Below are 114523 nucleotides of genomic sequence, written 5' to 3' on the forward strand. Positions count from 1 at the left end.
TGATCCTGCAGAGACTCCCCCTCCCAGGGCTATTTCCTAGAGAGACTCCCCAGTGAGCAGGCCTTTGATATACAAGTCAACCAATCCAGAGCCCACCCCCAACCACCTCCTTTATCAAACTCACACACGAAGCCAGTCTCCCTTCTGCCCTAACTCACCCCAGGGCCACGTACCCAACAGCTAGGAACTACTTCTATAGCCCAGAACCTGCCAAAATTATTCAAACTCTCCAACATTAAGCTTACTCCATGTGCCTATCCCACCTCGCCCATTCCTTCCCATGAAAACACCAAAAAGGCTCTGTGCCATGCTCTCCCCTCTCCTCCTCCTGCCTTCTGGCAACTCTGGTCCTTCCCCACGTGGCCCTGCATGGTGTGCCATGCCTCTCATCTCTGGGAATCTGTGAGTATTAACATCTTCCTTCGTGACAGTCATTTCCATGTCTGTGTGTCTTACCACATGTGATTAAAACAAATCCCGAGTATATTTCAGTACTCTGGGTTAAAAAGCAAGTGCATTCTTTTTATAAGAATTGCCAGTTGCCCTCTATAGAAGCTCACTCATTCCTAGACTACAAACAAGATATGAGATTATATTTCCCTACTCCTTTGCCAATAGAGTTTGTTATGAAACGTTTTGCCCACTTTCAACATGGTGGCTGAAAACTGGAATTATGGTGTGTTTTCAATGTGTATTTTCCCTTATTATGAGTTAGGCATCTTTCCATATAACCAAGAGCTAAGGGTGACAGGGGAAAATTGGAGTCTTCCAGTGACCTGACCAGACAAATAATTCTGTCCTCTATCTCCATATCAGAACGTACACTTGGGACCCAAAGCTCAGGTGTGGCAGATGTCTCAGCGAACTGCTGGTGAATGCTCACAAAACAAGCTACTGTCAAAGCAAGGACCAGAGGCAGGCCTTCTGATGCCTTGGCCGGAATTCAGCCTCTGGGCTTTGGTGGTGGTGGGGTGAACGGACAGGTGAAATAGCCATAGCTGAGCTTTAGGAAGATTGATAATGTGTTTGGGATGGATGGATGTATTGGTCATGTTTTTTCAATTTTCTGTATTTCCTGATGCTTTGACATCTGTGCTATTTTTCAGTCTGCCCCAAGTGGCATCATTACTAACCCAGCCACCCAGGGGAGGCACCATTTTCTAATTTTCACACAGGGGCTGTATAGGTCTTGACTGCCATGGGGGGTGCCTTCTGGAGCCACACACCACAACAGCCTTGGGAATTCTTGTGGATCCCACTCACCCTCCCATTTCCCTCAACGTACCACTATGCCTCAGGAGTTGCGTGGACATAGCGGGTGTCAGAGCTAGAAGGTCATTGAAGGGGCTCAGAGAGAAGAGACAGGTTTAAGATAGATTTAGGAAAATAAGGAAATAACTGGGAGAAGGGGGCCTAACACATAGTTTCCAAATAGCTAAGATGGTAGATGTTGTTAATAAATTTAGTCCAATGCCTAGCAGAAATTTGTGGCTTAATTTGTGAAATTATGTGGTATTCTGTTTGCATCTAGTGTCTCCTTTCACGAATATGGACTGTCAAGAACATAGCACATTTGTTTTCTGGTCTGCTTTGCAGTCATGCAAGTTGGGAGACCTCCTCCCAGGTTGAGGACCGGGAGAGACAGAGCAGAGCCGAAGGGGGCTGTGTTCTCATCGGGTCAGACAGCCTGTGCCAGGGAGGGCCCAACAGCGTATCTTCTCCTCCAGCACAATTTAGATGCTATCATATCACGCAGACAGCATTTCTCTTGTACAGAATTGAGATTGTTTATAAACACAACATATCTCCACAAAGAGGTGCTGCCTGACTTGATAGATTGTCAGGGTCAGTTCCTGTGTTTTGAGATAAACAGAGTTCCCTGTAAGACTCAAAATGCAAAGCATGGAAGACAAATGATTGTAAAGAATGTTTTATACTTGGAAAGCATCTGTGTCTGGATGTATGCTCTGCTGCCAAAACATGTTCACCAAATTACAGTTAAAGTCACACAGACACATTCGTGTGATCTGGATGGGGTCAAACTTTTTGTGTGTGCTGATTGAAGTGAAATGAAAGAGAAGAGATCTTCCTAAAGAGAAAGCACAGCCTACAGAGAGGGAAGAACATAGTATTTAATTTCCAAGCAATGTCTATCTAATTATATTATTTTATGGATCATGCTACTAACAAACACACCAGAAAAGACACATTCCTGTAGTGTGTAAGAGGACCCCAGGCTACAGTTCTCATTTCACTGCATGAGTAATACAATGACTTACCTCTGGGTCTTGAGGAAGCCCCTTGAATCGGAGATAATTGAGTTTCCTTAGAGGACCATGTGGGCTGTTTGGTGACACTTGTGCGTGTTTGTGACTGTTTATAGCCTTAAAAAGAAAACTTGTAGCAGTGAAATGTAATTTACCCCTTTTTACTTCCCCTGAAATGAGAAAAAACAAAGATTGAAGCTATGCATTGAGCCTGTTGTTTATCCAACTGGTTTCAACTCACCTGCATAAGGCAAGCATAAATGAAATGGGCATTCCGTTAAAAACAAAACTAAAAAGATGAAAGAACTTTGAACCTTGTCCATCACTCAAAAATTGTTAGTCTTTTATCACATGGGTGAAAGGATATATTTAGCTGTAGTCCAGCATCTGCCCTATGTTTATCTGTGGAACTAAGAAGCTCTGCCTGCTTCAGAATGTGTGGGTTCTGACTTGGAGCCACCAGTGTGAGGTCAGCTCATGTCACCACATGGGATTCCTTCCCGGAACCAAGTCAGCCAATGGAGAGAGGCACAGGTGAGACTAAATTTGTGGGTACAGATACAAATAATATCAGGTCCCTGCCCTCAGGGAGTGTACAGATTAGTGAGGAGGCAGAAAGAAATCAGTTCTAATTCTACGTGACACATCCTAAGAAGCAAACAGAGAAGGCAGCAGGACTCCTGAGTCAAAATGCCTGGAGGCTCAGCCTAGTCTCTGGCTTCCTAGATGGTTGAGCTTGATCAAGTTACTTAATCCCTCTGAGCTTCAGTTTCCTCATCTGTAAAACAGGAGGAAGAAATAGCACCTACCACACAGGGTTATAGCAATGGCTGAAGAATGTAATCCATGCAAAGCTCAAAAGCAGAGTTGGCCCGGAATGTTAGTTCCTGCTGTAATACTAGAGAGTGTCAATATTTTCAGAAAAGCAATTCAGTACACCTCCAGTCTCTGGAGTGCTGTTCAAAAAGCTAGACCCAAGTGGCTGTCTCCAGAAGTTTCTTTAAAGGAGATTAATTGAATCATCTCAGAATGAGGAAATGGGATTGAAAAGTAGATGGCATAGAAGTCAGTTGTCCCTTGTACCTGTCCTTTGTCCATCCAGCAGTTCTCTCAATACAGAGGCAGGTTTCGAGTCACCTCTACCAGTTATAGTAGGATAACAGACCAGAAGCTCTTTAGATGCTTAGAAAGCCCCTAGGATTAGGTATTGTTTCCACATGCACTGTATCCCAAAGGGCAGCTCTCCTTTCTGAATGTCTGGCACATGACAAGGCTGGGATCCTCCAGAAATACCCATGCAGTGGACTATAGCCAGTTTCTTGCTTTATTCTTACAACACCCCAATCCCCATTTTGGTCTTCCTCCCAAGTTGCTATGCCTGGGGATGATCCATGTAAGAAGTTGGCTGCCACTCTCTCTAAAACCTGCAATCTCACAACGCTTCCGATTAAACCCACCAGATGAGTTCATCTGCTGTGTCTCCTTGGACTTGGTTTTGGATTGTCAATCTCCTTTGGGCACTGCTGCCTTCAGACTTGACTTTGGACTGCAAAGCTCCCCACGGGCACTGTTCTCTTTGGAGTTAGTTTTGGGATATCAGCTTCCCAATGGTCACTCGTGACTGACCCACCATTTTCCTAGGTCTGTGAATGCTTGGCTCTTCCTAGACTGGGATCATGACTTTGTTCTTACATTCCATGCACCCAGCCCAGCTGGATGAATGGTACCAACCCATCAGAATTCCACTTTGGGATAATGATGCTAACAGATGTGTGTAGAGAGAGTATCTTTTAACCCTATTCCCTCATTTTATAATCTTGTTTGAGTTAGAAATAGGTTTTAGTAAACAGTTACATTGGAGTTAAAGTGATTAATATAGAATTTTTGATATATTAGGTAGCTCATTTCAGAAAATAGACTGTTGAGAATCTTCTAGTGGTTTCCCAACCCTGCTGTGAATCTGTGTTAGTTTTCTATTTCCGCGTGGCTGACCACCACAAACAGCAGTAAATAAATACACCCATTTATTATCTCACATTTTCTGCAGGTCAGAAGCCTATGCACATGGCCTGACCGATTTCCCTGCTCGGGGTATTGATTCTGTGCTGAAATCAAGGTCTTGGCAGAGACTGTGGTTTCATCGGAAGCTTGGAGTTCTCTTCCAGCTCATTCAGGTGATTTGCAGAATTCTAACTGCAAAATTGCAGAATTCTATAGCACTGAGGTCCCTGTTTTCTTTCCGGCTGTCAGCTGGGGATTGCTCTCAGCTACTAGAGGCTGTCCTCAGTTTCCATCTGTGAGGCCCCCTCCATAGGCCCAGTAATTTTTAAAGGCCAGCCTGATTAGGTTAGGCCCACCCAGGATGATCTCCCTTTTAATTAACTCAGGGTGACTGTTTGGGGACTTTAATTACATCACTTTGTCTTTTCATATAACATAATCACAGGAGTAAAATCCATCCTATTCAGCAGGTCCCACATATAAAAGAGGAGCGGAATTATATAGGGCATGTACCCAGAGGGGGGAAATCTTGAGGGCCATCTTAGAATTCTGCCTACCACAGCATCCAAAGCCTTTGAAGAACGTCCATAAGATACAAATTCACAGGCCCTAACCTAAAAGACCTAGCGGTTCAGTATCTCTGGGTTGAGTCCTGGGTATCTGTGTTGTTTTTGGGTTTTTTTATGTTTATCAATTTTTTTATTGAGGTTATGATATTTTACCACATTGTGAAATTTCAGTTGTACATTATTATTTGTCAGTCACCATATAGGTGCGCCCCTTCACCCTTTGTGTCCACTCCCAGCCCCCTTTCCCTCTGGGACCGCTTATCTGTTCTATGTGTCCCTGTGTTTGCTTATCTTCTTACATATGAGTGAAATCATATGGTGTTTATCTTTCTCTATCTGGCTTATTTCACTTAAGAAATACCCTCAAGGTCCATCGATGTTCTTGCAAATGGGACGATTTTGTCCTTTTTATGGCTGAGTAGTATTCCATTGTATATATCTGGGTATTTGTGTTTTTAAATAATTTCTCTAGACTCTTCTGAGATCTAGGAAGCTTTGGAAACTGATATGGTCTGTCCCCCTTGTGTGACTGATGAGGAAATTATTTTAAGAATCTTTCTCCTGACCTATGACTTCTCCCATTTCATCCTTGAAAGTACTGCCCCTACTCCTGAGGAACAGTTCCCTGCATAGTAATTGCCTTGTTCTAAGATAAATTATGCAATTTCCTCCCCTCCAGTCCCTCCAACTGGGCCACAACTCCCCCCCGTGAGCTCACCCGTCTCCGGAACCTGAGACCAATCTGGCCTCCACACAGGGAACCGGAAGGGCTTGCGTACCTACAACCAGTCCTCCTAGCCTTGCTACAATCCTGTTCTGCCCAGGAACCTAGTTATTTTGATGGAGCCTGTACCTTACTCCTTGTGCTAGAAACAGGATCTTTTGTCCCTGTTGCTGCTTTCACAAATTGCATTCTGCCTCCTTCCAAAAAGTTTCTTTAACTGGAGTCCTCCCTTTGAACCAACATTTTTGTGGCAGACTTAATCATCTACTCCATCCTTCCTAGACTTGCTTTCTTCCAAATTCCTTACCTGCCAGCTCTTTCAGCCCCCGAGGCCTGGCATCCATCTTCCTCATGCTGCTAAAACTGTCCTTACTTCTCCTTCTAGATCCCTACTCCAATGTCACACTTGGGGATAATTCTAATGAATGCCTGTATATGTTCAGTTGTTGTAAGACTAAAGAAGAATATTTTGCTGTTTAAATAGACCTGTTTAAACATCTGGGAAGCTCCAATAAACTGTTGCTGTTATTTGCTGAACCATGACTGGAGGGCACCTGCTTCTTGAACCAAGTCTGTTCTGGAGCCAAAGCAGGTGTGAGAAAAACCGTGAAAGGCTTTGAAATTGAGGGGGTGTCTGACTGGCTCACCCTCTCAGATGATCTTGGCTTTTGTTTGTCTGTCACTAGGCTCTTCTATACCTCCATGGAGACAAAAATTAATTTGAACATTGAGAATAATGTAAATACTGCCTGTCCATAGAAATGCAAATTGTGTCTGGCGGAACGCATTCATTTGATTATCACTCTGTGGATACTGACCAGTTGTGCCTCCATCTCTAAATTCATTTCAGCATCCCTCTGACAAGGACCCTCTCCATGACCAAACTTTAGTCAGGTTCCTCTTCTAGATTAGGCCTTGTTGTCCTTGGCCTGCCAAGCCCAGTTACAGCAAGAATCCCCCATCCTTCACACCTGACCAAACTCCTTTTAGTAATTTTCCATCCTCTCCCTCATCTTGACAAATCCCCAGCTGCCTCTGTTGGATTCACAGTTAAGTTCACTCTCTTTCCTCTCCTGCAACAATCTTGAATGAAGTCTTCCTTGTCATTTTAAATAAGCATCCAGTGCAATTTCTCCTTGAGAGCTCATCTCACTGTAAGTGTGTGGCACTCCAGTTTTTTTCTGAACTGACCATAATATCTTACTGATTCAGTTTCTGTGTTGTTTACACAATTCTGTGCTACAAGAATACATCGTAATACCTCCAGTCAGTTTTTATGTATCTAGAACATTTTAGTGACCAAAAAAACTAATAATCTCACAAAATGTAACACTGAGAGGGATTTTACTTAATTTATAGATATAGAATCTATAAATAAATATTAATTAGTTATACATATCACCAAATTAAGATAAGAATTCAGCTATGCACTTAGCGTTAATCTTAACACTTTCCACATTGGAAATTTTGTCGAACAATTTTGTGTTTGGAGTATTTTAGGGAAGTTCTAGACTCTTACTTCTTTATTAAAAATGAGCATCAAGGAGAAAAGACAAGAAGGACACCAATATATTAATGAAACAGTATAACACAGTTGCCACAGAAAATACAGGATGACCAGTTCAATTTAAATTTCAGATCAATAACAAATGATTTTTTTTAGTATTTTTTAGTGATGTTTGGGACATACTTATACCAAAAACAATTATTTGTTGCTTATCTGAAATTCAAATTGAACTAGCCATTCTGTATTTTTATTTGCTAAGTCTGGCAGTTATAAGGGTAAATAAAAATAAGACTAAATTTTCCCTGTTGCCCAAAGAGAAAGAGACCTTTTCCTGCTTCCGTTTTCTTAGAGCATTTCCTAAGAAAACTTGTGGTATTTGTAAATCCTTCCTCTGTCCTTTTGATATGTGTGCAAATCTTTTTAAAAAGCTGAATAAGCATCTTGTTAATGTCACAACCCAAGAATGTTTTTCTTAAGGTCCCAGTGCTATCTTCTTGAAATGTAAACCTCGAGGAAGCTGGCGCCCCCTCTTCCTCCCTGTCCCCACAGGAGTGAGCCTAGGCACCCAGAGCCAAGCTATAACTACTGCTTGTCAGGGAAGTTTTATTTTTCCTTCAGATAAACGCAACTAACTAACACAGATGGCCACTCCAATTAGCAGGATGAACTCTGACAGATATCTAACAAATAGTGCTGTCAAATCCTCTTTTACGTGGACAAGTTATCATTTATCTTGAGAACTAATGGATTGTATCTGCTTCTCTACATAAACTGATGAAATTTCTTTCTGTTTTTCCAATCTCATTAGTGGATTGCTGGTGATGTTGCATTAAACTGGTTTATTGCTTATTCAATAATAAAACTGTGTTCTTTTTTTCTACATTTGTGGAGACGATTCTCTGTGATGACAGGAAATTTCACTTAGAATGTTTTCCCCAGCACAATTCTCGTGTAACATCAGAAGTATCATAGTACAAGCAAGAGAGAGAGCTTCCAACTCTGAAGGGTCAAACAGATATTCAGAAATCTGCTGAGAGTGGATTCTCACACTGAACATTTCAAAATTGGCACTGTGTGGGTTTTCTGAATCTGCTTCCTAGGACTGTCTGATTCAACGGAGAGTCAGAGGATGCGGGTCTAAACTGGAAACACTCAGAGAAGCAATAGGCTTAGGGAGTAGTCTGAGGAGGAAACTGGAAGAGGAGCAATCTCTACATTTTTACCAGCCCTACAGCTTCCAATCTTGGCTGAATCGGAAGGATAGAATCTAGGTAACATGCACACACATGCGCACACACATGCTCACACACACGCAGCTGTGACACATATTTGTTACTCTATGAGACGTTGTGTTCTTCTCCATGGTATAAATATCATGGTCCAATGAAACTCACACATGCAAATATTCACAATCCAGAAAGAATCCACGATCTAATGAAGACAGCCAGGAGACAATGACCATCTAGAACCAAGGAAGGCATACTTGACAAAGCCTTCAAAACCTAAACAGGATTTAACAGGCCAACGAGACTGAAGCCCTCCCAGGCAGAGAGCTCATTCTATGCACAGTCTGAGGCGCCTGGACTACCCTGACATCGTCAGGAAACTGATGTTGTACTCCCTGAGGCGCCTCAGCATTTTCCTGGACAACCAGAGGTGCACACCTGGGAAGAACGCCCTCAGGGCTACCCCCATCTCTTCTGGTGGTTCTGCTCTGTATACCTGCCCGGGTCACCGCTCTGGAAATCAATAAAGGAAGCTTAGCCAAACCAGAGTCTGGAAGGCGTGTGGGGAGAGCTCAGGTGGAATCGCACATGTCAGTTACCCCAAACTGGAAGAGACCTGGCTTCGTCTCCACAGGAAGGACAACTACTTTACCACTGAAGGAAGAGTTTTGTTGCCGCCCCACCAGCAACAGCCCAGCCCATGAGAAACGCCGCAGCTCAGCTGACGGGAAGCGCCACAGCTCAGCCAGTGAGAAACGCCACAGCCCAGCCAATGAGCAGCCATAGCCGCCCTGAACTGTCACTTTTCCCCAACGGGCTTTCCTTTAGCACAGCCCCTCCCTCTCCCCTCCTTTGCTTTCTTTATTTGCCTGTGGTTCACCACAGCATGTACATCCTGGATTACAATTCTTTTGGCTATTCTGGAATAAACTCATTTTGAGATAAAATAACAGGCAAATTTGCTTTTTAAGTTGACACCACTCTCATCCCCTCAGAGGATTCTTTTCCTTTTCACCTGCATTTCTGCCAAGTGGGGAGTAACTTCATCCTTGACACCTACCAGGGAAACTGGTATTATAATTTTTCTTTCTCTCTTGGGCTCTGTTCTCTCCAGCACTGTTGTCACATTGGTTGTTTTCCGAGGTATGCAGGGTCTACATCTACTAGACATATCCCGCAGAGCTATCATTACAAATGTCACTCCCTCTCCTAAGCGAGGGTAGAGAACAGGACTTACATGGGTTCCCTTGGACTCTCGCTCTCAGGAATTTCAATTCGAGAAGAGAGATAACTTGCAGAGTCCTCCTTCTCTCTTCCTGCAGCCAGGTCCCTCATGTGCCTTAGGGTTCGCCCATTTCCAAACCTCCGCCTGTCATCCTTCTCGTGACTTCTGCAAGCATTTTAGTATCCTATTAAATTTTACTTTGCTAAAATTATAAAGAATTATTTTTCTGTTATCTACAACCAAAGGAAAGACGTACAGGAATAGAGGAGCATTTCCTGAGTGGGACAATGTCTTTTGCTTCAGGAGGGTTAGTTCACTAGCAAGATTTTAGGCTCATAGTGGGTAACTTTTTCTTCTTCCTATAAGTAAATAATACACTTTCCATCAATCACAGAAAATTGCCTCAGCAGCAGTCTTTTTTTTCTCTGGCAGGCAGATCTGGCCCATGTGGGAACATCTGAAATCAGATGCCTTCCTGCCCCGTAACTGATTGATCATCACTGTGACAAAACTTTACTAAAAAAAACCCCAGGCAGCCTCTTTATTTGTTTTCAAACTCTCTCTCCTTTATGCCTGTCTTTCTACAGTGGATGCCAATATGCTTTATATCACCAAGCTCCAAATCTGACCCAGCATTTACTTATTACTGAGGGGACAAAATCATACCCCCCCCCATTTCACCAAGATATATCTAGTAGAATTATTTATACTACCCATCGGCACTCTCTCAAGCCCATTTCTCTTGTAAACCACTGCCTACTTTCTATTTATGTAGTGGGACTGTACAAGGATTCTGAGACAGTTACTTGGAGTAAGGGGGCCTGCGTGATCAAGACTATGCTATGTATTTATCGTGTAACGATATTAGTATCAACTTTATGAGGAGGGTGGGAACAGCCTAGCATTTTTCTTAATGGATGAAATACATCTATACAAAACATTCAGCCATATTTATGGTCCATATATTGACAGTCATTAATTGATGTTTGTTGATTTAGCTTTCTGAAAGTGGAGGTGGTAGAGTTATGTATTCAGGTATGGTAAATAACGGAGGCCATTCTTTTTTTTTTTTTTTTAAGATTTTACTTTTTTCCTTTTTCTCCCCAAAGCCCCCCGGTACATAGTTGTATATTCTTCGTTGTGGGTCCTTCTAGTTGTGGCATGTGGGACGCTGCCTCAGCGTGGTTTGATGAGCAGTGCCATGTCCGTGCCCAGGATTCAAACCAACGAAACACTGGGCCACCTGCAGCGGAGCGCGCGAACTTAACCACTCGGCCACGGGGGCAGCCCCAACCGAGGCCATTCTGATGTCACATTCTCCTTCCCTCTGGGATCCCAACTGCATCCTTCATCAAACCACCCTTGAAAAATCTGAGCCCACATATGTCTTCCTTTCAATGTCTTCTCCCTCTTCTTCTTAAAGTGTAATAGACTCAAATTTCCAACATAGACACTCACTTCCTCCTTAGAATGTGCCTCCCTCTCCTTTGCTTCAGCCTCCAACATTTGCATGAAGAGGTCCACACTGATTTTCTCCATTTTCCTACACCTTTCTACCACCTAAAGTCTAAAGAAAACTTATTGACTCACTGCTTGGATTTCTGAACTACGACATCTAGTGTTCTGTTTAGCCCACATATTAGCTTCTCCTGAGCAACTGAGAGCTGTAGTGTCACCTGCCCCTAGGCAGCATGAGAGCTAGAATGGCAGGTGCTAGACAAGCTGGTGTACCTGGGAGAAGAGAATAAGACATTCATGCAACACAGAAGCTCCACCAAATAAAAACTTAAGAACTTCCTGTTCATCCTTTGCAAAGCATGCAGAAGTGGAGTTTTGGCGGCAAGAGAATCCAAGTTCACATTTCCTCAAGATGGAACTACAGATGCTATTGTTACCAAACCTGAAGTGAGTTCGCTCACCCATTGTGCAGCAAGCCAATCTCTGACACCGGGTGTGGCGGAAGAAAGTAGGAATTTTATTTTTGCCCAGAGCTGAGCAAGAAGAGAGGGCAGTTAACGCTGAAATCCCAAACTCCCCAAAAAGCTAAAAGGAAGGGTTTTTATTTGGGGTTTTAGGTAGGGGAGGGGAGCATATGGCCTTGCTGGTCGGAGCTTTCCCACCAGCCTGTCTTTGGCCTTGAGACACCTGCAGAGAGGAGGAAGCCTGTGACCTTGCTGGTCAGCAGCTTTCCCACCAGTCTGTATCTCTTTGTGGGGAGGAGATAATCCAGGTGGTTGTCCTTGATGGTGTCTGTCTCCATGGAGTATAGTGGATTCTGGAGCCAGGAAGCCAGAGAGTAAGCAGGGAATGAGTGTTTTGGTTTTAACCCCATATATGCTGGGTTTAGTGTGGAGAAACTGATATCAGGGTCCGTATCAGTATAACCCACAGCAATGGATAATCATGCTTATTCCTTGTGCTATAGGTGTGCGTGTGGGCAGAATGGAATAATGAATCAGACTAGGATGTTCTCTTTAACTTTATACTCAAATGTGAAAATTATCATTTTTCTAACACCCAATAAAATTAAAGGACTAATAGAAAATCCTTTGAAAAATAAAATTATTACACATAGCAACATTTAACTAATGGAGCAAAATAAGAGAAAGAAGAAAGAGTGAGCACCAGAAATCAGCTGAAACCAAACTCTCTAAATGAAGGCAGAGGGCAAAAGGGACGGTCAATGGACTCTTTGTGAGAGCTAAGTTTGTGTGAAGTGTGGGGACAGCACAGGAGCCTCAGAAACCAATCCTGGGCCAGATGTCGTTCACGCCTGCCTTGTAAGAACTGGACTCACTGGAGAAGGAATTTAGCACAGTGGTTTTATGGAGAAACATTTAGGGTCTCAATTAAGTAAAGTAAATCTCAGAGACCGGGGAATAAAAATGCCCACAAGCAGCATGTCTGGTCTCCGGATTAGTTGCTGGACAGGTGGGTGAATGATCTCCCATAAAATCAAATTATGAACTGATGGACCTTAGACCAGAGAGCCACATTAATAAGAGAATTAGGGGCCAGCCCCGTGGCCGAGTGGTTAAGTTCGCACGCTCTGCTTCAGTGGCCCAGGGTTTCCCCAGTTCGGATCCTGGGCATGAACATGGCACGGCTCATCAGGCCACGCTGAGGTGGCATCCCACATGCCACAACTAGAAGGACCCACAACTAAAATGTACAACTATGTAGTGGGGGGCTTTGGGGAGAAAAAAGAAAAATAAAATATTTAAAAAAATAATAATAAGAGAATTAGGATTTTCAAGCACTTTAAAACTATTTCATATCAGGGTAAGTTTTACATCTCAAGACTGACAATGGGTCTGTCGAATCCTGCCCACTAAAACCCACCACAATCTTGCAGCACGTTTCTCTAAACTGAGTCTTTCACTTCTCTATACAGGGGGAGTGGGAGGCGGTAAGGGGAGTTTTAACCTCTGTCACTGATTGCAGAAGATTCTGGAGGCATAATATCACAGTCTCAATTAATATGACCTGCTCCCAGAGTCCAGAAAAATCGAAAGCATATGCCAGCAATTGCCACTTCAACACCGAGAGGGCTACAGAGAGGATGACAAATACATACGATTGCCTTCCTCACGGGTGAGGAGGGATTCTGTTAAGGGAAGGGTGTGGGCTCAGTACTTTATCGGGGAGTAGGGGAGGGTATTTCAGACAGAGCTGAGACACATGTAGAGTCAAGACGTCAGGCAGGTAAGTGTGGTGACGCCTCAGAAAACATTTCTCCTTCTCCTATCTACCTGCATTTGTGTTCCAGCCCTAGCAAGCAGAATTGTTTTTCCACATAATACGTCTTCCTGGAGTTTATTATTTATATTCTTCCCATCTAAGAATCTTAATTTAATCTGAAAGAAGAGCTGGTTACCTGATGGGTGTTTGCTGTCAGGACCACGAGTTGAGAGGCGGCGGTCGCGCAGGCGTGGAGAGTGGGCATTTCAGCCTGAGATAAAGGTTTGGTTCCACGATCTTATCTCCCTGCTGGGGAGTGACTTCACCTGTGGGTGCAGGGACAGTGTCTGAAAGGCGACCGGAGATGACCTCTGGAAAATAGCTGTGAAATGTCTAATTATTGAAAGTTAGTAAAAGTGAATAACAAAGTTATCCAACAGGAGTGGCAGAAATAGCTGGGGAGAACTTACCTGTGACACAAACAGGAAAAGAAGAGCTCAGGGCAGGTGAGCCAAGGGACTGAAATCTAATCAGGGAGAAGGAAGCTGAGCACACGGCTCTGAGGGACTTGGGGTACAGTGAGAGATCTGTCCGTCCAAAATAGGCTCTTTTTTTATTTCTTCAAACGTGAATAATAACAAATTTGAAGCTAGAGGTAGATTGGAGATTTAGAAAGAGCTTCCATCATGGGGCAAATCAGCTGGGGAGCTGTGATGTGAAGTGTGTTCACTGCTTCTATTTATTGAACATTTGCTGCGAGCCAGCAGGCTTTCCTGGCTTACGTGACATCGCAGGGAAAGAACACACCAGGAACTCCACTTTCAGTGCCTCACACTCGGGTAGGGAGATAGACAACAAACAATAACGATGAGTAAGTTAATTATATGTAAACTATAAGGTGATAAGTACTATGGGGAATACAAAATTATAAAACATAAGATAAATTCTAGGCTATCAGTGATACGGGATTCTCAGGGTAGGGATATGCATTAGTCAGGATTCTCCAGAGAAACAGAACCAAGAGGATAGCTATATCTAGATATAGACAAAGACACTGATATAGATACACAGGAAAAAATTGACTTCAAGAAACTGGCTCATACAATTATGAGGTAGGCAAGTTCTGTTGGAATCTGTGGGGCATGCTGGCAAGCTCTGGGGAAGAATCCTCTTCCAAGCTCACTCTTGCTGCCGGCAGAATTCGGCTCCTTGTGGTTGTAGGACTGAGGTCCCCCCTCCTTGCTGGCTGTCAGCCAGGGTTGCTCTCACCTCCTAGAGGCTGCCTTCGTTGCTTGCCTTGTGGCCCCTTCCTCTTCAACCAGCAATGGCACATCAAATCCTTCTCCATCAGCTGGAGAAAACTCTCTGAGTCTTTAAAGGACTCAGGTGACTAGGTCATGCTGACCAGGATTATCTCCCTATTTTAAAACATACTGATCTGGTACTTTAATCATATCTGAGAATCTCTTATAGCAGTACCTGGGTTAGTTTTTTTTTTTTTTTTTTTTTAATTTATTTTATTTTATTTTATTTTTTTTAAGATTCTATTTTTTCCTTTTTCTCCCCAAAGCCCCCCGGTACATAGTTGTATCTTCTTCGTTGTGGGTCCTTCTAGTTGTGGCATGTGGGACGCTGCCTCAGTGTGGTTTGATGAGCAGTGCCATGTCCGCGCCCAGGATTCGAACCAACGAAACACTGGGCCGCCTGCAGCGGAGCGCGCGAACTTGACCACTCGGCCACGGGGCCAGCCCCCCGGGTTAGTTTTTGAGTGAATAACTGAGAGTAGGTAATGTGTATATCAGGGACCAGGACTCTGAGAACTCTGCTTACCACAAGGGCTATTCCCCTTGCTCCACAAAGATCACATCCAAATCAGGAAGTGAGAATCCTGTTTATGAAAACAGAACAAGGGGCATGGCTATGCTGTGGCTTTCTTCACTTTCAAATCAGTCTTGTGCTGATCTGAGAAAGGACATTATAAAAGGAACTAGAAAAATATTCCTCCAGATACTGTCCCTGTCTACCTCTTTCAAAATGGTTAGGAAACATTTTAAATGTGCAGATCCTTGGGTCCTGCTTCCAACTGCTACTGGTTCAAAAGTACAGGGGTGGGGCCTCCAATTTGGAATGCTTACTGTGTTTGCCATGAAATTTACGTCATACTCAGGCTAAAGAGACATTGTTACTCTAGAGTGAGGTATAAATACCATCTGAAGACGGGAAGGTGAAGGTCACACGGCGTTGTCAAGATGGCTGTTTCAAAATCCACAAACCAAATTTGAGAACAGAATGCTGGTAATCAGTCAGGAAATGAAAATGTTCCCAAGAGATCCATAATGCAGGGGGCTAAGACAGATTCTGAATTCTGGAGAGAGTTTGTCCCAGCCCCAATGAACAGATTCCTCCATTCTCCGACATCACATCCCTAACAAATCTTTTGGAGCAGAGTCCAGGCGTTGCTACTCCTCCTGAGAGAATTCTATGGCCACATGCTTGAATGTAATCCCCTCATGAAGTGGTAAAAACATCCCACCAAATGGCCATGAGGAGAGTCCTTTGTTTGGATGCAGGCTGAGGGACAGAGAGGTGTGTGCAGGCTGGTGATGGTAGTGATCGGGTTCTGACCGATTCAAGCAAAGTCATTTCTGAGCAGGTATTGTGTTCCTAATTTTGACCTTTACTCTGATGGAAAAAGAACATGAGAGACAATCAACCACTGGAAATTTTGAGTCTTGTGTGTGAGACATTGGTTGTACAAATAAAAAATTAACAGAGAACTGTATATAATCAAATGCTAAACATTATGCCAAACAGTGCTGAAAAATTTCTCAGACAGGAGTGATCCAAGGAGACTAGGACACTGAGGAATGAGATGGCAAAGCATTTACATGAGCTTGAAAGAACTGGAAAGACCTTAACGTGGAAGAGGAGGAGGATAATGATAGAGTCAACAAAATTTATTGAGTGTCTACTCTGTGGCAGACTCTATATGTTTTTAAAGCATTAATGCATATAACTTACAAACTAAGAGGTAAATAATATCTTTTTTTCCTTTTTAGAGATGAGCAAAGGTCAAAGATGATTTAAGTACCCTGACTAAGGTCTAACACAGGCGGGCTGGCTCCAAAAATGCATTTGGCAATTTAGATGAGACAGATTTCATGAAGAACACTACTCACGGAACTGACACAAGAAGATAGACAGCATCTGAATAGTCCCAGTTCTAGTAAAGAAAATTGAACCTGCAATTAAAAACCTTATAAATAGAACAATGTTCTCTCTTTGGGTTTGTTAAGGAAGGAAAACTGGCATGATTTTACAACTTTACAAATGCGAGATTTTCACAACCTTTAGGGGAGCGATCTCTATTCAAAGCCTTAAAGATATGTGAACACTGACAATTTCACTTTTAGGAATTTTTTCTAAGGAAATAGTTAAAGATGTGCACAAAGATTTATTTAAAGGTGTGGCCATTCAAAAACTGTTATAATATGGGCTGGCCCTGTGGCGCAGCGGTTAAGTTCGCACATTCTGCTTTGGCGGCCTGGGGTTCACTGGTTCGGATCCCAGGTGTGGACATGGCACTGCTTGGCAAGCCATGCTGTCATAGGCGTCCCACATATAAAGCAGAGGAAGATGGGCACAGATGTTAGCTCAGGGCCAGTCTTCCTCAGAAAAAAGAGGAGTATTGGCAGCAGTTAGCTCAGGGCTAATCTTCCTCAAAAACAAACAAACAAAAACTGTTATAATGACAAAAATCTGGAAAGAAACTAAAATGTGAAAAACAAGGTTTGCATAAATTGTTGTAAATCTATAAAATAGAATTTCACTTAACTTTTACAATGATAAATTTTTGTAGCTAAATATTTGACATGAAGATATATATTAATGTTGTAATATTAAGTTACAAAGTACTTCTTATCTAATTTGGATATAAAGTGTTACTAAATATGTCATCTCTGTGGACATACTACATATGTATAATAAATAGAGAAAATGCCTTGCCGTAGCTTTAGTAATTCTCAATGGTAGGATTACGAGGGTTCCTTTATTTATTTGGTTATCTGTATTTTTCAGTTTTTCTAAAATGAATATGGAATTTGATTATGACAAATACAAGGGAATTTATTTTTAATTAAAACCAAACCCATAAATAGAAAACACTACACCTCCACCAGAAAGGCAAAAAAATGAAAGGACTGACAGTACCAAGTGTTGACAAGAACGCAGAGCAACTGGAATCCTGTGACATTACTGTGGAAGTATACATTGGTAAAAACCACATCAGAAAACTGTTTAAAGGTAATGTTCATAGACCCATGACCCAGAAATTCCCCTCCTGGGAATATAATGAACAGAAATGAGTGCATATGACCCCCGAAAGACATGTGCAAGAATGTTTACATTAGCACAAGGCAAAATAACCCTAAACTAGCAGCAACTCCCAAATATACCAACAGTAGAATGGAAAAGAAATTGTGTTCCATTCAAACAATGGAATATTATGCAGCAATAATAAAAAAACTACTACTGCTACACACAACAACACAGATGAATCACAAAGATATAATGTTTAGCAAAAGAGGCTAGATACAGAAGGATATATGCTGTATGACTTCATGTATTTGAAGTTCTAGAACAGCAAAATGACCTTATGATGATAAGAGTCAGAAAATTGGCTGCCGGCAGGGTTTTGACTAGGAGGGGGCAAAAGTGAGCCTTCTGGGTGATAGAAATGTGCTATATATTGATCTGGGTGATGGATGCATAAAAAATTCACGAGACTGATACACCCTACTTTATGCAAGTTATACCTCAAGAAAAAAGTGAAGGTCTTATACCCTTACACGTAAGGGTCTTGTATTGTATTTGCGTTGTACAAACAACGCAGAAAATGGGAAAGGGATTTGAATACATCTTTAAAGATATAAAGTTGGCCAATAAGCACATGAAAGATGCTCAACATCATTTACCATCAGGGAAAGGTTAATCAAAACCATAATGAGATACCACTTCACATCCACTAGGATGGCTATAATCAAAAGACAGATAATAGCACATGTTGGCAAGGATATGGAGAAGTTGGAATGCTGATACATTGCTAATGGGAATGTAAAGTGGTGAAGTGACTTTGGTAAATGGTTTGGCAGTTCCTCCAAAAGTTAAACAGAGTTACCATATGACCCAGCAATTCCACTGCTGGGTGTATATCCAAGAGAATCGAAAACATATGTTTAGGGGCCCGCCCTGTGGCCAAGTGGTTAAGTTCGCGTGCTCTGCTTTGGTGGCCCAGAGTTTCGCCGGTTCGGATCCTAGGCGCAGACATGATACCGCTCATCAGGCCATGCTGAGGTGGTATCCCACATGCCACAACTAGAAGGACCCACAACTACAATATACAACTATGTACTGGGGAGATTTGGGGAGAAAAAGCAGAAGAAAAAAAAAAGAAAACATATGTTCACACAAAAATGTGTACACAAATGTTTACATTGTAAATTTTAAAACTTCATATTTTCCTGCTGCTTCAATATGCCAACAAACAGGCTGTGAGCATCTTGCCCAGGTGACCAGTTGACCCAGAATGATAAGGTCGGCCTTCTCTTGAGATGGCAATGCCTCAGCCCAAGACCTCCGTAATGGAGATGACTTTGCCTCAGAAGACATCGCCCCCATCCAAGACTTTGCCAATGGCTGTGAATTCACCTAAAAAGCAGTCTAAGGAGATTAGGGTAGGGCTAGAACTTATAGATGGAGGGAATGTCACCTCAAATACATTGCCACAGCCAAAGACCTTGCTGCGGTGAAGGTGACTTCACCTCAGAAGACATCCTCAAATCCCAAAACCTCATCTTTGGAGGCGACTCCACCCCAGGGGACATTGCCCCAGCCAAAAACGTTGCTCATAAAGATAACTTCACCTCTTACTACTTTGTCCCAGCCTACTGTGTTGCCAATAGAGGTGACTTTGCCTCAGGAGACATCACGCCAGTCCAGGAGCTCGCTGATAGAGTTGTCTTCACCTCAGAAGACATCAATGCAGCCCAATATCTCACCAGTGGAGGTGATTTGGATTCAGAATACAGTGACTCAGCCCAAGAACTCATCAATAGAAGTGACATCTCCTCAGATGACATCACCCAAGCCATTACTCTGCTGACAGAGGCAATTTCACATCAAAAGACATCGCACCACCTTACCGTTAGAGATGACTTCACCTCAAAGGACACTGTCCCAGACCAAGACATCACTGATGGAGGTGACTTTGCCTCAGACAACTGCCTCTTCTCCACATGTGGACTCGGGTTTGGACGCTTACCTTTTAAAGAACTACCCCTCCTCGGTGCTCAGTGTTAATTCCTCTGCCACCCCTGGCTGATCCCAATGAGTTTGGACATTTTATTCATGTATGACCATGTATGAGTACTATTGCCCTTAGATTGTTTATTGTTTACCCCTGGGTCCTGCTCGGCTGGAAACTGCCTGTGAAATTGGGAGCTCATAACCCCGTGAGTGCAGAGCAGCCATAGGGCACATTAACCCTCTGTGGGATGCAAAGCATTGCATCTTAAATGCCACCCAGCAGGGAGTCCCTCCTCAAAACAAAAGTCTTCTGTGCCATGTCTAGCCTTTAACCCCCAGATTTGCCATTCTTATGTGCCTTTCTAAAGATTTCCCATGATTTATTCCCCTGCATCACCAGCCACAGTAGGGCCACCCACACATCCTAGCACTCCTGAGGCTGGTGCCCAGGAACAGATACTCATGCACACCACTCCCAAAAACACCTCCACTTTATGTCTTCCTCTCACCTGTATTACAACCACCGCCATGCCACCCTGGCAACAGACCAAGACCTCCAACACATATGTACAGGCTGCCGAAGTTTCGGCCATGGCCCCAGCCCTTCACAACTGCTGGGCCTGCCACCAAGTGCCTCTAGACCTGGGATCCCACCTCCACATCCTCTCTGCTGATACTGTGCTCTGCCAAGTTCTATCATGGCTTCCAATGAAAACTCCCAAAGCCTCCATTCGCTTAAATACACCGAGTGCTTTCATTCCTGACGGTACTCAGCCGGGACGACTGCCCATTATAATCAAGTCACCCCTTCATGCTTATTGTTTGTGCCCAGGAGCCAACTACACATGACCAGTTCCCTACACTGGGGCCTTCACCCTCTTTAGGAAAACATCCCCATGGGTGTATTATGCTCTGAATAACAGCATCTTTGACCCCAACTCATGGGCACAGCACCTCGTATATTTTTCCTTGCTGACTCCCCCAAACATTTCCCGAGTGAAACAGTGGTTACAAAATGTTCTCCCTTATGCAACATGCCCACGGGTCTCTAAGCCCAAATGGTCATGGATAACAGAGGGGTTTTGACTATTTACTAGCCAGGAAAGGAGGCATCTATGCCATTCAGGGCACTTCTTGCTGTACATACATTAATACTTCTGGACAGCTACAGGCCAGACTACGATGATTAGGTCAAGAGGTAAAAATCTTTCATAGCATAACCAAAACCTTCCACCAGATTCCCTTAAATCCAGAGGTGCCTGACCTGTTCTCTTGGCTTTCCCCCACAAAGCGGGGTGCCTGCTTGCGAACTGGGTTCCAAACCCTCTTCATACACTCAAAGGACTCTTCCTCATTGTCACCTTTATCAAAGTTTGCCTTGAGTGGCTAAGTCAAGTCATCTCGGCCGCAATCCAGGTGGTAAACATCATCCATCCCAATTAGTATTGTTAATGATGTTGAGTCACTACAGGGTCAGTTGTATTATAAATTTTGAAACTTCATATTTTCCTGCTGCCTCAACATCCCCACAAACAGGCTGTGAGCACCCCACCCAGGTGACCTGAGTGATAAGTCTGTCCCCGACACAAGGGGCTTCCCTTTTGCCGTCCCCCAAACATGACCTAGTGACATTCAAATGCACCAGTGATATCCCCTCACGCCTACTCCTGTGTACTCCACCCTGATCCCCAATAAAAGCACTCACCCGGGGGTCCTCCCACCTGCTTGGATGAGCCCACGCCCTTGGCACTCCTCCTTTGTGGAGCCTCTGGTGTGCAGTGACTCTGTCTCAAACAAACTTTGTCTTCCTAGGCCTCTCTGTGTCCACTCTTGTGGCCACACCTGACTGACCATCACCTAAAAGAACACAGAAGAGTGTTCATAACATTATTTATGATAACCAAAAAGTGGAAGGAACTCAAATGTCCATCAGCTGACGAATGGATAAATGAAAGGTGGTCTATCCATATGATGGAATATTATTCATGCATAAAAAGGGGCGAAGTAATGACACAGGCTACAACACTGATGAACCATGAAAACATTATGCTAAATGAAAGAAGCCAGAAGCAAAAGGCCACATATTATAGCATTCCATTTATATGAAATGTCCAAAATAGGCAAATCCATAGAGACAGAATTTACATTACTGGTTGCCAAGGGCTGGAGGGAGGAAGGAATAGGGAGTAGAGAAACTGCTAATGGGGTTTCTTTTTGGAATGATGAAATGTTCTGGACTTAGTGGTGATCAATGCACTACTTTGTCAATATATGCAAAATCACTTTAAAAAGGTTAATGTTATGAGGTGTGAATATCTCAACAAAGGTGTTGTTTTTTATGTAGACTATTTTTTTGGAGCAGCTTTTGGTTCACAGCAAAGAGTTCCCATATACCTTCCACCTGCCCACAGTCTCCTCCATTATCAACATTCCACACCAGAGAGGTATACCTGTTAGAGTCGATGCATCTACATTGACACGTCATACTCAAAGGCCATAGTTTATATTAGGGTTGATTATGGGTGTTATAGATTCTATGGGTTTTGACAAATGTTATCACGACATGTATCCAACTTTATAGTATCATATAGCACAGTTGCACCACTCTAAAAATCCTGTATGCTCCATCTAGTCATCCCTCCCTCCCCTCAGCCTCTGGCAACCATGGACTTTTATAGTCCCTACTATAAAAAGTTTTGCCTTTTCCAAAATGTCATATAGTTGGACTCATACAGTGTGTAGCCTTTTCAGCTGATCTGCTTTCACTTAGCAACATGTATATAACTGTTAAAGAACCAGGTTCGTTTTTGCCTGTTGCCCAGAAAGCTAAACACCAAGATGACAAGATTCCAACAGAGAGAGGATTTAATCATAAGGCACCCAAGAGAGGAAAGGGGAGAATGAGTCTCAAATCTGCTTCAGGGACTCAGGGATATTTATGGGATAGGGGCAAGGTGGTCTGAAATGTGGGGATAGATGATTGGAGGTGAGGAGAGGTGAGGTAATTGACAATCTGCGCAAGCACAGTCAGACTTCATGCCTCTTCACAGGACCCATGTTCACAAAATGGCGGCGTTAGCATGATCTGAGGGAGGAGATTTAGCCTCTTGACATCAAAAGATCCCTAATTGGACATCTGCACTGGTCCAGTTGATGGATTAGTGGTCTTAACCCGCCTGAAGTGGACAAGGGGTTTTAATTCCTAAAAACAGCTCAAATACCCATTACCAAGGTGACCCAGGCGCCAGGCAGATGTTATCTGTAGGAAGCTAGTGGGAATCAGCATATTGCCTAAGCCCCCACAGTTAACAATGGGGGCGGGGGGGGGGAGCAACGTAACTATAATCAATAATTGCAAAATGAAAAAAGTAGTTTAGTTACTAGCTACTTAATCATCAATGGCTATTTGCCAGTTTCATAAGGTTCCTGCATGTCTTTTCATGGCTTGACGGCTCATTTCTTTTTAAAAGCTGTTATTTTTAAAAAGTGAAAAGAGCCATTGAGTCTTGAGGTTCTTAAGTGTATGGATTAATTTACGGAAAACTCACATTTCCATCTTACTGGTTCTACTCATGAAGGAACAACTAGGATTGTGTCTCTTAATCATTCACATTTTCATTTTTGTTGCTTGGTAATGTTTGTAAATATCGCGATAGGTTTTGATTAATTTTGTTTTTTCCCACAACGTTGAAATTCTCGTGAGTTTGTAAAATGGTATTCCTCCGTTATATATCCCGTCTACGGCTGGCATATAGCAGACTTGTTTAAATATTTGCAAACCACCCCCTGGGCTATCCCGGGTGCAGCGACCCACGTGCAACGCCCTCATGGCCAGGTGGAAGGCCCGGATCTGAGTTACGACCGCTGCCCAGGAGCCAGCTGCCTTTATTGACACCGCGGGATGAACAGTCCCCTCCGGTAACGAACATCAAGCGGTACCGGGGACAATAGTGAGGCGGCGAAAGAGCAGGGAACGGGCCTGCCAACCCGGGCCGCCCACGGGCCCATTGGTCGGAGGCACACCGCGATGCCTTCTGGATGTTGTAGTCCGAGCCTCCCTGGTGCTCCGCTGCCGGACGACGCCAGGACGGGGCTAATGAACTACAATGCCCAGAAGGCATCGCAGTCTCCAACGTGTTCCCGACTGCTCGGGCCACCCATGGCGCGTTTCCACTGGTCGGGCGCACGCCGCGCTGCCTTCTGGGAGTTGCAGTCCTAGCACCAGACCCCACCCAGCCCGCCCCGCTTCCGGACGCGAATAGGACGGGGGCCGGTGGACTACAAGTCCCAGAAGGCCGCGCAGCCCAGCCGCGTCTCCTCGGTAACCGAAATCTCCAAGCCGTCCGCTACACCCCTAAACCGGCCGCCGCGCCGCAGGCAGCGCCGCAAGCCCCGGTCGGCCTGGCGGCCCTTCCGAGCAGGGCGGGGTCGGGAGCGAGGCCTCCCGAGTCCCGCGGCGCCGGCCCAAACCCAGGCTGGTGGGCTCTGAGTGCGCCTCGCCGCAGCGCCGCGAGGGCAGGAAAGTGCAGCGCGGCGCGACCGGCGGGAGAGACGCCCCTGCGGCAGGAAAGGCTGGACGGTGCCCGAGCGGCGAGGGGCCGGAGCAGGGCTTGCAGGGGAGGCGGGGCCGGGCCGGCGGGCGGGAGGGCGCGCGCGCAGCGGGGCAGGTCAGGTCGGGCTGCGAGGCCCCGGGGGAGGGGACGGCGCCGCATGCCCTGCCCGCTGGGTGCTTCTCGAGGTGCCTTAACCTTTTCGCTCGAGGTTAGGCGTTTTCCTTGTTCTTGGCGGGAATGTGAGTCCGAGCCGAGCCTCCGCCATGACCACCACCTTCTGCCGCTCTTCGATTTCTTGTGGCCGCAGTACTTCGCCGGGACTTGGCTCCCATTCTGTTAACCCGGCCTGCAGTTCGCGGGGCTCGGAATCTGTGGGTTGATGTGTGTGCTCACTTCTCTCCGCAGCCTCTGCGCTTCTGCTCAGACGGCTGCCGCCGTTAGTCACGCAGCAGCCAGAGGGACCTTTTTACGTTTTGTTTGTTTTTAAAAAACCATTTTCTGTCCTTCCTGGTTAAAGCTGCTGGGTGGTTCCCAGTGCCCCGAGAGTATCATCCCAATACAGAAACACGGCCTTCGTGCATGGTTGCGGGCAGTTCCGCAGACCTTATGAGAAGTCAGGGTCCTGCTGTGTTCTGACCAGACCCAGAACCAGGACCTGGGGCCAACATCTACCAAAAAACCACAAAAGTCAGTCTTACGTAAGGGAAGACTTTTGCAGTAAGGAGAGGGACTGTTGCAATAGAAGAACACTCTGACAGTAGGATCTGCAGGCATCTCACAGGTCACAGAGGGGAGTAAATAAGGCTGGAAAGAACCAGGTGTGGAGCGGGGCAGAGGGGCAGGAGATCTCTTGAAAGGGGCCGTTAATACTTGTTTAACCTAAGGAGTGAGTCAGAGGTCAGGGGTTTTGGGGGAGGGAAGAAGCTTAACTAAAGTTTAGTGAAGTCAACAGCCTTCTGTTCTGATTGATCAGTGTGGACAAACAGTTTAGGAAATCATTTATGAGACAACGGAATGTGGACAGTCTGTATCTGGCCTTATCCTACGTAAAAAAGGGGGTCATCGAGAGTCTTACCTGTCCTGTCGGGAAGAGTGGTCCTTTGCAGTAAGCCATTTCCCAGAGCACAAAAGGCTGGACAGATTTAACTGTTGCTGTTTTCCAGGAGCTGAGAGGTAAAGTTCAACACTGTCACCTCTCACATCCAAAGCCCCTGGAGGAGGATCTTGGGAGTGCCTCTCGAGACCACATGAAGCCTCCACTACCACCTTCTTCTCCTTGTATCATCATGGCATGGGGCTTGGCCCTGGCAGCCTTGCTTGGGCCCCAGCCCAGCTGGCTTCTTTCCTTTGTGGTGTAAACTGTGTCAGACCCCACAGGACGTCTGCTCCCAGGAAGACAAGAAGCTCCAGAGCATTTGTTGAAAATACAGATTTCTGGGTCTAGTGGATCTGGGTTGGGGCCAGGGGTCTGTGTTTTTTTTTTTAAGCTGGGCACCTGGGCTAACATCTGTTGCCAATCTTTTTTTTCTTCTTCTTCTCCCAAAAGCCCCCCAGTACATTGTTGTATATTCTAGTTGAGTGCCTCTCGTTGTGCTATATGGGATGCCACCTCAGCATGGCCTGATGAGTGGTGCTAGGTCCACGCCCAGGATCCAAACTGGTGAAACCCTGGGCCACCGAAGCAGAGCTCGTGAACTTCACCACTCAGCCACGGGACTGGCCCAGAGCGGTCTGTATTTTTAAGAAGCCCCTTAGTGACTTTTAGGATCAGGAGTTTGGGAAGCATGACCAAACTTGGTGATTTCTCACTGGAAAATCTGAGCAGGTTTCCTGTGATTCAGGACCCCAATTCTCTACCTAGGGATCCTCCCTCGGGGCACAAATACCTCTCTAGATTCCTCTCCAGTTCTTCCCACCAAGAGGACCCACCTTGAGCACAGGTGCTCCCCATTAAATTCTGCTTACTCCATCTGTAAAGGGATTTTGTCTCTGTGACACCACAAGGCAGGCCCGTTGCAAGGGTAGACAGAGTGTCATCTGCAGAGGAGGCTGGGATGAACCCTGACCTGTGTAACTCAAACTCTGCCCACATTCCCCTTCTACTTCTTTCATCTGTCCACAAGGTAAGGCTCATTCGTTGCTTCTCTGAATTAACTGACTCCTTGATCCTGGCCCCTACCCCCCCATTCTATGGTTGAGCACCCTGACTAGTCTTCCCACATAGTGGGGTCTTTGGCCATCTGCTTACCACTGCAAAGCACTTCTCCCTGTGGCCACCACCTCACAGTCAACCCTACAGTGTCTTCTCCATGGTCAGGAGACCCAGGAGAAAGCCATGGTTTCCCCACCTGATGAGGTCAGGCTGCCGGGAAGCACAGTCAAATACCTCCCCCCAACCCCTGCCACACACACACACACACTGGTATGTTCCAAACACTCACTGTGCTACAGGTGCTGTGCTGGGCACTAGGGACCCAGCATGAACAGGACCAGTGAGGTCCCAACCCCCCACAGCTCACAGCCCAGTGTGTGGTGGTGGGAGAAGGAGTGGACAATAAAGAAGGAAAAAATGAACAAAGCGATGTTACATAGTGACATCTGCTACAAAGGAAAAAAACAGGGTGATGAGACTGAAAGTGAGAAGCCTGTGTTGGCTGGGAGGTCAGGGAATGTCTCGGATATAACCTGGGAGTTGACACCCACGTGACAAGAAGGGGAAGCGTCAGCCCCAGCAAATATTATAAGATCATCAGTTTTTCCTCTTCATGCCCCTGAGTTTTCATGTTTCTGTCTTGAACGATTGTCCTTTGCCTAAAGTATTTATTTTAGTGCTGGTCCACTGGTAAAAATTCCGTCACTTTGATGCATCTGAATGTCTTTCATCTTCACTTTTGAAGGATAGTTTTGATGGGTAAAAATTATGAAGTTGGCATTCATTTATTTAAATTATTGAGGTCATATTGGTTTATAACATTGTGAAATTTCAGGTGTACATTATTATATATCAGTTTCTGTATAGACTGCATCTTGCTCACCCCTAATATTCTAGTTTTTTGCATCACCATATATATGTGCCCCTTTACCCCTTTTGCTCCCCCCCTTCCCCTCTGGTAACCACTAATCTGTTCTCCTTATCCATGTGTTTATCTTCCACATATGAGTTAAATCATACCGTGTTTGTCTTTGTCTTGTCTTTCTTTGTCTGGCTTATTTCGCTGAACATAATACCCTCAAGGTCCATCCATGTGGTTGCAAGTGGGATGATTTTGTTGTTTTTTTGTCTTGTTAATTATAGCCATTCTGACAGGTGTGAGGTGATATCTCATTGTAGTTTTGATTTGTATCTCCCTAATGATTACTGATGTTGATGCGTTTATTTTCTTTCAGCACCAGAGCTCTATCATCCATTGCCACTGGCTTCCATTGTTAGCATTCATATAGCTGTTTCTTTGAAGTTCATGGGTCTTTTTTCTTTGGCTCTTTTCAAGGTGATCGCATTGGTTTTTAGCAGCTTGTCTATGATCTACTGGCGGGGGGGAGGAGTTTCTTTGATTTGTTTCTATAGCTGATTTGATGTCTTTCCTCTGGAGAAATTTCCAGCCATTATCTCTTCAAATGTTGCTTCTGAGGCAGGGTCTTCAGACATTCAGGTCTGGACATTCTCTTCAGAGCCCCCCATTCTGAGGATGCGGCCAGCCCCTTTTGTGGGGCCACCTCAGAGGCTTTCAGTTCTTTCTGTTTCACCACCATCATCTCTTTCACACACGCCTTCAGCCTCAGAGACACGAGGCTCCTCTCTTAAGTCAATGCCCCATTCGCTATTGACGATAGCACTCCTGGTCTTGCATTCTCACTGCTAACCTGCACTTTGCATGTTCTGCTAATGCCTGTCTCTTTAAGGAACAGTTTTTCTGTGGAATCTCATCTTTGTGTATTTTACATCCTTTTTTCCATTCTCATGGCTCCATCTCTTTCCTTAATATTCTATTTCATTTCTCTTCAGAGTACTTATCACTTTAAATATATATATATGTTTTGTTTGTTTGTTTGACTACCCTCACCAAACTCAGCTGCATGAAAGCAAAGGTGATATTTTGTTACTGCTGTGTCGCAGGGCCTCACACAATGCCTGGCACATAGGAGGCATTCTGTAAACATTTGTTGAAGGGATGAACAAAAGGATGAACCCTGTCTATGCCATACTGAGAAGGAGCAGCCACCCTCCTAGTGGTTCCTGCTCACATAGAATGGGGTGGAGGGAAGGCAGTGGCCTGTAGAGTAGCCGGAGGAGGGAGGGAGAGCTGTGAGGAAGCAAGACCGCATCTTGTGGGCTGACTGTGGGGCTGATGAAGGAGGAGTCTCCGTGACAGGCTGGAACCAAAGCTGGCTGCGTGGGTTCTCAAGCCAGGGACAGCTTGCTGCATGACCTCCCTCTCCCTGCCCCACGTTACCTCTTCTGTCTCTCTCTTGCTCCCAGTCTGTCTCCCCAACTTTCTCTTTGTTCTCCTGCTTAGGGCCACCCCACCCTTTGCTGCTTTGATAGCAGAGTGTCCAAAATGTAGATGTGTGCTTTTCACTTTTTGTTGAACAAAACCTTGAGTTTCCTGTTCTGAACTGAAAGGCGTGTGTGTTTTCTTTTCCTCTCTCAAAGAAAAATCCCAGAGCAAAGGAAATGGCTGTTGGTTTCATTGCCATTTTCTGGCCATGGACAGAAATAGGAGTGGTTTTATCACCCCAGAAGGCCCTCCCTTATCCCCGGTCTGTCTGCTGCCTTCATTGGCGTTCCTACCACACCTGTTCATGCCCTGTTCTGGCCCCGACATCTGCCCTGTCCTCAGTGATGTACCCAATACCTCACCTGTGGGACTGTGGCTCCTTGAGGGCATCACAGAGCCCAGCCCAGGGCTCCACATACATCAGGCCTCCAGGAGGGTTTGCTAAATGCACAAACGAACGAACAAGCACATGCGCTGTTTTCCAGTGCACTCTTTCCCTGTCATGGTGACACAAATGTAGTCATCCACACTTCAGATTCACCTGTTTCTGTTCTGCATTTGTAACTTTCCCCAAGTTGCAGCCGTGAAGTGCAGTCAGTGCCCAGTGGCATCAACTATGGGTCATCACTGTCCTCAGAGCTGATTTCTGAAAGAGCGTGGCAATCACTACCCTTCCCCCCGCCCCATATCCCTTTCACTGTTTCTAATGGTGAAATGGGTTATGCTCTGTAATAGCTAGTACATACGCAACTTATGTCTGAATGAGCTTAGTCCCATAAGTGTACTGGAAATGAGGATCTCTAGAGTTAGGATGATTGTGAGTAACTGGGCTGTTTATATCATGACCTTAAAAGACTTGCCTGCATTTACATAAAATGTCAATTGTGGAAGATCTCTCTACCCTCTATTTGGGGTGTTTACACCCCCTGGCAGTGGTGAGGCACTGGAAGATCCACTGAGGCACTAAGTGGCCATTTGGCAGTCCCCACCCAGTTTACTCTAAGCTCCAAAAGAATGAGTTCACGGCCTCCTAGTCCAGCCAGTTTTTTCACTGGACAGGAACCTCCAGTAAGTAAAATGGAGCAAGCACAGCACCCAGGAAGTTCTTAAGCATGGAGGCTTGTCTTTCCAATCATCCAAACCCCAGATCAATCTCACCCATTGTCCCGTCTATATGCTCTGCACAGATCCACCCCCAAGATCTTCCCTTTGGTCTGGGTTGTCCTCCCTGGAGTCTATTAGTCTTCCATTGTCATCATAACATGGGAGGGTGTTTAGAGTCTGAGTTTGGTGCTTTGGGAATAACCCTAATGCTGTTTTGGCCATTTATCCAACAGATAGTTGTTGAGAACCTGCTGTGTGTCAGGCACTCTTCCAGGTCCTGGGTACTGCACTAAACAATGAAAACCCTCTCCTCGTGGAGCTTGTGTCTAGTTAAGAGTAAGACAGGCAATAAAAGGAAATAGTAAGTTGACTGTACAGTGTGCTTGAAGCTGATGTGTGTTATGAATGTGTAAACTACAGGAGTAGTATGGGTAAGGGAACCAAGGATGGGAGGTCCACCATTTTAAATAGGGCCTGTTGGCCTTGGAGCTGCCTGTGTTGTGTGCTGCCCCTGTGGAGATGTTGACAGGATAAGAGATGTGGTCTCAAGACCTTTCCACAGACTTCATGTTGAGACAATCCACTCAAGATTCACAACTGACATTCCAAGTCTGGTTCCTACAAGCCAGCTCAACCACAGGTCGTACTTGAGATAAACCCACATCAGGGAATACCAGAAACTGTTGGAAAGACCTGGGTTGATACTTGATTTGAACTAGTGTGCTGGGCTGGGTGGCTGGGACAGGAGGCAGCACAGCTCAGCTGTAAGAATAAAATAGAAAAGGAACTTCTGGAGTTTGCTGTTGCTTCTCCCTTGCCTTTGTCTTGGAACAACAGACAGTCTCTCCCCACAGCTGCAGTAACCCAACCTCTGGTCAGGCTTCCTGGGGAGTGCAGTCAAGCAGGGCAGTAGCCTGTGCTTAGACGTAGCAGGGAAACAGGCGGAGACCCTCTTATCTCAGGCATATGTTTCTCCACCCTGCCTCCTCAAAGCCCCGGGCTGATGAATAATATTCCAAGGAGTTATCTTGTGGGATGAAGAGTCATTGACTGGCTTTCTGATGCTTCAACCTCCCCATCCCAGGATCCATTCCCCCATCCCTGAACTAATGGGGTTTATAGGGACCAGGAACTGATCCTGTCACATGTATGCATAACAACTGATGGAGCAGCCCATGACCCCAAGGGAAATGCAGTCTCTGGCCAAGGTAAGAAGCAATTTTCTTAGCATAACTCTTTCAGAAGGAAAAAAACAACACATTGGATTACAGATTCCATTAGAAGGAGATATATTAGAACAGATGGGCCAAAATTTTTAAATAGTCTATTAAATACATTTAAAGAGACAGGGCATGGTATTAGCAATAGGAAACGAGAATAATGAATAAAAGAACCAAGTGGAAATATTCAGTATGTAAAACAATTGTTGAAATGAAGACACAACAGAGGAAATATGTAGAAAAATGGACAGCTGAGAAGTTAGCAAACTGGAAGAGCAGCTGAGGAAATGATCAGACAAAAATAAGAAAGGAAAAGGAATTAGAAACATAAAAGTTAAGAAATACAAATGACAGACATGCTAACATCTGAATAACAGTGGCCTAAAAACAGAAACTTTTTTAAATGGAAAGGATGAAATATTAAAAAACAACAGAAATTTCCTGGGATGTAAAAGATTAAAAATGTCAGATTAAAAGGCCCATAGACAGTCTTAGGAAGTTAAACTACACTTACCATACAACCCAGTTCTTCTACCCCCAGGTTTTTATCCAAGATAACGGGAAACTTGTATACACAACAAGCCTTGTAGAAGAATGTCCATGGTAGCTATGTTTACAGCAGCCAAGAACTGGAAACAATGTCCATCAAGAGGTGAACAGGATGACTAACAGAGCACATCCACATCATGGAGCACTACTCAGCGGAAAAAGGAGTAATCTACTGATCATGCTGCAACACAGATGAGCCTCAAAAAACATTATGTTAAGCGTAAGAATTGGGATACAAAAGATAGTGGAGGAAGAGAATCTGTATGAGTCTGTATAAAACTTGAAAAAATTCTAATACGTAGTGACAAAGCAGACAGGCAGGTGGAATTAACTGCAAATAGACATGAAGGAACTTTTTGAAGAAGTGAAAATATTCTATTTTGATTGTAGTGCTGGTTAAAAGGATGTAGACCTTTTTTTCAAAACTCATCAAACTAGCCTTAAAAGGAAAGTTATCAGCATATTAGTGATGTTTAAAGGCTTGAGACTGGATGAGATCGAGAGTGTGAGCAGATAGGAAATGGGCCGCCTGACTGTAAGAGGTAATGCAGGTGGGAGGAAACACCAAAGGGGGCCTGAAAGGAAGGCCAGAAGCAGGAGGCAAGTCCTGAAAGCCAGGTGAAGAACATGTTTCATGGAGGAAATGATCTGTTATCTAAAATGCTTCTGGGGCCATCCCAGTCGCAATAGTGAAGTTCACCACGCTCTACTTCAGTGGTCTGGGTTCTCAGATTCAGATTCCAGGTGCAGACCTACTCACCAAGCCATGCTGTGGCAGTGTCCCACATACAAAAAAATAGAGGAAGATGGGCATAGATGTTAGCTCAAGGCCAACCTTCCTCACCAAAAATAAATGAAATGCTGCTGACAAGAAGCAAAAACAATTGAGTGGATTTAGCAATGTGGAAGTCATCTGGTAGCCAGGAGGTAGGTTTGAAGCAGGTTCAAGTAAAAATGGAAAGGAAGTGGAGACAGCAAGAACAGACAACTCTTGAGAAGTTTTGCTTTCTAAAACAAAGCAGAGAAATGATGCAGGAGCTAGAAGGGCACGTGGTATCAAGAGTTTTTTTTTTTTTTTTTTTAAGCATGTTTGCATGTTGATGGGAATAATCCAGTAAACAGAGAAAAGCAGATGATGCAAGATAGGGGAACTTGCTGGAGCAATGTCCTTGAGTAGTGGAGAGGGGACAGGCTCTGGTGCCAACCCAGCCAGGTCATATACAGGCACTGGAAGGCAGGAAGGCACTGGCACTGGAAGGTGGATGGAGGTGGAGAGGTGTTTGGAAGGCCTCTGCTGATTGCTTCTATTTTCTCAGGGAAATAGGAAGCAAAGTCATCTGATGGCGCTGAGCATGAGGGAAGGTTCAATCAAGGCACTGTTGGAATCTTGGTACTAAATAGCCAACTAGCTTAGGAAGACATGCTTAAAACAGATGGTGGAGGTTCCAGTCACTGGTAATGGAATGGTCCTAGGGATGACAATGGGAGTGCCTGGTTGTGGCAGAGTGGTTGACAAAACCATGAGCAGAAAGGTCAAAGAACTGTGAGGTCAGGACACAGGAAGATCAACTACGTGGACAGTGGAATCAGGAAGAAGTATGATGGGGGTGATTTTATATGCAATGAGGCAGGAGCTGAAATCTTTCATATGTGGATGAATGACCTGTTGATAGATGACTGCAGCAAGGGGAGCCTGAAATGATAGTCTGGTACCACGAGAGTCAAGAGTCGGGGCTGTTTTAGAGAAGGGAACGGCAACAATCAAGAGGCAGCAAATGAGAAGAGTAGGAGAGAAAGCAGCCACCCGTTGGAAGAGTAAGAGACCCCAGGCACAGGGGAGACCCAAGTTTCAGTCACAGCAAGGAGGTGAAAAGGGAGCTTATGGCTAAAAGAGAGTTCCAGCTGGGCCCAGCAGAAACTTTCAGAGTTGGAGAGGGGTGGAAGGTGAGGTCAAAAAGGACAATGACCTGAGCCATGTCAATGTAGAATAGCAAGCTAAGAGGGGACCTGGGAGTTGTGGACATCAAGGGCACATTGTGTATAAAGGCTGTGTATGATAGGGGATGAAGGGGCAGGGAATCCAAGAGGAAGAAGTCTGGGATTTTCTCAACTCGTGATGTGAACTGCGCCACAGCAGGCCCTTTTAGAAACAGTTCTTAAGAGATATTAGGCTTGGTAATATATAGTTATAGAATAACTTACCAGGATGCTTGTGGAATATTGTGTATGATTTATGAAATCCCTGAGTCCCTAAATCAGAGACTCTGGATTCACTCAATGTGTGTCTTTGGGTATTAAAATACAGTATCTGTATACTGGCAGTATGACTTGATACATTAGGCCGCTTTCTCTTACAGCGCTAATACTGCTAACTCTATTCTCTCCAAGGGTTTTGGCACAAATCACATGAGAAATCCATTCAACTAATTTACTCCTGCAACATTTATTGGGTGATGACTATGCATTAAGCCCTGAAAAGTAGGGAATCAGATACTACATACCTATCTGAGCTCCAGCCACAGGAGTCACATGGTGAACACAGCCTTCCCATGATACGAGTAGGCCACTGGTTCTCAACCACTAGGGAGTTATGGACCCCTCGAGAACCTGATGAATCTTTTGTACCTAGATTTCTAACCAATACCCTTGAAGCCTATCCAGGAAGGATTGTTGCCCCTAATTATAGCCCTTGTTTAGGGAAATGCAGGAAATACGTGTGAACTGGAGAGAAGCGTCCAAAGTCCTCCTACCCCTCTTGCTCCCTTCCCCCTGTGAGCACTCAGAGAGACTTCCTCACTCTTATGTGATGGACTAGATTCCCTTCTGAATCCTCCCTTCTATCAAGCAATCTTTTCATCTGTAGAATATAAAGAAAATATAAACACTGAATTCAAGGGAGACCTTGAGAAAAGGTGCTCCCATGTGCAGTAGTGTCTCTTGCCCTCTGCCCCCTGAGAGGCATTCTAAACCCATCAAGGGCATTCCTCAGACTTGCCCAAAACCTCCAGTGAGTCCCCCAGCCCCTGCTATGCTGTAATCCTCAGGGTTGTGGGTGGTGAAATTCTAGCAAACTCAGGTCCCAGAAAATGCAGTGGTTCTGAATGTCCAGTCCAGACTTCATATTCTAAAGGGATCTTAGCTCTCATGTTACCAGAAATCCTTCAGGACAGAAAGCCAGGTAACTTTATTTCTTGTTGTTTAGGAATTTCTCGATTTTTATTATCAAATATCTACTATAGAAACACTGAATAAAAGAAAAAAACATTAGGGAAAAAAATCACTGGAGAGGCAGCATAACGTAGTAGTTAAAAACATGAACTCTGGAGACAATCCCAGCTCCAAACCTTTCTAGCTGTGTGTCCTTAGGTAGGTTTCACAACATCTCTGCCTCAGTTTCTCTATTTGTAAAACTGGGATAATAATAGTATCTAGCTCATAGAATTAAGGGGATTGAACAAGTTAATAGTTGAAAAGCATTGAAAACAAAGCCTAGCACACGCTAAGTGCTAGGTTTGTGACACTTAAAAAAAAATCAAATTAACTGGGTTAATTTCTCCATGGGTCTTTCCAGTCCTTATCCATATACATTTTTTTAGATGGTATAGTAGATATGTATATACAATTCTGTCTCCTCCTTATTCCTTCATGTTATGTATATTGATGCAGTGTCCATAATTATAACTTATGGTGATTGCCTAAAACAAATTACAAACTAATTGTCCAACAATGCAGTAATGAGTAAACCAGGGTCACTGACACACAGGGTTAATACGTATCACCTTTTGTTTCAAAACATCAGTCTCATTCTTCTAGGCAATAACCTTTCCACCATTACTAATCTCATTTACTAATCTTTTCTAAGGTTAATCTTGATCAACAGTAAATATCCCATTCAATACTACTTTTTTCTTAAATTCAGATTTAGTATTCCATATTCTATTCCTTAAAGGGCACTCAGACCCTCCCCTTATAATAGCAAAATCTGTATTTCCATAATTATGCACAAAATGTTATTATAAAGATTCCCATCCAACACTCCAGCTTGATGCAAAAGTGTATTTCCAGTTGAAACACTTTTCCTAGTATAAGGTTTTTCCCTTAACTATACCCTCTGATCCACAAGTTGTCGAGATCTCTTACTAAAAGATGTCTCATTTCCCATGTTCATGTTACTCAAGTAGGATTCCCAGTGGACCATGAGGGGAGTTTCAAGTTTTCTTCACTGTAATAATTTGTTGTTAAATAAGGGCTACATAACTGCTGAAAGCTTTTCCCTATTCTTTTCATTCACAGGTTTCTTCTAAGAAGATATTTTCTATTCAATAATAAGGGGAGAAGTCTTACTAAACTCTTACTAATAAATTTCTCTTGATTATACTGATAGGGATTTCCTTCAATGTATTATAAAATGTACAACAAAAGAAAAGTCTCTCATCAATTCAATTCACAGAGTTTCTCTTCACTGTGATTTCTCTGGTGTTGAAGTAGGGCTGAGTGACCACTAAAGGCTTTTCCGCAGTCGCTGCATATAAAGCGTTTCTCTCCACTATGCATTCTCTGATGAATAATAAGAGAAGAATTCTTACAGAAAGCTTTCTCACAATGATTACATTTGTAGGGTTTTTCTCCAGTATGATTTCTCAGATGTACAATAAGGGAAGAACTCTCATTAAATGCTTTCCCACATTCATTACATCTATATGGTTTCTCTCCCGTATGAGTTCTCCGGTGTGCAATAAGGTGAGAGCTACAGTTAAAGGATCTTTCACATTGATTACATTTATAGGGTTTCTCACCAGTGTGAATTCTCCGATGAGCAACAAGGTGACAGCTCTGGCTGAAGGATTTTCCACATTTATTGCATTCATAGGGCTTTTCTCCAGTATGAGTCCTTTGATGTCTAACAAGGTGAGCCATCTGACTGCAAGATTTTCCACATTTATTACATTCATAAGGCTTAATTCCAGAATGAATTATTTCGTGTTTAGTGAGAGCTGAGCGTTCTCTGAATGCTTTGCCACATTCCTGACAGTTATAGGGTTTCTCTCCTGTGTGAGTTCTCTGATGAGCAATAAGATGGGAACTCCAGCTGAAAGATTTTCCACATTCAGTACATTTATATGGTTTTGCTCCAGAGTGAGTTCTTTCATGTTTACTCAGGGCTGAGTAATCCCTAAAAGCCTTTTCACATTCATCACATTTAAAGGGCTTCTCTCCAGTATGCATTCTCATATGGGCAATAAGATGGGAGCTCCAGCTGAAAGATTTTCCACATTCAGTACATTCAAAAGGTTTCTCTCCAGTGTGAGTTCTCTGATGTCCAATGAGATGAGAGTTCCAGTTGAAAGATTTCCCACATTCATTACATACATAAGGTTTCTCTCCTGTATGAATTCTCTTATGTACAATAAGATGAGAATTCCAGCTGAAGGCTTTCCCACATTTATTACATTCGTAGGGTTTTATTCCAGTGTGAGTCCGTTCATGTTTAGTAAGGGCTGAACGATTCCTAAAAACTTTCCCACATTTATCACATTCATAGGGTTTCTCTCCGGTATGAGTTTTCTTATGTTGGATAAGGTAAGAGCTCCAGATGAAAGATGTCCCACATTCATTATATTCATAGGGTTTCTCTGCAGTGTAAGTGCTTGTATGTTGAGTAAGGAATGAGTCATACCCAAAGACTTTCTCCCATTCATTGTATTTATAAGCTTTCTCTATAGTACCAACTTTTTGATGTTCCATAAAGGACGAGAAGTAAAAGATATTCTCAAATTCTTTGTAATCATACTGGTTTTCTCCAATATGAAGTCTTGGATGTTCATTAAATTGTGGGCTTTGGTTAAAGATTTGATGGCATTCCTTATATTCATAGAGTTTTTCTCCTCTATGACTTCCCTTATGATCACCAAAATGTAGTATATGATTGAAAGACTGAACAGCATCAGTACATTTGAAAAGATTATCCCCAATTTGCACCCTTGCAGGGTGGATAGGTTGCACTGACTGGTAGAAGGCTTTGTCATAATCATTATTTTCACAGGTAATCTTATCTGCATACATTATGGCTGAGTTACATCTCCAGCTTTCAGCATTTGTATCAGGCTTATAGAAGTGTTCTATTTGAGAAACTCTCGGAGATGGGACAAAGCTCTGGTTACACTCTGCCCCAAGTTGACAGAACTCAGAGCCTCTCTGAGACAATACTTGCTTTTGCATGAAGACCATTTGCCTCATGGCTGTACTCTGGTTCATGTGGTACATTTCTAATTGGTCTCTACATCCCAACACTTCTAACCTAGAGAACCAAGGATCATCCCATATGTACCTTTCCAACTTCATGCTATGGGATTGTTCTTCAAAAATGCTCTGTGTTGGGATCAACACTTTGCTTTCAAGAATTCTCATCCATTCTGAAATAAACAGAAAAAAAACCATGAGAGCATAGAGAAAGAACTTCTAAGAATAGTGTGGAAAACGTGTGATTTGTTGTCCATATTACTGAAAAGACAAGTGTGAACTTGTGTTCAAGTGACTCGTGACCCAGAGAAAGGTCACCACAGGGAAGAGAGAACAGTGAAATGTGAACAAAAACAGTTAACCAGGGTACAAAGTGTGTCCTGAAAACTAGTAAAACCCAGGAAGGAGTGTTTTTCCCAGGAAAATGAGGACCAGAATAAGGGCATGCAGGAAGCCTGAGATGCTCAAACTTTGCACATTCCCAACAAGGCCTGTTTGCTGATCGGCCTGTGGCCAACTCCTAGGAACTGAGGTCTTGGAATGGTTTGGCTGGTAAGTGTTCTGCATGCTTGAGGCCCTGAAGCACACTGTACCAATTTCTCTACAGAGTTTGTGCAAACAGTGTCATTTAGGTGACGACCTGTTTTCCTCTAGGTTCTGGAGTACCTGCAGTCAGTGCCTGGGTGACCAACTCCAGTAAACACCCTGGACTCCTAGGCTCCGACAAGCTTCCCAGTAGATGACTCTTCACACATGCCATCACAGCTCACTGCTGAAGGAATTAAGTATGTCCTCTGCATGCCCTCTGGGAAAGCACTACTGACAGCTGCTCTTTGCTTCCTCTAAACTTAGCTCCATGCATCTTTTCCCTCTGCTGATGGTGCTGTGTATCCTCTCCCTGTAATAAACCCCCTGAGCATAATGACTCCCGAGCTCTGTGAGTTCCTCTAGTGAATCACTGAAGCTCAGGCTGGTCTGGGGATCCCTGACAAAAGGACACACTGAGTGCTATTAAGGTGAAAAATAAGAAATATTCAATGGCTTAAAAGATAGATGAGCAACCACTGTTTAAATTATTAAATTGTCCTAATGCATTTCTGTTATAAAATCCTTCTTGCTCCCCTATTTTGAAACCTGCCAGGAAAAGGAGGAGGTGGGTTAAGGGAAAGTATCACCAACAGAGCCTTCATGCCAGGATGTTTTCTAGGATAACAGGCATTCACATTACTTCCTATTCCACAAAGTTCAGTCAATGACACAAAATTCATCACCCCAAAGGGCAAAAAATTATCATGGTTTTAGGATATCTCTAAAGTTACAATTGTTCTAATGACTAGAGAATCAATTGTAGAGCAATGACACAGGAGACAGACTTGAAAGACAGCATATTGTGATGAAACAGACACAGGAATTATAGCCTGATAATCTGTATTTAAACATTGGCTCTGCCACTATCCTTAGAGGACTTTTCTGATGATTAAGTGAGATTGTGAATACATGAAATGACTGGCAAATTCAATATATGGAAGCTACCTGCTGAAGGAGCAGTCTTCCAACAACTGAAGAAGTCTGTATTAGTTTTCTATTACTGCTATAACAAATCACAACACCTGCAGTGGCTTAAAATAACACAAATTATCTTACAGTTCTGGAAGTCAGAAGTCCAAATAGTTTTCACCAAGCTAAAATCAAGGTAGCTTCCCTCTGGAAGCTCTAGGGAAGATCAGTATCCTCGCCTTTTCCTGCTTCTGGAAGCTGCCTGCATGCTTTGGCTTGTTGCTCCTTCCTCTGTCTTCAAAGCATATCACTCCAATCTCTGCTTCTGTCAATCACATCTCCTCTCTGTGTCTCGGACGCTTCTGCCTCACTCTTTTAAGGACCTTGTGATTACAATGGGCCCACCTAGATATTCCAAAAATGAACTCTCCATCTCAAGATCCTTAATTTCTTCACATCTTAAAAGTCCCTTTTGTCATATAAAGTAGCATATTCACAAGTTCCAGGGATTAGGATGGGGAACACTTGGGAGGAAGGGGGTCATTATTCAGCCTACTACAGGGTCTAAAGCCCCAGGACTCAACAAGACCTAGACCCTTGTCCTCTTTCTCTAGGTTTTTCTCTCTTCACTATGCACCATTTGCCCATTTTACTACCCAAGTCCCTTACAACAAAGGCTCTATTCAGCTCAAGAACTGGCATTTATTACCAATTTCAAGATTAGCTCCTAGAAGTTAGGGAATGATCTTCATATAGCTTTTGAATCCTTCCAGTAGAAACTTTAAAAAATGGTAGCTGACCAACTCACTGATCAAATGAACAATTCTTGTCCAACTTTATACTCACTCAGTACTTGTGGCCTGAATAGTCCAGCACCAGAGACAAGAAAGTACAGTCTCCCAGCTGGAAGTTAGAATCTATCTGATAAGAGGACATACCAAACAGTTATGAACAATATACACAATATACCACTGAGGCTGTAGATGCTAAGTGGCTGGGAGGTGGGAAAAGGAGATCAGCACTGACGGAAGCAATCAAGGAAGGGTTCACACAAAAGAAACGACATGAAGTAAGCCTTCAAACATGGCTTGAATGCAGACAGACTGCTAGTCTGAGCAAAGGCATGCGTAATGTGACTGATATGTAAACAGGACATGATAGATGCCAGCTGAGTAAACTGCAGAACTAGTCAGAAAATGAGAAAAATAATAGAAAAAACTGGAAGGTCTTCAAATCTGGTCAGAGTTATTTAAAAGGCATTTCTTTTTTGAAAGATTAGCCCTGAACTAACATCTGCTGCCAATCTTCCTCTTTTTGCTGAGGAAGACTGGCCCTGAGCTAACATCCATGCCCATCGTCCTCTTCTTTATATGTGGGATGCTTGCCACAATTGTGCTTGACAAGCGGTGTGTAGGTCCATGCCCGGGATCCAAACCGGCAAACCCCAGGCCGCCAAAGCAGAACGTGCAAACTTAATTGCTGCGACACTGGGCTGGCCCCAAAAAGGCAATTCTAATCACGGCAGGTTTACTGACAGAGATCTCATAATGGGAGATTTCAGGGAGATAAATCTAGAAATAACACTTGAGTTAGCTAATAACAAGAATTTACTCATCAATTTAAGCTGGAAGTTTATGAACAAGGGAACCTGAGAGTGAGGTTGGTAAAAGCTGAATGATATAGCTGACATTTCAAAGGAAGAACATCTCAAGAATTAGAAGAAAGATTACTTCTTGGAGAGGAAAGAGCAGGAAATCAAGATAACTTCTCAATTTCCAGCTTTGGGGACTCATGGAAGCCTGGTACCAGGGATATACACCAGGAAGATGGGGAAACATAATCTAGAAGGAAGAGACAAGATTCTTGGTTCTATCAAGAACAAGGAGACAGTTGAGATGATTTGCAGGATGGTGGAAGAGTAAGGTTGGAGGTGGCAGAATCACAGGGCTCAGGATGGTGACTTAGAATAGTCAGCACTGAGGTGGGAGAGTTAAAATTACAGGAATTCATGAGCCTCTGGAGGAAGGTTTCACATCTGAATAGGGGGCAACTGGTTAGAATCCACAAAAGCCCACTTCATTAGAATGAATGGGAAGATGTCCACCTTCAGGATTTCAGAAGAGTACACTGTTAAAACCAGCAAGGATTTACCAGAACAACCAGAACAGTATGTACCCTAATCTACTTTTGGAAAGGTGAAAAGTAACTACATATTCCTAAATCCTTGTAGTTGCATAAAGAAACTCTGGAAACATATAACAGAAATTACTGAAAGTGATCACCTGGAGCAAGAGGTCAGTGAAAATGGCAAAACAAGGACCTCTGAAATTTCACTGCTCCATAAAACCAAAAAGATGTGAAAACTGTCAGAATCTATTTTTCCAGAATTCTATAAATTAACCAAAGCCTTGCAGCAACCTAGGGAGAGTCTATTTAAAAAAAACAGCTTAATTTAAGTAAGAACAGTGAGCTTTGTGGCATTTTAACTTACCCTAGTTCTATCCCTGGCTCCCTAACTCAGCAAAATCCTTGGAAAATAACAGCCCATATTTCTGGTGCTAGAGGGAGCTGACAAAGCTTGGAGCTTTTTCAAAGCCTCATTCGCAAAGAACAGTCATTACTGGACCTGCTTAGTGGTTCCCTGCAAGATCCTACTCAAAAGGCTTGTTGGGCACTCGCACAGTGCTAAAAGCCTCTAAGGAGCAGGTATCTGTCAAACATTTACAGGCAATGTTTTAAATTTGCTGCTGTCTGAGATGATGGAAAACAGTTGGGGTGAACAACACACAAACCAAAAAGATGAAAGGAAAAAGCTGAAGAGTGAAACGTCCATGGGGGTTTGAAAAGTTCTGACATATTCCTGGGAATCTAGACAGCCACATGCATACACATCATAATTAAGCTGTCAAAAGCCACAGCCAAAGAGAGAATCCCAAAAGCAGCAAGAGAGAAGCAACTCATCACATGCAAGGGAACTTCACCAAAAGACTAACAGCTTATTTCTCATCAGAAACCATAGAGGCCAGAAAGAAGAAAACTGTCAATCACAAATTCTATATCTGGCAAAACCATCCTTCAAAAATGAAGGAGAAATCGGGGCTGGCCCCGTGGCCGAGTGGTTAAGTTCACGCGCTCTGCTGCAGGCGGCCCAGTGTTTCGTTGGTTCGAATCCTGGGCGCGGACATGGCACTGCTCATCAAGCCACACTGAGGCAGCATCCCACATACCACAACTAGAAGGACCCACAACAAAGAATATACAACTATGTACTGGCTTTGGGGAGAAAAAGGAAAAAATAAAATCTTAAAAAAAAAAAAAATGAAGGAGAAATCAAGACATTCCCAGATAAACAAAACCTGAGAGAGTTTGCTGCTAGCAAACCTGCCTTATAAGAAATGCTTAAGGGAGTTGTTAGGTTGAAATGAAAGGACACTAGACAGTAACTAGATATACAGAATACCATTAAAGATAACTACATAGGTAAATATAACAAGACTGTATAAACGCATTTTTTTTTGTTTGTAACTCTTTTTTTTCCTGATTTAAAAGACAACTAAATAAACCAATAAGTATAAATCTATGTTGAGGGACACACAATGTCTAGATATAATTTGTGACAATAACAGCATAAACGGAGAACAGAGCTATATAGAATCAAAGTTTCTGTATACTATCAAAATTAAATTGGTATTTATCCAAACTAGACTGTTATAATTAAGATGTTAATTATAATCCCCAGGGCAACCACTAAGAGAATATCCCAAAAATTAAAAGTAAAAGATAAATGGTTACCTGTGTGCACTGTGTGTATGTGTGTGCTGTGTGTGTGTGTGCATCTCCACTCTGTGTGTGTGGGGGGTGGTTAAGAATAATGTGGATAAGGGCAAGGAGTATAAAAAAGATTTTTCAGCTTACACATTTTATGTAACTTTGAGTTTTCTGAACATACGAATATATTACCTATATAAAAAACCTATTTTTTAAAAGAAGAATCTGTGGCTACAGGCTACAAATTTGGCAATAAAGGAATTAAGGAATAATTAAAAAGCAGGTAAGTGAATAAGAAGTCATCTTAGAGAAGGGGACAGCAGAGAATATGAGAGGCATCAGGAGAGTGGATAGTGAGGAGCAAAAGTGTAGCATACAAAAACTGTTACCTTGTTAATAGGATGGGCATCTTTGCTCTAGATCAAGAGCAGCAAAAGAGTCATACAAGGGATAAAGCTCTTAGAGGAAATTGTGAAGGTCCCTGAGGAGGGTAACTCCTCCTGGCCTCAGCCCATTTCTCAAACAAGGAGGGCTGGGGGGAAAGTTCCTCACTCCCTCCTGGAGCCTGCTCTCACCTGGACAAGTGCTTTGAGGATATGCTTGCTCCACCGACCATGGCTCTTCTCCTTGCTCCAACAGGGAGATGACCTCAGGCTTGGGGATCTGATTCCCTGCATGCAAAGGAAAAACGTGGGCTTGTGAGCTTCCATTGCCTGTTCCTCTCTGACTTCTCCCTTGGGCAGTATAAGTACGGTTCCTCCCACTTCATGCCTCATAAGCATGAGGAATTTCATCCTTGAACCTCAGGGCTCAAGATCATCTCAGCCCTCCTGAGGCCCCCATGAGCTTTAACACGGAGTAGCAGACAGTACTGCAATGGGAATAGCTCCATTTACTTGGGCAGCACCCGCCTTACCCACAGAGAGCAGGTGCCCATAGGTCTCCAGCATCACATCCCGGTACAGGGTCCTCTGAACAGGGTCCAGCTGCCCCCACTCTTCTTGGGTGAAGTCCACAGCCACGTCCTTGAAGGTCACTGGTTCCTAAAAGAGCACACATGTTCCACCTCAGCCTGGGGCCACCCCCTGCAATGTTTTCTGGGGATGGAGTGAGGGTGACATCCCTGGGAGGAGACAGGACATAGAGGAACTGGGTATGTTCAATATTCTGACTGATGTTGGTCAGGTCTCACTGGGAGCCACCCAGGGCCCTGCATTTGGGAATACAGTCTTAGGGAATTAGATACCTGGGCCCACAGTAACCACAACAAAGATGAGCAGGTCTCTCCTGAGATGTCTGCCCAACTCTAGTAACACTGGCTAGTGTGGACACGAGTCCCACCAGGGCAATGCCCCCTTCTTCTCTGGAGATACAGACACTTAATAAGGCCAGGACCAGGATGGACACAGATGGTAAGCACTGGTCACAGACCAGAGACCTTGGGGTTGGAACCTTTGCTCAGCATGTGGAGCTGGGACCTGAAGAGTGATGTGAACATTCACAGGCTGTCTTCCTGGCCACAGCAGGGACGTTTCCATTCCCAGATCATCTCCATCCCAAAGACTGGAGCTAAGAGTCAGACAGGATTTAGCAGAGCAGCCCAGGCCAAGGAGAATCAGTTACAGTTGCCGTCAAAAGCATTTGAGTTTTAGAAAGTTCAAGCTATGTTTTTAGGAAAAATACAACCAGGAATACTCACTGCACAGCTAGAGGGGAAGATGAGTTATCACCCAAGTCTGATTTTTTTCAATGAATCCAGCCCTTACAATCCTTGTAAGCCATTGGCATGAGCCTCAGGTATGTGGCATTTCCAGGGTGAGGAGGGGGCCTGCCTTCCCTTGTGGTGGTGGAAGGCAGTGAGCTGTGTGTCACAGGTAAGGTGCTACAAACCCTACAGCCCCTGATGGGGTGTAGGCCCCCATCTTGGCCTGTCTGTGCACTACAGTCCTCGCCACCATCTGGCAAGGAGCATTCTGGTCTACCTCCGTATCAGTGCGAAATCCACCCAAGACACACACCTGCTGAGCCGAGGTGCGTGCAGTGCAGCGCATTTCCGCTCTGAGAGTCCTGTGAACCTCAACCCACCCCTTCACAGCCTGTGACCTCACTTCTCTTATACCCACATGCAGCCTTTCCCACAGCCTTCCTTTTTGTCCCTGCTAGTCATGGCTTATAAACTCAGCTTATCAACTCTGGTCAGGGCCAGCTCTCGCTGCTATGTCTTCAGTGTACTGACTTTTACTCTGTCGGTCTGAACCGCTCCCTTCCACCTTCACACGACTGGCTTAAAACACAGAACTGATTCTGCTCCAGAAGTGGGAATCAGAACTGATTCCCTTATTCTGAAAGCATTTAAAACCGCTGATCACAAGCTGCCTTGGTGAAACCCTCCCCAACCTTGGACTTGATGCCAATTTCCAGATTTTCCTCTTACAGACCTGCCCAGGCCTCAGTTTCCTCAATGGCTGCTGCTGCTGCTGCTATGTTTTTGAATAATGCAAACTTTTTAATTTAAATGTAACATTCGGACAGAAAGCACACAAATCATAAGCTCAATGCACTTTCAGAGTGATCACACCCAGGGGCCCAGCTGGGAGGCTGTGCTTACTGCCCAGGATGCCCTTGGACCTGTGCTCATTTCATACTACCTAATCTCCCTGGAGAGCAGCATCTACTTAGATGGCTTCAAAGTTCACCTATACTCAACACGGTTCAAACCTACACCCTGGCAGCTGTCAAGCTGATGGACAGAGCCAAGAGCTCACCTCCCACTCCTCCCAAGACCCCAGTGGAATCCCCATACACTTTTAAAAAGGACTAGAAGAACCACATCTAATAGACACAGGAGGAACGAAATCATTAGAGAGTGATTCTGCAACCCTAATAAAAGAGCAGACACCAGCAATGATCACCAATGACTGCTAACCACTGGTGGAAGGCAGACAGGGAACTCATGATGGAGGCTGACAATACCTGCACCCATTAATCCATTGTATCATCTGAAAATGGGACAACCAGACAGCCTGTGCCCACTGCTGAAACACAGGAGGAAGGACCCAGAACCACCCATGAGGTACTCTTGCCAAAGACACAACCTGAATCTATTTCAGCCTCTAGCCCAACTACGAGCTTACAGGAGACAAAGGGATGAGGAACTCATCCAATGACATCCCAAGGGTAAAACCAGGCAAACCAAGACAGCTGACGTAGCTTCTTCAGCACATGAAGCACATGCAATGTGTGGTCTTTGTTTGAATTGATTTGAACAAGCCAGTTGTAAAAAGACATTTTTGGGACAAGTGGAGAAAACTGAACATGGACTGGGTATTAGGTAAACCTAAGGGATTACTGTTATTTTTGTTGGGTGTAAAAAAGATACTGTGGTTATCTTCCAGAAGGTATGCATCTTTTAGATATACACACAGAAGCGTCTACAGGTGAAACAATATCTGAGATTTGCTTTAAATACTTGTTTTCCAAAAATTTTGTTTTCACAAAATACTTGTGTATTGGAATAGATGAAAAGAAAGGCAGAAAGATGAAAGCTGACAGTTGCTGAAGCTGGTGAATATAGGTGTCTGCGGTCAGCTGAATAACGGGTACCCCAAAGATGTCCATGTCCTAATCCCTAGAACCTGTGATTGTTACCTTAATACGACCAAAGGGACTTTGCAGTGCTGTGATTAAGGATGTTGAGATAGCATTATCTTGGATTATCCAGGCGAGCTCAATGTAATCACAAGGGTCCTTATAAGTGAAAGATGGAGGCAGGAGGGTCAGAGAAGATGTGACCACCGAAGCAGAGGCTGGAGTGATGCACTCTGAAGATGGAGGAGGGGCCATGAGCCAAGAAAGGCAGACACCTCTAGAAGCTGGAAAAACCAAGAAAGCAATTCCCCCCTGGAGCCTCCAGAAGGAACACAGCCCCAAAGACCCATTTTAGACTTCTGCACCTAGGACAAGAGAATAAATTCATGCTGTTCTAAGTCACTAAGTTTGTGGTAATCTGTTACAGCAGCAACAGGAAACTAACACAGGATTCACGTTCCACCTCTGGGTTTAAAAAAATCTCCTAAATGTAAAAGGAAAAAAGTTTCTTTAAAAAAAAAAAACGTAAAAGAAATATCCCAGCCGGTGAAGAGGCCATCGGCACATGGTGTTCCACATATTGCTGCAAGGTGGGGAGCAGATGGAAGTGTGGCTGACCAAGATCAGAGCAGAGATCCCAGCCCCACGCTGGCAGATGCGGCAGTGGAAGCAGGACTCCAGGAGAGGCTCTGAGCTTACACAACACAGTGAAGGCAGGCGTGAGAGTCAGGCTGAAAACAGCTGAAATGAGGGTCTGTATTTGGGACAGCTTTGCCAGTTGCCCGTCTCCCCACCAGCCACCCTGTCTTGTAGGCAACACTACCACTAGCCCTGCACTTACACTCAGGCAAAGCTCCCCGGACCCTTCTCAGACTCGAGTGGGTTCTCAGGCTGCCTGGGTGAGTGGCAACATGGAGTTGAGACCTCTTCAGCCCAACACAGGGAGAGGGGACAGAAGTCCATGGTCTGACAGTCAGCTGCATACCCAGGAAACTGGAAGCAGAACCAACCTGGTGACCCTGGCCCACCCAGGCCAGGAGAGACAGAGACAGACACAAGGAGAGAGGCCAGCCAATAGGGAACAAGACCACTAGACCTGCTGAGGTGCAGCAAAGCAGGACTCTCAAACACAGCCTCAACAGCTGTCCTGATAAGCATGGACATGCCAGAGAAACCATGGATACTTGAGGAACACCTGCTGCTCAGGTAGCGCCTGAACTCAGCAGCCAAGAGGACACAGAATCCAGGCAGCAGCCGCATCCAACTTTCAATAAGCTGTAATTCCAATTCTCAGCTTGGAGAGATCTTGGTATAAAATAGGACACAAGGATACAAGAGAGGCTGAGAGAACGGGAAAGAATTCAGACTATGAAGGAGAGAGAAGACGCAGCAATTGCTTCAGGAGGCCTACCATGTAACAGAAGGGCCCAAAAAGAGTTCTGTGGGGGTGAGAATATGATGGCTGGGCTCCCCACACCCTACCAAGAAAAGCACCTGGAATATGAGATCAGACACACAGGAGTCCATCAGGACACCCACCAACAGAAGACCTCAGAAAAAGAATACAAAGGAGAAGGACAGGAGGGAACTTTTTTTTTAAATATAGGACTTCTTAAAAAAAGACACAAAAACACTAGCCACAAACCAAGACAGATATGTGTGGCAAATATATACCAAAAAACATTTGACTGAGAAAAGACACCACAGAGTTAAGACAAACTACAGACTGGGAGAAGATAATTCACATGTGGCAAAGAATCAGGATCCAGAATGCATGTAAAATGCCTATCAGTAAGCCAGACTTGTACAGAGATTGAGGGATAGGAGAGACTGAGAGAGAAGGAAATACAGATAGCCAATAACAACATGAAAAGAAATTCAACCTCAGTAGCAATCAAGGAAACGCAAATTAAAATAACACACTACACCTTTTTGGTCTTGAGGTAAGCACAAATTGAAAAGACTCGATATGGTCAAGTAGTAGCAAAGATGTGGGAAACGGGTACTTTCTCCCAGAGCAGTGACAAGTGGCTTTGGCCCCTTAGAGCCACATGGCAGTGCTAGTCATATTGAAAACACACACACCCTAAAATTCAGCAAAATTACGCTTCTAGGTATAAGCGTAAACACTTCTATGTGTGCACAAAGTGAAACCACAAGACCATCCACACAGCTTTGGTTGAAATAGGAAATATCGTGGGGGGAGGAGAGCCTGACAAGCCTATCCACAGAAGAGATGAATCGAGTACACTTCTTTGATGGGGCAAAGGGAATGAACTTGACCTGTATCTATCATATGGATGGACCTCAAATGTGCAAAGAAAACTGTAGAAAAGCTACAAACAGAAAAGGCATTGTTTAAAAATATATAGAATATTATTACCTATGGCATGGCTATGTAGTTTATGAGTATGAAAATGGACTAGCTGCGTACACATCCTGAGTGGCTGTTCTGAAGAAGGGTAGGAAGAGACTGTGATTGGGGACTACATAAAAAAAGGAAAACAAATACGACAAAACATTAACAACTGTTATCTCAGAGTGATGGGGACTGTGCTTAATTTTTATACTTTTCTGTAATTATGGAATTTGTCAAAATAAAATTTTAAATAAAAACATTTCCAGAATCGAAGGAGACATTATCAACCTAGAACGGCCCATGGACTGCCAAACAGGAAGGAAAAAAGACGTTCAGCTGAATATGCCCCCATGTTGGAGTCCACAATTAAGGGACGCCTCAGGGATGCAAAGGAAAATGCAAAAACGAGGCTGGAGATGAAACAGAAGAGCACCTAGTCCCACCAGCTGTGGAGACAAGAGGGACCCTCCTGGCTGGGAAGAGAAACACAGATTTCACTGTTACCTGACCCCTCTAGATGAGGGGGCAGCACAGACAAGTGCCTCATTCCCAGGGAGGAGTGAGCCCTTCCATTCCGTGGGTAAGCCTTACCTGAACCTGGCCTTCACAACCATCTGCTAGGATCTTGCAGAGGTTTCACCCAAATTCTTGTAAACACTCTTGCACATATCACTTTGTACACACGTATAAGAATTTATCTAGGCATTCTAAGGCACTTCTTATGGAATCTTCTAACACATCGGCCACACGTTTAAGTCATGGGAGGGTCTGCGGGAAGATGCAGAGGCTACTGAGCCGGGGCTCAGCTGTTTGCCTGACAGGATCTCATCCAACTGCTCCTGCATTTCCTGAATTCTCTGACAGTTGGCCTGTTCATAGAACCTGGGGAAATTCAGACACCTTCTCTGACATCTTCAGAATTTCATTATTAAATTTTAGTGCAACCTCTTTGCAAAGAAGGAAAATATAACTAGACTGTGTACATCCTCAAGACAACCAAGGATGGTGCAGAGCATTAGATTATTGGTGTTTTATGTGCACAATGTTTATCATGCAGAAATCGGTGGTGGACTGTTACAAAGGGGGTTGAGAATTTCCATATTTGAGGAGGCTGGCTGGGGTTTTTAAATGGGCTGGGACATTATTATTATTTTCCCTATTCCTCAAAATAATGGGATTTAGGCTCCGGCTGGCTGAAACTTCACTATCCAACATGTTTCCAAGCATGGACTAGTCAGATAACAAGGGATGACAGTACTGCACGTTTTCACCAGGTGAATGCTTTATTTCAGTAAATGCTTAATTTAGAGGGAATGAGAGAGGGATATGGGGCTCTTATTTGTGTTCCTGAAGACCTCGCTTAATACAAAACTCACATGATTCAATCTTGCATTTCCCATGGGGAAAAATCCAAAGTGTGGGGAGGGGGCCAGGGGCACGTTCTCAGAAATCACAACTCTTCAGACATTGGAAGGTGGTGTTATTTTAATTATCTGTTTTATTTTCTCAGCGTTAACTCTAATAATTCTCAGAAATCCTCCCATAAATTGACAGCAGAGTGCAGCACTGTGGTTATTAGGGCCTCTTCATAGCATTTTATTACAACTAACTTCTGTTCCCAAGCGACTGATTCAGGGCCCATCTTTCAGTCTAGCCTAGCTCCACTGCTGACTGTTACAGGATGTAAAAATGAGCGCACATTATTAACAGCAGCGAACACCACAGTCCCCCAAGTTCTGATGCCAGACAACCACCACCCTGCATCATCCGGGTGCAGGCCCTTCTGCCTCCCGGGACAGTAGCGCTGCCATGGGGGGACAGCATACTTACGATACACTTCACCAGTCAGCTTTGAAACTGTGGGAGGTTTCGTTAATTTTTTTTTAATTTGGGGGGAGACATAAAGTTAAGTAGAGACATTATTAATATTTTTATATCACAGTATCTCTCATTTGCTTGACTCATTACTTTAACTTAGAAACGAAAGACCTAAATACAGTAATGAAATTATTTTTTTGTTTTGCATAGCAAGGAGTCAATAAAGTAAATGTAAATTTGATAAACTAGGGAAAAAATCTCTCATGTAGAAATATGGATATAACCCTAAGAAAGTGAAAACAGGAAGTTAAAAATGGCTGCCTGAGTCATGAAAAGAAATAAAATACTGATACATGCTGCAATATAGGTGACCCTCAAAAACATGCTAAGTGACAGAAGCCAGACACAAAGGCCATATATTGTATGATTCCCTTTATAGGAAATATCCAGAATAGGCAAACACATAAAGCAGATTAGTGGTTGCCAGGGGCTAGGGGTAGGGGAATGGAGTGTGACTACTCATGAGGACAGTTTCTTTTTGAGGTGACGAAAATGTTCTAGAATTAGATACTGGTGATGGTTGCCCAAGTCTGCGAACAGAGTAAAAACCACTGAACTGTACCGTTTAAAAAGCTGAGATTTATGGTATATGAATAATATTTTAATAAAGCTGTCACAAAAATTTTCTTTTCTGAAGTGGTTGCCTTGAGTGAGATGGCTGAGGGAGGTAGAGGTGGAGATGACACCTCTCCAACACAACTTTGCTATCCTTTTTTCTCAGGAGCCACCATCATGCCCCTACAGTCACAAAGTCCTCCTGCTTCGGCTCCCTAGTACCTCAGATCTTGCTCCCAGGCCCTGGTCAGACTGAAGCTTGAAATGCCAGCCTGCTTCCCACAGCCCCCTTTCTCCCCATACCCATGCCAGGGGCACCCTTCCAGCCACACTGTGGGCCCTGGGACCTCCTGCTCCCAACACTTAAGGCTCCTTATTATCACCAGGATGGAGCCCTGGCTCTGCAGTTGGCACTCAGGACCTGGCTCAGTTCATCCTGGCCTCTCCAGCCTAACACCTAACTGGGGTCAGTCTTCACCCAGACCCTGGTCATGCAGTGTGCCCTCACCACCACCCCTGGTGCTATAGGCCAGACCCTGCTCACCAGGCCGTGCCCATTCGGCTGATGTGTCTCCTTCACCTCTTGACTCAGATGCGTCGTGTCTCCTGGGCAGCCTCCTTTTCCACAGTGAAAGGACCCCAGCTGTTCTGTGTCCCCTGACCTCTATGCAGACTGTCCCACCTCCCAAGGGATCAGCTGGGCTCAACCCCTCCAGGACTTGGGGCCTCTCTAAGTGTCTCAAGCTTCTTGTGTCCCAAACTACATGTGCTGCACCACACAGGCCATGAGGCCTCAGTAGCTGAGTGAACCACCCTGGGAGCTCCTCAGGGCAAGGGCTCGGATTTGTCCTTGTTCCCCTCTTGACAAGCACACAGCTCACAAGACAGCATGAAGCTGAATCAGGCACTGAGTATGTGAGGGAAGGCGGGAAGAAGAAAGAAGAGGGGGCTCCAGCCAAGGGGGTTGTCCCTCATCCACCAAGACAACCCACATAGAACGGCCCGGGTCAGGACTGGGAACAGGCTGGTGGATAGTGAGGCTCTGAGACATGGAAAACTGAATTCTCCCTGTCTGCACTCAGAAAGTGACAAACTTCTGGTTGATTCTTTCTCTACCCAAACTCTAGCTGATATAAACTGAGAAATCACATGGACTGGGATGGTCAGGGACAATCCGGACATCTTAGGGAATAGGGCAGCCATTCAGGAAAAAGGAGAAGCCCATCTCACCTGGACCTGGGCAGTCAGGAGCCCGGTAGCCTTCCTCCCTTCCTCGGGAGTTTCCTCCACACGCCACGCAGTGTCTTGAGGGCACAGAGCTGGGGGAGGAAAGTGAAGTCACAGAGGTAGCTCTCCCCGCTATAAGTGGGACCACATAAGTCCTTCCTTCTGCGGGGTTCAGGGAGAACCAGACCCTGGCCCTCCGCCTTGGGCAAAGGAAGAGACCTACCGCCTTATGTTATTGATGAAGGAAATGAGGCTCTGAGAAGATAAGGAATGTGCCTAAACATGAGAACCCTGCACTGTCCTCCTTCACTCTGAGGTACCATCTCTGAGAAGCAGCGTCTGTTCAGCCTTTCTGGGCCTGAATCCTAACTGGCCACACATTCATTCTCATGCACTCTGTCCTAGAGATGTCACATCATTTTATCCCCCAGAGGAGTGTTCTGATCCCTCCTTGTTCCAGCTCTGCACAGAGACAGAGGTGGACCAGAACCGCCCTGCCCTAAAAACCCACCTGGTTCACTGGCTGTGATCCATGGCAATGGCAGATCACTGCTGGGAGAGGCCACGACATGGCAGCCAATGTGGCCAATGGGGACACAGGCTCTTGACTCACCCCAGGACACCCATGGGTCAACAGCTGCCATCCCCCAGGACTCATCTGTAAGGACACCTGCACCAGAAGATCAGGTCAGGACAAGGAAAAGAGGCACTGTAACACCAATTCTGGCAACTAAAGGCAACAAAATGGAAGAGGAGCTCTATCTCACTACTAGGCAGAAACAGAGCCCAAAGGCATGTGAAAAATCCCAACGTAATAAGCTAGGTTTATACCAGAAATGCACAGGTAGGTCACTGTCAGGCAATTTAAAGATATAATATAACCACAGAACAAGAACAGAACCCCTTACATGGCTGAAAAGGTATCTGATAAAGTGTTTAACGTTACCTAACTTTTACAAAATATTATTAGAAAGATAACATCCATGTCTTTAGTGATGGACACATGAAACTTCATTTAAAGGGAGAACACACCACTGACATCACACTACAATTTCACATTGCTCTTTAATTACAAATCAATGCTATATAAGTGAAAAACAACAATAAAATTAAAAATATAAGAGTGGTATAGAAATTTTGATTGCATGTAAAACAGTCTTCTAAAGAATCCCACAAGTCACCAGAAAATCTCTTAGAAGTAGTGAGACATCTTAGGAGATGACTGAAAATAAACAAAAGTTACACTGTCTTTTACACTAAGTTTACCCTTTCACCAACAACCAAATAATTTTTCTTTTTTTTAATCTTAGGTCTAATTCTGTACCAAGACAGACCCCCCTCCAATCCTCAAAGGCCCTCACCCCCTCCCCAACTCTAACCCCTGGCTTCAGCAAGTCACTGCTGGGAAGGCCCAGAAGAAACCGGATTTGGACTCACCCCAGGAGGCCCACGGGTTGACGGCCGCCATCCCACAGGATTAACCAAACAGGCACCTGCCCAGCAACAATGAATTCGGTGATGCACAGAGAGCAACTGCAATACAACCTAGTGACGGAGGTGAAAAAGAGAAAAGTGGTCCTTTCTCACAGAAGATCCTGCAGGAACAAAGAAGAGGACCCATCCACGGAAGTATCAAAGAGACTCCTGGGGAGCGTTGTAAGAAAGCAGATTTTACGTGTCAAAAACACAACAGACCTCCTGGAGAGAAGTGGCGACCTGAATAAGCTAAGCCAAGAGCACTATCCCGGACGAGGGGGCGGAAATTGCCAAAGGGTCCCCACAGCGAGTCACAACGTCGAGGTAACTGTTCGGTTAATTTGGCAACAACTATCCTAAAATCTGCCTGCAACCCTCACAGGTAAGCGGTTGCCTAGAGCAGGGGGAGTGAGGAATGGGGAAGGGCTGCTTAGTAGGCGCAGGGGTTTCTTCCGGGGGACGATGAAAATGTTTTGGAATCAGTGATGACGATCGCACAACTTCCTCAACACACAAAGAAACGACTGGACTGCGCACTAATTTGTTATGTAAATTTTACCTAAAAAGAAAAAACCCAACTGCAAGACCTACCAGGCCCACGCCTGCCCGTCTCCGCCGGGTGTGGGGCCCACACCCCGCCTCCCCGGTCCCCGGGCCGGCCCGCGCCCTCCCCGAGGGGCCCCGCGCCCACCGGCAGGCTCTCGGGTTCCGGGAGCGTGTACGAAGCTCTGGGACGCCCGCCAGGCCTCCGGGGCGCCGGGCCTGCGCCCAACCCGAAGCAGGCAGGCCGTATTCCGCACCGACGTCTCCGCTGGGCCCTGTCCTGCCGCCACTGCGCGTCTGCAGAGAACCGGGGCCGTTCCCAGCCCTCGCCGAACGCCCTCCGGCGCTCACGCGACGGGCTCGGACGGAAACGCCGCCGGGGACTGGGAGCCGGTGGCCGCCACCAGGGCCTCCAGCCAGCCCGCCCCGCCCGCGGGACGGACGCGGCGCCCAGCGCGCCGGCCTTACCTGCCCGCGGCTCCCGGACCCGCTCTCCGCAGGCCACTCGGCACGCGCCGGGGCTTTTGTTCTGCGCCGAGGCTCGGCCCTGCGGTGCGCCTGGGAGCCCCGCGAGGCCTGAGAGACAAAGACGCGCTGGGCCGGCGGCCGCGACCCGACCCCAGGCCGGGCGTGCGGGGCTCCCCGGGGCCGCCCAGGCGACCCAGCGCGGCCGCGAGCCCAGGCGGGAGGCGGGAGGCGGGGGTCGGAGGGCTGAGGGAAACGGGGGCGCGAAGCCGGCACGGAGAGGGCAGGCGCTCGACCGGCCCAGGCGCCGCGCCGGCACCAAAGGCAGACGCCGCCTCTCCCAGCGTGTCCTCCCGATCCTTGGGCCCTCCGGGCGGCAGCCGCCCCACCACCCCGGCGACCGCCTCACCTCCGCCGCGGACAATGGCGGCCGCTCCCCCGGCGTCGACCAGGACGTGCCGCGCAGGCTGCTGGGAGTTGTAGTTCCAGGCGGCGCGATCCGACTCTGGAAGTGCCACCATGGCAGTGGGCAGAGCTGCTCCTCCTCGAGTCCCGCCTCCGCGGCACCAGGGACTCCCGTGGGCTGCGGTACTGTCCGGGCTCAGGCTGCCGTCTCCCGCCGCCGCTGTCCAAGTAGAGGGCCTGGGTGACTCGCGGCCCTGCGAGCCTCGATTTGCCCGCCCGCGAAATGGCGGCTCACGGTGGCTGCACTGCGCGACAGGAGCTTGGTGAAGTCTGAGCGCCTTCGAGGGATCGTTCCATTCAATAGTGACAAGTCTGTGAGGAAGTAGCTGTTAATGATACCCTTTTCCAGATGAAGAAGCTAATCTTGAGCCTCCCCTCGCCTGTGAAGCCCTCCCCTCAGCCCTGCCGAGAACATCAGGGCTTGCTCAGATCTCTTTTCAGGCGGCGAAGCCTTCTGGGAGCGTGAGTTCTCGTCGACCTATTTTGTGGGGTTTTGTCCCCGTCAAGTCAGCAATTCCTGAGCGGCGCTGAGGAATAGAGCGGGAACAGGCTAACGAAACCTGGGCAGCTGCCGTTCAAAGCCACTATTCGAGAGCACAGACGGGGAGACGAAAGGCCCCTCGCCCACAGGAGCACCCCTGGGTGACGAACCCCGGCCCAGCCCTAGCTGACCCTGGAGTCTCCTGCGGCAGAGCCCATTAAGCCCGCACGGAGCCTCCTCACCTGTGTTAGGGTGACCCTCGCCCAGAGCTTCCTGGTTCCCCTGCCCCTCCCTCCTTGCTCCTTACTCGCCTTGCCTGTTTGTTTGTCCACCTGTTTCGAGCCCTTAGTTGGAACAGCACTATGGTCAGAGGCAGTGAGGGGCCGGATTGCAGAGAGCCTTAGGGACATCGTGATGTCTCTGGCTTTGAGTGAAAGGGGGAGCCATGGCATGGTTCTGAGCAGAGCAGTGATGGGCTGTGGCCTCTGTGGAGACTCGACGAAGAGGGCGAGGGAAGGAGAAGAGTGATCCGAGAAACCAATGCAGTAATCAAGGTGGCAGATGATGGCAGCTTGGATCAGAGTGGTGGTGATCAGTGGTCAGATTTCAGACACGTTAGTATTTTAAAGGTAGAGCCAACAGGTAGTAGGTTCAAAGTTTTGCATCATGGGCTGCAGTCCAGCCTGTAATACCCAGAAGGAGGCAGGGCATAGAGAAGGTCACTGAATGGAGCTGTTCACCAAGGGCCTTGTCGGGTGGGCAGTGGGTTACAGGTGTGTGAAGACACTGCTGCCCTCTGACCCAAGCCTTCTACCACTCTAGTTACCCCAGTGTTCTGGATGTACCATATCCTGTCTTGTGCAATGAGATGGCAAAGGCTGGGCTGCACAGCCATCTTGGATGCCCCTATTATGGGACTCTGAGCTGTGTCTGAGGTGCCACTGAGATTCTGAGTGGGAGGAGCCAGAAACAGTAGGAAAATCTAGGTTCTCCCAGGACGTGCCCCTCCTCTGAGAGATGCCCAAAGAGCGGTCACCTCTTGACATGTGAAGGGCTCCAGCTGGTTCCATTTCCTCATTCTAGGTCATGAGAATGGAAGGTAAAGGGAGGGGAGTCTAGGGCACATTACTTGGAACAAGTTAGGCCTTTTATGAGCTGGGTTGTAGGGTCACCAATAGTAAACTAGCACAAGTGAGCTAGACTGGAAGTTACCATATGCTCTCAAATCCTAGGATTAAACTCTTCTTTGCCAGCAAAAAGCCCAGGAGTTATTAACTTCAACACCTTATGGGGTTCTGGGTCCCCCACATGGAAGTCAACATGCTTCTCCACTGCTGGTGGCCATGCAGAAGCTCCCCCTGCCACAGCTCTTTCTGGTACCTCTGCCACCAGCTCAGCATTCAGCCTGCAATTTCTCATGTCCCTGGAATTTAATGTTAGCAGTCTGCCCGTTTTTCTTTTAAGAAAAACATGTAAAACATAATAAAGTTGTAAGAAATTCAGTGAAACCCTATGAATGCACTAAGCTGAAAAAAAAATAGAGCATTACCCATGCAGTTGAAACCCCTGTGTTCCCCTCTCCAGTAGAAGCACCCCCTTCCTCCAGAGGCAGCCACTATCCTAAATGAAATGTGGATCACTCCATGTATTTCCTGAAACGTGACATGTATGTATTCCAGAGCACCACAAATGTCTTGCACATTTTGCATTCATATAAATGCTATTATATGGTAAGATTTTATCTGCAACTTGCATTTTTTGCTCCGTGTATTTGTCATTGCAAGATTTATCCTTTTTGATACATGAAGCTCTGTTTCATTTATTTTCACTGCTGTCCAGTGTCCAAAATTGTGAATGAGTATACCACAATTTGTTTATCATGTCTACTTTTGATGACCACTTAGGTTCATTCAATAAATACTCATTAAAGCACCTACTATCAAGGAAATAGGAATAAAGTAGTGAATAAAAATTTCAAAACCACTGCCCTCATGGAGCTTATGTTCTAGAGGAGAATACACAATATAAAAATATGTAGAATATCGGACATGTCAGATGAGGATAACTGCTAAAAGCCAAGTAGGGAAAGGGGGCAGGGAATGCTGGAGGGGTTGGTTGCAATTTTAAGGTGGAGGATCAGAAGGCCTCACTGAGAAGGCAGTATTTGAGCAAAGACCCGAGGCAGGGAGGAAGCCAGCCATGTAGCTATCTGGGGGAAGAGCATCAAGGAAAGGGCTTCCAGTTTTTGCTACCACAAATGATGTTGCTATGAACATTCATACACAGGTCTCCTTATGGACACATGCAGGGTTTCTCTGGGGTAAGCCCTCAGAGTGGGACTGAGGGGTCATAGGGTATGAATATTTATATCCAACATTGGCAGATATGTCTCCATTTCCAAAAGGATTGCATCTTTTTATACTCTCACTAGCAATGTCTAGGAGTTCCACTTGCTCCATGTCCTCACCAATGCTCGGTAGTGTCTGCTTTTTAAATTTTTGCCAAATGCATGGATAGGAAATGGTAGTTCATTGTGAGATGTATGCACTTCTCTTATTAGCGACATTCAGCATCTTTTCATAGTTTTTAAGCCATTTGTGTCTTCTCTCCTTGAGGTACCTTCTCATTTCCTTCGCGCATTTTTCTATTGGGTTGTTTGTCTTTTTCTTACTGGTTTGTGGAAATTCTTTACATAAATTTAACATTAATCTTTTATTAGTAATACATCCTTTCCAAATTGTAACTTACCTTTCACGTTGTTTATGGTATCTTTTGAAGAAAAGGAGGATTCTTTTTAAATGACTTTTTTTCCCATAGTTTGTGTTTTATGTCAATTTCAAAATCCAAACTACATTCAGGTCCTAAAAACAGTATCCTATATTTTTCTCCTACAAGTTTAAAAATCAGCTTAATTGTAGTATAACTGATATATAATAAACTGCACATATTTAAAATGTACAATTTCATAAGTTTTGACATGTTTAAACCTGTAAAACCATCACCAAAATCAAGAGAATGAACATATCCACCACTCCCACAAGTTTCTTCACACCCCATGAAGTCCCTCCCTCTTGCCTCTCCACACCCTTCCCCATCCCTCTATTCCCAAGCAACCACAGGTCTGCTTTCTGTCACTATATATTAGTTTGAATTTTCTATAGTTGTATATAAATGCAATTATACATTGTGTACATTTTTTTGGTCTGGCTTATTTTACTCAGCCTAATTGAGATTCATCCATGTTGCATATATCAATAGGCCATTCCATTTTATTGCTGAGTAGTATTCCATTTTATGGATCTACCACAATTTGTTTATCCAGTCATCTGTCGATGAACGTTTGGGTTGTTTCCAGTTTGGGGCTATTACAAATAAAGCTGCTATGAACATTAGTGTAGTGTACAAATCTTTGTATGGACATATATTTCCTTTTCTTTGGGGTAAATGTCTAGGAATAGAATCACAGGATCATATGGTAGGTATAAATTCAACCAATTTGTTTTTCAAAGTGGTTGCACCATTTCACATTCCCACCAGCAATGTATGAGAGTTCCAGTTCCTCTACATCCTTGACAACACTTGGTATTGTTAGTCTTTTTGATTTTTACAATTCTAATAGATGTGTATTGGTATTTCATTGTGATTTTAGTTTACATTTCCCTAATTACTAATGAGGTTAAGATCTTATCATGTGCTTGTTTGCTATTTGCATATTTTTTTTGGTGAAAATATTTTGCAGGGCCGGCCCGGTGGCGCAGCGGTTAAGTGCACAGTTCCGCTTCTCAGCAGCCCGGGGTTCACTGGTTGAGATCCCAGGTGCGGACATGGCACCACTTGGCACGCCATGCTGTGGTAGGCGTCCCACATATAAAGTAGAGGAAGATGGGCATGCATGTTAGCTCAGGGTCAGGCTCCTCAGCAAAAAGAGAGGAGGACTGGCAGTAGTTAGCTCAGGGCTAATCTTCCTCAAAAAAGAAAAAAAGTAAAAGAAAATATTTTGCCTGGTTTTTAAAAATTGGGTTATGTGCTTATTGTTGAGTTTTGACAGTTCTTTATATATACTGGAAACAAGTCCCTTGTCAGATATATGTGTTGCAAATATTTTCTCCCAGTCTGTGACTTTTCATTCACCTAACCCTGTCTTTTGAAGCACAGAAGTTTTTAATTTTGATGAAGTCCAATTTATCAGTTTGGTTTTTTAGGGATGGTGTTTTTGGTGTCATATCTCAAAAGTCTTTGCTTAGTCCAAGGTCACAAAGCTTTTCCTCCAATCTTTTATAAATTTTATAGTTTTAGATTTTGCGTGTAGATTTATGATCCATTTTTATTTAGTTTTTGTATATGCTGTGAGGTAAGGATCAAAGTCCTTTTTTTTTTTGGATATAGATATCTTGTTCCAAGTAAGTACTATTTGTTGAAAAGGCTATCCTTTCTCCACTGCATTGCCTTGTGTGCCTGTGTAAAAAAAAAAATCAGTTATCTGTATGTGTATGGGTTTATTTCCAGAGTATATATTGTTCCATTGATCTATTCGTCTATCTTTATAGGTTTATAATAATTCTTGAAATCAGATAGCGTTAATTCTCCAACTTTTTCTTTTCAGAGTTGTTTTGATTATTCTAAATCCTTTGCATTTCCGTATGATTCCATGTTTACAAAAAGTCTTGCTGGGATTTTGATTGGGATTGCACTGAATCTATAGATTTGAGGATAATTGACATCCTAACAATATTGAGTCTTCTGACATATGAACAAGTATATTTCTTGATTTATTTAGGTCTTCTTTAATTTCTCTCAGCGATATTTTGTTTTCAATGTACAGATTCTTCACATCTTTTGTCACATTTATCCCTAAGTATTTTGTATTTTCTGATGCTGTGGTAAATATTTAAAAAAATTTCAATTTCCAATTGTTCATTGCAAGTATATAGAAATGCAATTGATTTTTGTATATTGATCTTGTATCCTGCAACCTTGCTAAACTCACTTATTCTAATAGTTTTTTTGATCAATTCCATCAGATTTTCTACATTGAAGATCATGTAACCTGTGAATAACGAGAGTTTTTACTTCTTCCTTTCCAATATAGATTCCTTTTATTTCATTTTCTTGCCAACTGCCTTAGCTAGAACCTCCATTACAATGTTGAATAGAAGCGGTGAGATCAGACATCCTTGCCAAGTTCTGATCTTAGGGGTAAAGCATTCAGCTTTTTACCACTGAGTATGATATTACCTGTAGGTTTTTGTAGATGTCCTTTATCATGTTGAGAACAATCCCTTCTATTCCAAGTTTGATGAAAGTTGGTTTTTTGTTTTTTAAATCAGGAATGGATGTTGGATTTTGTCAAATTTTTTCTGCACGTATTGAGGTAATCATATACTTTTTTTTTAGCTTGTTAATACAGTGAATTATATTTACTGATTTTTGTTAAACCAACCATGCATTCCTGAGATAAACCCCACTTGGTCATGACTTCTTATTTTAAAATTATTTTATTATATTATTGGATTCAATAATATTGGATTCAGTATTCAATTGGATTGCTAAAATTTTGTTTATAAAATTTTTGTAACACATACACTTAACAAAGGACTTGTATCCAGAATATATACACAGCTCCTACAAGTCAATAATAAAAATGACAACCCAACAACAAATGGGCAAGAGGCTTGAATAAACGATTCACAAAAGAACACATGCCAAGTGGCCAATGAGCACATGAAAAAGTGTTCAACGTCATTAGTCATCATGCCACAATGAGTTATCACTATACACTCACTAGAAAGGCCAAAATGAAAAAGATGGACAATAGCAAATGTTGGTGAGGATGTGCAGCAGCAGGAATTCTCATACATGGCTGATATGTACATGAAGTCTTACAACCACTTTGGAGAACGGACAATTTCTTAAAAAGCTGAGCATGCATCTACTCTATAACCCAGCCATTTCACTTCTAGGAATTTATCCAAGAGAATTGAAAACATATGCCCACAAAAACAAAAGCGAACCTTGATAAATATGTTCACAGCAGCTTTATTCCTGGTAACCAAGAACTGGAAACAGCTCAGATTTCCATCAACCTGAGAATGGATAAACTGTGCTATATTCATACAATGGAATACTACTCAGTAATAAAAAGAATGAACCAGTGATGCATGCAATGATATAGATGAATCTCAAAAATATTTTGCTGAGGGAAAAAAACAGACACAAAAGTGTACAAAATATATGATTATGATCTCACCTAATGAAATTCTAGAATCAGCAAAAATAACCCATGGTGATGGAAATCACCCTTTGCTTTTGGGTGTATAGGGAGGAACTGTCTGGTAAGGGGCACGAAAGAACTTTACCAGGTAATGGAAATGTTCTGTCTTGATACACACTTGTCAAAAATGATGTAATGGTGCTAAGATATGAGCATTTCACTGTTCTAGATTCTCAGCAAAATTCTGGACTGAGGGGATTCTTAGGATGAGAAAACAACTTTTGTATTTGGAGTCCTGCCTTCCCACTGTTGTCAAAGGCTCTGCTGCTCTCTCCTCCACTGTGCAGTGTAGTTCCATCAATGGCCAGCCAACTCGATGCCCACCTGTGCCCAAACCAGGTGTTTGTCCCCAGCATGCTCTCCTGGGAAGGGAACATCTCTTTTTGGAATTCATCAAGGCTTCCTTGATTCCACCTCTCCAGCAGTGTACCATAAAAGAATATGATTTAAAAATTTTGCCTTGCTTTTCTCTGTTACTTTGGGTGCTATGGTCATTCACATACTCCTATATCTTAATTGGAAACAGAAGTATGGTGTTGGCTTTTTTTTTTTTTTTTTTTTTTTGGTGAGGAAGATTGGCCCTGAGCTAACAACTGCTGCTAATCTTCCTCTTTTTACTTGAGGAAGATGGTCCCTGAGCTAACATCTGTGCCCATCTTCCTCTACTTTGTATGTGGGACGCTGCCACAGCATAGCCTGATGAGTGATGTGTAGGTCTGCGCCTGGGATCCAAACCTGCAAACCCTGGGCCACCAAAGCAGAGTGTGCGAACTTAACCACTACACCTCCAGGCCAGACCCAAATCATTTTCACTTTTAATCTCTCTCACTCTCTCCATATCTCTCATGTACACACATGTACCAGTTTCTATATATTGGGTCAACCTCTCACCATACTAGCACTGATCACATCTCTGGCTACACACACATAAATGACTTGTATTCCATTTCCCACCCAGTAACATGTGATAATGAAAATTTTAGATTCCACAATCTTAATATTATTTCTGGATGAAAATAACTTTCTTTTCAATTCACATGATACACATTCATTATACAGAAACTAAAATCATTTTGGAAGAGGTAAAGAGCAAATATTGCTTAAAATCGCATCACCCATAAGCAATGTTAACATGTGGGTGACATTCTTCCACAGAATTCCCCTGGGAGAGATTTATAGTTTTATGAACCTAATTTTGTCCCCCAGAAATTTGCCATTTAATTTATGCACCATAATTACTTAAACATTCTGCTGTTGATGAGCCTTTAGTATCTTGCTGTTGTGAACTATGCTGTAACAAAGGTCCTGTGTTGCATGCTTGCATACCTGGGCCGTTATCTCCAAGAGTGAACTGCAAAGGTGAGATTGCTGAATCAACTTGCGAGCATCCTTTACATCTGGACATCCTACAAAGAGAGTGCACCCAGATAACCGTGCATGGGTGCTGTATAATAGGGTCCACTTCCCCACTATTTTTGCCTATGTCCAACAGTCTTTAAATCTTTGCCAAGCTTTACCTGCCACTTAGCCTCTTTAGACTGCATTTTCTGCATCTGTAAAATGGAGATAAAATCTCCCTAAGACTTTTCTATTAAAGGAGGTTATGTAGACTGAGTGCTTGGGATATTGTCTACTCTGTAACAGCTGCTCTAGTATATACTTTTATCATTGTTATTTGCATCCTTGCAAATTTTCAACTGTAGACAAAAATGTACAAACTTTTTGATATTATTTTCTCTATTTCCTTTTTCATTCCCTATGTTGCAAATCTGTGTGTCATTGTTCTTGATCATGTTAGTTTGGAAATTACAGTGTTTTTTTCTCAGAGTCACCTTTTACCATGTATTTCCTGCTTTTATCTTTATTACATCCTTCTTTCTGCTTTGATTAGAAACAATTTCTTTTTCTAACTTTTTGTGTTGACCACTAAATTTATTTCCATTTCTTCTTCTTTTTGCTACTTTAGTGCACCCATTTCTCTCCAATGATTCAGACTCACATTTGACCTACTTCTCTCTTCTCACCTTTTTGTTTATTGTAAAATTGTAGCAATTTTGAGAGAAACATTAGAAAAAAAGAAAGTCACACGATATTCCAAGACTCTTATTAGCTATGTTCATTTCTGTGTTTCCTTCCAAGCCCTGGTCCAAATGCACACACAAGGCATCATAGCCACATTAATTCTGCACCTTTCGCTACACATTATAGGCATTTTCCATGTTTCTACACAGTGTTCATAATTATAGTATATAGCAACTTTTTTTTTTCAATATTTTTTTTATCTTTCCTTTTTCTCCTCAAAGCCCCACGGTACACAGTTGTGTATTTTTAGTTGTGGGTCCTAGCTGCGGCATGTGGGACACCACCTCAGCGTGGCTCGATGAGTAGTGCCATGTCCATGCCCAGGATCCAACTGGCGAAACCCAGAGTGCACGAACTTAACCACTCGGCCACCGGGCTGGCCCCTATAGCAACTTCTTGAAACAAATTAGAAGCAGTCTAACTTTCTAGCAGTGGGGAAACAATGAAATAAATAATGGCACTCTGGCTCTTTGGAACAGTACTTTCATTTAATATTATCAACCTATTTTGAGTTCTCAGCAACAGCCTTTCCCACACTGGTTGACTGTATTAACTAGTATCATTGAAGGGAGTTTTGATCTTACTAATTGTTTCTCATTGGCAGTTTCCCTAGGTATCAAATGCCACCCAGGCTCAGCCCTTCTCTGGGAATGGGTCAAAAATCTAAATATATTCGCATAGCTCTTATACATTAAAATGAAATATGTAGTTTTTTCCCTCTGGTATGAGGTCTTTGGTGCCCAATAAAATTAGAACCTTGACTGAAAGCTTTCCCACACTGATGACATTTATAGGGTTTCTCTCCAGTGTGTGTTCTCTTATGTTGAGTGAAGGATAAATGAAAACTGAAAGTTTTCCCACATTCATTACATTTATATGGTTTCTCACCAGTATGGATTCTCTTGTGAACTGTAAGGTGAGAGCTGTGGCTAAAGGCTTTTCCACACTCATTACATTTGTAGGGTTTCTCTCCAGTGTGCGTCCTTTCGTGTTGTGTGTATGATGAGCGGTCACTGAAGGCTTTCCCACATTCCTCACATTTGTAGGGTTTCTCTCCAGTATGTGTTCTCTTATGCACATTAAGATTAGACCTTCCACTGAAGGATTTTCCACATTCATCACAATTATAGGGCTTCTCTCCAGTATGAGTTCTCTGATGTACATTCAGGTGAGAATTTTGGCTAAAAGATTTTCCACATTTATTACATTCATAAGGTTTCTCCCCGGTGTGAATTCTCTGGTGCAAAATGAGGTGAAGGCTCTGCCAGAAAGACTTCCCACATTCATTACATTCATAGGCTTTCTCTCTACTGTGATTTCTCAGATGGTGAGTAAGAGATGAAAGCTTCTTAAAGGCTTTCCCACATTCATCACATTCATAGGCTTTCTCCCCACTATGAGTTCTCATGACCTGAGAGAGATGTGAGCTTTGGGTAAAAAAATCCCCACTTTCTTTACATCCATAAAATTTCTCTCCTGTACTAATTATCTCATGTGTAGAAAGGTATATGTTCTGGTTGGTATATTTACCGTGCTCATTCAATTTATACAGTTTTTCTAAAGCTTTTCCACATGGATTGCCTTTACAAGGTTTCTTTCCTACCAAGACTTCCTGATGATCTTTTAAAACAAAATTATGCTGTAAGCTTTGAACTCCTAAGTCAATTTGACAGAAATGTTCTTTGATAAGAAATCTCTGTGAAGAAACCAAGTTTGAACTGAGGCTGCATTTTCCCACAACTTTAGCATTTTCCCAATCCTCATCCCAGGTCACTACTTGCTCTTGTTTACATTCCATTGGCCCCACAATGCCGTTGTGTGTCTTCTGCTTTTCTGCTTCATTCTGAGATTCCCAGTCACCATCTACAGTAGAGTGCCAGGAATCACCCATTGTGGATGTTGGTAGGTTCATGCTGCAGGGTAGGTCCTCACCAGAAATGGCCTCTGTTGATGGTGACTCTTGGCTTTTAAGTCTGTTCTTTGATTCTGGAAGGAAAGTAAAACAGTTTGGTGCTTGGAAAAAAACTCCTCCAGTGAGAATTACGAGATAAAAGCAACAAGATGTACATGACACGAGTAGATGTTTTTAAATATCAACTAAGGGAAGAGATGGGATTGTGAGAGGAGAAGCCACTAAATGTCTACACAGAACAAGAGGAATCCACAGGAAGACTGATCAACAAAACGAGTGATCAGCAAAGCCGGCGTAGGGGGAAGCATTAGGGGAAAGATCACAGAATAAGAAGACATTTCCAAAGATAACACATTCACCTTTCTTGAATGCTTAGATATCTCCAAATTCTGAACTATCTCCCCACTTAACATCCATTCCTCCTGTAATTGACACCGAATTAATCTTCCCAACAAACCAGTTTCATAATGCCAAGAGAACACCTCTTTAGATCCATCCAGCCCCCCTGGCGCCCAGAATCAGAGTCAAACTACTACAGCTATGCTTGTCCCTTTTCCTTCTGGGTTTCTTTAGTTCTCATTGTGTGTGACCATTTCCCCCATTAATACACAGTTCTGGGCTGCTTGACAACCTTCCTTTGATCCCCAAGGTCTTAGGTGTCAACACCCTTCCCCTTCTTCTCATCATTCCAGTCACAACTCCAGGTCACTGCCTCGGAGAGACCCTCCCGGACCTCCCAGCCAATATGGGCTCCTCCTCACTTTCCACATCATCATTGTTCTATTTGCCTCCCAGCACTGTTTGGTGCTATTTGCCATCACCTTGTTCTTTTGGTTCTATATTTTCTGCCCTTCCCCAGACCACATGCTAGAGGCCTCAGGCTCCACAGAGGCAGGGACCTCATCAGTCCTGTTTACAGTGTGTCCTCAGTGCCCAGCACAGCACCTGGAGCACTGTGAGTGCTTGGGACTCGTCTGTGAGGTTGACAGACTGGGTACTTGATCATGTTCACCAGCAGCCTGACTCCCACCAGGTGGGGAGGCCTTAAGTTTCCCACCATGGGGAGAAGGCTATGGAATTGACTAGGAGAAGGGCTTTGCAATGTCAAGCAGGGCAAAGAAGAAGATCCAGAAATCTGCAGAGGGTTTCTTTTGAGTCCTTAGCTGGACCCTAACTGCAAATGCACAGGGGAAAGCTCTCTGAGACCTGGCAAGGAACAGCTGCTAGAGTCCTGGGCACAGGCTTCAGAAGCTATGCAGTCTTGGGAGGCATGAGGCCCAGCTAGGGCAGAAAGACTTCAGTAAGCACCCCAGGCCTTCAGCTGAGACCCTAGAAAGCTACACCTTAAGAGGAAAGGCCATGCCTAAGAATAAGGGCCACATCCAAGGACTAGAGGAAAACCAAATAACCCCAACTTAAATCCTCAAACCATACCATAAACCAACTTAAATCCTCAAACCATACTTCATCAGGATTAGAGTGATTCATAGTAATTTAACTGCCACCCAGAACAAAATTCACACCCTTTGGTAGAAGATAACAAGCCTTAGTCTCTACAACGTATCATCTGCAGTATCAAGTATATAAAAAAATGACTATGGGGCCGGCCTGGTAGTGCAGCGGTTGAGTGTGCACGTTCCACTTCGGTGGCCTGGGGTTCACCAGTTTGGATCCCGGGTGCGGACATGGCACCAGTTGGCACACCATGCTGTGGTGGGCATCCTACATATAAAGCAGAGGAAGATGGGCACGGATGTTGGCTCAGGGCCAGTCTTCCTCAGCAAAAAGAGGATTGGTGGCGGATATTAGCTCAGGGCTAATCTTCCTCAAAAAAAAAAAAAAAAAATGACCAGACATGTAAAGAACCAGGAAAATATGACTCATAATCAAGAAAAAAAAGTCAACAAAAACAGACATACCAAACATTAGAAGTAACAGAAAAAGATTTTAAAATTACTATTATAAACATGATAAATAATTTCATCGAAAACTGAAAAAAGAGCCAAATGAAAATTCTAAAACTAAATAAAAATACAGTATCTGAAGTAAACCATGAATGGACTTAACAGTAGGCTGGACACAGGAGAAGAAAGGATCTGTGATTCAAAGGCAGGTAAAAGGAAACGTTGTCATGATACAAAAAGAGAGAAAAGAATGTAAAAACATAACATCTGACAACTGGACTAAGGTGTAGCTAGAGTTACAGGAGAGGAGATAGAGAGCAGCAGAAGACATATTTGAAGATATAACGGCAGAGAATTTTCCTAGATTGATTACAGGCAACATCCTTCAGATCCAAGAAGTTCAGCAAACTCTAAGCAGAATCATTTCAAAGAAGACCTCACGTAAAACATCATAATCACTCTGTTGAAAACCAAATATAAAGCAAAAATCCTAAAAGTGATGAGAAAAAAACAAGAGATTACATTCATGGAACAACAAAAAGAAAAACAGCTAACTTCCCAAGAGAAACAATGGAAGCAAGAAGACAAGAGACTAGCATCTTCAAGGCTGAAAGAGAAAAACCTAAAATTCTATATCCAGGAAAAAAGCCTTCCAAAAGGAAAGCTAAAAAAAAGACGTTTTTAGGCCAAAAAAAGTGGAGAGAGTTTTTCACCATCTGAGTGTACTACAAGAAATACCACAGTGTGTTTTTTTTACATTGAGTATTTCATTCCCTATTGCTCTACTCTATACTCACATGAAATAACATTAGAACTGAGAGGTAACTAAGATCATTCCGATGATGAAACTGAACAATGGAGCAGGTACCTGAAACCAAAGATCATTTAACTAACCAGTGGAAAAGCCATGAGTTGATGTTAAGTCTTTTAACCCTTGACCCACTATCTTTTTGGCCAATATCTCTTACTATTGCTGGCTTCTATCAAACGTCTGCATAACCTGGATTTTAAAATATTACATGTCTAACTGGAAGCCTCTCCCCACCCACCATTATCCTTCATAACAGACCAACTGTAATAGCAGGAGTGTAGGTATGTACGTGTATTTCCTGGCAAATATTCTATCCCTAAGGTCTGAAATTTATAACGTTAACTTTTTAATTTTATTATCTTTCAAAAAAAAAATTCTTCCAGTTCTTGAATCAACCACCTTCAATATTAATTTTTTATCTACAGGCAATTTCTGTTGCTAATACTGTATGGTGACAGTAAGGTAACCTCAAAACTTTAGAATAAGGTCACCCTCTGAGAGCTCATCTAATAAAATCAACACATAATGGTTGACACTCACCATGTGTATAAGTAAAGTGTCAATTATTGTAACTGTCTGCCTCAAACTCAACCTGGATAATGGGGGTCTGGTCTTGGGAAGAAATTACTGATATGTGATGTTAAGTAAGAAAGCTAGAACCTAATCAGCACAAGAACGATTACTAAGAGGAGTAAGGTGGGTAGGGGTATTTGTGAAGCACTGAAATCTCGACTGTTACATCTGTTAGACATGTGTAACTCAGCACATAATAAATATTTACCAAGTTAGTAATGCGAACTGACAATAGAGAAGCCAGAAATGGTGATAATGCAGACCTCATCCTAACAGATGCTTACTGTTCAAGGCACGACCTATAGAGAAAATCTTATGATTTTGACATTGGTTATCATATTTTTAAAATATTTCAGTACATACTTCAATGTTATGATAAAGAGGGCTAGTAAAGCACTCTAAACGACTGTCTCTGGGGGAAAGATATACATGAAAACCAATTCCAATTTTTAAAATGTAACTTTTTTATCAAGCACATATTAAAGACTTACTAAAAAGGAACAAGGGAACTTAACCATGAGTTCTAATTTCATTCACTTGTTCCCTGTCTATCTTCTGTGCTGCCTGAAGAACAGTCTGTGAACTGACCTGCCTTGGAGGCAGCACTGAAACACACATGGGAGCCTCATCCAGGCAAGAATGACAGAAGAAGAAAGTCCAAAAGGAGCCAAGACTTTAAAATGATGACAGACGTTATCTGAGAGGCTCTGTGGGAAAGGTGTTTTTTAGACTGAATGGAAATGATCAAAGATAGAAGCCTGGATCTGCAGAAAAGAATCAAGAACAATGCAAAAACTAATTAATTAGGAAAAAATATTAGAAACAATTACTTTTAAATTCCTTTAAAATGCTGTTGACTGTATAAAACAAGAATAACAACAATGCATAATGGGCCTTATATAATATGTAGAAGTGAAATACATGGCAACAGGGAAAACTGCAACTCTTACATTGTACACTAAGTGGCATAATACTAATTCCAGGTAGACTTTGATAAGTCAAAGATTTGTATTGTTAACCTTAGAGCAAGTAAGATATAAGATTACACAATACAGTCATGTGTTCCTTAACAACTGGGATACATTTTGAGAAACGTGTCGTTAGGTGATTTTGTCATTGTGCAAACATCGTGGAGTGTACTTACACAAACCTAGATGGTATAGCCTACTACACCCCTAGGCTATATGGTGCTAATCTTATGGGGCCACTATTGTATATACCGTCTGTTGTTGACTGCAACGTCATTAAGTGGCGCATGACTCTATTACCAGACATAAAGCTAAGAAAGGAGGAAAAAAGAGGAAATGGAATATTAAATAATACCCAATTAATCCAAAAGAAGGCAGAATGGAAAAACCAAGGTATAAAGACCAGCTGAGACAAGTAGAGAATAACAAGGTGGTACACATACACCCAAACATATCAGTAATTATACACTAAACAGACATTTACTAAACTGTCATATTAAAGAATAAGACAGACAAAACGGATTACAAACAAAACTCAATTAAGTGCTGTTTACAAGAGACTTACTTTAACGTTTCTACAGATAAGCCAAAAGTAAAAATACAGAAAAAGACATATAATGCAGTACACTGACTACAAGAAAGCCAGTTGGCTATATTAAGATCAAGTAAAGTAGACATCAAGACAGGAGATATTACCAGAGGAAAAGAAGGACATTTCACAGTGATAAGAGAGTATATTCAACAGGAAGACATAACAACCTGACTTGTCATTAATCCTAGTAACATTGCTTCAAAATACACGAAGCAAAAACTGACTTTAAAAAAAACCCATAAACAAATCCAGTCATAGTTGGAGATTTAACACTTCTTTGAGTAGCTGATAGAAGAAGCACACAAGAAAATCCATAAGAATAAAGTGTATGGAGGCTGGCCCGGTGGCGCAGCGGTTAAGTTTGCATGTTCCACTTCTCAGCGGCCCGGGGTTCGCTGGTTCGGATCCCGGGTGCAGACTTGGCACCGCTTGGCACGCCATGCTGTGGTAGGAGTCCCACGTATAAAGTAGAGGGAGATGGGCACGGATGTTAGCTCAAGGCCAGGATTCCTCAGCAAAAAAGAGGAGGACTGGCAGTAGTTAGCTCAGGGCTAATCTTCCTCAAAAAAAAAAAAAAAAGAATAAAGTGTATGCAACACAATTAAGCACCTTGACTTAACTGACATTTACCTAATGCCACACCCAATAAGAGCAGAATACACATTCACCAAAATAGACCATATGTGGTGTCATAAAAACATTTCTCAATAAATTTAAAAAGACTGAATTCATCCAGAATATGTCCTTCAACCACAATGGAATTAATCTAGACATCAATAAAAGAAATCAAATTAAACAATGTACTTCACAAACCAAAGAAGAAATCAGTTTCATGTGTTGTATTTTCATTATTGTTCAGTTCAAAAATGGGCAGGATGCAATTAAGGCTGAAAGGAAAATGCACAGCTATAATTGCAAATATTAGAAAGAAAGGATTAAAATTAATGACCTAAGCTTTTACCTCAGGAAGCCAGACAAAAGGAAAGCAAATTAAACCAAGACAAGGAAAGGAAATTAGAAAGAGCGGAAACCAATGGAACAACGAAAAAAAAAATACAATCATGCTAATAGAAGCAAATAGAGCATTTGATGTTATATTTTAACACCCATTCATGAAAAAAACTCAGCAAATTAGGAATAGAAGTTCCTCACTCTGATAAAGGGCATCAGATCATACTTAATGGTGAAGTATTGAATGCTATCACCTAATACCAGGAGCAAGGCAAGGATGTCCACTCGCATCACTTTTAGTCAATACTGTACTGCATAGTCAAGGGTGACAGATATCAGAACAATGGTTGCCACATGGCGGGGTATTAACTGGAAAGGGACCTAAAGGAAACATATGGGGAAATGGAAATATTCTGCGTGTGGATTGGAGGATGGGTCACACGAATATATACATTTATAAATCTTCATTGGACTGCTCTTAAGAACATCAGGTTTCACTGTATGTTAATTACAAATTAATTTTTTTTAAGTACTGGAGATCCTAGCCAGTATAATAACATTAGAGAAGAAAAACAATCTTTATTTGCAGATGATATGATTGTGTAAGAAATCCACAGAGGGGGCTGGCCCAGTGGCACAGCGGTTAACTTCGCATGTTCCGCTTCTTGGCAACCCAGCGTTCACCAGTTCCAATCCCAGGTGCAGACATGGCACTGCTTGGCAAAAGCCATGCTGTAGCAGGTGTCCCATATATAAAGTAGACGAAGATGGGCACGGATGTTAGCTCAGGGCCAGTGTTTCTCAGCAAAAAGAGGAGGATTGGCAGTAGTTAGCTCAGGGCTAATCTTCCTCAAACAAAAAACCAAAAAAAACCCACAAAAAGTGGAATTTTATTCAGCAGTAAAAAGGAACAGGCTTATAATGCATACAATAACACAGATGAATCTCAGAAATGTTAAGGTAAGCCTTACACAAGAGAAATAATGTATGATTCTCTTTATATGAAGGTCTAGAAGAGGCCAAAGTAGTCTATGGTGGAAAAAAAAATGTGAACAGTAGTTGCCTTTGTTAAAGGCAAAGAAGTAACAAAGGAACTTTGTGAGATAATGAAAATGTCCTCACGCTTGATTTGGGTGACAATGATACATGTGTATACAGTTGTCAAAAGTTTTTTATTGTACACTTAAAATTTGTGCATTTAAGAAAGTTCCGTTAGCAAAAAAATAAAAAGCCACAATAACAAGATGGAGGGTTGACTTCTCAACAGAAAACATGGAGCCCAGAAGACAACAGCATGGTGGCAAGTGCTGAAAAAAGAAACAACTGCCAACCTAAAATTCTCTGCCTAAAGTGTCTTTCCAAAATGATGAGGAAACAAAGTCATTTTCAGGCAAACACAAAGTGGGGGAATTTTGTCACTCTAAACGAAATGATAAAGGGAGCTCTTCAGGCAAAAGGAAAATGATCCCAGATGGAATTACAGAAATGCCAAAGGCAATGAAAAGTACAAGGAAGGGCAGAGAAGAAGGAAAATATAAACACTGACTGTAAAGCCCCTTTCCCCATCTCACCCGGGCAGGGATCTTGAGAGAGTCCTCTGTCCATCCTCCATGGCTCTACCCCGAGCTCCAGCTGGGCAACGATATGTGGCTTGGGGATCCCAGGCCCTGTCCAAGTGAGAGATCAGGCCGTCAGGTTTGGAGGAGAAGTCCTCCTAGGGTTCAGTGATCCCACGCTCCCAGCCAGGTCAGATCCACTCTGCAGAGACCCCAAGCAGACAGAATTCCACACAGGTCCCAGCCTCACCCACAGCGACCAGGTGCCTAAAGGTCTCCAGCATCACTTCGTGGTACAGGGTCCTCTGGGCGGGGCCCAGCAGCCTCCACTCCTCCTGGGTGAAGTCCACAGCCACGTCATGGAAGGTTACCTGCTCCTGAAACGTCAGCCCCCTGCCTGCTGAGCCAAGACCGTTATGTTCGCAAAGCTCCCGCAGGCGCAGGGAGAGGGGCCCACAAAGAACTTGAGCACAGGCCCAGGTGTGCAGGGAGACGTCGTGAAAGGGTTCTGGCTCCCGAGGGATACACTTGAGCCTTCCTGGGGCCACCGGGGGTCTGCATCAGCCGTTTCAGACGGGAGCCACCATAACCTCAAAATGTTTACCCCGTAAGAATCCCGCCCATTGCTTGATCACCTACTTATCTTCCATAAGATGGACACCTACAGTCCCCTTTGGGATACCCCTTCCTTTTTACACCACCAGGAACAAAAGGATGAAAATGTTAACATCTGCCGCTAACCACGTTAACGTTTGCCCCGGGTTTCCCTGGCTGGCCGGGAACGGTACTAAGCCCTCTGCCTCACGGAAGTTCGCCGAATCCTCACCACAGTCAGGAAGCGGTTCCCACCTCCCGGGGTCTGCTTTTTGGATTTTCACATGAGGCAGCTGAGCTCGGAGCAGCGTGCCGTCTCCCTTAGAACCAACTGAGAGGTGCTCCCTGCTAGAAGCAACCGCTTCGGACGCCGTCGCGGCCGGAACCCTGTCCCTGCCCGCGTGGCGGCTGAAGCCGTCCAGGCCAGGCACTTTCTTGCCCGGAGGTCTGTGATGGGAACTTTAGTGGTTGCGGGACTTGACTGATCCACTGAGGGTCGCAGGCCCAGGCAAGTCTCCCCTCGTCTGCGTCCCTCCTGGGCCAGACGGCGGGCCGGGGGGAAGCTTGGAGGAAGGCGCGACGTCGGCCCCAGGCTCACGGGTGGAGGAGTCACCGCGCCCGGCATGGAGGAGACGCTAACCCGCTCGGCGGAGGGGGAGCGCCACTCACCGGGTGGCGCGGCGCCATTGGCCCCGCGGCTGTCATCTCCGCCCGCCCCGTCGCGCCCAAGGCAGGCCTGGAGGGCGCGTAGGAACGGCCCGACCCGCAGCGGTCCAGCGTCTCCGCAGTTTGGCGCGGCCTCGGAGCCCGCAGCTCTCCTGGCAGACCTGGAGCGAGACCCGGGGCACGTCGCCTTAGGACAGAACCGACAGTCCTGACCTAGCGAAGCCTCTCCGCCGGATCCCCGTGCCGAGCGGGAACCGGAACTACCGTGACCAGAAGGCCCCGTGGCGCGGCCTTCTGACCAATGGGAGTGCGCGGCGAGAAGTCTGGAGCGTGGGGACGCAGCCGCGGTGGCGGTTCTGGGAGTTGTAGACCTACGGCCCGAGCCCTAGATCTGTCCCGCCACTGAGGGCCGGAGGAGCCAGACTACATTTCCCAGAAGGCGCGGCGGTGCGGGTGGCCTTCCAATGGGCGTGCGCAACTGGGCCAGTTCTGGGGACGGGGCCTTCCGGGACTTGTAGTGCAGGGTCCCCGGCCTGGCCTATGCTGCGCTCAGGTAGATTTATCTCACTATGATTCCAAGAAATTACCGTTGAGCGGCCGTCCTGACCTGCAGAAGCGCGCGGTCGGCGGCTCCAAGAATCCAGGAAGCCTCGGGATGAGAATTCTAGGACTTAAAGGGATTTAGAGTTACGCTAGTCGTGTCCAGCGGGCGGCGCGCTTGGACATCTAGAGCCTAGTACTACATCTCCCAGAAGGCTCCGCGGTGCGGTTCTCCGGCCGATGGAGGGAAGCAGCGGGAGGCCCCAGAAAATCGGCGTTGCCTAGGAACAAGATCTTCTGGGAGCTGTAGTCCATGTCCCCAGGCCCTGGGAGTGTCCTGCGCTGGAGCTGGGGACTACACCTCTCAGAAGGCTCTGCAGCAGCGCCTGGGGCATCTGAGGGCACCGGTCGTCCGCGCTGCTGTCAAAGATGCGTCATTCACAGTACACGTTCCTGGGGATGAAATAAGAGTAAAGGTCGCGATGTGCTTTTTTTTTTTTTGGTGAGGAAGATTGTCGCTGGGCTAACATCTGTACCAATCTTCCCCTATTTTGTATATGGGACACCGCCACAGCGTGGGTTGGTGAGCGGTGTGTATGTCCACGCCGGGGTGCCCAAACCTGCGAACCGAATTGGAGGACTCCAACGTAACCACTACACCACCGGGCTGGCCCCCCACGCGATGTGCTTTTTATATGGGACAAAGACGGTACTTAAATCTTATGTCCACGTCCGGGTGTTTCTGTTTCTTGGGTGGGTGGTGACAGCAGGCATCATTCATAAATCATCAGATATTTCTTCCATAAAATGTAATTTATGGGGTTTTCCAGCCAAATCACTAATTATGTTGTTATAATCGAGATTTTCACATCATTTATGTTCTCTTGGCAATAATGTAAAATTGGATAACCTTGCTTGGGTCACTTTTTTCTTGGATGATGATGATTAAATTTGGAGAACTTTCCTCTGCTAACAACTAGAACTGTCAATACAATTCTGAAAGCAAAATCTAGATTTGGGAACGGATTTGGAGATAGAGCCTTGCACTACCTTTTCTTGTAGGCCTGTTCTCACGTCTCTGAGCAGGAGCCCCTCTGGGCTGGGCATATGTGCTGGAAGTGAGGCATTTCTTCTGCTCAGAATGGGGCGTCTCCCAGAGCTCTGAGTCTGAACCTAGTGCTTCAAGGGAGATGGTTCCCACACACTTTTCACACCCTGCATGACTGTGGATCCCATGCATTTGTACAGCCATTTTCTGTACAAGGTGGATTCACCAATCCGTGTTCTCTATGCTCTTCTTTGTGGTTCTTTAAGGAATTTTCAAAACCATTTATTATAGAGAATTTTGGACACACACAAAAGCAGACAGCGGAGAACATTGAGCCTCTAGGTCTCCATAATGTAGTCCCAATGACCATCCGCCTAGGGCTGGTGTTCCCCCAGTCACTCTGCCATTTTGTATCATTTGCAAGCAAACCTCAAACACTATACCATTTGAACTACAATACTTAGTTCCAAAAGATAAGGACTGTTTTCTAACATAAGCATAATCCCATTATTAAAATTTTAGAAAAATAATTTCTTTACTCCATTGAATCTTCAGTATTCCAACTTATAATTATCTCAATTTTTTTTGATAGTTTCATCTTTTTAAAAATTAGGATATAACGAAAGACCACACTTTGTAATTGATCCTCTTTTGTTTTTTGGTAACAGCTTTATTGAGATATAATTCACATACCACAAAATTCACCCAAAGTGTAAATTCAGTGGGTTTTAGCATATTCAGAGAGTTGTGCAACCATAAACCACAATCAATGTTAGATTATTTCTTCATGCCAAAAAGAAAGGTTGCACTCCTTAGCCATCACCAACCAATCCCTCCTCCCCCGAGGCCTAGGCAACCACCCACCAACTGTATGGATTCGCCTCTTTGGGACATTTCATATAAATGAAAGCATACAGTGTATGGTCTTTTGTGACAGGCCTCCTTCACTTGCATATTTCCAAGGTTCATCCTTGGTATAGCCTGTGTTGGTACTTCATTCCTTTTTGTTGTCAAATAACATCCTATTGTATGGATGTGGCATATTGTGTTTACCCATTCATCAGTTGACAGACATTTGAGTTGTTTCTACTTTTTGGCTGCTCTTAACATTTGTGCACAAGTTTTTGTGGGGACGTACGTTTTCATTTCTCTCGTCTGCCCATCTAAGAGTGGAATTACTCGGTCATATGCTAATTCTACCTGGAACCTTTTGGAGAAGTGCTGACTGTTTTCCAAAGCAGCTGAACCATCTGACGTTCCCACCAGCAGTGGATGAGGGTTTCAACTTCCCCACATCCTCATCAATACTTGTTATTATCTTTAAGATTATTATTATTGCATCATAGGCTTTTTTCAAACTTTTTTAAGTTGTGGATAATTTAAACAATATAGACAAAGAGAATAGGCGGTGACCATCCACTTGCTCACATCTTGATCTAGCAGTCATTAACATCCTGCTTTCTGTGCTTCATCTCTTAATCTCTTTTAAGCGGCAGGAAAACAATGAGTCCAGATCCTGTGGCCCTGGCTTCTTCAGCGAGGACAGGCTCAGAAGGGTCTGTGGCAGGGGCCTGGGGACACAGCTGCCCGGGAGCTCCTGGCTCTGCCTTCCCCGCTTGGCCCGCATCCACGCCATAACCGGGCCGGGACGTTCTGCTCGCGCCTCCGCAGGATGATGTAGCACTTGGGGAGGAAGATGCAGCCCAGCAGCCCTGCGGTGGAGGCCAGGATGGAGAAGACCTCCACGGCCACGGTGGCCTTGCCGCGCGCGCTGTGGTACAGGGGCAGGAAGGCCGTCCAGACGCTGCAGAAGAGCAGCATGCTGAGGGTGAGCAGCTTGGTCTCGTTGAAAGCAGCGGGCAGACGCCTGGCCAGGAAGGCCACGGAGAGGGTGACCGCCGCCAGGAGGCCCAGGTAGCCCAGCATGCAGTAGAAGGCGGCGCCGGAGCCCTCCTGGCACCGCACGACCACGTGGCCGGGCTCGGAGGCCGTGTCCCTGTGCGGGACCGGCGGGGAGATGCTCAGCCAGAGCCCACAGAGCAGCACCTGCAGCGACGAGGCGCCCAGCACGACCGCGGCGGAGGCCCGGGGGCCCAGGCACACGCGGAGTGGGTCGTCCGGCCTGGTGACTCGGAAGGCCAGCACGACGGCCAGGGTCTTGGCCAGGACGCAGGACACGGCGACGGCGAAGACCACGGCGAAGGCGGCCCGGCGGAGCAGGCAGGTGGCGGCGCGCGGCGGGCCGAGGAAGAGCAGCGCGCTGAGGGAGCAGAGCGCCAGCGCGCCGAGCAGGGCCCGGCTGAGCGCGCCGTGGGCCGCCCTGACCGCGCGTGCGCGCCGGCGCCGCAGGAACAGCGCCAGCGTCCCCAGCGCCGCGGCCGCCAGCGCCACCGCGCCCGCCGCCAGCGCCTGGCCCAGCGGCTCGCGCCAGCTCAGGAAAATCTCGGGCAGCGGCCGGCAGCCGTCCCGCGCCGGGCTGGGCGCCTGCTCGCCGGGGCACGGGAGGCAGCGCGCCATGTCTGCGGGGACACAGGACCGCGTGCAAGGTGACTGCCGCGGAAGCAGTTTTGCCTTTTTTCAGCTTTAATGACATATAGTTGGCAAATAAATTATAAGATATTTACTATATTGCGTCGTGATGATTTGATATACATACACACTGTGAAATCTAGTTAACACATCCATCGCCTCGAATATTTTTCTTCCTTTTCTTTTTTTGGTGTCCACGTTTAAGTTCTACTCTCTTAGCAAATTTCACTTATACAGTGCTATCAACTATTCTCGTCCTGTCTTACACCAAATCCCCTACATTTGTGAATTATTCATAGTCATCAGTGCGGGGATGGGCCATGTCAGCACCAGAGACACAAGGAAAAATGCATGCCTATACACGAGTTATGTTATTTTTTAAATAGTTAAATTTTTTCCAGGTAGTAGCAGTAACTGTTCTTATTAGCAAGTGTTATGAGCTGAATTAAGATCCCCCAAAATTCCCATGTTGAACTCCTAACCCCCAGTACCTCAGAATGTGGCTGTATTTGAAGATAGTAAATCAGAGGTGAGGTCATTATGGTAAAATAAAGTCATCAGGGTGGGCCCTAGTCCAACATGACTGGTGTCCTTATAAGAAGAGATTAGGACACAGGCACGCACAGAGGGGTGACCAGGTGAGGACACAGTGTGAGAAGACAGCCATCTGCAGACCAAGTAGAGAGGCCTCAGGAGAAACCAACCTGCCAACACCTTGATCTTGGACTTCTAGCCTCCAGAACTGTGAGAAAATAAATGTCTGTTGTTTCAGCCACCCGGTCTGTGGTATTTTGTTATGGCAGCCCCAGCGAACTAATACAGCAATTCTCACCAATTCTGCCCCCCTTCCTTTGGAGATTACTTAAAATTACTGCTCTGAACCACAGTGAGATAGCGCTACATGCCCACCCAGAATGGCTGAAATAAAAAGACCCAACACCCAGAGGGCTGGTGAGGATGGTCACGGTGGGGGGAAGAATAATGCCCCTTCCCCCAAAGATGTCCACACCCCGATCCCTGGAACTTGTGAACATGTTACCGCATGTGGCAAGGCAGGCTTTGCAGGGGTGGTTAAGTTAAGGATCTTGAGATGGGGAGACTATCCTGGATTATCCAAAGGGGTCCAAAATCATCACATGAGCCCTTAAAAGTTGGGAGGAGGAGAGGGGGGCAGAGCAGTGGGGCAGAAAAGGTCGGGGAGATTGCTGACTTTGAAGATGGAGGGAGCCCATGTGGCAGGGAATGCAATGGCTTCTAGAAGCTGGGAATGATGCCCCAGCTGACAACCTGTAAGGAAATGGGATCCTTGATCCTACAACTGCAAGGAGCTGAATTCTGCCAATGACCTGAATGAGCTGGGAAGGAGGTTCTTCTCCAGAGCCATCAGCAGAGATCACAGCCCTCCCAACACCTTGATTTTAGCCTTGTGAGACACTAAGCAGAGGACCCAGATGAAGCACACTGTACATGGACTTTTGACCAACAGAAACTATGAAATAATAAATGTGTGTGGTTTTAAGCCACTTAGCTTGTGGTAATTTGTTACAGCAGCTGCAAGAAATGAACACAGAGAGCAAGTGGATGCTGCTGACACTTGTAGTCCACTAAAGCCAAACGTTCATCCACCCTGTGGTCCGGCAGTGCCACAACAGCAGAAATGCATCCATGTGTCCCCAGAAGACATGGCCAGCAGCATCCACAGCAGCACTGCTCTCTACAGCTCCTGCCGGCCAAGTCATGGTGTGTCTACACTGGGGGGTCATACCAGGCACAAGACTGGGAGAGCCACGACTACACATACTGCTGAGGTGAATCTCACAAACACAAGGTGGAGGAAAAATGAGGCACAACAGAACATTCACTCTGCGAGTCCACTTATAGGAATCAAAACCCAGCAAAACCCATCAATGTTCATAGAAGTTAAGATGGCAGTTCCCTGGGAAGCAAAGACTGAGCAGGGGCCCCAGGGACTCCAGGGGGCGTCAGGCTCTGTTTCTCCATCTGGGGACCAGGTACCCGGGGCGTTCGCTAAGGAAGAATTCATCGGGCTACACACTTAGGATTCATGTATTTGCCTGTTATAGTTCAATAAAATGTTTACGTAAAAATAATTATAAGAGTGACTTCCTGGCCAGCCCTCTACCACTCCACAGCAGCCCCCGTCCAAAGTCCACACAAAGTCCACAGAACAAGTCACTGGATTGGGGATTTGAGAGGCTGGAGGTGCCTTGATGGCCTCTCTAGATTCAGCCTCTGCGAGCCCTTACCTCTTTGGTCTGCAAAGTGTCCCTCGGGGCAGGGGCTGCAGTCAAAACAGCAGTGAGGGGCTCCCTGGCGCATGATCTGGCTGGATCCTGGAGCACAGCTCTTGCTGCAGGCAGAGCTGGGGACCTGAGGACAGAGGAGCAGAGGGTGTCATTGGCAACCAGTCCAGGGCACAGGGCACAGGTCCCCGTGCTGGAACAACCTAAGGAAGCAGTCCCAGTGTCCTTCCCACCCACAAGAAGATGAGGCTCCTTTCAGGAGAAAAAACACCTCAGTTAGAGAACTCAGAGTCGAGAGGCACCCACGGATACAGCAAATGCAGTGAACCCTCAGGTGGTGCTCACCTGGCTGACGTGGGAAAGCTCTAGAACATGGCGTGAAAGGGCACCCTTCCAGCCTCTCTGAGGTTCCCACAGTAAGAAGAGTTGGTGCTGATCCCAGCCAGCAGCCCTCCACAGTTCTGCCTCCCTGAGCCCACCTGCTGCCTCTGGGTAAGAGTTGTAGGGAGGGAACCTGGGGGGAACAGACCTGAGAGAAGTGTGGGCGCTGGGTTCCCCACTTCCAGAGGGGAGCAAAGGGCCCTCCGTGGCTCAGGCCAATGGAAAGAGACTTCACAAGACTCCTCGGGATGCTTAGCCTGTGTCCCCTGGGCTTGAGGGGCCCACAGACCAGAGCCTGACTCTCACTGGAAAACCTAAAGGCCAACACTGACTGGAGGCGCTGAGAACACGGGAAGGTGAAGTTGCAGTGGAGGGAGTCACACGTCCACTGATGGTGCCAGGCGGCCCAGAGGAGTCCGTGGGCCAGAGTGGACACCTGGACACACCCGTCCTAAGGTGGCAACTAACTTTGCTACTAAATGAAATGAGAACACCTGTCCTGCCCCCTCCAGATGCTGGATGGGGTGTGTTTGGTGAGGGGGATTCCTGTCTTCCCAGGGGAGGAAGTAAAGGCCCCACTTCCTCACTGAGCAGGTCCCCGAGGACAGACAAGAAGATACACAAGTGGTAACTCCTGATGCAGACTCTACTTCAACTTCAGGGGCTCCAATATTTTCATTTTTGATGGTGAATAAATGACTTTTATCCCCTAATATGAGGGTCTGGTATGGCTCAACAACACAGCTGAGTTATGATTGGCCCAATTTAAAGCTCCACCCACTTTATGCATCAAATAGCAACTTGGACCTCTGGCCTCTGAGTTCTCCTCCGATTTTAATATGCCAGGACTGGGGTCATCCGTGCACCCAGACAACTCACCTGGAAGTCCTCCTTCATCATCTGGACCATCATGCTCTCCCCTGAGGAAGCTTGTGGGTTGAGTATGCCTATTCGGACAAAGCGGAACAGGCCTTCAGGGGTCTTCTGCCCTTGAAGAAGGTCAAATGTTGTAACCATATCTCCATTGGCATCAAAGACAATCTCTGTCCCATCAACGGTCTTGAAATGCACCTTCCTGAGGGGATGCAGAAGCTAGGGAAGGAAGGGTGATGCCGTAGTTTGGCCAGGGCCCGTCGCTGGGGTCTGTCCAAAATGCCTCAGGCCAGTGACCAGGCAGGGCCAACTTATCCACAGGGCCCACTGTACTCTCAGGGGCCCATGAAAATATTTTAATTTTAACTTCTTGTAAAATTGGAAGATAAAACAGATTAAGTAATAATTAATATATAATAACAAATCCAGCCCAGATTATGTTAGCTTTGACAGCAATGCAGTAGTAAAAGATAATTTTTAATATATTTTTAATGGCTGAAGGGACCCGCGAAAGTTACAGTGCGGCCCTAGCTCCAGGGACTCTGTTTGGTCATGCACTCCCTTCCTCAGCCCCCCATGACACCCCAAGCAGAGTCCAGACCCCTGTAGGCCCTGCCCAACCTGGCCTCTACTGTCTCGCCATCCTGACTCCCAGAGGGAGCCTCCACATTCCCTCTGCCCCAGCACCCCAGCCATGTGGCTTCCGCTGCTCATCCTCACTGAACAGCCCCATCTCTGTGCTTCTCCCTCGCTGGGGCAGAGTGAGCCCCCTGCTCCCAGCACCGCCCTGCAGCGTCCACAGGGTCCGCTCTCACCTGCCAGGGCTGGAAGTGCCAAGGGTCTGCACATGTCCCGTCCCCCTGCTCGCAGGTGCCCAGGTCCTGCAGGGCGTGGGCGATGCTGTAGACGGCCGGGTACCCGACATCCACTTTAACCACGTCCTGGAAGGGGTACTCCCAACCTGTCAGGCTCTCGTTCCCAGAGCAGAACCGGATGCCCCCTGCCCCCGAGCTGTTCCTCACTGGCCCTCGGCTCCCACGGGGCCACGTGCATCTGAAGGTGACCTCCCAGAATCTCTCTATGAACATGTCCTCTGGGGTCCGGGCAGGGTGCAGGCGAGCAAAGAACTCGGGGAACCCGAGGACCTGGCTGGTGCGCTGCAGAAGGCTGAAGGAGCCCTGCAGGACCTGGGACACGCCGGGGATGCTCAGGGCCAGAGCAGCGTGCAGCGTCTCCCGGCTGACCCAGACCCGGCCCGAGATGCCCTGGCCCAGCAAGCCCTGCAGGATGATCTGGAAACTCAAGTTGCTCACGAAGACGATGATGCCAGTGGCGGTGCAGCGGCCCATCTCCCGGATGATGGCTTCCGTCTTCTCCAGGGACGGCTGGGAGGGGACGTGGAGGTGGAACTCAATGCAGATGCCTGCCTGGCCCAGCTCCTGGATCACCAGTGAGCTGCTCTGCTGCCCGTAGTCATCGTCCTGGGCCAGAATGCCCACCCAGGACCATCCGAAGTGGACAACAAGCTGGGCCACCAGGCGGGAGGACGTGAGGTCACTAGCCAGGGTCCGAAGGAAGGACGGGAACTGGGTCTTATCGCTGAGGCTGGCAAGGGAGGATGAGTGACTGACCTGGGCAGGAAGGGGCGGGGGCAGAAAGGAGAAGTGGTGAGAACCAGGAAGGAGCCTGCATGGGAGGTATAGGGGGTCAGCTCAGGCACTGCTGATGGGCAGGTTTCAATGAAGGAAGGTGGGTGCAGCCAGAACACAGCCAGGGTGACCAGCTCCTCCTGGTTCGCCCAGGACACTCCCGGTTTTTGCCATAGAAAGCCCCGCATCCCATGAGTACACTCAGTCCTGGGCAGAAGGGGATGGTGGTCACCCTAATGAGAGCAGTCTGGTACGTCGTCATCTCTCCAGGAGCATCAAGGGCAGCGTTAGATCACTGGGCCCTGAGCGCCTCCAGCGTTCACAGAGGTCCCTGTTAGGTGCGGGTGCTAGTTCGGAGATCCAGAGTCTGCATTTCCAGCATCCCGCAGATGATCCTGGTTCTCGGTCTGCACTTTGGACAAGCGCGGTCCTAGCCACCCCCCTCCCCCCACCGCCCCGGGCACCATGGAGTCATCTAGACACCATCGACAAACGCTGGTGCTTGACCCCGGCACCATCCCGCTGCTTCCTCATTAGCCAGTTAGAGAAATCTTTGCCGTGTGTTCATTCCATCTTTGTATGAGACTCACGTATTCTAATCTTTTAAAACGTCGCTCTGAGGGTTCGAGGTCCCCACGGCCCGGAGGCCCGCGTGCGCCTGTGCACCGTGGGCTGGTCCAGCCCACATTCGTCCTTCTGGCTCCGGGAGCGACGCCGGGAGCCGGGCAGCTCGGCCTCCGGCCCTCTGTCCCCCTCCTCCCGGCGCCTCCTGCGCTCCGCGTCTGTGTCGCCAGCCCGCGCCTTGTCGCCGCCCGGGCCGCGGCGTCCTGGGCCAGGCGGGGGGGCCGCTCCGCTGGTGACGGGTCACGGGGACCCGGTGCGTCAGTTCTTGCTGGCGGGTCGATTTGTCAAAGAGGCGACGCTTCCGTGCGCCCGGGAGGGGACACGCGGTTTCTCTGGTTCGCCTTGACCCGGCCCGGGGCGCCTGCGACAGACGGAAGCGGCCGCCTCCCGCTCCAAGCGCAGGCCACCTCCGCCGAGGGCGGTCGCGACACGGGTTCCAGGAGGCGACGCCGTCCCCTCCCGGGAGGGGACCCTGGTCTCACCGGCGTCTGGAGACGCGGCGCTGACCACGTCTCACCCGGCTGGGGCTGCGAGACTCGGCAAACGCCAGCGCAGGACGCCCAGGTAAACCTGAATTTCAGACAAACAACGAGATATTTTACTACACTATGTCCCCTGCGATATTTGGAACAGGCTCATACTGCAACACGTCGTCGTTGCTGATCTGAAATCCAAATGTGCCGGGGCACCCGAGCGTGTGTAATCCGGCGACCCGACATGCACAGGCGGGACCAGCGGGGGAACGTGCTGGGGAAACGCCTCTAACGCCTTCCACGTGCTTGAATTTGGAAGAAGAGAAGAGAAAAAACCTCGACGGCCATCTCAGAAGCATTTTATACGCAAATCCAAGGTGAGGTAACCAGAGTGAATCCTTGGACAAATCAGCCGGGTTCGACCATTTGGAATTAAAAACGCTGACGCCTTTTCCTCTGACTTATCTGTACAGAATGTAACTCGTTTACTGTTTTTTGGTAAGATTTAGATTTGTTTTCTCATGAAACAACCAGTTAATCCAAACTTCCTAAAATTCCACATTAATGTTAAGAAAAATGTAAGGCTATGAATAAAGTCTCTCAAACACAGAACGTTGCCAAATTCTAACACATTTCATTGCACCTTTTCAATCTCATTTTTTGTAGTAAATGTAAAGTCAGGCAAATAAAGTTTACTTTCTACAAATGTTCTCTAGCTTTATAAACACACCCAAGGGTTGACTCACACTATCTTCCTTTGCGTTCTGGAACAATCAGACACTCTATTTCAGAACAAAACTACTCCCTTAGTCTTTGATAAACAAAACTCAGCCTGTTAGCTTGCCAGGCTGTTTGTGCTCTATTGTCAGAACAGCCTTGACCACTAAACTTTTAACCAAAGTAACTCACTTCTTCAAAGAGAAAACTCAGAGGAAAGTGGTTTCAAAGGATCTGTCCTATACAAGCATGTTGCAGACAGCAAAGCTGACAGCCTTGCAGGATATCACCCCCGACAGCCATTCATACTTTTCACACCTTCTTAAAGTGTCAAAAGGAACACACTCATTAATGAGACCCAAATTTATGCTACTCTACAATGTGTACAAGCAGGAAGTCAAGGTAGAAATACCAAATCTATTCCTTGAGACCGGCTTTTCAGGGTTTTCTCTTACTTAGAAAGCATCCCAGGGGCCCGCCCCATGGCGGAGTGGTTAAGTTCAAGCATTCTGCTTCAGCGGCCCAGAGTTTTGCTGGTTCGAATCCTGGGTGCTGACATGGCACCGCTCATCAGGCAGATCCCACATGCTACAACTAGAAGGACCCACAACTAAAAGATACACAACTGGGGGGCTTTGGGAGAAAAAGGAAAAAAATAAAATCTTAAAAAAAAAAGGGGCCAGCTCCGTGGCGCAGTGGTTAAGTTCACACGTTTCCTCCAGGGTTTACCCATTCGGTTCCTGGGTGCGGACATGGCACCGCTTGGCAAACGCCATGCTGTGGTAGGTGTCCCACGTATAAAGTAGAGGAAGACAGGCATGGATGTTAGCTCAGGGCCAGTCTTCCTCAGCAAAAAGAGGAGGATTGGCAGTTAGTTAGCTCAGGGCTAATCTTCCTCAAAAAAAAAAAAAGAAAGAAAGAAGGAAAGAAAAGAAACCACCCCAGTATCCAAAGATCATTAAATAATTAACTAAAATTAGTATTAATCCAATCACTTAAGTTAAGTTAGGCTCTTGGAAATGATCCTTGAGTTGATACCCCATGGATCATAATTACTATTGATATAAAAACATTTATCAGAATAATTCAGTTTAGTTGAACACATTACATTTTTCTTAAGTAATAGTCACATATCTGATCAGATTTTTTTAAAATGGAGCAGAATTGAAATTAGCTCTTTCAGAAGTGAGAAAAAATCTGTTTGTGTTTTAAACCAGAGGCATGACAACTCAGCCAAATCCAAGGGCTTGTTCTTGTACATTCAGAATCTCCTCTCTCTGGGCAGGTTACACCAAAAATCACCTTTCACTACCCATTGCTTGGACTAGACTGAATACACCAAGACCAATTTGGTGTTTTAACAGAAAGAAAGCCAAATTCCAAACTCGTATTAATATGATATTTGGAATAAAAAATTCACAAGGCCCTTTCTTATGAGTGAAGTCTTATTATTGTGTTATTATCTAATGAATTTATTTTCAAACTGGATCATCATTTCAGTTAAGAGGCAACCCAGCTACAACCATCTGTTGTTCTTGGGACCCATGTTTCTATCTTAAGCAAGGACCAGTTGCCTCTCAAACTTTGCAGCTTACAACACCACCATGTATTAGCTCACAGTGTCTGTGGGTCAGGAGTCAGGGTACGGCTTACTTCGCTGAGTCCTCCTCTCGGAGTGTTACATGGCTGCAATCGAGGGATCAGCCAGGGCTGTGCTCTCCTCTGAGGCTTGGGGTCCACTTCCAGGATCACCAGTTGTTGACAAAATTCAGTTCCTTGCAGCTGTAGGACTAAGGTCCCACTTTCTGGCTGGCTATTGGCCGGGGGCCACTCTTAGCTCCTGGAAGCCACCTCAGGTTCTTGTCACATGGCCTCCTACTCTCACAGCATGGTAGTTTAATTCTACTTCAGGCCAGAGGAGAAAAATGTCTCTTCAATCTGCTAGGTCAGGGTCTTCTATGATGTAATCATGACAGTAACTGTCCAGCCTATTCACAGTTTCCTCTCCACACTCGGGGAGCAGGGATTATACAGGGTGTGTGCACCAGCAAGAATTGTGGGGGCTACCTTAGCATTCTGCCTCCCACACAAACATTCTTAAAAACATAGCATTCTTGAGCCAGCCCTGTTGGCCTAGTGGTTAAAGTTCAGGGCTCTCACTGCTTTGATGGCCCTGGTTCATTTCCTGGGCACGGAACCACACCTCCCGTCTGTCAGTTGCCATGTTGTGGTGGCAGCTCACTTGGAAGAACTGGAAGGACTTACAACTAGGATATACAACCATGCACTGTGGTTTTGAGGAGTTAAAAAAAAAAAAAGAGGAAAATTGGCAACAGATGTTAGCTCAGGGCCAATCTTTCCCTGCAAAAAACAAAGGCAGAGAAAACCACACAGCATTTTTTAAATGGCGTCCTGTTTTCACAGACCTGTCCGAATTCACAAATATTTCCTCTGAGCCTCTCCATCTATACCAGCAATGTGGTTATTTGAGAGATTCTATAAGAATTGTTCCTCTTTTTCATCAGGATAGAACTGGACAAACTGATTGTGCAACCGAGCCCAGAGCTGGAGTGTTAGACCTGAGGAGAAATCCCACCACATGAGCGGTCCTCTGAAAAGAAGCAGGGGTTGCACTTCCTCTGTGGCACCAACTCCCACAAAGTCTTCCTAGGAAACAGCCTCAGAATGTGTTCTGCGCCTTGCAGGGCCCCAGCTTCCTGGGGAGGAAGGAAGGCCCTTCCCGGCAGAGAGGAAACAGCAAATTTAAGGCGTTCAAGGAGGGAGGAATTTATCCAAATGTATAGGTTTCACAGTCAAAATGAGTGAATTTAAACTGGAATCCTCACACAATGCTGGTGGGAATGTGAAATGGTGAAGCCACTTTGGAAAATGCTCTGGCAGTTCTTCAAATAAACACAGATCTACCATATGATCATCAATACCAACCATGTGCCCAAGAGGACTGAAAACACGTGCATAGAAATGTTCAAGGTGTGTATATTTTGTATGATGTCAAGCCTTAATTGATTTCAATAGCCAGGGACCCATTCTACATAGAGGATTTCTCCTGTACCGACCTGGAAGGGTTACGGTGAGAATGTAATGGGAGAATCCCAATGCCAGGCACAGAGTAAGCCCTCTTTAGAACATCTTAACAGTGAGTCAGGCAATAGCAGCTCCAAGAGAATGACTCGGTAAGCGCACAATAATTGTTAGTAATTAAAATTAGTTGGAGGGATAGCAGTCTGGTTCTGTCACTAACTAGTAGGACATCCACCAAGTCATCTTCTTGCCTCTTGTCAACAAGAATTGGGGGCATTTGGACCTGAATAAGTGGCACTCTAACTTTGGCAGGCAAACAAACCACTTGGGGATCTTGTTAAAATGAAGACTCTGATTGAGTGGGTTTGGCTATGTCCTGAGATATTGCCTTGGTAACAAGCTCCCATAAAAGAAAAGAGAAAAGAAAAACACATATATACACAAAAATCTACACACAAGGGTTAAGTTCGCATGCTCCACTTCGGCGGCCCAGGGTTCACTGGTGGGGATCCCGGGTGTCGACCTACACACTGCTTATCAAGCCATGCTGTGGCAGACGTCCCTAATATAAAGTAGGAGAAGATGGGCACGGATGTTAGCTCAGGGCCAATCTTCCTAAATAAATAAATAAATAAATAAACAAAAAATTACATGAAAAAAACCCTACACACAGATGCTTGTAGCAGCATTATTCACAATTGCCAAAAAGTGGCCTCAGCTCAAATGTCCATCAACGGATGAGCGGACAAACACAACGTGGTCCATCCACACAATGGAATGAGATTCAGCCATAAAAAGAGATGAAGTGCCAACTCGCACCACCACATGGATGAACAACATATGGTCAGTGGAAGAAGCCAGGCATGAAAGAGCACATGTCACGTGACATCATTTATACAAAATGTCTAGAAAATGTAAATCCACAGAGATGGAAATCAGATTTGTGGTTGCTGGAGTGGGGCTGATGGGGAGCAGTGGCTAATAGGTGTGGGGTTTCTTTATGGGGTGAATAGAATGTTTTCTAATTGGTCGTGGAGATGCTGGTTGGGCAGCTCTGAGTACACAAAAAGTCACTGAATTGTTCACTGTAAGTGGGTGAATTGTATGGTATGTGAATTATGCCTCAGTAAACCTGTTAAATAGGATCCAATTTAAAGGAAAACAAGAAGAAAAGGTGGTACTTGGACACAACCATGATTGTGAGCCTGACACTGAGGCCCCAAAATTGGGGAAATACCATGGGAGTGGAGGGGAGGCTGGTCAGCATGAGCCCTACCACCTGGATTCAGTCCTGCTGGGTGAGCTTGGACCCATCTGTGACTGTTCCTAAACCTCAGTTTCTCCCTGGATGCAATGGGGATCCGCATCTCCTGACCACCAGGTTAGTGTTGGGCACATGAAGCATTGGTGGGAAATTTGGTCCCCCAGCAGCAGCACCTCAGTACTGCCACCATCATCACCACCGTGACTATTCATCAGCGGAGGGAAAAGGCTTTGGGATGACTCACCTGGGGAAACTTATAGAGCCCCAGCAGCCTGGCCATGGGGATGGACACAGCTGACCGAGTGTCTCCAACCAGGGCAGCCCGCGGAGGGCTGGGCTGACACTCGTAGTTGGGGATGGGCTCCTCCCACCCCGTGAGAAAGGCCATCGTCTCGTAGAGGGCTCCAGGTACTGAGTCCCCAGAGTTAAAGATGGAGAAGCCCAGAGTGAGGTTGGGCAGCAGCCGGGCGTCCCTGTTGATCTCCTCGATGGCAAAGACAAGACTCTGGGCCACCCGGTAGTTCCACATGGACACACTGAGGGAAAGAGAAGCCCGAGTTTAGCATTTGCTGTGGTGCCAACCGTGAGAAGAACATGCCACAGGAGTGCGGCCAGCAACTGCTGGGTGTGTACTCAGGAGGACTGACGGCACAGACAGGGACAGGGATGTGCGTGACAGCATCTGTCACAACAGCCACAAGGACTTCTCAGCAGGCCCATCAGCAAAGACAGGCTGGGAAACCCAGTGAAGAAACGGGCAGAGGGGAGTCCCAGGGGCTGCTGAACTCATGAAGAGCTTTATTCACTCCATAAACATGCATTCATTCAACAAACACACTTGCTGTGTGCTTGGCTCTGTTCTAGCCATGGAGGGTCCGTGGCAAATGAAAGAGACCAGAATCCCTGGCCTGTGGGGTCTGGGTGGCCAGGTGCCTGCATTTCAGATAGATGAGCATGAACAGCAAAGCAAAGACGAGGGAGGCGGTGAAGTAGGCCTGAGAGACAGCCCGACCAATGTTCAGACAAACGAGAAACCCGGCCAACGCCTGGGGTTCTGAGAGCCAGTCGCTGTCTGAGGATTTAGAGAAAGGCCCTCCAAGGCTCCCTCCCGACCCGCAGCCACTTACCTCACAGACGCTGTCCCAGCCGGCGGAGCCGTGAAATCGAACAGGGTGACAGGCTTGAAGAAAAAGATGGAGAAGCTGCCCCCAATCACCACATCTCCGGGACGGTCAAAGCGGGGGCTCTTCCCTGGCGAGCGCCAGCCAGTGGGCCCAGAAAGGGCCCCAGGGAGAGAGCCCACTAGGGCAGGCAGCAGGGAGCACAGCCACATGCCGGAACGGTTGGGGAGCACGACGCAGAAGGCCGGTGTGGCAGGGCTTTTATCTGGGAGCTTGCCCTGACTCCGGCCTGGGGGCTGGGGACACATCAGGAGGGGCCCTGGGAGCCATGCCTGCAGAGAACAAGGATGCGGGGCTGCGCTGGGCAGCCTGTAAACCCCAGGCCATTCGAAGTCTTCCCTCCTTCCTCTGGGGCCCCTTCGCCTCCCCCAAGCAGAGGGTGACAGCTTGTGCCCTCACCCAGACTCCAGGGAGGGGACTTGGGGACCCTGCAAGCCCAGCCACAGCTGCGCCCGGGGTCCCAGGTCACTGTGTGGGGAGAGGCCCATGAGGGCCCAGAGGCCAGAAGCCTTCTGACCCCCGCCCCGCCCCCTCCCCGCATGGCAGCATTTGGAGAGGGGGATATCCCCAGAGCTGCAGGAGGCCCTGGGTCATTCCCTCCTGTCCCAGGGCCACCAAGGCCACCAAGCAGAGGAACAGGCATATTCAGCTCCAGGTGGCTGCTGGAGGCCGGGTCCAGGCTGGGTGGGTGCATCTCTCCAACACAGGGCAGGAAAGTTGGTGTTCTTGACCCAGTGAGGGGTGGTTGCTGCTCCGCATGCAAGAAAACATGGTCAACACTATTAGCCATCAGGGACCTACAAATGGAAACCACAGTGACTCACCAATTCTCGCCCAATAGGACGCTTGTTGTTAGTGCTGTGGAGCGGATTCCCACTCCTAGCGCCCTGTGGACAGCACAGCAGAAAGTGCTCGATGTTTTGCCCATCCTCTCACTTTCCGGTGCTGTATCAGACAAGGCTCTGCTGTTATTCATAGGGTTTTTTGTTGCCAATTTTTTGAGAAGTGGGTGGCCAGATCCTTATTCCTTGTCTGTCTTAGTCTGAAAGCTCTGCTGAGACCCTGCTGGTATTTGAAATACTAGTAACAAAGCTTTCAGCATCACAGCAACAGCAGCCACCACGTGTGACAACCTACAGATGGGTGCTGTGGTTCCCTGACCAGAAACAAACCTGGGCCATGACAGTGAGAGCACGGAATCTTAACCACTTGACCACCAAGGCTGGCTACTAGGATGGTTACAATAAAAAAAAAAAAAAAAGGAAAATAACAACTGTTGGCAAGGATGTAGAAAAATTGGAATCCTCGTGCACTGTTGGTGGGAACGTAAACTGGTGCAGCTGTTTTGGAAAACAGTCTGGCAGTTCCTCACAATGTTAAACATGGATTTACCGTTTGACCCAACCATTTCACTCCTCAAGAGAAATGACAATATCCATCCATACAAACACTTACACATGAGCGTTTATAGCAGCATCCTTTGCATTCATGATAGCCAAAAAGTGGAAACAATCCAAAATGCCCAATAATTGATGGAGGGAGAAACAAAATTACATCTATCCGCAAAATGGAATCTTATTCAACCATAACAAGGAATGAAGTTCTAGAGCTGGCCTGGTGGTTCAGTGGTTAAATTCTCGGGTTCTGCTTTGATGGCCCGGGGTCTGCAGGTTTGGATCCCAGGTGCGGAACTACACAATACTCATCAAGCCATGCAGTGGTGGCGTCCCACACACAAAATAGAGGAAGATTGGCACAAATGTTAGCTCAGGACTAGTCTTCCTCACCAAAAAAAAAAAAAAAGGAATGAAGTTCTGACATATGCTACAACATGGATGAACCTTGAAAACCTTGTGCCAAGTGAAAGAAGCCAGACACAAAAGATCACATATTAAATGATTCTATTTCTACAAAATCTCTAGAATAGGCAAAGCCAGAAAACCAATGTCCATGCAAAGATTTGTACACAAATGTTCATAGCAGCTTTTTAAATAAGAACTCCAAACTGGAAATAACCCAAAATGTCCACCACTAGGTGAATGGAGAACCAAACTACCTCTCCATATATCCGTATAATGGCCAACCGCTCAGCGATGGAGAGGAACCACCCCTGACACACACAACAATATGGTGGATCTCACAGAAATGCCGAGTGAAAGCCACAGAAGTGTATGCATAACACGCTTCCATTTCTATGAAGTTCCAGAAAAGGCAAAACCAATCTCTGGTGTTAGATATCAGCATGGGTGGGGGCTGCTTTAGCTGAGGTGGTCTGGGAAGCCTCCAGCGGCTCTCTGGGTGAAGGATGTTCCATCCTGGGCAAAGATGCATCCTCATTGTAGTTTAGGGGTTGACAAACTACGGCCTGAAGGCTAAGTCTGGCCTGCTGCCTGTTTTTAAAAGTAAAGTTTTACTGGAACACAGCCATGCCCATCCTTCAGTGTATTGTCTATGGCTGCTTTCCTGCTACAACAGCAGAGCTGAGTAGCTGCGACAGAGACTGGATGACCAACAAAACCAAAAACATTTCCTATTGTTTAGCCTTTTGCAGAAAAAGTTTGCCGGCCCCTGTCGTAGATGGTGCTTTTTCACTGTGGGATATTCCACTGTGTGAATAGAGCACACTGCAGCCCTCCTTCTCTGAGGGGGGTTTGGCCCCTCTGCACAGTGGTGCCTGGAGCATCCTTTAGTGGGTAAAGGCTGGGTCACAGGGCATGCAGATGATCAGCTGAACTAGAAGATGCCAAGATGCTTTCCAAAGCTCACCACATTACATCCCACCAGCACACAGAAGAGGGGCTGAGGGCCACGTCCTTCCATCCTTGATGCTGTCAGACCTCTAAGTGTTTCCAGTCGAGTGCGTGTGAAATAAAAACTTACTGTGGCTCATTTTCGTGTCCCTGATCACTAATCAGATGGTTACCTTCTTCACATGTCGGTGGGACAGCATCTTTGTAATCTTGGCACAGGGATGGTAAGCAGTTTTTGCGTCTTGTTTAAGAAATCTATCTCAACCCAAAAGTTAGAAACATTCTCAAATATTTCCCACAAAAACTTTCAATATTTTGCTTTGGGTTTCAAGTCCCAGGTCCATCTGGGGTTGATTTTTGAGTGTGATGTAGCCACACAAGATCTTCCTACAACTCAAACAGTTCTGCTTTTTTAAATGACATTTTTATGGAGGTACAATTCACATAGCATAAAATTCACCCCCTTAAAGTATACAGTTTTTTCTACATTCACAGGGTTGTGCAACCACCACCACTACCTAATTCCAGGACATCTTCATCACCCTACAAAGAAACCCTGTGCCCATTAGCGGCACTCCCCATGCTGCCTCCTCCCAGCCCCTGGCGATCACAGCAGCTCTGCTTCCAGCTAACTTACTTTTTAAATTGAGGTTTACCCCAAGGTCATTTGGAAAAAGTTTCTGCTGCTTACAAAATGTTTGGAAACCTCTGCCTGGCGCCAGGCTGCCTCCCAGTGGATCTAGTGTTCAAGCAGCTGTGACCGTGTCTTTCACCTGGCCCTAGAGACAAACTCAGTGAATGTTCTCTCAAGGGCTATTTCCTGAGGTGGGTCACAGAGTTACAAATGCACAAATGAGCCTCCGCTGCCCCAAAGGGCCAGGCCAATTTTAGCTACCAAGAAAATAAACCGGGGGACTCATGTCCTTACAGGTGCCTCATTTATAGGAGAATAATAAGCCCTCAGCATTCTCATTTTATTTTCCCATCTGTGGCTTTTGCACACAGCAAGCACCTGCTTGAATACAATACTCTGGGGACCAGCAGCCAGCGGGAGATGAGACAGAGGCACAGCCCTGACCACCCAGCTAAGTAGCCCCTCCTGCCACTCCCGGGACTTTCTATTTCTGAGCCTGGTTTTATTTTCTCAAGTGTGCTTATACTATGGCAAGCATCTATTTTATTTGTTCACTGGTGTGTGAACCTCGGGCCCCCTGAGGCCAAAGCCTTAGCAGTCCTGCTCACTGATGTACTGCCCACCCTCAGTGCCTAGAACAGCACCTGGTAGGCACTCAATAAACGGCTGTCCAGGGGATGAATGGCACTCAGTCCTAGGCTCCTGGAGGTGGGGTACCCATCTCCTTTGTTAGGTCCCTAACCACACCCATACCCTCCTGCTTCCCCATCTCAGCACTGGGCAGCTCCAGCCATCCAGAGCTCAGTCCCAGAGCTGTGGAGCCTCTTTGAATCACTATCTTACCCCTAATCTGAATTTCAGATAAACAATGAATAGTTTTTTTACTATAAGTACATCCCAGATATACTATTATACTACGTATACTATATATATGTGTGTGTATATATACTATACTATATAAACTAACACTAAAAAACATTCATTGTCATCGGAAATTCAAATCTAACTGGGCCTCGTATTTTTTATTTGCTAAATCTGGTAATCCTAATTCGGGGGACTTTTATAGTAAACAGACATATTGAAAAAAATTTTTTAACATACTAAATATGAGACACACATAGTAAAAACAAAAACGTTCGTTGTTCAACTGGAATTCTTGCATTTCGTCTGGCAGCCGCCTTGCAAAAGGAGAGTCCAACCACGTCGCTGGGGCCGTCCTGCAGACGCTGCCCGGCCTCCGCTCCATCCCTGCAGGGCTCCCCGGGAGGCGTGCACCGTTGCCACGGCGACCAAATCCCGGTCCCGGATAACTCCCGGCACGACGGGGGCGGGGGAACCTATCCCAGGCGGCTTCCGATTGGTCCGCGTGTCCCCGTCCTCCAGGCCAATGGCGGCCGCCTGCGGCGCGCAGGGTTCTGGGAGTTGTAGTCCGTGCGGCGGCGGCCCGGCTGGCTCGCCGCAGAGGCGGCGCTACGACGGAGCGGCTCTTGCGGGAGCTGAGCGCGCGCGCAGTGAGTCGGCCGCAACCTGTGCGGCCGTCCCGCCGCCCGTCCCACGTCCGTCAGCGACTGCCGGCTGGCCGGCCCCGGGAGGAGCCGCGGGCGGGCCGAGGGCGCCAGAGTCGGTGGAGCTGGCCGGGGTCGCGCCGGAGGAAGACGGGCTCGGGCAGGGGCCGCAGCCGAGGCCGGCGGCGGGCCGACCAGAGTCAGGGAGCCGGCGAGGGGTCCCGAGGTCCCCGGGGGTGAGGGAGGCGGGCTGTTCTGGAGCCCCGCGGGGTCCTGAGGCCCTAGGGGGCGGGAGTCGACGTTGGGGAGCTGGACGCCCCTTCCTGCCAAGCCTCGGCCCGGTCGCATCCCCCTCAGGTTGGGGCAGAGAGCCCCTCAGTCTCCGCTGTCCACCCCACACCCTCTCGGCCCGGCCCAGGACCCGGCCCAGCTTTTCGGGGTCCCCTCAGCCCCTCATCTGTTGTCACTCAGTTACCGAGCATCCAGCCCGGCCGCCCCATCTCCGACACATCCACGTGTTCATTCGAGAATCTGTCATCTGCTGAGTGTCCAGGGTCGGCGCCGGAGCCTCCAGTCCCCCACGCCTTAGCACGTGGGCCTTGGCTGCAGATCCCAGGGCCCACCCCAGCTGAACCCGGCCCCTCCACTTGGCTTTGAGCCCTACAAGTGACAGAGACCCTCCAACATCCGTCCCGGGTATCCCCCAATGTGGATCTCTGGGACCCCAGGACCACCACAGCAACCACCTTGTGGACTTCAGATGCTCCTGTCTACATAGACTTCAGGCTCCCCACATCATCCCAGGACTCCCTCATCAGCCTGGGACCCCCACATTGGCCCAAGACCCCCACGTGAGGATGTCAGCCCCCACACGGACCGCTGACCCTCTCCCCTAGGCTTTCATCCAGGAGCCCACTTGACCTAGTTCCCCCATAAACTCAGTTTCTTCTCACATAGACTCCATCCCAGGACCTGGAGAGTGTGGAGGGGCTACAGTTCTCCATCCTGGACTCTGCCTGGGGCCTGCTTCCCTGAGCACTGGAGAGAAGGGTAAGGTCCAAGACCCCAGAGCAGAGGGACTGCTTGAACCCGTGGAGCTGCAAATGGGGCCTTTTCCTTTTCACAAAAATACATACATATATGGGGGCCACCTTGGGGCCTAGTGGTTAAGTTCATGTGCTCCACTTCAGCGGCCCCGGGATCCCAGGCGTGGACCTACAACACTCATCAAGCCACACTGTGGCAGCGCCACACATACAAAATAGAGCAAGATTGGCAAAGATGTTAGCACAGCCCTCCTGCCACTGTCCACCTGCTTTCTCCCTGATTGTCATCACTTGAACATGAAAAATGCACCAGGGGATCCGGAAGGAACAATCACTTGGAATACCCATCCACGTTTCACTTGCCGTATCATAAGCATTTTCCCATGTCATTAAAACTCCTGCCTGAATATTTTTGTTCTTTTTAAATTTTTTTCCACAATGAGGGTCAAACATGATCACAATACCATTTGGGGGAGACTCAGAAACATGAAGAACATGAAGCACCTGGCTGGCCACCCTTGAGCCTCTTTCCTGGTGACCCTTTCCAGGCCCCTCATTTATCATTTTGCATCCCACTCTCCCCTGCACCTCCTACCATCCAAAGGTCATGTCCATGCTTCCCTTGAGCATATTACGGTGTTACCGTGTATTTTGCACAGTTAAAACTCCACCATGTGACAGAAGAGTAATTGATCCCACCAAGCTGGACTGTTGGGCACTTTTGTTGTGAGTCTTGGTGCCCAAATCTTTCTTGGAGTCTCAGATAAATTCCAGAGTATGCAAACTCCTGGAATGTTCTTTATATACAAGCCGCCACAGTGCTTTCCAGAAAGGTCGTGCCAGTTTGTAGTTTCACCAGCAGATCAGAGTACAATTGTTTTCTGTTTAAAAAAAAAAAATGTCCCTGCTCATTTTTGTTTTTACAACTTTCTACAGTTTCTTTGGTTTACACATTCACTGTGGGAAGCTTGGGAAATGCTTCAAAGTCTATTTTTTCATTGCCCTTCCCATGTTCCCTTCACTTCTGAAGTCTCCCCCATTGCCCCCTGCCCTCCTCACTGCCTCCTCCCCAGCTGACCTGGCAGAAAAGGCAAGAACAGCAGGAGGCTGCCCCTGCACTACCACTTAGCATATCTGGTTGTTTCCATTTAAAGGAAATTTAAATTTAAAATCCAGTTCCTAATTTCAAGTGCTCAGGAGCCACCTGTGGCTAGGGGCTACCGTGTTGGACAGCACAGATGGAGGATATTTCTGTCCTTGTGGGAAGTTCTGTTGGACAGCGCTGGCCACCCCCTCAGAGCAGGAACTCCTGCTTCCCCAGCTCCTCAGCAAACCATGTGAAGGACTTAATGAAGAAGGCAGATAGACACATAAGGAAATGAGATGTTTCAGGGATGAATAGGGTTGTGAGGATAGCACAGTGAGGATAAGGGGACAACTTGAACCAGAGCATCCAGGAAGCCCTCCCTGCTGTGGTGACATCTGAGCTGGGATGAACATCAGGGGGGAGTTTGGGCAGGACAGCCATGAAGGCTCTGGGATGACCAGTGCCTCAGAAGGAGGTTGGGTTGGAAGAGATAGGGAGGAGTCAGGTCAGTTCCTTGGGGCGCTGGAGGTCAGGATACGTTGGTAGGGAGCCAAGGGAGGTCCTGAGCAGGGAGGGCCACCATCTGATATGGCTGCTTTGCGCCTGCCCCTCTCTGCAGGCCCCTGACTGCTGACCGTATCCGCCTGCTGCCACCTACATGTGTCTGGAGCCACTGGGACTGTCCTGGGATCCAGCCCACTCACCCCCTGAGGCCAGATAGATGCTCCCACTGGCCAAAGCCTTTGCTTCCCCCAGGAACCCCCAGACCCAGGCCCCTAGTGAGCAGGACAAGGCCCCCCACCTGGCCAGCCCTGGGGACGCAGAGGCCTGGTGCTTGTGCTTCCAGCAGTTTCAGTACTACATGGCAGGCGGGCCACACCACGCACTGGGCCAGCTCTGGATGCTGTGCCGACAGTGTCTGCGGCCCAAAGTGCACTCCAAGGAGGAGCTGCTGGAGCTGCTAGTGCTAGAGCAGTTCCTGGGTGCCCTGCCCAGCAAGATGAGGACCTGGGTGCAGTCGCAGGCACCCCGCACCTGCAGGGAGGCTGCTAGCCACACAGATGTCTCAGGAGGAAGGTGAGGGGACGGGCCGCACCTTGAGACCGAGACTGAGTGGATGTGGCAGGGAGCAGGTGCTGGGTCTGGGTTCTGGCTGACTTCTCTGTGGCCCGGCACCCAAGGATCGGCTTCTTTTTCCTTTTAGACTCAGAGTGTCTTATCCATCTAGCACTGCTCCACCCACCCCCTAGCCACTCCTGTCACCATCCCCCTCCTGACCTGCAGTGCCCCAAGCGTAGAGCAAACCCTCTCCCTGCCGGTGCCAGTCCAACGCTCATTATCATTCTGCACACCTGTGTTAATTTTCTTTTACATAAATGTCTTTGTGCTGCGGCCTCCGCTCACTTTTCTTGCTTGGTTGATACTTGAAGATCCCTCCATTCTAGTGCGTGTCCATCTGGCCTGTGGCTTTGCATCTGTCTGCTCTCCCTCAGAAGGACACCTGGTCCCTCAGCCCACGCATGGTGCTGTGGACCCTGCTGCCCCAGGTCCTGTCCCAGAATCCTGCAGATCACTGGTCCCTCCCCTGTGCCCTGGCTGTGGGGCGCAGACCCAGTCCCAGAGACCCACTGGATGGTTGTGTAGATCGACACCCAGGGTGTCTGCGGAAGCTCAGCAGACAGAAGGGACTCAGGTAGCTGCGGGGTCTGCAGATGACTCTCTGATCCTGCTTCTCCCTCTCGGCTCCCTTTTCACCTGCAGGGACTCTGTCCTCATGCTGTCTTGCCCCTCTGACCCCATGTCAAGCTTCCATCCTCCCAGGGCTTGGTCCCACGGAATGGGCTCTGTCTTTCCTGGTAATGTCAATGAAAGTGCAGGAGCTGGATGCCGGGAGGCCCAAATAAGTAGGTGTGGATGGCAAGAGCCAGCCGCCGCAGGCTGTGTGGGCTGGAAGGACTCCCCTGTTTCCCGCAGAGCTTGGGGGAGGAGTGTCAGTAAGTGTACGGGAGAGGGAAGGGAATGCCAGGTGGATGGCATGGAGGAGCAAAGACCAGGGGGGAGGTGGCCATTTCGTGCGCAGGTGGCACCCCCACTATCTGTTGCCAATGAGTCCATGGGGTCCAAGGTGAGACTTTTTAATCCATCGCTCCTATGGTCATTCATCCCATGCCACCTGCTGTCTGGTGGGCCGCACCCCAACACTGGAGGAGGTCAGTTCCTCAGGACCCACTTGGGTGCTGTGATCAGGGCGTCTCCAGGCCTGTGGTTCAGAAAAGTCTTGCAGTTCACAGAAAACAGGGTTCCGGGTCTCCCCGCTGCTGCCCTGGGAAGCTGGCTGATGTGCTCGGGAAGGTGCTACATGTCCTGCTTTGCAGAGGCCGGCGTAGTCCACATTGGCGGGCGTTGAATGGTGTCTCACCCCTGGACTCCTGTGGCATCAGGAAGACATGCCAGGCAGATAAAGTGACCCTTGGAACTTGCTGTTCCTGGAGCAGAGGGGCCAAAGGGCATTTGCTTCTGGTCCTTGGGGGACCCGTGCAGCCCGCAGGGCCTCGAGCTCAGGAGAACCCAGGCGGGCTTCAATGCTTCGCTATGGCAAAGTTCTCCATCATTTTCAGCAAGGGGCCTGTGTTTGCATTTTGCGCAGGGTGACCTTGCGGTCCTGCGGGCAGTGAGGTAGCTGGCGTGGCAGATAGCTGAGCCTGATATGGCTTCTTCACCCGCTGCAGGAACACGTGGAAGTCAGGGACACGGACAGGTGGCATCTGCATGCTGCTGCCTCAAGCTTGGGTTTCATCCCTTGGGAAGGGAGGCTCCTGGAGGGTGTTGAGTGGGAAGGGGTAGGATGAGATAGGCACTGAGGGAAGGGGGCTGTGGACAGGGTGCCCAATGCCCAGCTAGAATCCAAAGGGATCCTGCTTTCATCTTTCCTGTGGGTGATCCTCTCCCGCTGCCTGGTGCAAGGGAGGGGGAACACAGACGGAATATTTCCACTGGAAGTCCTTGACAGCTGGTGACTGGAGAAATAACTGTGAACAGAACAGGCCTCTCCTGTTCAGTCCATAGCACGTACCTCCCTCTGGCTCAGCCAGGAACCTGGATGCCTCGGAGTGTTGTGTCCACTGACTGCGATGCTCTCGGTCACAGAGAAATAACAAAGCAAGAACAAGAGAGCCAGGAGACAGAGAGAAAGAGAGAAAGAGGATCAGGGGTAGCCAGTTCATCACCCAGGCCTGCCTCAGACACCTCTCGGAGAGGCCACCACACAGAACCCCACTCATGTTCTCCGGGGTGCCCACCCCTCTGTGATGTTTATGGGGTTTACCCTTCCCTGCATGTCTGCTGTCTGTCCTGGTTTATGTGAGCTGCGTGAGAGCAAGAGCTTTGCATTTGCCTTCAGGTGGTTCTTGGGCCATGGGCAGTGCCAAACACCAGTGGTTCACAGTGGAGAGTGTACAGCCAGTAGCTGAGGGGGAAAGGGTGGGTAAACAGGAACAGCAGAAGAACCAGCATGTGATGCGCATTTGGTGAGCACCAGGCATTGTCAGGTATATTGTATGAGGAAAAGGTCCAACTTCATTCTTCTGCATGTAGATTACCAATTGTCCCAGCGCTGTCGTTGGAGACTCTTCTTTCCCCCACTGAATGGTCTTGGCACGCTTGTGGAAAATCAGTTGTCCATAGATGTATGGGCTTAGTTCTGAACTCTCAATTGCATTTCATTCCGTATGTCTATCATTATGCGAGGACTGTAGCTTTGTAGTAAGTTTTGAAGTACAAAAATATGAGTCCTTCAACTTTGTTCTTTTATTTCAGGATTATTTTGGCTTTCTGGATCCCATGCAATTCCATATGAATTTTGGGATCAACTTTTCCTTTCTGCAAAAAGAGAAGAAAACAAGCTGTTGGGGTTTTGATAGGGATTGCATTGGACCTGTAGGTCACTTTGGGTTGTGTTGTTATCTTAACAACGTTAAATCTTCCATTCTATGAACACAGAATGTCTTTCCATTTATTTAGGTTTTATTTAATTCCTTTCAACAATATTTTCAGTGCACATGTCTTATACCACCCCAGATAAAGTTATTCCTCAGTATTTTATTCTTTTTGCTTCTATAAGTGGAATTGATTCTTTTTATTATAAATGGAATTTTCTTAGTTTCCTTTTGGGGTTGTTCATTGCTATTGTATAGAAATACAACAGACGTTTATGTGTTGATATTGGGTCCTGCAACTTTGCTGAATTTGTTTATTAGCTCATGTCATCTGTGAATAGAGAGTTTTTCTTCTTCCTTTCCAATTTGGATGCCTTTTATTTCTTTTTCTTGTCTTATTGCTCTGGCTAGAATTTCCAGTACAATGTTGGATGGAAGTGGTGAAAGTTAACATCCTTGCTTTGTTTCTTTAGAGAGCAAACTTTTAGTCCTTCATGGTTACGATGTTCACTATAGTTTTTTCAATAATTACCCTTATTGTGTTGAGGAAGTTCCCTTTTATTTCTAGTTTACTGAGTGTTTTTATCATGAAAGGGTGTTGGATTATGTCAAATGCTTTTTCTGCGTCAGTTGAGAAGATCATGTGGTCTGTTAACGTGGTGCGTTACATAGCTTGATATTCATGTGTTGAACCACGTGACAGTTTGATTGTAGTGTGTCTCAGTGTGGATTTCTTTGAGTTTATTCTGCTTGAAGTTTGCTTAGCTTCTTGAATGTGCAGATTCACGTATTTCATTTATTTTAGGAAGTTTCCAACCATTATTTTTTTCAAATATTTTCTGCCCCTCTTTCTGTCCTCTCCTTCTGGGATTCCCATCATGTATCTGTTAGTATGTTTTTCATTTGTTTGTTTTTTTTGTGTTTTTGTGAGGAAGATTGGCCCTGAGCTAACGTCTGTTGCCAATCTTTCTCTTTTTGCTTGAGGGAGATTGTCACTAAGTTAACATCTGTGCCAATCTTCCTCTACTTTATGTGGGATGCCACTACAGTGTGGCTTGACGAGCGGTGCTAGGTCCATGCCCAGGATCCGAACCTGTGAGCCCCAGGCCACTGAAATGGAGCATGCAAACCTAACCACTACACCACTGGCCAGCCCCTGTTGGTATGTTTTATGGTGTCCCTTCGGTCCCTTAGGCTCTGTTCACTTTTCTTCCTTTTTCTTTCTGCACCCCAGACTGTATAATTTTAATTGACCTGTCTTCAAGTTTACCAGTCCTTTCCTCTGCCTGCTTAAATCTGCTGTTGAATCACTTTAGTGAATTTTTCATTTTAGTTATTGGACTTATCTGCTCCAGAATTTCTATTTGGTTCTTTTAAATAATTTCTATCTCTTTATTGATATCCTCTATCTGTTGGAGAGCATTGTTCTCCTGATTTCCTTCAGCTCTTTGTTCATGAATTCTGTTCGCTTTTTGAGTATATTTAAGACAGTTGATGTAAAGCCTCACCTAGTAAGACTAACGTCTGAGCTTCCTTATTTTTTCCTGTGATTGAGTCATACTTTCTTGTGTCTTTGCATGCCTCTTAATTTGTTGTTGGAAACTGGACATTTTGAATATTTGGTAATATAATGTGGTAACTCTGGAGATCGGGTTCTCTCCCCTCCTCAGGGTTGTTTATGCTGCTTTTTGTGGGTTGTAATTGTTTTAGTGACTTTTCTAAAACATTTTTGTGAAGACAACATTCTTTGTTGTATGTGATCACTAAAGTTTCCGATTCATTAATTTAGTGGTCAGCTAGTGATTTGGCAGAGATTTCCTTAAATGCCTGGAGCCAAAAAAAATAATAATACTCTCCTGGTTTTTGTAGGTTGGCTCTGAGTTGAGGTGCTCCTTCAATGCTTAGCTACGCCATTTACAACTCTGAGCCTTCACTTCCTGCTTATGTGGAGCCTAAGGATCAGTCAGAGATGAAAGCCTACGGTCTTCTCATGTTTCCTACGATGCAACTAGCCCTGGGCATGTGCATGGCCACTAGACCCCCAGTAGACCCCTGTGTATCTCTTTCCCCCAGCCTCTTCCTTCCTGGGCTCTTAGGCCTCTCTGCTGCTGCTCCAGCACTTGTCCCTTGCTTCAGGTGACTGTGGCTAGCATATGCCTGTAAATGCTTTTGACAAATGCTGCCCAGGAGGCCACTCCAGTCCTGAGAGTTCTGAGGGTGCATAACGCAGGCAAACCCCTGAACCAACCTTTCAGGGAGTCACCAGCCATGTCAAAACACACAATCACAGTTCTTTGAGAACAAGATATGTGTTGCCCCCTGTGGCTTCAGCAAGCCACACCAGGAACATGGACTGCCATCCCCACAGCCACCATCTAGCTGTAGAATGGGGTTGGTAGGCAGGTAAGCTAAAATGCCACAGCCTTTTCTCGCAGCTTCTTTCTTTCACTCCCCTCGTTGTAAGTTTTGTATTAGATTGAAGTTCCAAAAAAGTGAGCTTGGAAAGTCTTGCCGCTTAGTTGTTGCTTCAGTGGACAGATGGATTTGGGGAGCTCCCTACTCTGCCATTTTTAGTGATGTTGCTCTTGTGTTTTCTTTTTAAAAAATAATAGCATTATTGAAACATAATTCCCATACCATATAATTTACCTATTTAAAATGTACAATTCAGTGGTTCACAGAGTTGTGCAACCATCACTACTCTCTAATCCAAGAACGTTTTCTTCACCCCAGAAGGAAACCTCACACCATCATCAGTCACTCCCCGTTCCCCCTCCCCACCCCACCCCTGGCAACCACTCATCTACTTTCTGTCTTTATGGAATTGCCTATTCTTGACATTTTATAGAAATGGAATCATACAACTCATGACTTTTTGTGCCTGGCTTCTTGCACTTGGCATAAGGTTTTCAGGGTTCATACATGTTGCAACCTGTATCAGTACTTCATTCTTTTTTATGGCTGAATAATATTCCATTGTGTGGCTAGACCACCACAGTTTGTTTATTCATTCTTCAGTTGATAGACATTTGGGTTGTTTCCACCTTTGTGCTGTTGTGAATAATGCTGCCGTGAACATTTGTGTGCCAGTATTTGTGTGGACACATGTTTTCATTTGTGTTGGGTCTATACCTAGGAGTAGAATTGCTGGGTCATATGGCAACTTTAGCTTTTTGAAGAACTGCCAAACTGGTCTTCCAAAGCAACTATTTGCTTTTTATATGACATATTTTGAGCCTACTAAACTATAGAGAAAGTATTATAATGAATACCCATGTACCTGCCATGCAGCCATTGCAGAGCCCAGCCTCCTGGCTTTGGGTTGTTTTTGAAGAAATAACACACCATGGAGTTCGTTGGGTCCCCAGCGCACATCTCCACTTCCTGTTGCCCCTCCCTGCTCCCCCTGAAGAGGGGAACAAGGTCTTGATTCTTCTTTTCACGTGTGTGTTTCTACTTTTTCCTCTTATTTTGGGTCCATAACAGTATATGGCTCTGTCGCCCATGTCCTAAACCTTCTATAAATGGTGTCCTTCTGTAGCTCTTATTCTGCCCTGGCTTTTCTCCCGCTACATTATGTTTTGTGGTAGATCCTGCTTCAACCATCTTTGCTGCTTGACAGCATTCCACCTCAGGAATATTCCAGCATGCCTTTAGATGCTTCCTGGTTGTGGGATGAGGGCTTGGGTCCAGGCCTTCCTTCTTAGTGGGCACTGCAGCGAAGGTCCTTCTGGGTCCCTCAGGGGCGCTCCTGGGCATGGAGTGTTGGGTGAGAAGACCCAGGAGTCACCACAGGCTCATGCCTGAGTCATCATGGGCATAAGCCATGGAGAGTCTGGGGCAAGGGGGTGGGGCTGCATTTAGAAGCTTGTTGGAAGGATGGAAGTGGTGGCCCCTCATTGCTCTTGCCTCGGCCTCACTGGGGGTCTTGAGAGATGCTCCTGGGACATGTTGCCCTCCCTGTGAAGGGTATGTGGGGAGTTGGGGGCTCGGATTGCACAGGTCTCTCTCACCATCCCTTTCTCCCACCCAGTTCTGGTATCTCTCACCCACCACCAGGATGGGAGCATTGGCGAGGAGGAAGATGAGAAGAGCCTGAGGTCCCAAAGAGACCCATCCCAGGTGAGCCCAGGGCCCCTGGTTCCAAGCTCCTGTATTCCCGGAGCATCACAAGCACCACTCCTGTGACAGGCTCAAGGACATTCCATCCAACCACTGTGCAAGGCTGTTTCTACACACCTAGGAGGCCTGAGCTCCAGATCTCTCACCCATCCCACAAATCCCAAAACACAGTACAGAATGTGGATGCCTCTAGAGGCTGAGAAAAGGCCAGGAAACAGAATCTTCCCTGGAGCTTCCAGAATGAAGGAGCCCTGGCCGACACTATGACTTTAGCCCAGTGACCACAGGACTCCTGGCCTCCAGAGCTGTGAGAGAGAAATTTGTGTTGTTTTCAGCCTCTAAGCTTGTCATAATTTGCCACAGCAGTCACAGGAAACTAACACACACTCCATACACCAAAGAAGCAAGAATAGAGTCATTAAACAGGGTTGCAGCTGGACTTTTGTGGGCCCCAAGTATTTCTGCCCTGTAAACATAATACCAAAAATTGTATTCATGTGGGGCCGGCACCATGGCTGAGTGGTTAATTTCACGCGCTCCACTTCGGCGGCCCAGGGTTTCCCCAGTTTGGATCCTGGGTGTGGACCTAGCACTGCTCATCAGGACATGCTGAGGCAGCATGCCACATAGCAGAGCCAGAAGGACCTACAACTAGAATATGCAACTATGTACTGGGGGGCTTTGGGGAGAAGAAGAAGAAGAAAGAAAAAAAAAAGATTGGCAACAGATGTTAGCTCAGGTGCCAATCTTTTAAAAAAAATTATGTTCATGAGCCTCCACAAAGTAATATTAAAAGTCATTTTTTATTACCACGTCAGTATAAAGATGAATATATTCCAGGCTGGAATAGTCACTATGTTCATTTTTTTCCATCTTATTTTAAAAGAAATTAAAACATTATCATGAGAAACCCCCTCCTCCAAAAAAAGTTTCACGGGCCCTGGGCACTATGTTTCCAGCGCTTGTTGGAGAAGGCAGCCCTGGGTGGACCACAGGCGCCTGACGCACAGCCAGCCATGTGGATGGGAGCCTCCTCTCCGTCCTGGACTCTCCCCCTACGGAACCACAGACATGCTCGCACACCATCTCCACGTGCTGCAGGGTGGGCCTGAGTGCAAGGATGCTTTCTTTTCCTCTCTTTTTTTTTTTTTTTACCTGTATCTGTAATATTTTATTTTTAATTTTTTAAATTTTTTCATTTTTATTGAGATATAATTGACATACAACATTATAGTAGTTTCAGGTGTACAACATAATGATTTGATGTTTGTACATATTGTAAAATGATCACCACACTAAGTGTAGTTAACAGCAGTCACCACACATAGTTACAAACTTTTTCTTCTTGTTCTGAGAACTTTTAAGATCTATTCTCTCAGCAACTTTCAAATATACTGTGGGGGCCTGGAATTGGCCACCCCAAGATATGTCTCTTTGGCATGAGGATTATTTGGGGCTGGTTGTTTTTAATAAACTGCAGATGGGAAGGAGGTTCTGAGGAGTGGAACTTGCTTGCCCTGTGTTAGGAGATATTTACATTGTAAAGGAAATCTCCATCTGTAAAGGTGTCTCCCTCTCTGTACCAGGAAGAAGGGGGGGATGACTTTATCTCTAGAAACTCTTAATCCATGCCAAAGGCAAAGACTTAAATCTGCATTTGTTTACTGTACTTGTGTGGTGATCTCCCAAGATTGACTCCCCCTCCACCCCCAACATCCTCCTTTGTCGTTAGCTGAAGATGATATTTAAGGTGGGGGCTCCAGCCATTTCGGCAAGTTGCTTAGCTTGCCTAACATGTATACATGTTATAAAGCTTTGTTTAATTTTCTCCTGTTATTCTGTTTCATGTGAATTTAATTCGTTCTCTGGCCAGAAGAACCGACATTGGGTAGAGGAAATGTCTTCCTCCCCTGCAATACCATACAGTATTATTATTATTTCTTTTTTTAAAGATTGGCACCTGAGCTAACAACTGTGGCCAATCTTCTTTTTCTTCTTCTTCTTTTTCTCCCCAAAGCCTCCCAGTACATAGTTGTGTATTCTAGTTGTGAGTGTCTCTGGTTGTGCTATGTGGGACGCTGCCTCAGCAGGACCTAATGAGTAGTGCCATGTCCTCGCTCAGGATCAGAACCAGCAAAACCCTGGGCCGCCGAAGCAGAGCACACAAACTTAACCACTCAGTCACGGGGCTGGCCGCCAGTATTATTAATTATAGTCACCATGCTGTACATTACAGCCCCAGGACTCATTGATTTTACAGCTGGAAGTTTGTACCTTTTGACCCCCTTCACCCATTTCAGCCCTCCCACCCCCACCCCCTGCCTCTGGCAACCACCAAGACTTTGTTTTTCAAACATAAACCCAGCACTGTTGCCTCAATAAAACCATTAACAGTAATCCCTCAACAGCAGTAAATAGCTGGTTGGCATTCACATTTCTCCGTTATTCTTGTTTTCTTTTTCTTGGTTGGTTAGACCACACCTCTGGGTCCCCGCCCCACTCACTGTCCCTGGAATGATGAGAGCCCAGGTTGGTGGGATCTGGAAACATTTCTTGCATTTGGAGGTAGAGACAGAGCCCAGGGGCCTTGGTTTCCGTGCTGGCCTAAGTGTGTGTGTCTCCAGCCTCAGGCGGCTCTGGATGGCAGCCATGCTTCCAAGTCAGGAGGACTAAACACGCCCACCGTGACACACACACACACACACACACACAGGGCTTCTCTCTCACTCAGCAACCACCTCCTTCCTTAGTCACGTCCTGGCCCTGAGGAGGCCGCACTCGCTCCTGCTGAGGGTCCCTGGCGGGCAGATACCGGGAAGAGGAGCAAAAGGGAGTCCCGTCTGCCTCTGTGTGGCTGACAGCTCTCCTGGTGACTATTAGAGAATTTGGCAGATGTTTCACATTCAAAACTAGTATTTAGCAAGAAACAGAAAACCAATAATCCCACCAAACACACCATCCACGTATTCCTAACTTGAAAGCAGGAGAATCCTGGACCTTAATCTCCTCCCACCGCACTCCAGCCCCGGCTGCCTCCCGCATCAATCCTCTCTCCAAAGACCCTTTCATTCCTCCCCACCCACATCCCCATGCCCCACTCCCACCCCCACCGGCTGGGCCCTGGGGTCTCAGTCCTCTGCCCCCAGGCGAGTAGGGTGAGAGCAGCAGAAAGCAGAGAGATCAGCCCAAGACCAGACTTGCCAACGTGTGCCTGACCTCCTGCTCACCTCTCATTTTTTGTTTGTGCTAACATACTTTCTTGAATCTTGTCAATTTGTATTGAGCGGTGTTACTGTGTTCTTACTTTGGTCACAAACCCTGAATTATCCAGTGACCATAGCGGAAGTTTGCGAAGCCCTTGTTGGGTGCCTAGCTCTGAGCGTGTTGCGCAGATATGCCCTTTAAGGCCCAGAGAAGGAAAGCTCCTTGCCCAGGGTCACACAGCAAGTGGGGCTGGAGCCTGGATGCAAAGCCAGTCCCGTCTTTCGGATTCTCCCTCATCAGTAGCAAGCTCCGAGGCGGTGGTGACTCCTCTTTGGGTGGGATTTGTGTGCCCCTTGGTGGGATAGGCGACGGGAGTGTTATATGTGATAGGTGGGACCTCAAACCCCACTACTGCTCATCACCCTCTCAGGGGGCTTCTTCTTAGGGACCACGCAGCTGCAGGGGACAGTTGAGAGCCCTGGCAGGTGACAGTGACCGGGGTCCTCACCCACGGCCCACGCTCTGCTTAATGCTCTGCTGTCGCTGCCATGAGATAGTCAGTGATTTTCAAACGAGGGTGTATTAGTCAGGTTTCTCCAGGGAAACAGAACCAGTTGGATTTATATAGATATAGAGAGATTTATTATAAGGAATTGGCTCACACAATTATGGAGGCCGAAGTCCTACGTGCGACCCGCTGTCTTCGGGCTGGAGACCCAGGAAATCTGTGGGGAGTTCCATCATGCATCTGAAGGTCTGAGCACCAGAGGAGCCAAAAGTGTAGGGCCCAGTCTGCGGCCCAAGGCCCAGGAATCGAGGAGGGGGCTGATGTCCAGGGACAGGAGAGGATGGCTGTCCCAGCCCAAGCAGAGGAAGCAAACTTGCCCTTCCCCTCCCTTTGTGTTCAACCTGGGCCGTGGAGGATTGGGCCACGCCCCCACCCCCCCACACTGGTGAGGATGATCTTCTTGACTCAGTCTACCGATTCGAATGCTAATCTTCTCCAGAGACACCCTCACAGACACAGATATCAGGTTTTACCAGCGATCTGGGATCCCTTAGCCTGGTCACATTGACACATAAAACTACCCATCACAAAGGGGTCCTGCAGTTCCACTGTGCACGGCGGGGTGGGGGTGGGGGGCCGGCCTTGAATTATGTCGATGGTCCTAGTAACAGCCCTCTGAGAATGTGTATTTGGGTGTTTACATTAAATACAAAATGGAGACCAGACTTGAACATTCCCTGAGCAGACAAAACTGTTAAGCCACATTAGTGAAACTTAATTTAGCTTACTCTGCAAAACAAATGAAACTTAACTTGGGCCACCTCTTGCAAATGCCTCTGATAATCGTAAAAGAAATGTAAGTCATCCTCCTAAAAACAGTATAAGATAATGACTTTGAACCAATCCCTTCGCCGGCTGCCAAACCCCCATTGTAATGACCGCCATCATAATGTTTGCACCCGCTCCTCATTTGCACCTAACATCAGGCCCTGAGCTTCACATCAGTTTTGGATTTGAAAGCTCCCCGTTCTTGAACTGTTCTTATATGCACAATAAATCCTTCCTAAATACTATGCATTGGTTTGGTGGCTTTAATTTTGCTCCTCCTGGATTTTTGGCAGAGGGCAATGCTGTGCCTCTGCTGTGCTGTGGCACCAGGAGGATAGCTCTGCTCCCAGCCCTGGTGGTGCCGGGGCAGCTGCTTAGCAGAACTGTGTTTGCTTTTCCAGGCATTCCAGCTGCTCCCCCCAGAGGCCCAGTGGCCGCAGCCTGCCCGGACCCAGCAGAGTCTCCACACCAGGGTGGGGCCCCAGGCGCCCTGCACCCTCGGCTCCCGCGGGCTCCCTCGGTGAGTGTCGGCCCAGTGGAGATCCTGAGGCATGGGAGGGAGCTGGGGCCTGGCTGAGGATTAGGGACCCACCCCATCTGTAGACTTCGCTAATGGAAGGCTTTGGAGGGCTTCAGTGGTGAACCTCACACCTGCCCCGGAAACCTCGCACACTCACTGTGGGGACTGAGACATGGGGACCATCTGACACCCCTCCCCCACCCCACTGTGGGGGCCACTGAGACGCTTCCACCCCTCCACCAGGGCCTCAGCCCCCCAGCGTGAAGGGGCTGGCCAAGCTCAAGGGGGACAGACTGAGGGAGCTGGGGCATGGGGTCCTTGCAGCAGCCGGGACCAGGTGAGGAAGAGGGGGGCCCAGGGCTCCTCCTGCCCTCGACCTCACCGGCCCTTTGTCTTTTTTTTTTTTTTTTTTTTTAAGATTGGCACCTGAGCTAACAACTGTGGCCAATCTTTTTTCTGCTTTACCTCCCCAAATCCCCCCTGGTACATAGTTGTATATCTTAGTTGCAAGTCGTGCTAGTTGTGGCATATGGGACGCCGCCTCAACGTGGCCTGACGAGCGGTGCCATGTCCGCGCCCAGGATCGGAACCCTGGGCCGCGGCAGCGGAGCGCGCGAACTTAACCACTCGGCCACGGGGTCGGCCCCCGGCCCTTTGTCTTAAGGAAGGATAGGCTCGAGGGCGCGGAGTCCGTGCTGACTGCGGGCCGCCGGCTGCCTGCCCTTCTCCACCTCCCTGAGTGTCGGGAGATGCCGGGGGCATGGCCCCTCCCTAACGCCCCTCTCCCCCACCTGGCGCGCCCGTGCGCCTCGGAAGCCTCGTGTCTGGGACGAGCCTCCCTGCGGACCGGCCGGAGACAGAGCTCCGAGGACCTAGCCACCCCTCCCCGCACAGGCCCAGGACGCTGCCTGGCCCTCGGGGGAGCGGCGACCAGAAGGTGGCGGCCACGCTGCAGAGGGCGGGGCGCTGGGGGAGGCCGGGCGGTGGAGGGAGGCCGGGGGGCCCCGGGGAGGCCGGGGCGCGGGGGAGCCGGGGGCGCGGCCCTTCGAGTGCGCCGCGTGCGGGGCTGCCTTCGCCTGGCTCTCGACCCTCGTGCAGCACGAGCGCGGCCACCGCGGGGAGCGCCCCCCGGTCCCCCCCGCCTCGGGGCCGCCCGCAAGGAGGCCCCGCGGCGCCGAGCGGCCCTTCGCCTGCGGCGAGTGCGGCCGCGCCTTCCCCCGCGCCGCGCCGTGCAGCTCGCCGACCACCGGTGTCCACGCCCGCCCCTGAGCGCGAGGCCGAGGGCGCACGCGGTGCTCCTGGCGACTGCCCGTTCACCCCCGGCTTCTGCCTTAGTTTCCTTTTATTCGCCTTTCCCCTCCTCCCCCCCCCCCCCCGTTTTCCTGGTAAAATACACATAAAATTTGCCATGTGTACCTCTTTGAGGTGCACAATTCGGGGACATTAAGGACGTGCACAGCGTTGTGCAACCATAGCCACTATCTATTCTGGAACATTTTCATCACCCTCAAAATGGGCACCTGGTACCCACTGCCTGCCACTCCCCAGCCCCAGGCACCCAATAATCTGCTTCCTGTCTCCATCGAGAGCAGGCAGGGCTTTTAGGTCTGAGGAGAACTGACCCACACGTTTTGTTTGACTCACAGAATGATTTTTTTTTTTTTTTTGGAGATAGATGCCAATATTTTTTTAAACCATAGATGTCACGTAAAGATCTGGCTTTATGGTCACTCTGGATCTCCCAAGAGCTGGTGGCTGGTGCCCCACCGCACCTGCCTGGATTCAGCTTTTTTTTTTAGAGAGAGGAAGATTGGCCCTGAGCTAACATCTGTTGTCACTCTTCCTCTATTTTGTATGTAGGATGCCACCATAGCATGGCTTGATGAGAGGTGTGTAAGTTCACGCCTGGGATCCGAGCTGGCAAACCCCAGGCCACCAAAGCCGAGCACACAAACTTAACCACTAGGCCACCGCCACCGTAGTGGATTCAGCTTTTCATCTATTCCCAACCCTTCTCGCTGGGCACCACTGGCCCCTGTGCAAACGAAAGCCTTAAAAGTTTTTGTCCTTTTTTTTTTCTTTTGCCTTCACTTGGAAACACAGTGTTGGATTGACTCTGAGCCTAGTAAGCAGAGGCATTCTCGTTTAAATCATCTGTAAGTCACCTTTCAACTGGAAAAGCCTTTGGACTTGCCCACTGCTTCTTCTCGACCCAGCTGCCTCTGGCACCCCCTCGAGGCCTCTGTCCCCTGCCCCCTCGGGCTGTGCAATGCTTGCCTTCTCAGACCTCTCTCTAGCTCGACCTCCAGACCTCACTGCTCAGCTCCCTCCCACATGCCCGCTTATCCTTGCAGTTCCCATTGGGAGCTTCTGGCCTCTACCCTAGGCCTTAATCTCTGCTGGGCTCCAGCTCCCCTTCTGCTGCCTTGTCATCCTAGTGATACCAGGCTTCTCCCTTGCAGCTCAGGTGGCAAGGCGAAGTTTTGGCCCGCAGTCCAACCCCTGACCCTTCAGGTACAGCGCACATGATGGAAAGGCTCATCTAAACAACAGGGTATGTGGACAGAAGGCCCATGTCCCCACTTGTTGGGGGCGGGGGGTTCATTCCACGCAGTTTTCATTACAGTCACCGTAAGCCAGAGGCCCATTCACAGGTCTGCTGGTGGAGGAGGACCGCATGAGAGCAGGGGCTGCCAGGGTGGCCGGCAGGCCCCGCAGACCCACCACTGCCAGTCCCTGTGGCCCACGGCCATCCACATGCTCACAGCTCCTGAACCCCTGGATGGGGTTCTCCGAAGATGTCTGCCTGGGCATCCTACCGACCAACTGTCCTCCAGAGACATCTGCCTGGCGTCCCTCTATTCTCCAGTCGAGCTTGTCCAAAGATCTCATCTTCCCCTTGTGCAAAAGAAAACGAACCGCCTCCCCTCAGGGGACCCCCGAGCCTGCCCT

At 46.6% G+C, this 114523-nt stretch overlaps 5 protein-coding genes and 1 long non-coding RNA gene across 10 annotated transcripts in view; 2 read left to right on the forward strand and 4 right to left on the reverse strand.

Annotated features, from left to right (window-relative positions):
- Positions 1–5041, reverse strand: part of C26H19orf18 (chromosome 26 C19orf18 homolog) — a 12685-nt gene extending 7644 nt beyond the window's left edge. The window contains exons 1-2 of the mRNA XM_070498778.1: positions 2495–5041; positions 2280–2325 (exon numbers count right to left, since the gene is read on the reverse strand). Of these exons, the coding sequence (XP_070354879.1) occupies positions 2280–2325; positions 2495–2590 (142 nt within the window). The 5' untranslated portion in view covers positions 2591–5041. The remainder of the gene's footprint in view (positions 1–2279; positions 2326–2494) is intronic.
- Positions 5042–35890: 30849 nt separating this feature from the next.
- ZNF606 (zinc finger protein 606) lies at positions 35891–54113 on the reverse strand. The gene is given in 7 exon segments (XM_014865560.3): positions 35891–36073; positions 36076–37838; positions 43506–43601; positions 43847–43973; positions 52541–52629; positions 53049–53207; positions 53975–54113. Coding segments are annotated over 7 exon segments (2307 nt in total). The 5' UTR covers positions 54006–54113; the 3' UTR covers positions 35891–36031.
- Positions 54114–64247: 10134 nt separating this feature from the next.
- Positions 64248–75240, reverse strand: LOC106846672 (zinc finger protein 8-like). 5 transcript variants are annotated; one of them, XM_014865615.3, is made up of 4 exons: positions 74851–75185; positions 73838–73922; positions 73603–73698; positions 64248–66306 (listed from the first exon to the last, which is right to left on the reverse strand). In XM_014865615.3, the coding sequence occupies exons 1-4, from the start codon at positions 74884–74886 to the stop codon at positions 65012–65014; spliced, it is 1512 nt and encodes a 503-aa protein (XP_014721101.2). In that variant the 5' UTR covers positions 74887–75185; the 3' UTR covers positions 64248–65011. The 5 variants fall into 5 exon arrangements, with proteins under 5 accessions (XP_014721101.2, XP_044616130.2, XP_014721099.2 ...); XM_044760195.2 differs by having other exon boundaries at positions 73838–73964; positions 74414–75172; XM_014865613.3 differs by having other exon boundaries at positions 73838–73964; positions 74851–75171.
- An 864-nt stretch (positions 75241–76104) lies between these two features.
- On the reverse strand, positions 76105–91584 carry LOC106846639 (vomeronasal type-2 receptor 26). Its single transcript, XM_070498779.1, has 8 exons — positions 91379–91584; positions 90496–90787; positions 85358–85419; positions 84818–84984; positions 83298–84193; positions 82489–82701; positions 81232–81355; positions 76105–78954 (listed from the first exon to the last, which is right to left on the reverse strand). Exons 1-8 carry the CDS (start codon positions 91582–91584, stop codon positions 77984–77986), a joined length of 2931 nt encoding a protein of 976 aa, XP_070354880.1. The 3' UTR covers positions 76105–77983.
- Positions 91585–96259: 4675 nt separating this feature from the next.
- LOC123281107 (uncharacterized) lies at positions 96260–97793 on the forward strand. The gene is made up of 3 exons (XR_011498670.1): positions 96260–96557; positions 97279–97371; positions 97512–97793. It is a non-coding gene; the product is annotated as an uncharacterized lncRNA (long non-coding RNA).
- A 1172-nt stretch (positions 97794–98965) lies between these two features.
- Positions 98966–112840, forward strand: ZSCAN1 (zinc finger and SCAN domain containing 1). Its single transcript, XM_070499521.1, is given in 4 exon segments — positions 98966–99507; positions 99509–99531; positions 106423–106511; positions 112466–112840. Coding segments are annotated over 4 exon segments (819 nt in total). The 5' UTR covers positions 98966–99175.
- The last annotated feature ends 1683 nt before the right edge of the window (positions 112841–114523 follow it).

This window comes from Equus asinus, chromosome 26, assembly GCF_041296235.1.
Source record: "Equus asinus isolate D_3611 breed Donkey chromosome 26, EquAss-T2T_v2, whole genome shotgun sequence".
Taxonomy (NCBI): domain Eukaryota; kingdom Metazoa; phylum Chordata; class Mammalia; order Perissodactyla; family Equidae; genus Equus; species Equus asinus.

Excerpts from the sequence above, each read along its gene's own strand:
- LOC106846672 (XM_014865613.3), bottom strand. The coding sequence starts at position 74,886 with ATGACAGCCGCGGGGCCAATGGCGCCGCGCCACCCG. Across the intron at positions 73,965-74,850 it reads CAATGGCGCCGCGCCACCCG|GAGCAGGTAACCTTCCATGA; the intron begins GTGAGTGGCGCT and ends CTGACGTTTCAG. Across the intron at positions 66,307-73,602 it reads CTCTCAAGATCCCTGCCCGG|AATCAAAGAACAGACTTAAA; the intron begins GTGAGATGGGGA and ends CTTTCCTTCCAG.
- LOC106846639 (XM_070498779.1), bottom strand. The coding sequence starts at position 91,584 with ATGTGGCTGTGCTCCCTGCTGCCTGCCCTAGTGGGCTCTCTCCCTGGG. Across the intron at positions 84,985-85,357 it reads ATCGCAGGGGACATAGTGTA|CGGAGCGGCCCCCCCGCCTG; the intron begins GTAAAATATCTC and ends ACCCGTCACCAG. Across the intron at positions 82,702-83,297 it reads GGCACTTCCAGCCCTGGCAG|CTTCTGCATCCCCTCAGGAA; the intron begins GTGAGAGCGGAC and ends TTCCTTCCCTAG.